General features: G+C 45.3%; 3 protein-coding genes across 3 annotated transcripts; all 3 read right to left on the bottom strand.

Moving 5' to 3' along the window:
* Window positions 1-5,712: 5,712 nt before the first annotated feature.
* On the bottom strand, window positions 5,713-29,626 carry YEATS4 (YEATS domain containing 4). Its single transcript, XM_029597215.1, has 7 exons — window positions 29,341-29,626; window positions 23,483-23,602; window positions 14,865-14,931; window positions 14,690-14,784; window positions 10,023-10,115; window positions 8,923-9,010; window positions 5,713-7,215 (listed from the first exon to the last, which is right to left on the bottom strand). The coding sequence occupies exons 1-7, from the start codon at window positions 29,389-29,391 to the stop codon at window positions 7,046-7,048; spliced, it is 684 nt and encodes a 227-aa protein (XP_029453075.1). The 5' UTR covers window positions 29,392-29,626; the 3' UTR covers window positions 5,713-7,045.
* A 6,851-nt stretch (window positions 29,627-36,477) lies between these two features.
* On the bottom strand, window positions 36,478-36,855 carry LOC115089444 (gastrula zinc finger protein xLCGF3.1-like). The gene has a single exon (XM_029597534.1). The coding sequence runs from the start codon at window positions 36,853-36,855 to the stop codon at window positions 36,478-36,480; it is 378 nt and encodes a 125-aa protein (XP_029453394.1).
* An 11,021-nt stretch (window positions 36,856-47,876) lies between these two features.
* Window positions 47,877-63,569, bottom strand: LOC115089178 (lysozyme C-like). The gene is given in 5 exon segments (XM_029597217.1): window positions 47,877-48,205; window positions 50,753-50,810; window positions 50,813-50,830; window positions 54,337-54,501; window positions 63,358-63,569. Coding segments are annotated over 5 exon segments (447 nt in total). The 5' UTR covers window positions 63,497-63,569; the 3' UTR covers window positions 47,877-48,138.
* Between the last annotated feature and the right edge of the window lie 80,610 nt (window positions 63,570-144,179).

Here is a 144,179-nt window from a genome sequence, read left to right on the forward strand (position 1 = left end):
ATTTGCTGTTGGCCAGTCTCACAGTCTGGCACACCGCTGGACTAAAATCGGTTGTTCTAGACTGGAACATGTGTTGAAGGGAGGGTTTATTTGAAAATTTTCAGATTTATTGGACCATTTTGATATATTACCCTCAGATCAGTATTTTTACTTGCAACTTAGACATTATATGTCCCAGTCTCAGATTAAAGCTGATCTAGCAAAGGGCAGGTCGCTCTTTGAGGGATACTACGATAAAGTAGAGAAAACAGTAAATGTTTAAAATGTAAACAGTACATTTTAGTAATGCTTGATCTTTCAGTGGCATTCGATACAGTTAACCATGACATATTGATAAATAGATTAGAAGAAATAGGACTAAGCAACTCGACAATCAGATGGTTTAAATCATACCTACATAACAGATACTTCCAGGTACAAATCAAAGAAGTAATGTCAGAAAAAATAAACCTTCAAACAGGAGTTCCACAAGGATCTGCACTATCCGCCACACTGTTCAACATATACATGCTGCCATTATGTCACCTACTAGCAGGTTTAAGAATTTCGCACTACATCTACGCCGATGATATTCAGTTAATACTCCCAATTGACGACACAATTGAAAAAACACTAAACATAGCAAACATGTACCTAGATATAATAAAACAACTTCTAAACCAAATGGAACTAGTAATCAATATAGATAAAACAGATTTCTTACACCTAGAACGAAAAAACATAACTATCATCCAGAACCCAATTACACTCAACAACAACCAAAAAATACATCTAGCTGAGAAAGTAAGAAACCTGGGAGTGATAATTGACCCAGAACTAAGTATGAAACAACATATATCTCAAAAAGTAAAAGAAAGATACGCCAAACTTATGACTCTCAGAAGATTAAAACCACTACTAACGCCCACCAACTTCCGATCAGTCTTACAAGCCCTAATCTTTTCCAGTACCGACTATTGCAATGCCCTCCTACTGGGACTACCATATACCACAATAAGACCATTACAGATTTTACAAAACTCAGCGGCTAGAATTCTAACTGGGAAAAGTAAAAGAGAACATATAACTGAAACCTTAATAGAATTACACTGGTTACCCATTGAACAAAGAATACAATACAAAACTTTATGCACCATTCATAAACTGATACACGACGAAAAAGCAGAGTGGCTGAACACAGCCCTCCGCTTACATACCCCACACAGAAACCTAAGATCAGCAAACAAAGCACTGCTAACTATACCATCAGTCAAAACAGCCAGATTAACACAAGTAAGGGACAGGGCCCTATCACTAGCAGGACCGATAATATGGAACACCATGCCGGTAGAAATCAGATTGGAAAGCGACATCAAAACTTTCAGAAAAAATTTAAAAACATGGCTATTTAAGCAAGCATACCCCAAAGAGAATCAAGAGTAGAACCCAGGGAACTGTTAGTTGCGGTCAAGCAAACACCCACACAAACACACTCCTTCCTTCTTAAAGTGTGTCTCCTCCATTCCAGATCTATTAGCTGCTGTGCTGCTTGTAGGAGGGAAAAATGGTGAGCCGTTTGGCGCAGGCCCTCTAACACTGGGTTAATGTGAGGGTCCCCTGGGGTGAACCGGCCCGGAAGGGCCAGTTCTGATAGGCATTGTGAGACCAGGCCTGGAAGATCCTCTTTCCGAAAGAAGCGTCTCATGGTCCGATATGGTTCTATCTCCGAGGGAAGTTCTCCCTCCTTGGGGGGCTCCTCATCTTCCTCGGAGCAATCCGAATCCCCATACATGGGGCTTCTGGGTGGCGAGTGGCTGCGCCTAGGTCTCGAGGGTCCAGGGGCTGGATCATCCGGACCAGAAAGGCCCATACGAGGAGCAGACTGCATCTGGACAAAGGCGTGGATCCCCTTGAATAACTCCACCCAGGAGAGCGAAGCCGGATCTGGCCTTAGGGGCACCAGGTCTCTCGGGTTCCCTGGCTGCTCACCGCGGCCTGCTAAGTCTGGAGTGGTCCCTGAGGAACTGCTGGGCTGGGACCGGTCCTGCCCTGGAAATCCCATGGCCTCCTCACATTGGGCACATAGTGAGTCTGCTTCCTCGCTCTGTGTGGCTCAGATTGCAAGCTGAGCAGAGGTTTAGAGTTCTTATGCCTGATTCTGGAGGTGCCGGCTCTGCGGAGGTATGGGCTCTCTGATGCTCCATACGCTTTGCAATATGTATCGCCTACTAATATGCGCTTATCAACCTGCACTTAGCTGCATGCGCCTATGAACGGGCGTCTCAGGAACGTGCGCCTATCAACGGCGTCGTATAAACATGCGCCTATAATGTGCGCCTACCAACGGCGTCTTATGGACGTGCGTCTATGCATGTGCGCCTAACCTAGCGGCGTGCGCTTAGCCAGCCTGCACCTGTCCACATGCGCTTAGCAACAGGCGCCTATCTCGGCGTGCGTACAGCAACGTGCGTCTAAGTGGCGAAGGCGAGTAGGCAAGTAAAATGGCAACCTCCTTGGCGGGCTGCCACGTAGGCAAGCCCCGCGAATCCTCACTTCCTCGGAGACCACAGTAAAGATGTACGCCTTACCTTGTCTTCGGTGCTTCCTGGCTGCGACCCGGGCGGTCTCCGGCTGCGGCGGGAAAGGGTGAGTACCTTCACCGCCGCACTCGAGGAAGTGCACCCGCTGCCTCTAGGCCGCTCCCGAACTCGTCTCGCTCGGGGGCCAAGTCCTCGCCAGGACCAAGGCTGCCTCTAGGCCACGCCCGAGCCCTTCTCACTCGGGGGCCAAGCCGCGCCCGAGCCCTTCTCACTCGGGGGCTAGGTGCCTGCCGCGAGTTCCTACCTCCGAGGGACCACGGAAGTCAGCTCGGGAAACTCAACTGGGTGAGTGACCGACTGGTATCACCACAGGAGTGCGGGGCTCGTCTTCAGTAGGTTTCTTCTAGGAATTTAGTTGTTAGAATTTGGAAACACGCTCAGCGAGCGTGAGGTAGCTCCAAACTGCTTTGGAGATGGAAATTACTGAATTGCTACACTTCCTGTGGGGGTATATGTACCCGTGCTGACGTCAGATCCGTCTCCAACTGCTAGCACGAGCACACTATAGCCACTTGTTTTGAGTCCATCTGCTACACGCTAGGAAATGTTATGTTTGCCGGTTCATGTAATGGTCCCACGAGCCGGCACACTCACCCAGCCCACCCTATGAGCCATGCAACAGGATGCCACCACTCATCTTCGTGGTAGGACACTGTTGCTTCCTCTTCCTGTGGGCCAGACCCATCCTAATTTAAATGTCTCACAGTGGGAAAATGCCCCAGCACCCATGGATGTCAGATGCTGGTATAGGTGAAGCTCCAGCCCAGTCCCACTAGATTTCAGGGAGGACTTACAGGGTATTCCCTTGAGGTTGAGCCAACCTCTTCACAGCAACAACGGTCCACAACCCTTACAGACATGGGGAATAGCCAATACTTATCTCTGCCTGTTAGTAGCATGGAATCTATCAGGTGCTTCTAACCTGGATTGGCCAATGTTGGAAAGTTCTTATGTCTTATCATGAATTGTATTCTACCTCATGATTCAACTCAAAACATCTACAACTGCATAGGCTTTTACCACAACATATTAAATTTATTTTAACACAGAAGGTAGTCTACATATTTTAAGCTACAGGTAACAAAAGATATTTAAAATGTAGTTTCCTACACTTTTTGAATACTTACACTGGGTAGCTTTGAGTGAAGGCTGGTGGTACCCTAAGCACGCACCTGGGGCACATTTTGACATGGAAGTCACTAGGGCCGCTTTCATCACTTATGGGCCCCTTCCTATTGGTCTTAGGTTGATCCCATCGCATACAGAAAGAACAGAGAAATATACTATTCCAAAATGTATTTTAAAGCAATGCTTTACATGCTTGAATGATTATGTACACAAATCCCTACACAGAAACTACACGCTTAGCAGAATACCTCACCTTCGTTACACATGCAACAGGAGCGCATCAACGATGCATGCACAGAAGACATGGGAGTCACATGTATGATTGCACTCATGCTGTATGTTCCTGACCTGTACATCGAGAAGCCCAGCGTTTGGAACCCACGCACCATGCAGCAGTGGTGTCAATGTGTCTAACGGCAACAACGCAGATGCACCACTCCCTTTCCTGGTTAATCTATCCTCCCACCCACGGTAGTGAAGGGAGTTGGCAGGAAGAGAGACACGCATTGCTTCAGGACAGCCTAAGAGGGAGCCAAAGAATTAGTGCACAGGCAGCGTGGAGAATGCACAGGGCCATCATCACCGATGGCCCAAAATAATGCAATGACATGCATCTTTTGAGTCAGCACTGACAACCTTAGGGCATAGCACCCACAGGCCAGATCCTATAAGGACTGCTGCGAAGTGGGTGGGCCAACCACAAAAATGGGGGGGGGGGGGGGGGGGGGGGGAGAGAAAGACTATCCAGTTATGGCCTGTGGAGCAGTGTTTCCCTACCCCTGGCCCTAACAAGTTGTATCCTGAGAAAAATACTGACTGAGAACAGATTTGCAACGTCATCTTTATGTCAAGGGCCCTAGCTAATAATTTTACAATGCCAGCATATTGCTTAGCAATGATGCCTTTTAAAACTGACAGCGAAATAATTTCCTTGTTTTATACAAACAACTTTGACGAATCACAAATTATATCATACTGGCATTTTATTGGTCCACCAATACATGGGGGTAAATGTAGACTCTTTTCTATCTCATTTTGTTAGCTTCTTCCACTCACGCAGCTGATCTAAAGGGGCTGTGAAATTGCAGGGAAATAAATTTAGAAAAAAAAAAAACTTGAGACATAAAAAGCAGCAGATAAGAACCACTTGAGCCCCTCTCCACCAATAAAGGTCCCCTTGGGTCTACCTTCTGCCTGCTTTGTCTCCCATTACCTCCACTGGAAGTCTGGTCCTAGTGTCCACCACCATCTCAGTGTAAAGTATTGCCTCACATTCCCTCTGTCCTCTTCTCCTTGACCAGTACATGCAAAATTCCACCTTGTTATATCTTAATGATACCTGCTAGATATTTGAATGTTTGTATATATCTCCTTTCCATCAGTTTGCACCTGCAACAGGAAACTCACCCGGCGACATAAAGCACGTTGCCCAGATGCACACAAAGTCAGCAGCATCTGTGATATTAAAACCCAACGCACAAATACAAGTTCTCACCCTAGAGCAGTGATAGGTCAAACCCTGCCCTCTCACTCAGAAAAGCCCTCTGAACAACTATTCCTGGTCCAGGAAGCACTGGGAATAATAATAAAAAAAAAAAAAAGACAACCCACTGACTATAATATGGAAAATCTGCAGGCCATACATTTTGGATTGCACTGCTTGGAATAGGGCTGGCTGAGTGGCAACTGCTGCACAGTGCAGCCTGGGAAGATCCAGGTTCAGGGCCCCAGCCCCTGCAGGATGCAGACGACCACAGGCTGGATGGAGGGAAGCACAGCCAACAGCTGCTAGCCAAAGTCTATTATTGCAAAGGTTGGGCTGATGGGGGTTCATAAAACCAGGGAGAAAGACCTAGGTTGGTTTTGAAACCAGCCAGGCCAAAAGAAAAATAAAAACCACAAAACCAAACCAATTAAACTATTTTTGGCAAGGAAAAAAAAACACCTTCTACTCCCTTCAATAAAGGATTTTCTGTCACACTCATCTTACTCAGCATTTGTAGAATTTTTTAATTTTTTTTTTTAAAGGATTTAAAAACAAAACAAAAAAAACCCACACACCACTGCCCCCGTTCTTTATCTTTGCTAGCAGTACAGACAAGGCGGCCGAGGGCCAGGGAGGTGGTGGAGAGGAACAGCTGAAGAGCAACAGATTTTGGGTTTTTAGTGTATAAATATGGTGCACATTGAATTCATTTCTATTCCAGTTTTTCTGGCACTTCAAAGCAGATTACATTCAGGTACTGTAGGTATCTCCCTTTGCCCAAAAATCCTACCCCAGAAAGAGAAGTGGAAGGTAATACCTTTGTATAAACATTAAATGACAATTTGCAACTATCAAATGCAATACAAGAGAAAGTAAAGGTAAAAAAAAATTTCACAGCCCCAGGCTGAACAACTTTGCAGCTAAAGAATGTGAGCCAGGCCGGCTCCTGTTTCCTACCAAATCAGTGCTTTCCCCTTAACATTTCCTACAGAAAGCTTCTCCATTTCCCACGAAATGTTACACTGACCTGCCATCCCAGAATTTAACCCTCAACCTAAATGGCTCTAGCATTTCATACTGTAAGCCACAGACCGAGCCCTAATAAAGGGGCTCATAATATAAACTTAGCGAGGGGCCAGTCGCACAGTGGGATTTCCACCAAAGTCTTCTAAAACATTCTAAAGCACTCGGGTCATGCAGGCCAATCCGTTCACTGTACAGTGCTGAACAGTTCCTTCTGTCACATCGGTGGCTCTGGGCAAATAAACTGCCCCCTTTCCAAGCAAAGGCACCGCCCAGGCATGCTTGACGTGCAAGTCCTGGCGTCTATTGTGAATTCCTGTCTCAACTACACTACACAGGAAAATACAGTCAAGACTGTGGCCAGCAGCACGCTCTCCTATGAAATTAGTTCCCCCCCAACAGCTAAAACTTAATTCAGAGCATCCAGAATCCACACATTGCTTTATGATACTCAGCAGGGCTGCAGCACAGAAGCGTCTTGTTTGTTATGGGAATTAAGCAGGCTAAGAATCAAGAAAGCGCCATCAATCTGTAACTGCAGGAGAGCAGTCATCCAAGCTGGTAAACAGATTTAATAAACAAGGCAAGGAACAGCCCACAAAATACAGATGCCCACAGCTGCTCCGAACTGCTGTAATCGTGTCTCTACAGGTCAGGAACATCCCATAAAATGTTTATATACAGGAGGATCATTCAGCATCTGAAACCGGGTCTGTCAAGCACCCCCCAGCTGCATTCATTTCTACTGCATTCTTGGCTTGCGCGGGCAGCCGGCTCACTTTAGGCTCTGTGGCTTGTGGACAAACAAAAGTTCTGTTTCTTGTTCTCTTTAGATGTCTTTGGACTGATCATCCTCTTCCAGTTTCTTGATTTCACTTTTTAAGCAGTTGATCATTTCACGACTCACTTTCAGTCTCTCTTTCAGATCGGCAATTTCAAAGCTGCTTTTCTTCTTGGCAGTTTCCAGTTTCTCCCTGGTTTTAACTTCAAGGTCAGAAACTAAAGTGGAAAAAAAAGAGGAAGACAGAGCTGTGACAGTGGTACAGCAGGAGAGATGAGAATACTTATCCCATCTCAGCATCAAATAGCCCAAAACCCTGTCTTTCCAGCACACCACCCTGAACACTTAAAAGACCAACAGCAAACTGCAGAAGCTGGATTGTCCCTACAAACACCCAATATTAAGCAATACAAGGAATAGTGTACGTAAAGGTTGCTACTTCAGGCTCTCATCAGGCATGAAGACTTTAGGACACACACCCTACAATGTCTCAGACATGTCAGAAGAAACAAGTTTTTGTACTAGAAATTAGCCGCTGGAAAACTCACAAAGCACCTGTGCCGAGGTAGACTGATGGAAGGAGAGAGAGATGTAATAAAACAAGGAAATTTGGTTAACAAAGGTTTATAAATGTTTAAATATTCCTCGTTATTTTATGTAATGCTCACAAGCACCCTTTAATTTGTTCTAAGTTCTCTGTTCCATGTAATGCTCTTGGGCAATTTGAATTGTTTCGCTGTAAACCAGTTTGATTTGCATCCAATGCAAGAAGACTGGTATAGAAAAAACAAAAAATAGATAATAAATAAATAAATTTGTTAGCACTTGGACGTGCGTCCATAATCCCCAGTGCAATAAGGGGGAACAGCACAACCAAACTCAGGCGTAGCTAATAGCGCTCACCACATGTAAATTCCATTCTATTACCTGGCGATGCAAAAAAAACCATTGCGTGCCCAAGGCACGCTTTTTAACCCGTCAAATTTTACACCTGCCCAGAGCAGGCGTAAGTCTTCCCGCCCGTCAGGGGCTCAACTTAAACAGAAAGCACAACCATGCAAAAAAAAAAAAAATAAAAAAATTGGGGGGCGCACAATATACACGCTCAGGGCCACGTATATTTGCGTGCATATTGTGCCAGTTAATTAGCTGCTGCGGGATAAAACGGACGTTCATAAATAGAGCATCTATTTTGATAACCTGCACACACAGGGCACTTGATATTCATTCATTTACTGCTTCACTTACTGTCGATTGGTCCATTCACTGTCACATGTCAGTAAAAGGACCAATCCGCTTTCAGAAGGCTATCCTGAAAGGGGATTGGACCTTTCACTGACACTTTTCAGTGAAAAGTACCAATCAGGAACAGCCCTGCTGGGGGGGGGTGGGGAGGGAGCTCTGGCCAGGCTGTTATGGACGCACAGCCACTTCTCCTGGGCGCCAGATGCAAAGCATTAGGGATGCACAAATTATCCATGCTGCATCCCCTTTTAGCACAGCAGCTCATTTACTTACTGCACTGAGCACCCAGGAGAGGTGGATGCGCATGCTTTCAAAAAACACGCATCCACTTTGGACGCAAATTTTTTTACTCGCATGAAATTGAATCGGCCTGAACTGAGAACTAAAGCAAGCTGGATGCACAGCAGATCCTGGAAAAAAAAACCCCAACCTCTAATATTCCAGCAGAGGAGCCACCAGCACCACCTAGCAAGTTTTGGAAGGCAAAGCATCAATTAAGGAATGAAACTAGGAAAGTACCGGGAGACTGAAAACATTAAGCAGACCTGAGGTGGGGATGGAAGCCTGAAAAGATTTCTACCGAGATTAACACAGCACTGCAGAAGTAAAGCACAAGATCTAGAAACCTGCTGTCAGGGTGGCAATGACCTTCTAGAAAGATATAACCTTTCAAAACTTACACTCTGTTTCATGCTTATAGGCGCCCAGGGTTAACTGCCGACACGTTGTCAACAGCTGCTGCATCATAGCTGTAGGATCCTGAAAAATCTATTAGTGACAGACAAAATAAGAGAAAGAGAATCAGTTATCACTTTTTTTTTTTCCTTGTAGTGGTAGTTTCATCCCTTGGGCTATCGGCTTAATCAGAACTTACTGGGCGACAGCACCGTAAGCCCTCAGACCAAACCGGGGTTCCCCCTACCTCCCGTGTTTATCCTACTTTTACACCAGACACTGCGGCAACTCTTCTCTGGCTGAGGCATGGGCCACAGCTTTTGGCGGATCCTGGTAAAAAAAAGTTATGCTGGTCAGCCACCACCTGGTCACTCACGTGAAGGCTCCCTCCCCAGAGGCTGTGGCCACCACCCGCAGCGCCTCCCCAGCCAGGCTCGCGCATCAGAGCTGGGGTTTCTGCCTGCCACCGCACAGGACTATCGGAGAGCCACTGGGCCGGGCCAGCCCAGCACCCCCCGACTTGATTCCCTTCAACTATACAGAGAAATGCAGACGCACACACACTCCCTCCTCGGCTTTCCCTTTCATTTTTCTTTTAAAATTGTCAATTTTTACAAATCTCAAGCAACAATACTGAGATGAATTTTCAAGAACCATCTACCTGCAGCTAGAAGCATAAAATCTAGATGTGTCTTAGGGTACTTTTTTTTTTTTTTTTTTTAACTAACCCATACCACCTCCCCCTCCCCCACCTTCCTTCCCCCCGCGCTTTAAATATAGCGTCCTTAGGATCAGCAAGTACAGAAACATTATTCACAAAGAAACGCAAGCTTGCCAAAGAAGCAGAGCATATAAAGACAGACAGACAAAACAGAAACGACCGCTGATGTGCAAAACATGATTTCCAATGCTATTGCTTCCCCCTTAAATCCCTGACCCAGTTTCCTTTTGATTCCAACCCCTCCGCATTAGGTTTCCAAATTATGTTAGTGTGCAGTGATCTCACCCATTCCATACAGAAAACCCACCCTAGAGATCAGGCCTTTAAAAAAGCAGCGCCAACCGCAGCTTTACCTTTCATTTTCATCAGCTGCCGTTAACTTACCATCTCATCATAAAATTCAGACACCACAGTCTTTTTCCCCAGCAGCGCGTTGGTATCAGACTGAAAAAGTTTCAGTAAGTGATATAAAGTAACCTGTGTAAGAAGAAAAAAAACGGAGAGAGAGCAAGAGCCCTTTTGTGAGAAGAACAAACAGAAACATACCCGCGAGACACACACACGATGCTTTTTCAGGGGAAAGCTTTCTGAGCACAGAGAGATGGAGACTCAGCAGGCTGGAGTGAGCTGGGATCAGAGGAGATTCTGTTCAGTTAGGGCACAGTCCCTCAGTTTAGACAGCAACGGACGGATTTGTCATCTTTCCTGTATACACAGCAGATAGACTGCTTTTTTTTTTTTTTTACCCATCACCCCCTGCTCACGCAACCCCTCAGCACTACCCTTAACACCCACGCAGGGTAATCCTGTCGGAGGGTCCTGCAAAGCACTGCCCAGGCCTGTCTGCACCTGAGCATGTGCTCCTACACTGGCAAGCTCACACCCGCTTTCCTGCTTGCCTCTGGGCAAGTCCCCCACCCACAAGCTTTCCCCTGGTGGTTTCTAGGCACAGTGGGCTCCCAGGACCCCACACAATTCAAAATCACTCAATTCTTAGAAATACCCCCACAGACTAAATACACACAATACTGGGATCATTAATCAATCCAAGACAGAGCTAACAAACTAATAAGTTTATTAACAAAAAGTGGGAGCAGTAAATAAAAATAAATAAATAAAATTGGAGAAATTACTTCTGATAATTTCGTTTTCTTTAGTGTAGACAGATGGACTCGGGACCAATGGGTTACACTCCCCTGCCAGCAGATGGAGACTGAGTAAGACTGCAAAGCTGATGTTACCCTAGATACACCTCTGACACGACCTCAGCCCTTCAGTATTCTCTTCAAAAGCTACTGTGGACATATTGGTGAAAGGACTTGATTAAAAATATCATTAAAAATGGATAACCGTAACTGTACTCAACCATAATTCCTGAACTCCAGTAATAATATAGGCACTGGATGAACACTTACCCGTAAATTCCTTGGATTGGAGCCCCACTCCAGGGACTACTGATTTCTTCTATGACTGAAGAAAATCGAAGAACCTTTGCATTGTGAGATGCGGCCAGCAGGTCGATTGATGGGGAGCCCCAACAGTTGAAACGCTTTGGTTGACGACCCCCACTCCCCTGGATCCAGACTCTCTTTCTGCTTAGAAAGTCTGCTCTGACATTGCCTTTTCCTGCTATGTGGGAGGCTGAGATAATCTGCAGATAGACTACCTTATGAATGGGTGGAAGTACATCTCCTGTGACACCTGCTGGCGCTTGGTTCCTCCCTGGCGGTTGATGTAGGCTACTGTTGTTGCATTGTCTGACTTCATGTGGACCGCTTGACCCTGGAGTCTGTGGCTGGCATTTTTACAGTTCAATCTGACTGCCCTGGCTTCCAGGCAATTGATGTTCCAGAGGACCTCTACCGTCCAAAGTCCCTGGGCCGTCAGCTCCTGACATTGAGCTTCCCAGCCCCGGAGATTCAATTCTGTCGTGAGAACCAGCCAGTTCAGGGAGGACAGGGACATACCCCTGCTCAGATGAGCTTCCTGAAACTACTGCTGGAGATGAGAACAGACTTCCATCGGTAAATGGAGACAAACCACATAGTCTTGAGACTGGTTTCCATCGTGATAGCAGAGTGCGTTGAAGTGGACGCATGTGTGCCCTTGCCCATAGCACTACTTCCAGGGCTGCCAAACACAGGACTTTGAGATAGATGAACATAGCTTCACACCATTGAGTGTACTGACGCACCTGGTACATTAACTTCTGTATCTGTGTGGTTGGAAGAAAGACCTTGCCCTGCCTAGTGTTGAACTGGACTCCCAGATACTCTAAGGACTGGGAAGGCTTAAGGAAAAGGATGCTCTTGGCCAGGTTAACTACCCAACTGAGTTCCTGTAACAAGAAGATTACCCTGTTGGTGATCACCAGGAGGCTATCCTCCACGGACGTGGCCCGGATCAGCCAACCCTTCCAAGTATGGGTGCACCCGGATCCCATCTTTCCTCAACGCTACCGCCAAAACCACAATAATCTTGGAAAATGTTCTGAGGGCGGTAGCTAGGCCAAAGGGCAGCGCCTGAAACGGTCTACCCAGTACCGCAAAATGTAGGAAATGGTGTTCCTGTCAGATTGGAATATGCAGGTAGGCCTCTGATAGGTCCAGGAGGTTAGGAGCTCTGACTGTACGGCCATTATCACGGATCATAAAGGTCTCCATGTGAAAATGAGTCACTCGCAAGTGACTGTTTATACTCTTGAGGTCCAGGATGGGGTGAAAGGAACCTTCCTTGATACAACCAAATAAATGGAATAAAGCTCCACATTTTCAGGGGAGTAGGTACTGGGATCACATCCCTCATCCTGAGGAGTCTTAGAAGTGTAATCTCCACTGCCTGCTGCTTGTGCTGGGAGTTGCAAGGACACATGAACACATCCCGAGGAGTGCTGTGGAATTCCAGCGCATATCCCTCTCGTATAACTTCCAGTACCCATTTGTCTGAAATGATCTCGACCCACCATTGGTAAGAGACAGACGACACCCCTATCTCCTCGTCCCGAAGGCAGATCAGTAAAATTGAATTGGGAGGTTTTTACTGCTTTTCTGTACACCCTCCGACTTAATATCATGGCGATATTAAGTTGGAGGTCCCAAAAGTTAAAAATTAATCAAAAATAAAAAAATTTTTAAATCTACCTGCGGCTCGAAAACCGGACGCTCAATTTTGCCGGCGTCCGGTTTCCGAACCCGTGGCCGTCAGCGGGTTTGAGAACTGACGCCGGCAAAATTGAGCGTCGGCTGTCAAACCCGCTGACAGCCGCCGCTCCTGTCCAAAAAGAGGCGCTAGGGACGCACTAGTGTCCCTAGCCCCCTTTTTTTTTTTTTTTTTAAACCGCGGGCCCTAATTTGAATAATTTTATTTACTGAATCACGCACAGGAGAGTGGCCCACTCTCCCGCGATTGTTACTGTATCGGCCTGAGACTGACATAAGTTGGAATCCAGGTCAGGCTGCAAAGCCCTAATATGACAAGCAGTGCAGAGAGCAAGGCACTTAGGTTTCTTGGTTGCTGGCACCACTAGCAGCGGTAGCTGTGCATTCAATTGGCTTGCGCTTTAAAATTTATGCGCACAAATGTAGAGTGTCTAGGTGGGGTGCGGCGAGGCGCGTGCACAGCTCTTCCTGTATCGCGCGTTTTCAAAGTTGTGCACATAGGGACACACTCGTTACGCGCACTGCGCACGACGACAGCCTATGGGGGGACAATATAGCATGCACAGAAAGTGTGCAAGATGGCGCCGCCATGGCCTATCACACGGTGTGCCAACCAAGCCTACAGTGGGGGCCTAGCCCACTGTGGGCTGCTCAACCCACTCAGAAGCCCAATTCCCCTTACCCCAACAGGAGTGGGAACAACGTACGGCACACCAAGCACGGAGACCGGGGGAGAGCCCTATCGCATAATCCCTCGTCTCTGAATCGGAAGGTACATTTTTTTCTTTTTTTGTATTTAAACATTTTTATTAAGTGATTTCAATAACAGAAACATGTACAACAGCCGCCCACAGTACATTAAACATAGTAAAATAATTTAAACTTACCTGGTGTCGCAGCGCTTACCAGCTGAGTACAGAGATGGTCTCCGGCTGCGGGGGGGGGGCTTTGGCCATCACCACTGCATTCTGCTTCCTGCACCTGCTGCCTTTCAGCTGCCTAAGCAGCAGAGTCCACGCCGAGAACCAGCTACCAGACCAAGGCACACCTCTGAGGGATCTCTGAAATTGCCTCAGCAATTCTCAACAGGGGAAGGGACCTTTAGGTATCACCGCAGGATAGTGGGGCTCAAGTTTCTCCAATTTAGAATTTCTCCTTCCAAAAAGTACAGCAATCACCATAGGGAGAGGTACGTCCACCATCTGCTGGAGACTGAGAATACTGGAGGGCTGAGTTCACGGCATGGGTATATGTACCGTGATGTCAGCTTTGCAGCCTTACTCAGTCTCCAGCTGCTGGCAGGGGAGCATAATCCACTGGCCCCGAGTCCATCTGGCTACATACTAGGGGGAAAAAAAAAGTTTAATCTGCAAACAGGAGCAGATAAAACGAGGATTAAACAGTAAAAGGTAACTAAACACTTTCCACTAGTTATCTAGTGCCTGGTGAGGTCAGTAAAGAGGCTGCGCACAAGGCCTCAAACACAAATAATTGATCCCTCTGTACATCCCTGCCAAGACTGGAGAGCTCCAGACCTTCAGGGCCAATCAGTGCACAAAGTACTAACAATCGCTCCCTGACCAATGGCAGCCTGATTAGTAATAGTTTCCTGGCCAATGGCACCGCAGCATGTTTCAGTCTCACAGCTTCCTCAGGGATGCTGGAATGTGTGTGCTGTTCAAGCCTCATTCTCTGTCAAGGAAGCATCTCAAGCCTGTGCTTGAACTACAGTGCACCTTTAAGCCAGCACAGGGAAAATACGCTCTCTGGGGAAGTGTGTCTCAGGGCACAACCAACCAACCACAGGGCATGCAAAACCCGTTTTGTCACACCCCTCCTACCTTGAAATTTCAATTTAAGAAACTTCAATATAATAAAAAAAAACCTACTTACAGGTCTTTCATTTGGATCAATGAAGAATATTTTGATAATGATTTCAAATTCACCCCAACCGGTTTCCGTAATTTCATAAGGCGGTTTAGTAACAACTGAAAAACAGAAGGCAGCTGTAATTAGGACAGATTTCGCCTCCTAAACAAAAAGAAAAAGTGAATACACACAAACTTACCTCTCAGAGGATTACCATAGCTCTCATGCAGCTTAAACTGGATCTTCTTTATGTAAGCCGACATATCCTGAAATGCAAATACTTAATTTCAGATCTGGTTAGTAGAAAGATAGGCAGAGGGGGCAGTGGTTTTTGTTATTACAAAAGGAATGAAACTGGGAAGACTAGATGGGTCTTATGCCCCTTATGTGCTATCATAGTAACAATTCTAATCATTTTAACTGCTAACTGCATCATTTTTGGAAAGAAAAATGTAAAAGGTTTACTCGTACTGTTGCATCAAACTACTCGGCGGCAGCACAGAACTTGATTTTATTTTGTGAAGTGCCTTAAGCAATAGTTGAAAAAGCAGGTAAAAGTCTGGAACAAATAAATACGTCTGGTAGGGTCCCAATCTGCTTTCTGTCCTTGCATGTCTTTTGTGAAAAGAGCAAAAGACCGGCTTTCAGCTTTCACTCAAGCACTGCCACATAAATTAATGCAAGACGCAATCAATAAACCCAGCCTTAGCCAGCACCATTCCCTGTCGCAAGGGAGGGTGTCCCTGACTTACACTAATGAAGTACCCTCCCCCGTAACCAAAATGCCACTGTTGCACTAGATGAAGTCTCCTGCATTTGAACATCCAGTGCCATGAGGCAGTCTTAGAGAGTGTATATATTTAAATACTTACTACCCGCCCTTCCACACTTCAAGGTCCGATATAGAACGCACACACATAATCAATATAAAAACAGAACATTAAGGGGGAAGTGACGTCATCCCTCCAGCATGGTCGCTTGAGGTGATCGCTCCCCCTCACACTTTCTATAATCCATTAAAAAAAATCGGAAACATTTTAACACTTTTTATATACCGGCATTCGTAGGACACATTTATTTATTTATTTAATTTTATATACCGGCAACCGTTTGCACATCGTGCCGGTTTACAGATAACTTGCAACAATGGATATATTGTTGTGAACCGACATCATGACGGTTCACAAGTAACTGAGAATGGAAAATACAATGAACGAGGATAAAGGGCTAACTGGATAATAACTGGATAATATACGATACTGGATAAAATACGAAAGTACAAGGAGAGAGAGTCAACGAGCAGAGATACAACTTTGTTGAACGAAATGGGATTTGATTATCCATGTTAATTTTAGATATGCATAAACAATGTTAAGGAGGCGTATGAGTGCACTTATGAACTTATTTACAGTATAAAGGAGGCATGTGCACTTATGTACAATTAAATGCAGGGGCAGGGGGAGTAGGGAGGGAGAGAAAAGGAGAGGAGGGGGTGGAGGGAACAAGGGTACATTAAAGCAACATCCATGAGAACTGAGAGTCTTGGGGAGTAACTGGGATATGTTGTACAACTTATGATGACTTCCAGGAAAAAAAAATCAATTTATTTAAAGACATTTTCATATGAAGCAGGGGTTCCCGATTTGCGGCCTTGCGAGAACATGCGGAATCGGGTGAGGATAATATGGTGGACGCGGGCGCGCAGAAAACTCAGGAGGACTGCGATCCGGCGGAGGCTGGACAGACAGGGAACCCACCAAAGAGGACTTTCGATTGTGGTTCCAGGAAATTCAAAAGAACATAAAATCGATTAAGACAGATATGCAAGCGGCACTGTCGGAGTTTCGATCCGAGCTGGGGGGAATATGGCCGCCGAGTCGAGGACGTGGAAAACATAGTGGAAAGGGCAGGTTACTGAAACCTCCGGCTTGAATACAGAAATCACTGCTCTGTAGTGGGACGCGCTCGGTTCGCAGTGAAGATAAAGGCCCGGCGCGCCATTCGCGGCACACGGGGGCCTCCATTTTCGCCTTGAGCGGAGCACAGTCCGTTCACGGCACACGGGGGTCTTCCCTTTTCGCTGCGAACGGAGCGCGTCCCCCAGGAGTATACAACCCTCACCCTAGGAGCTACATCTGAAAGGGCCACCAGAAGAGGAAGTGTTGCGGCAGCTCTAGCCAGACTGCTGTGGGGGAAGAAGCTGGCACTATCAGGACTGGGAAGGAGGCAATGGTGTATGGGGAGAGGGAGAGACAGATCCCATAAATATGAGCAGAGTAGGGGGTGGGGGAAGAAAGAACAAAAGTAAGAAACTGCCATGCTGGGTCTGACCAAGGGTCCATCAAGCCCAGCATCCTGTTTCCAACAGAGGCCAAAACCAGGCCACAAGAACCTGGCAAGTACCCAAAAACTAAGATCCCAATGCTACTGATGCAATTAATAACAGTGGCTATTCCCTAAGTAAACTTGATTAATAGCCGTTAATGGACTTCTCCTCCAAGAACTTATCCAATCCTTTTTTAAACACAGCTATACTAACTGCACTAACCACATCCTCTGGCAACAAATTCCAGAGCTTTATTGTGCGTTGAGTGAAAAAGAATTTTCTCCGATTAGTCTTAAATGTGCTACTTGCTAATTTCATGGAGTGCCCCCTAGTCCTTCTAATATTCGAAAGTGTAAATAACCGAGTCACATCTACTCGTTCAAGACCTCTCATGATCTTAAAGACCTCTATCATATCCCCCCTCAGCCTTCTCTTCTCCAAGCTGAACAGCCCTAACCCTCTTAAGCCTTTCCTCATAGGGGAGCTGTTCCATCCCCTTTATCATTTTGGTTGCCCTTCTCTGTACCTTCTCCATTGCAACTATATCTTTTTTTAGATGCGGCGACCAGAATTGTACACAGTATTCAAGGTGCGGTCTCACCATGGAGTGATAGAGGCATTATGACATTTTCTGTTTTATTAACCATTCCCTTCCTAATAATTCCTAACATTGTTTGCTTTTTTGACTGCTGCAGCACACTGAGCCGAAGATTTTAAAGTATTATCCACTGTGATGCCTAGATCTTTTTCCTGGGTAGTAGTTCCTAATATGGAACCTAAAAGAAAATTAGGTCTTACCTCCGATAATTTTCGTTCCTGTAGCACCAAGGATCAGTCCAGACTCCTGGGTTTTGCCTCCACACCAGCAGATGGAGACAGAGCCAAACTTGTCAGGCTCCGTATATATACCAGGGTGCCACCCACAGCCTGTCAATATAACAATGTCAAAGCAGAAAGCCCTGAAACTGGAAATTTTTTCTTTACCTCGATGCCTCACACGAAGAGAAAAGCTCGTGTGAGAGAATTCTCCACGAATTCGGGAATAGACCCACAACAGCCTGGGATAGAGGCCGCTTTCGCCAGGATGCCGAACACGCCCGGAGGACAGGCAGCTGGAGACGGCAGAGAGCAGCTGCCGAGCCCCTTTGCCCACGAAATATCTCTGAGCCCGGGCGCTCCAACAGTTCCGGACCCCCCACTAGCGGTGGAAGTAGGACGCCTCTCTTGCCGAGAGACGGAGACGGACGTCGCTATAAAACCCCCCGATTCACAGAGAGGAGCGGAAGGATCATCCGCGGCCTCGGAGAACCTGGTGGATGTAGGTTCTAGGAATTGGGGACAGGCAATACAACATCAATGCTTAGAACGGGGTGAAGGCCTTGAACAGGTAGGAATTGAGAATGACGATATCTCTGTTATTTGTTCCACCCCCAACGCTACTTTATCTCTTCAGGATATAAGAAATATGTTGATTTCTGTGCAAACTTCTATAAATTTGCTTACTAAGACTGTGCAGGAAGCCTTAGTCAAAACTAAGAAAACGGAAGACGAAGTGAAAAATGTGGAAAATCATTTAAATGTAATAGAAGAAAAGATGAAAAATGTGGAGAAAGTACAAATTAATCTGATTAAGTCACGTAGTATACATGAAAACAAGTTTGAAATAATTGAAAATCAGATGAAGAGGGCGAATCTCAGGATACTGAATTTTCCTAAAACAAAGATGATGTCAGCAATTGACTTGTTTAAAAATTACCTTCAGAATAATTTGAAATATCCTGAAAAAGCCATCCCTGCTATATCAAAAATCTATTATATATCACAACAAATTCCATCACAAGAAAATGCTCCAGGACAAGAAGAACAAATAGATACAAGTTTGAATTTGACAGACTTTTTAGAGAAGTCTCAAGAAATGGATATTAGTACAAGATCAACTTTATTCATTCAATTTGTCTTTGTATCAGAGAGAGATGCAGTAATGAGATCTTACTTCAAATATCAAAAAGTTAAGTACTACGGTTTTCCTGTACAAATATTTCCTGATATTGCCAGAATTACACAGGAAAAAAGAAAAAAATTCTTAGCAATGAGGGAGGAAGCAATTACCAGAGGGGCAAAATACATATTGAGGTATCCATGTAAATGTTTACTTTTTCATAATAATGCTAGATATGTGTTTGTGGCCCCAGAACAGTTACGTCAATATTTAGACACGCATTCTCAGTCCTAGTAATCCTATTCAATGGTGATGGATAAAATTAATAGGTAATCCCCTCATGGCATCAGCTTTTGTTTAGTTTGTTACTTTTGATCTGCTCTATATTTCATTGGCTCCCTGATTTCTTATATTGTATTAGATGTGGGAAAAAATGTTTACTTTAAAAAATATTCTTTTGGAAAATAGCAGGATATAATTGGATCTTTGTAATATTTCTGAAAATGGAGTTATTACTACTTGTTAAAAACCACATTGTATGAATGTTCTATTTTTTTTTGTTGAAAATGCAATAAAAATAAAATTATAAAAAAAAAGAAAGCCCTGAAACTGAAAACTAACTAAATACCGAAGAGTAACCAGAGAACCCTGGGCTTACTGTCCCCAATGAGGGACCTGCTTCAGAAAGAAATACAAATATATAGCAACTGAACTGCATGAAAAGTCCCCCAAAAATCTCACATAAGGAAAACACAGCGGTCTCTTCGAGACTGAAAAAGTATGGAGGGTGGGACTCTGGACTGATCCTTGGTAGTACAGGAACGAAAATTACTTTATTTTATTTATTTCATTAATCTGCATTCATGTTGATTGCAGGTTCTCCTCCTTTGTCCTAAATAGACAAAGGTCCTCAATTGCTCGCTTCCTTTTACAATTTGTTAATTCTCACATTTGCCATTGCAAATTCTCCGTTCAGTTCGCCCTGTTCTCCCAGTTCTATGTAACCTCTTGTTCTTGTTCTATGTAATGCCCTGTGCAACATTGATTTATGTAATGCCTTGTGTAGTCCTGTTGTTACATGTACACCGATTTGATATGTTTTCTTTCAACATGAAGGTCGGTATAAAAAAGTTCAAAGTAAGTAAGTAAATAAATAAAGTAAGGTCCTTGAGGGTCGTCCTTTTTAAGGGCTCAAAAGGAGGAGCACACAGGGCCTTGAGCACCACATTCAAGTTCCAGGAAGGTCACGGAACCTTCAAGGGCGGTCTCAACTGATTCGCCCCCTTCAAAAACCGGACCACATCAGGATGGGCCGCCAGGGTTCTCCCTTCAAGAAACCCCCGAAAACAGGCGAAGAACCTTGGGGCCTTGGCACTCTGGAAGGGCGCCATCAGATCCATGGCCGGCATGCCCCATCAGTCGCAGATGAGCTGAAAGTCCCTGTCCGCCAGTTCCCACTCTCCTGGGTCGAGTTGATGACTGCTCAGGAAGTCCGTGTGCACGTTGTCGACACCTGCGATGTGGGACGCCGCAATGCTGACCAGATGACGCTCCACCCACTGCATCAGAAGGCGAGCTTCGAAGGCCACTGGCTGACTCCTGGTTCCCCCTTGACGATTGATGTAGGCCACGGTTGTCGCAATGTCGGAGAGAATCCTGACCGACTTCCCCTGAATCAGTGGGAGAAATGCCTGCAATGCCAGTCGCACCGCCCTGGTCTCCAGCCGATTGATCGACCAGCGAGACTCGGTCTAAGACCAGCGTCCCTGAACAGACTTCCGTAAGCAAACCGCTCCCCAACTGAGGAGGCTCGCATCCGTGGTGACCACCGTCCATTCCGGCGTCATGAGGGGCACTCCCCGGCAAAGGTTGGTCGAGCACAGCTACCATCCTAGACTGAGACGAGCCGGCTGAGTCAATGGTAACATAAGGTAGAATTGTTCAGAAACTGGGCTGTAAGGGCCGCATGTGTACGAATGACCAGGGAACCAGATCCAGCGTAGACGCCATGGAACCTATCATCTGTAGATAATCCCAAACAGTTGGCGGTTGTTTCAGAAATAAGGATCGAACCTGCCCCTGTAATTTGCGACAATGCTCCGACGAGAGGAAGACCGCCCCTCGACGAGTGTCGAACAAACCTCCCAAAAACTCCAGAGACTGAGAAGGAATGAGATGACGCTTGGTGGTGTTCACTACCCAGCCTAGGGAACGCAACAGCTGAAGTACTCGAGAAATCGCTGACAGAGAGACTCCGACTTCGCCCGAATCAACCAATCGTCCAGGTACGGGTGTACCAGCAATCCTTCTCGCCAAAGCTGTGCCGCCACAACCACCATGATCTTGGTGAAGGTTCTGGGAGCTGTGCCCAGCCCAAATGGCAAGGCTTGAAACTGGTAGTGCTTCCCCAACACATAGAACAGAAGATATCTCTGGTGATCCTCTCTGATTCCAATGTGAAGATATGCTTCCGTGAGATCCAGGGATGCCAGGAATTCCCCCGGACGCACTGAAGCAATGACCAAACGCAACGTCTCCATGCGAAAATGCGGAATCCACAGGCACCTGTTGACGAACTTGAGATCTACAATGGGTCTGAAGGCCCCTTCCTTCTTTGGAACAACGAAATAAATGGAGTAATGTCATCTTCATTGTTCCCGATGTGGGACCAGCACAATTGCTCCCAGAGCCAGTAGCCGCTCCAAGGTCTGCTGGATCGCTTGGTGCTTGTCTGCGTTTCCGCAAGGTGACATGAAATATCGTGGGCGGGGCTGGCATGCAAAATCTAAGGTGTAGCCGTGTTTTATCACCGAAAGTACCCATTGATCCGACGTGATCCTGGTCCATTCCTCGTAGAAGAGAGACAACCTGCCCCCTACCCTGGGTACCGAGGAATGGTCCGGCCGGACATCATTGTGCAGACTTAACACCGGCAGGGGATTGGGAAGAACCAGGCCTTTCTAAACACCTTTAGGTTGCGCAGCTCCCAGGTGGCAGGCTGGGCAGAGGGCTTATCCCTTGGTCGGTGGTGCCATTGTTTGTGTGCATGAAGTGCTTCAAAACTCATCTGTGCGCATTGGGATGGGTAGTGCGCGCCGCTGTGCGCACAGCACAGTAATGCGGACAATATGGCGGTCAAGGGGGGAAATGGCGCCGATGACCACGTGGCAAGATGGCAACCCCCTCCCCCCCACCCGGAGGGTCTCCACGTGTGTGGACCCTCGCTCCGGATCGGGGTCTAGCCCAGACAGGGCTGCTCAACCCGATTTAACGGACGCCAGGAAGGATGATCTGTACGGCTATTCAAGTCTCGTAGACCGGAGACTTAAGAGAGGTTTCTACCTTACCTGGTCACGGCGTTTCCCGGTCTCGTGCCGGGCGGTCTCTGGCTGCAGAGGGAAAGGGAATTACCTTCACCGTCGCGCTCGATTCCGCACCCGCTGCCTCTCAGCCACCCTGGGGGCTAAGTCCACGCCAGGAGCTGGCTGCCAGACCGAGGCTTGCCTCTGAGGGATTTCGGAAATCACCTCAGGAAATCTTGATTAGGGGAGGGACCCCTAGGTATCACCGCAGCAGAGCAAGGCTCGTCTTCTTGAGCTAAACGTTCTCTTTGTTTTAAAATTGCTAACACTACTGTAGTGTGTGGAAGTGTCCCTATCTGCTTTAGGAGAAATACTGAAGAGCTGAGCTTCCTGCACAGGTATATCTAGGCTGACATTAGCTTTGAAATCTGACTCATCTCCCATCTGCTATCAGGAGTACATTATACCCATTGGTCCTGAGTCCATCTAGCTACACGCTAGGAAATTAAATATTTTTCAAACAAAACAAATTGTAGGAACTATTTTTTTCACTCAAGCTATGGAATCTGTTGCCATAAGATGTGGTCAAGGCAACTAACATGGTGGAATTCAAAACAGGTTTGGCTAAGTCCTGAAGGAAGAGTCCATAAACAGTTATTAGTGAGCGCTTAATCCCTGGGAGTGAAACAGATCAACTATTTGGGCTATGCTGGACAATTCCATAAACAATGTAGATATGCTGGGTAACTGTGATCCTAGAGTGGCCACTGTCAAGAGATGGACCCAGCTTGGCACTTCTAATGTTCTGTTAAAGAAAAACTTGGGGTATATTCTGAAAAGGTATTTTCTAGTCAGCTTACTTCTCTATACGTAACCTTTACATTGATCATACAGGACAGGAAAAATCCTGGAAGCATATTACCTGGGGACCTGAAATTTTCCACCTGCTACTTAAATTTAAAAAAAGCAAATACAAGCAGCAACAAAAAATATTTAAAAACAAATTAAAAAATAGATACAGGAAAATAAGGAAAAAAGAAACAATGAGTGAAAAACCAAGAAAAAGGTAAAAAAAAAAAAGTTTCTGTCTCCTAAAATCTTTTCACTGACCCCCATGTTTTCTAAATATATTCCCACCTCTGATCATGCAACAGTAAACTAAGGAAAACTATAAGCTCACACATGGCGCTCTCACCATGAGGAAGTGCGGGAGTTTACAACATATCACATCAGTAAGATCCTTAACCTACCTCATTTCTGTGAGGCTTGACATAAACCGTCCACTGGTGTGTGTGCCCATCTTCTTCTCGTTTCTTCCCAAAATAACGAGCAACGTTACCATAGACTATCGGCTTCACAATAGTAACCCCCTAAAGAGACCCAAGTACCGATAAATATCACTCTTGTTGAGCAGAAATTAAAAAGTTATTGTTACTGCCTAATCCCAAAGCAGCACTCACAAAGGGATGCTTCAGAGCTGCTGTCCACCTTCAATCGGCCTTGGAATTTCATCTCTCACCCAACTTTTTGGCCTAACCTACTGCGCTGTAATCCGCTTGGAAACAGCCGACAAGCCATGAAAGGCGGAATAGAAATGTTATACTATGATCTATCCAATTAAAATAAGTTTAGATGACACTAATACTTTTTTTTTTCTAAGGAGTTGCTAACATTCAGAAAGTTCCTCTACTTAGTTAAATCCATCACAACGATGGATAAAGAGGGAAAGAGCATTACCCATGCCGATTTTCATCATCAGCCCCATGCAGGCACCTCGAGAGCATGAAAAGCATGACTATATTATGAACCGCTACTGAGAAAAGCCCACACAATCCCAAAATGGACGCTAAAGATATCAGACGGACAAATTATAACTCTTAATAATAAAGCTTAGGATATATGACCATCATACTAGGCGTCATTGTGTAGTAAAATACTTTAAGACTCTGCCTTATGCATAATCATCGGTCAGAAGTTCAATTTTTTAAATAAATGTGCAAAAGTGAATGTCCATCAAAATCTTCAAGTTTTCAATTTTTCTGTAACAAAAAGTGTAACACTTATCTGTTCTTTGTAGTTTTGTATTATAACTTCACACTTCAAGCTCAAGAGTCCTTGATTAATCTTGATGGTAAAGCAGATTTTAGTATGGTCTACGTTTCTTCTATATTGTCAGCTCCCACACCCGACACGGGACCATGTTTCAGACGATTGTCCTTTATCAAGGGGTAAATAACTGAGTCGAAAAACAATGACAATTCAGTCATATCATATTTAGTCTTATCTTCCATATTATAAAGGAGTACGAATATTCACAGCAAAACAAGCACTACTTACTATCCGTGTTAATACAACATCATAGCGATTCGGCGTTCTATTTCCAGTATTTCCTGGATCTTGGTTAAATCAGAGCTGCAGCAGTAGATCATTGCTAACTCCTCCTACTGACTAAAGACAGGGAGTTCCACTCAAATGGCGCTATTTAAGCCGCGTGGGGATACTGTGTCCAACCTAAAAATTCATTGTTGCTCTTTAAAATTGAGAAGACCATTTGGATCACCCCCTCGTGAATGCTGCAGGCAGGCTGCAACCTTTGCTGCTCACCTCTTTTCTCTATGCAGCTCAGAGTCTGGGAAGGAAGGCGGCCTCCGCATCTGTACACCGACCCTCATGGCGTGGTCGGGACGGCATGGGCGCACCCAGCCATCTTACATCGAGATTACCTAAGGCACGCACGCGCCTGCACCCTTCTTAACCACGTAATGGCGGGAACCTCGAGGGCGTCCCCACCGCATGATGTCATCCGCCTACCGTATTTAAGCTCAGTTGACTTCCTTGCTAGTTGAGTTAGCAAGGATTCCTGTCCTGCTACTTCCGCCACTCTGGGACTTTGCTTCGCTGTTTGAGTGACCCAGGTACCCACTCCTCGGGGGCCTTACCACACTCAGGGCTATCTGCTCCTCAGAGGGCAATTTTCTCTTTCTACTCATCCTGCATTGCTCCGTGGGACCCTTCCTGTTCCAGTCTCAGGTCTCCTTGGCGCCTGACCTGCCTTCTACCTACAGTCTCAGTGAGTATAACACCTGCTCATCTACCTTCGTGGCACGCGTTCCCAGGTTACCCCGCTTGCGGGCCACTACCGGCGCCCAGCTGTCTTGTGTAAGCTTCATCATCTGCCTCCGGCCTACTCCACTCCACCAACCACTACCGGGGCAACCAGCACAAGCTACGCCTAGAGAAGGTATTCATCCACTGACTCCTAGACTCGTTCTTTGGATCATCATTGTCAGTATAATAAAACCTTAATCTGTTGCCTTTCACTGCTAAGACATTTGTCTGTTGGGGCGAGTGTCCACAGGGCTCCTCCCTGTGGGCGGCATCTACGCTCACCACAACCCAAGGGCCCACCTATAGTTCAAGACACACAGAACGTAACAATGGATTAGCATGGACTTGTTCAATAATTCTCCACTGAAGATCTTGAAACATGTTTATGCTCAATGCAGCGTATAACCATCAGCCATTGCACTTTACCTGTATTTAAACAGCTGCAATGTTTAACGAGTCTAGTGCAGATAGAGCGCTTTGTTCTGCCAACATAATAGAAATTGCATGGGTAGACAAATAAATGACATGTGTGGAGGAGCAGTCCATTTGTCGATAGGCTGTTTAATACCCCGAGTATCGGTCCAAAAGGATCCCGTGATAGTTTGTTTGCAAAAAGAGCAATGTTGGCACGACCAGTGACCGTGTTGACTGACATCAGTGGGCTCAGGAATAGATTTCAGAGAAGAAAGCACAAGCATATCGCCCACATTTTTACCCCGACTATAAGCAATAATTGGTTTGTCAGTAAAGATTTTATGTATTTTTAACTCTGGCCAATGGTGACAAATAAGAGATGCAATTGAAGATGCTCTATCAGAAAATGGCAAAGTACTGACTGTCGGGCCGATACAGTACAGTGCGCTAACTAATTATAACTAATAGGGCCTTCAACGTGCATTTGCATGTTGCGGCGCTATTAGTTTCGGGGGGGGGGTTGGCCGCGCGTTTTCGACGCGCTATTACCCCTTACTGTATAAGGGGTAACGCTAGCGAGTCGAAAACGCACAGCCAAACCCTGCCTAACAGCGCGCTTCACCCAGAGATAGGCATTAAATTTCTGCCGGCGCAGTGTACAGAAAAGCAGAAAAACTGCTTTTCTGTACACCCTGACTTAATATCATAGCGATATTAAGTCGGAGGCCCTAAAATTTATAAAAAAAATTTAAAATATAAAAATTTTTCGGCTGGTGGCCCGCAATACGGACACTCAATTATGCCGGCGTCCGTTTTCTGAACCCATGGTTGTTAGCGAGTTTGAGAACTGACTCCGGCAAAACTGAGCGTCAGCTGTCAAACCCGCTGACAGCCGCCGCTCCTGTCAAAAAGGAGGCGCTAGGGACGCACTAGTGAACCTAGCACCTCTTTACTGCAGGCCCTCATTTGCATGCAGGCCGATACTAAATCGCACGCACAGGAAAGTGGCCTGTGCGCGCGTCGGGAGAGCGGGCGCTTGCCGGCTCTCCCGCACTTTTTCTGTATCCACCCATGTGTTTGGTCCGATATTTTCTCTAACAACCACTGCCTTTCTGCATTATAGGCGTGTTTGTACACTTTCTTGATAAGTTTGCTCGGATATCCACAAACTAATAATCTACGATACAAATTTGCAGCTTGTATGGTATATTCTTGTCTTGTAGTACACAATCGCCTGAGATGCAGAAACTGACCCACTGGCAAATTTTTCTCTAATGATGGGGATGAAAGATAGTGAAATGCAGCAAAGTATTCTTTTCACATGGTTTTCTATACAGGCTGGTGACCCACAGAATTTCTAATGTCTTTGGCCAATTTAGCTTTGTGGGAAAACTTCTTCATCTTTCAAGACATGTGGTACAAACAAGTGCAGGGAACAGACATGGGAGCTACCATGGCTCCTAGCTTGGCAAATTTATATATGTTACAGCCTTTGAATTACACTTTCGATATAATGCCATGCAATTCCAATTTGTATCAAGCTAGACAAGATACATTGATTTTTTTTTGTGGCATGCAGATGAAACCAGCTTATTACAATTTCATCAGCGGATTAGCACCGTGGATGTACATTTACAGTTCACTATTCTGTTTCATCAACAGCATAAATGTTTTGGACATCCTTATGTTGAAAGAAGATGATTCCCTGGTCACCAGCCTGTATAGAAAACCATGTGAAAAGAATACTTTGCTGCATTTCACTATCTTTCATCCCCATCATTAGAGAAAAATTTGCCAGTGGGTCAGTTTCTGCATCTCAGGCGATTGTGTACTACAAGACAAGAATATACCATACAAGCTGCAAATTTGTATCGTAGATTATTAGTTTGTGGATATCCGAGCAAATTTATCAAGAAAGCGTACAAACACGCCTATAATGCAGAAAGCCAGTGGTTGATAGAGAAAATGTCAGACCAAAAACAATCACTGTTAGTTTGTACTTTGCCATTTTCTGATAGAGCATCATCAATGGCATCTCTTATTAGTCACAACAGAATTGTAAATTGTACATCAACTTCTCTTGAATTATTTCAAAGAATCAAATAGTCGGTACCGAATCCCACTATGCAATATTTATACAAGGGATTTATTGACCTTCATAACACCCCACAGTCTCTTTGGGCATCTCTGCTCTTTGTTAAGCCGCTGTTGGGATCATCTTTAAGCATAGGTCATGAATTGACTTGTATTCAAGTCACTTTGTTTTTTTGCTTTTATTTTTGCCAATTTTTTCTCATTTTTCATTTGAATAAAATATGCCTTCAGCTCTACATTCAAAGAGACTATAAGGATGTAAACCGTTGTGAAGGCCAGTTCCAAACAACGGTATATAAAAACACAAATAAAAAGTTATAATACAAACTACAAAGAACAGATAAGTATTACACTTTGATACAGAAAAATTGAAAACTTTATCAAGATTTTGATGGACATTCACTTTTGCACATTTAAAAAAATTTAACTTTTGATATGATTATGCATAAGGCAGAGTCTTAAAGTATTTTACTACACGACGACGACTCGTATAATGGTCATGCATCCTAAGCTTTATTAAGAGTTATAATTTGTGCATCCGATATCTTTAGCGTCCATTTTGGGATTGTGTGGGCTTTTCTCAGTAGTGTGTTTGTAATTCCAACAATTCCTATTGACAAAATAAGGTCGTCCCTGAGCACAGTGTGATAATATATTATGAACCGAATAGGATGGTCTGGGACAATATTTGAACAGAAGCTCTGATGCAAGAAAAAGATTTCAGAAAGTAAAGATATTAAAGACAAGCATTTAACAGACAATGAAACAGTCCTGGGAATAAAAGCATAAGCAGCAGGGACAGAAGCAGAAAACACAAAGGCTAATTGATACCGGCATGAACAAGCTAGTACTGCTGCTTTACATTTATGAAAAGGGTTCAAAAGGCTAAGAGAAATGCAAAATATCAACAATGAAGAAGGGGGAAGCACAGACTTCCGAATTCCCATTTTACCACTAACTCCGTATACTCCCTGTGCCCAGTTCCAGTGAGAAGTAACAAATAACCCAGGGTGCTCCCTGCACGAGGAACCGGCGGAAGACAGTGCAGGGGCCTCGGGGCTGAATAAGTCAGGCCCTGCCCTCAAAGCTGGTAAAGCCAGGGCCACCAAAATAAAGGTGTTTATTACTTTTGGTTAACCGCCCTTCGGTACGATAAATGAAAACTGTTACGGGGTCAAACCGAAGCCATAAGGGACATAAAGTAGCAGCGCGTTCCCCCCCGCGCGGAGCGGTGAGCGGTCGCTTGCTCGCTGATCTAAGCGTCCCCCCTTAGCGGATCCTCGGGGCCCTTTTAAGGAACACGTTTTCCCTCTCCAGGGGTTAATGCTGGGAGGAGGCCGCTCTCCGCCTGGCGGTCCCTCCTGTTCCTTCTGCCGGATGACGAGCGGCACCGCCGAACGCGTACCAGGCCTTCCTGAACGCGAAAAGCTGCGCCTGCAGCCGCCCACCCCCCCGGGCCCCGACCGCTCCTTCCCGGCTACCGGGCGCTCACCTTCACCCTCCCGCCAGAGTCAGGCCCGAACTCCGCCATCCTCTTGAACATATTGCACGGGAGGAGCTACCGGGGAGGGGCGGGGAGGAGGAAGGGCGGGAGCGGGCGGCAGCCCAACCCCCTTCCCCGCCGATGCCAGTGGGAATCCCACCCCCCCGGCACGTGCAACTTATGCTCCGCAATAGCAAGCGCGCGAAGCTACAGTCACGCGACCCATGATACCGGACAAGAAAGCCGGGAGCCCGCGGAGCAAGGCCCCACTTACGGGGGGAGAGAGGGGGGGGGGGGAACGGCAGGGAAAAGCGCATGCGTCGCTAACCCGCGCGCGCCTCCCACCCAGCCGCAGCTCTGCGCAGACGCACAAAAGACAAAGAAGGAGACTGCGCAATCGCGACCTGGACAGCGTTTGTCCGAGAGAGTGGGGGTCATGGTGGTAGAGTGCGAAAGCTCAGAGTGCATGCAGAGCACGGTTTTTATTCATTGTGTGCAAATGAGGATTATTTCCAATGCAGGAAGCAATTTTACTTGCACAAAAGCATTTTTTTCTGCTTTTCTGTACTCTTCCCCGGTGCCGGCAGACGTTCATTTTTAAAAGTAAAATGTGCGGCTTGGCTGCACATTTTGCTTTCTGGATCGCGCGGAGAATAACTAATAAGGCCATCAACATGCATTTGCATGTTGCAGTTGTTATTAGTTTCGGAGGGGTTGGCTGCGCGTTTTTGACGTGCTATTACCCCTTACTGAATAAGGGGTAAAACTAGCGCATGAAAAATGCACGGCCAAACCCAGGCTAACAGTGCGCTCCACTGGAGCATACAATACTGTATTGGCCCGATAGTTAGCTCAGTACCTTCCCATGGAAATTCCATGCAAATGAGTGCTTTAAGCATTCCCTTCCAATGCAGAGAGGTGCAGTGACTGAGCGCACATTTTCTTAACTCTAGCAACTTTACTTCTGGTCAGCGTTGGAGTAAAATTTCCAACGCTGGATATGCTGCCCAGGTCCCCCCACCTCCCCTCCCCCAACTACCTGCGAGGACAAACGGCAGCGGCTCAAATCTCCATTTATTTGTTATCTTTTAACTGTGGCCAGCTAGGGACACAGCAAAAAGTATACGCCTGTGCCCTCTCTTCGGTTCATCCCTTTCCCTTCCTCCTTAAGATGTGTGTTCAGCATGTGTGGACCGCACACTTTAACGCCTGATGCATTAGCATAGCATTAGCTTACTTCATTAAGAGTCAAAAAATTTTTTTAACGTGCATTAAAACTGTGCGCTGAAATTTATAGGCTCTTTAATGTACAGATTATTGCATCAGCCAGAGCATAAACTTTATCGTTAATGAAGTAAAATGGGAGTACCTCTTAGTGCAGGGTTTCCGAAATCTGTCCTGAAGACCCCAGCCAGTCAGGATTTCAGGATATCCACAATGATTATGCATGAGATAAATTGGTATATGATGGAGACTCAGTATATGCAAATTTATCTCAAGTATATTTATTGTAGATATCCCAAAAGCCCAACTGGTAGAAAGGTCCTCAGGACAGGTTTGGGAAGCCCTGACTTAGCACTCTCGCATGGAAATCCCATGCAAATAAGATCATTAAGCATTACTCACTGGTGCAGAGTGGTGCTTGGTCTGAGTAGGATTTTCATAGTGATGGAAACTTAACTCCAGGGTCAGAAATGGAGTTAAGTTTCCAGCGTTACTGTGTTGGAACTTACAACCCATAAAAAAAAACAAACGAAAGAAAAACAATGTTAGATACACATCCCAGATAAGTTCTGACTTATCTGGCGAGGTTCAATGCTGCCACTTAGCCAGATAATCATTACTTATCCTGGAAATGTATTTCACTTTTTTTTTTTTTTTTTTACGGATTTTAAGTACCAGCACAGTAGCGCTGAAAACGTAACTCCATCTCTGACCGTGGTGTTAAGTTTCCAGCACTAAGAAAATCCTGCCGGGGCCAAGGCATCGCTCTGCACGGGGGAGTAATGCTTAATGTCCTCATTTGCATGGAGTATTCTCATTTTACTGAATCCACAGTAAAGTTTATTCTCTCTCGGGCCGATGCAATAACGTGTGTTAGCAGCCTGTAAATTTCAGCACACAGTTTTAACGGAGAGGTTAACAGTTTTTTAAACTCCCAGTGCAGTAAGCTAATGCTATGCTACTGCATCGGAAGTTAAAATGTGCAACTAACGCAAGCTGAATGCACATTTTGACTGAAGAGGGGCGGGGCTGAACAGGAGAGAGCGTATAGGAGCCGATCTTTTCTTGTGCACCTAATTTAGAGGCATAGCTCTTGTTCTACACCTAACTTAGATGCATATCTTTTGTTGTGTTCCTAGCTGGCTATCTGGCCATGGTTACACTTCAAAAATAAACACTTTTGACCCTCTGCCACTTGTAGTCAAGGTCAGACAGGCTGGGATAAGGGATTACCCCAATTTATTTATTTATTTAAAAGTTTTTATATACTGCACTGCGGGGTAGAAGTCTATCCATCTAGGCAGGAGCAGGGCCAGACTCTGGGGGAAGGCTGGACTGGATCTGACTGTACCAACCACATCTGCTGCAGGTTGAGCCCTTGGATTCTGGTGGGAGGCAGAATTTAGCTGGAACTGGACAAGATGGGTCTAGAAGCAAGGCTGGAGCTGGTATAAGGCAAGGCCTGGACACGACAGGACATAAGAACATAAGAAATTGCCATGCTGGGTCAGACCAAGGGTCCATCAAGCCCAGCATCCTGTTTCCAATAGAGGCCAAACCAGGCCACAAGAATCTGGCAATTACCCAAACACTAAGAAGATCCCATGCTACTGATGCAATTAATAGCAGTGGCTATTCCTTAAGTAAAGTTGATTAATAGCAGTTATTGGACTTCTCCTCCAAGAACTTATCCAAACCTTTTTTGAACCCAGCTACACTAACTGCACCAACCACATCCTCTGGCAACAAATTCCAGAGCTTTATTGTGTGTTGAGTGAAAAAGAATTTTCTCTGATTAGTCTTAAATGTGCTACTTGCTAACTTCATGGAATGCCCCCTAGTCCTTCTATTATTTGAAAGTGTAAATAACCGATTCACATCTACTCCTTCAAGATCTCTCATGATCTTAAAGACCTCTATCATATCCCCCCTCAGCCGTCTCTTCTCCAAGCTGAACAGCCCTAACCTCTTCAGCCTTTCCTCATAGGAGAGCTGTTCCATCCCCTTTATCATTTTGGTTGCCCTTCTCTGTACCTTCTCCGTCGCAACTATATCTTTTTTGAGATGCGGTGACCAGAATTATACACAGTTTTCAAGGTGCAGTCTCAACATGGAGCGATACATTTTCCGTTTTATGAACCATTCCCTTCCTAATAATTCCTAACATTCTGTTTGCCTTTTTGACTGCTGCAGCACACTGAGCCAACGATTTTAAAGTATTATCCGCTATGATGCCTAGATCTTTTTCCTGGGTGGTACCTCCTAATATGGAACCTAACATCGTGTAACTACAGCAAGGGTTATTTTTCCCTATATGCAACACCTTGCATTTGTCCACATTAAATTTCATCTGCCATTTGGATGCCCAATCTTCCAAGGTCCTCATTTAATGTATCACCATCTGCTTGTGATTTAACTACTCTGAATAATTTTGTATCATCCGCAAATTTGATAACCTCACTCGTCGTATTCCTTTCCAGATCATTTATAAATATATTGAAAAGCACTGGTCCAAGTACAGATCCCTGAGGCACTCCACTGTCTACCCTTTTCCACTGAGAAATTTGACCATTTAATCCTACTCTCTGTTTCCTGGCTTATTAATCAGTTTGTAATCCACGAAAGGACATCGCCTCCTATCCCATTACTTTTTAGTTTTCTTAGAAGCCTCTCATGAGGGTCTTTGTCAAATGCCTTCTGAAAATCCAAATACATTACATCTACCAGTTCACCTTTATCCACATGTTTATTAACCCCTTCAAAAAAATGAAGATTTGTTAGGTAAGGCTTCCCTTGGGTAAATCCATGTTGACTGTGTTCCATTACATCATGTCTTTCCATATGCTTTATGATTTTGATCTTGAGAATAGTTTCCACTATTTTTCCCAGCACTGAAGTCAGGCTCACTGGTCTATAGTTACCTGAATCGCCTCTGGAGCCCTTTTTAAATATCGTGGACCACCCTGTCCCACTGAGCGCCCTACACAGCCCTTGCAGGCTGGTCACGGACTACGAGGAGAACGGGACAAGCGCAGGGAAAGTCCAGGCAAGGAGGAACTCCAATGACGAAGCCGGTGTCATCCGAAGCTTCCCCCAAGGCTGGCAGGAACGGAAGCTCAGGAGCACAGGGACACTTCCCATCTGCAAGCCACCCCATTCTCGGGCATACACCATCCGAGAGAATCCGCTCACAGGAACAGAAGGCTCAGGAGCACCAGACGAAGACACGGGGAAGAACATCCTGGAAGGCGGGCACATCAGGAGGTAGACGATCATGACAAGACATCAAACATGGACCGGGACCTCAGGCGGAACACCAAGACATGAAGACGTGGTAGAAGGCAGACGAGACGAGGAGCTCCACGAACAACAGAAGACCTTACAAGCTCTGGCAGGCAGGAGCCTCCAGAGGGAAGTCACGATGATGCAAGGCGAGGAACAGGCTGACGAAGCAGCCCTTTATAGGGCTAAACAGGAAGTCCCATTAAAGGTGGAGCCAGCACACTTCCTGTGCCTGGCCCTTTAAATTCGGTGGAGAGGCGCGGACGCACGCCTAGAGGAAGCAGGAGAGCTGTGCAGGCCCGCGGGCAGCGGCCTGCACCGACGTACAGCGTGCAGGAGAGGCAGGACTGGCCTGAGACGCAGGCCTGACGTAGGCAGCGGCTCCAGCCGCTGCGGGAGACCCCGGGGGCGGCTCCAGCCGCCACTCGAGCCCGGGGATGCGGCCTTAGCGCCGCAAAGATAGTGATAGTGTCAGGGGCGGGCCCAGCCCCGAAGGAAGGACATGGCTCCGACCGCGGAGCAGAAGAGGATCCAGAGCGACCTCCGGGCCGTGTGGCAGGACAGACCGCGGCTCCAGCCGCGCCGAAGGCCCGACGGTGGCGTCCTGCCGCGTCGGGTGAAGACAGCAGTGTGGGAAAGGTGAGTCTGCTCGCGGGGAAACCCGCGGGCAGCAGCGTTCATAACACTTAGCTGATGGGACCACAGCTTTCTTATATTCCTTTTTTTTTTTTTAGTTTTCAATCCCCGCTCAGCCAAAGATCTGGAATCAGTCACTTAACCGATGCCTTAGAAGTACACATCATTTGAGCAATCACAGTTGTATAATGTGGCCAAAAATACTTTTAAAAGAATTATCGGTGGGTGCTCACCCGTGTGGCTCTTCCCTGGCTCAGCACATAACCCGAGGTCCACTGTGGCATTCTTTAATCATCCTTACAGCTTATCCCCGGCTCCCAGGGACACCCCACCAGTTACCTCCCCTCCTCCTCTGGCTGCTCAGGAACCACTAGGCCTATGGTCCCTACTTGTTTGGGTGAATCATTCTTCTCCTTCTTCCGGGCTGGTTTTGCACTGGTCTGTGGTACCTTTACTGTGGCATTCTTTAATCATCCTGACACCTTATCCCCATTCCCCAAGGACACCCAAACAGTTACTTCCCCCTCTTCTTCTGGCCATTCAGGAACCCCTATTCTTATGGTCCTTATTTGTTTGGGTGCCTTGTTTTTTTTTCCTTTTCTATCTGGCCTGTTTTGCACTGGTCTTTGGTACCTTTACGGCTGTGCTCTTTTCTCCCTTGGAGTTCCTATCTTCATTTCCTTCTTTTTCAGTTTCACCCTTCAATTGTCTCAAGATGTCACTTAAGTATTTCTGTGTTATGAATCTCACCCAATAAAGATCTAAGATTTTTATCCATTGCCTTTTGTGACTCTACCTTTGATATAATAGCTCTTTCTTCCATTTTTTGGTGAGCTCTCTTCGTGTATCCCTTAGATGTAAAAAAATGGGGTTTCTTGCATAGGAATAGCAGTGCATTATCTCCTTTCTGTCTTCATTGGTAGTAGATAATCTGCTTATTTTTTTCATTGACATCCGTGGTTTATCAGCTGTTGCAGTGGGTCCATGAACAGCATCAACATGGCCTACAGCAACACCGCGGTTTTTATCTTCACCTTTAGATTCAGCACTATCACTACCGCCATCATGAGCCCTAGGGCTTGGACTAAGGGGGGGGTGATGTGCAGCTTAGTATGAATTTTTCTTTTTGCTTCTTGTCACACTTCAATAGTAGTAGTCACCTAGCTCAGACTGAGTTTAGGTATTTTGCAACAGGATCAACATGTGAAGGTACTCAGCAAGACTTGGTGAGAGATACTTACTCCATCTGATTCTCTTCAGTGAGAATCATTTAATACTTATTCAGATTTGAGTTCCCACTGAGGCATTTATTACATTCGATGCCTGTAAAAGCATTTCTCTCCTGTATGGATCCTTTCATGGCTTTTCAGATCCGATTTCCATCTAAAGCTTTTATCACACTCAGCGCATGTAAATGGTTTCTCTCCTGTTTGGATCCTTCCGTGGCTTTTCAGGCTTGATTTACAATTGAAGCTTTTATCACACCCCATGCATTTAAAGGGTTTCTCCCCTCTATGGATCCATTTGTGCCTTTTCAGTTCCAATTTCAAACAGAAACTTTGATCACAGTCAGTGCATTTAAATGGTCTCTCTCCTGTGTGGATTATTTCATGGTTTTTCAGATCTGATTTCCACCTGAAGTTTTTTATCACACTCAGTACATGCAAATGATTTCTCTCCTGTGTGGATCTGTTCATGCCTTTTCAATTGGGATTTCGAACAGAAGCTTTTAATACACCCAGTGCATGTAAATGGTTTCTTTCTGGTGTGGATCCTTTCATGCTTTTTCAATTGGGAATGTGAACTGAATCTTTTATCACACTCAGTGCATGCAAATGGTTTCTCTCATGTGTAAATGGTTTCTCTCCTGCGTGGATCCGTTCATGCCTTTTCAGTTCTGCTTTACAACTGAAGCTTTTATCACACTCAGTGTATGTAAATCGTTTCTCTCCTGTGTAATTCCTTTTATGCCTTTTCAATTGGTATTTCACACTAAAGCTTTTATCACACTGTGCATGTAAATGGTTTCTTTCCTGCGTGGATCCTTTCATGTTTTTTCAGTTCTGATTTACAACTAAAGCTTTTATCACATGCAATGCATGTAAATGATTTCTCTCCCATGTGGCTCCTTTCATGCCTTTTCAGGTCTGATTTATACCTGAACCTTCTAATACACTCTGTACACATAAATGGTTTCTCTCCTGTGTGGCTCATTTCATGCCTTCTCAGTTCAGGTTTCGAACTAAAGTTTTTATCACACTCAGTGCATGTAAATGGTTTCTCAAACATGTGGATCCTTTTGTGCTTTCTCAGGCCAGGTTTTGAACTAAAGCTCTTATCACATGAACTACATATAAATGGTTTCTCTCCTGTGTGAATCATTTTGTGCCATATCAGTCCATGCTTCAAACTAAAGCATTTATCGCATTCCGTGCATGTAAATTTTATTTTATTTTTATTTATTTATTTAAGGTTTTTATATACCGGCAATCATGAAAAACATATCTTGCTGGTTTACATAAAACGGGAGTGCAGTAGATACATCAAACTGGAACTGTGGTGACCGAAGGTGTAGTTACATTTAACAAGGGTAGCAGAACTGGGAGAAGGCGGAAAAGAGAGGATAGATTAGTAACAGTTAAACAATATACAAATTAAATACTATATACAAGACCAAAAAAAAAACATGGCTGAGGCTGGTAGCAAAGATTAACAGCTCACAAGGCACTATGGAGAGCACATCTGACGGCATTCGCAGATGTTTCTCTGATTTCTATGCGGCACTATATTCTCAAGACGCAGATATCTCAGTTTCTAGAATTAGTGCCTTCCTGGAATCAGTCACATTATCGGAACTTTCACCGGAACAAGTTATTTTTAGATTACTCCTGGGGGAATTCTGCGCAAAAAAACTGAAAATTCTGCAGACAAAAACTGAAAATTCTGCAAACTTTATATTGTTCAAAATAACACAATTTACATGACAGTCTAAGTAATTACATTTTAAATTATTACAGAAAAAAGTTGTTACTTAGAGATGCAGAATTTTAAATATTTTGAGCAGAATTTCCCTAGAAATTCACTGTAAGAGTGTCCCACTCGCTCTCCCTACTCCCCTGGCCACTTTGCCCACTCAGGCCCCAACTCCTCCACCTGCCAGTATCTCTCCCCTTCACTTCTAGCCTCAACCCCTTCCACTCTATTGCTAGTCCCAGAGTTTGACCCTGTTCTCAGTACTGCCCCTCACACAGGCTCCCTCTATCCCTCCCTCTCTCACACACATGCTCCCTCTCTCTAATACATATACACAATCTCTCACACACATACACACTCCTTCAAAATCTCCTCATATAGGCTCCCTCTCTCTGAAACCCACACTCAAGCATCCCCCCAGCCCCCCTCTTACCTCCCATGCTCTCTCTCACCCTCCTGCTCTCTGTCACCCTCCCCTCCCCTCCCCCACACCACTCCCCTCATATAGGCTCCCTCTCTGAAACCCACAAGCATCCCTTCACTCCCCTCTTACCAACCAGGCTGTCTCTCACCCTCCCCCACACCCCCCTCTCCTCTCTCACACACACATTCTCTCTCACTGGCATTTCCTTCCCCTCATATAGGCTCCCTCTCTCTGAATCCCACACTCAAGCATCCCCCCCCCACCCACCCTCTCTTACCTTCCATGCTCTCTCTCACACCTTCCTGCTCTCTGTCACCTTCCCCACCCCCCTCTTACCAACCATGCTCTCTGTCACCCTCCGCTCTCTCACACACACATTCTCTCTCACCGGTATGCCGCGGGACACGCTCCGTTCGCGGCGAAGATGAAGGCCTGGGCGCACCATTCACGGCACATAGGGGCCTTCCCTTTTTCACCGTGAATGCGCGCCGGGCCTTCATCTTTGCCACGAATGTTCGCGGCATGCCAGGGTCTCCTCTGCTATTTTCTGCCTGTCCCGCAATGGCCGCTGTCCTTCCGGTTTTGAATCCTCTTCCAGTGAGGGAGGAAATTGGCGAGGCGAGGGTGGAAATCTGCGGGAAGGGCGACGAGGGAGGAAATCTGCGTGAAGGGGGAGTTCTGCACAAATTCTGCATTCCGCAGTAGCGCAGAATTCTTCCAGGAGTATTAGTTGCACCAATCACAACAGCAGAAGTTCTTCTTGCTATAAAGGGTTTAAAACCGGGCAAGACTCCGGGTCTAGATGGCCTTACTGGAGAATACTACCAGAGATTTGCCACCACTATAGTGGAACCACTCACCGACATATTTAATTCACTGAGGGACAGTGGTACTATAGCCTCCGATACTAACACAGCAGGTATTTCAGTTATAGCGAAGCTGGGCAGAGATCCAATACAATGTGGTTCCTATAGACCAATATCTCTGATCAATTTGGACCTAAGAGATTTTGGCTCGAGTCCTAGCAGCAAGATTAAATGGAGTGCTACCTAAATTGGTTCATCCTGACCAAGTGGGTTTTGTACCGGGACGATTAGTCACGGACAGTGTACGAAGGATAGTTGGCATCATAGGATATGTACAGCACCATCAAATCCCCTCAGTCCTTCTTTATTTGGATGCTGAAAAGGCGTTTGATCTTGTCCATTGGCCCTTTTTGTTCCAGACTTCAGAACGTATGGGATCTGGATCATTTTTTTGTTACATGGATAAGGAAGCTCTACGACCATCCCTTGGCAAGAGTTAAAATAAATGTTTTGTTTTTTGTTTTGTTTTTAAACAATTTATTAATCGCTTAACACAATTGGTCTAAGCGATGTATATAATTACACACACAAAATTAAATCTAAAGGTTTCACAGAAACTAAACTCAACAATAAAATTTAAACTAACAAATATTATAAACAATAAAAATCATCAAAATAAGACTAACAAACAAACCATTGTCACATTTGTATATGAAGTCAGATGACATTAACTTCATTACATTACATCTCAAGTACACGGTTAAGAAGAAATTCTTAATCAGTTAGATGACATTCACTTCATTACATTACGTAAATGGCTATTATGGTGCAACATTTCCTATCCCTGAAGCGTACCTATTGGTCGTGGTACACTTCAGGGATGCCTATTATCACCCTTGTTATTCGTGATATTTCTTGAACCCTTCACATCGCGAATCCGAGCCGCTCCCTCTGTCATGGGCATATGTAGGGAACAACAGCATTTCAAAATGTCGTTATTTGCAGATGACATAATGCTTACCCTAACTGAGCTTCTCCTCTCGCTGCAGGAAGTCATGCAAGAACTTAACTGCTTTTAGCATTGTTTCAGGGCTAAAGGTTAATTTTGATAAATCCGAAATTTTAAATATTAATCTACCTCCGCAAGACATCGAGACTTTACAGCAATGTCTCCCCTTCAAATGGGCCAAAACAGCTGAAATATTTGGGAGTGCGCATTGGAGCACATCTGAATCAGTTATTCCCATTAAATTATGCTCCCCTCATCCAATCCATCGATGAAGACTTTAATAGGTGGTCAAGGGAAACTCATTCATGGCTAGGACGTATAGCTATTACTAAAATGAGTATTCTCCTGCGCTTTTTATAATACGTTTTTACAACCATCCCTATTTTAGTTTCCACCGCCTATAATGCGAAGATGGCAACAAAAGTCTTTTGGGTTCATATGGCGTAAAAGACCTCCACGGGTTTCTAGGTCCACATTGTATTTGCCTAAAGTTAGAGGTGGGCTGGGAGTACCTAACCTTATTGTGGTACTACTGTGCGGCTCAATTAATGAGCTCTTGTTGAGCTTCACTCCACACAAATGTCCCACAATGGGTGCTTTTAGAACAAACAATCATTGGGGACACATTGATTTCCGCCCTTCCATGGCAGCCGGTGAACACCTGGCCAGAAGTTACCTACATGCCTTTTGCTCTAGGTACTACTCTTAGACTATGGCAACAGTGGAAGTCAGTGTTGATTAGGAAAGAGCTTTACGCACTGCTAACACATCATTTTGAAAATGCCATCTTCCCCAAAGCATCGAGATCTAAGGCTTCCCAATTATGGGCAGGTGCTGGCATTACGAGAATTGCTCACCTGTATAAGCAAGGCTCATTAATGAAGATTGAGGAACTTGGCTCTTGTTACAACCTGGGGAAGGTGGACTTCTTATTATATGCCAAAATCTATAATTTCATAAAAACAGTCACTAGAAATGGTACACTACGCCTTACTGTTTCCTTTTTGAAAACTACTGTATGAATGTACATAAGCTGAGGGGGTCTTAGCTCAAAAATGTACCTACTACTACTTCTTGGGAGGGCTCCGGGACAGTTTAGACTGCTGACTTTGGATACACTTTAGAAGAGGGAGACTGGGATCAGATATTTACATCAGCCTATAAATGCTCAATCTCAGCGAACCTTCAAGAAAATTGTTACAAAATGTTGTATCGCTGGCATTATACACTCTCCCTAGTACACATATTTAAACCTGCTATCTCCGATGCTTGCTGGAGGCAGTGTGGGGGGATCTGTTCTTACTACCACATTTGGTGGCAATGTGCGCGGATAAGCAGTCTCTGGTCGGACATATTTAGGTGGCTTTCATCCACTTATACATATTCAATTGGTGGTGGAACCATGGAATGCATTATTAAACTTACCCAAAGCTTCTTTGAATAAAAGCACACAGCATTTCACAACAAAAGGTATTTATCGCAGTTAGGATTGAGATCGCATTACACTGGAAAAAAAAAAAGTTATGCACCCAGTATAGCCAAAGTTTTGCAGAGAATACATGGTTATTATCAATTGGAGCGACTCACTGCAGTCCACCACGATCGTAGGCAATCATTCCTTCTGATTTGGGGGTTCATACATCAAGTGGCTTGCGGACCAAGCCTAACGTGAACTCTTATATTCCAGTTTTAGTTCTGCACTGGGATGGTGATCAGAACAACTCATTCTACTGTTCCCGATATATTGTTAAGTAGCAGAAACACAGTACTCACATGTTGGTTTGTTTTTTAATGCTCAGATTTATGTAAAGCAACCGTAAGCAATCCCAATCGTTTATTGCTTATTCATGATTTGTTGCTAATGGGGGCGGGTGGAGGGAGGGATAGGAGACTTCCAATCTGCAAATAAAGTGATTGAAGTATGTATTCATCATTGTGTATGACATGTTGTTCAAGTTTCACTGGTTGCTTTATTTCACTTATAATGGCTGTACATGTCTATATTTTGTATTCACTTAATAAAAAATGTTTAAATACAAAAAAAATAAATATCTGGGGGTTCAGATTAGCTCCAATCTCTCTGAACTATTTCAGCTTAATTACATCCCACTATGGAAGACAATCGAGAAGGGTTTTAATAATTGGAGTAGGTAACACTTCTCCTGGGTGGGCCGTATAGCGGTTATAAAGATGAATCTTTTGCCCCGCTTACTGTATTTTTTTTCTCCACATTACCCCATTTGCATCTCCGCCGCCATGCTGAAGGCCTGGCAGAAAAAATGTTTTGATTACATTTGGAAAAAAAGGCCGCCCCGCATTGCTAGGGCGGTTTTGTATCTTATTTATTTATTTATTTATAATTTTTATATACCGACCTTCTTGCATAAAATGCAAATCGGGCCGGTTTACAGTGAAAGTTGAACAAGCAGGAAATAAAATTCCTTAGTCTTCCCAGAAAAAATGGGGGAGGGGGGGGTGTCCCTAACCTGCTGTGGTGTCTTGGAGCAGCGCAGCTTCGGGCCGTTGTGGATGCTGATCACCAGACGGATATTAAACAATGGGTCCGTCTGGAACAAGCAATGATTGGTGTGATGCCGTTGCAGGCACTCCTGAGGCAGCCCAAACAGTCATGAAGACCAGTGAATTATTTGGCCGCCGGCTTTAGGAACTGCGCTCAAAGTTTGGAAGCAATGGAAGGCAAAATCGGTGGGCCCTTTTAAATACTTCTAGCTCTGCTACCTATTTCATAATATTTGTTTCCCGGCGGGCATGGAAGAATCACAAGCTTTCTCCACATGGGCTGGCCAGGGTATTGCCTGTATCGGACACCTTTGGGAGGAGGGTGCACTGATGACTTTAGCTGAATTTCAGGGAAAATATAAAGAACTGGTGAGCAGCATTTCTAAGCTTTGTCCAGGATCGCCCATTTCTTAAAAGCAATGCAGGAGAACCAGACTTTATGTGTATCTAAGTCGTTGTTTGAAACATATTGTGAACATGCCGGCAAAATGAAAGGGGCGATATCCAAGATATACACCATTCTCAATGTGCACTCTCCCTATACTTTTTCACACATGGCATCATGGTCTAAGGATTTAGGAGACACTCTCAGTGAGGATGAATGGGATGTAGTGCTTTTTTAGGGTAGCAAAAATCTCTATCTCTGCAGCGATACAGGAGCATTGCTTTAAACTGCTTTATCACTGGCATTTGACCCCAGTTAAATTGCATGCCATGTTTCCTCATACAACGGATAAATGTTGGCGGAACTGCGGTCAGGTAGGCTCTTATGCTCATATTTGGTGGAATTGCCCAAAGGTGGTACCACTATGGGACCAGATCCTTGGGTGGTTGGCTACTCTAGTGGGGGGCGGAGTGATATTGGATCCCTAACATGCAGTGTTAAACTTACCAATAGAGGGAGTTGACAAGTCAACCCAAACGTTTTGCACACAAGTATGTATATAGCTGCTAGATGCGAACTGACAAGAGCTTGGAAGCTACCTAACCCTCCCTCGTTATCAGCGTTGATCAATAGGCTACATTCCCATTATCAAATGGCCCATCTTACTGCATTGCGACAGGATAGGCTATGTGCCTTTAATGCAGTATGGGAACCCTTGAGCAGATGGATACAAAAGCAGAGTTCATCGGATTGAGTAGAGTATCCCCTTACATCTATTTGAAAATAGACACCAGGCTATAGAATTGTGTAGTACTTGATTTTCTTTATTTATCATGTACAGAAATATTAGCTGGAGAGAGGGGGCGGGTGGGTGGGGAGGGTTACAAGTTGTTGTTAATTGAACATGGCAATTATATCATTACAAAATCTCTTGACCATTGTTGACGTTGTGCATTCTGAGACAATATGTGATATGTTTATATGGTCAATAAAAGTTTATATTAAAAAAAAAATACAATTACAGCAAATGCGAGTGGAACTAATGCGGGATATAGGTCAACTGGAGCAGAAGCATAAAATGTATGGGGGGGGGGGGGGCGCAAAACCCTTCGTGAGTTGGATAAAAAAAGGCAACAGCTCCAAGCTCCCCTTTCTGGAGATATTCAATATCAGTTAGACAAAACGAAACAGCTTTAGTTTGTGGAAGGGAACAAGCCAGGTAAAGTGCTGGCTCACCAACTGAAGTGTCAGATTTCGCAGAGCCTTGATCTAAAGATTAAAGACGCGAAAGGGACGTACGTACGTAATGGATAATGCTAGTATAAGGGACAGATTTGTACAGTTTTATAAGGAGTTGTACTCTAATGATCACCCCCATCTTAGATACTGGTATTGATAGGTATTTGATGGGGATTTCGCTGCCGGATTTATCAGAAGAGCAGTCGCTATCATTAGATGGTTTGGTGTCCCAAGGGGAGATATTTAATGCCATATCTTCTCTTAAACCTAACAAAGCCCCAGGGTTGGATGGATTCTCTGGATTTTTTAAATAAGAAGTACAGTGATTTACTCATACCTTACCTGCAAAGAGTATATAATGATTTGTTAATCAATCCTGCTCTACCACCTTCAATGGATTTGGCAGGAATCACTGTGCTGTCGAAGCCTGGCAAGGATAAATCTCTCTGTGGCTCTTACAGACCTACATCATTATTGAACCTTGACCTAAAAATATTACCAAAATTTTGGCTAGTAGATTGAATAAAGTACTGCCATCACTGGTCCATAAAGATCAATCTGGATTCGTTCCCAGTAGACAGGCGGGTGATAACATTCTCAAAATAGTGAATTTAATGTGGATTGCCCATAAGAGTAAGACGCATAGACGAGTAAACAGCTTTTGATCGGGTCCACTGGGGGTTTTTGTTTAAAGTTTTACAAAAAGCAGGCTCGGGGGAGAATTTCCGAACTTGGCCAAGAGCTGTGTATGCTTTCCCTAAGGCCTGTATCAAAGTCAATGGCTCGTATTCTAGTATTCTTCAGCTGGGTAGGGGCACACGATAGGGATGCCCACCCTCACCTCTACTTTTTGCTCTGTTTATGGAGCCCCTGGCATGCATGATACGAACTAACGAGGACATTAAGGACCAGATTTTATAACATGCGCACGCATGTGCGTAGATTTGTTCGCGCATGTTATAAAATCCAGGGTAGGCGCGCGCAGGGGGTGCACAATTGTGCAACCTGCGCGCGCCAAGCCGATCAGCCTGCCTCCGTTCCCTCCAAGGCCGCTCCGATTTCGGAGCGGCCTTGGAGGGAACTTTTTTTTTGTCCCCCCCACCTTTCCCTCCCTTCCCCTATCTAACCCATCCCCCAGCCCTAACTAAATCCCCCTCCCCTACCTTATTTTGTTGAGTAACACCTGCCTTTGGCAGGCGTGACGTGCGCGCGTCACCGGCACAGACCGCTGTGCCGGAGCACTCGGCCACGCCCCAGACCGCCACGCCCGGCCCGCCCCCGAGCCACCAGGCCCCCAGACACACCCCAGAACGCCCCCGAACGCCACGCTGCCCCCAATACGCCCCCCGTCACGCCCCCCCAAGCAAAGCCCCGGGACTTATGCGCATCCCGGGGCTTTGCGCGTGCTGGCGGCCTATGCAAAATAGGCGCGCCGGCGCAGGGCTTTTAAAATCTACCCCTAAGTCTATTTGTGTGGGCGACTCCCAATTTGAAATGTCTTTATTTGCGGATGACATCCGGTTTTCTGTGGCCCATCCGCAGTTGTCATCACCCATATTAGTGCAGGAGTTTGAGAGATTTAGTGCCATTTTGGGCTTCAGAGTAAGTATGTCCAGATCAGAGATGCTAAATGTTTCTCTATCTGAAGAACAGGCGCTCAGATTACAGGCAATTTTTCCCTTTAAATGGACGTCCCACAGTATTCGTTATTTGGGAATTCAGCTGGGACCTGTCTGGTCACAGCTATTTAGATTAAATTATGTCCCGGACTTCTAAAGTCCTGGATATTTGGACCTCATATTCCATGTCCTGGCTAGGACGAGTGGCAGTCATTAAGATGAAAGTGCTCCCCAGGTGGCTCTTACCTTTTTCAAACTCTCCCGATAGATTTTTGAGATCGCTACACACATAAGTTTTCATTATATCTGGCGGAGACGCCCCCCTAGGATGGCTGGAAGGGTGTTATTTCGGCCTAAGCATTTGGGGGGTCTGGCAGTCCCCAATTTTTCGCAATATTATATTGCAGCCCAAAAGAGAGCTGTCTATGACTGGACGCCCCGAGTTTATAAGAAACAATGGATAAGCATCGAGCAAGCAGAAATCAAGGATGAGTCCCTTTATGTTAGACTATGGGGTCTACCTCCGCAAGGAGGCTCTAATCAGGTTCTAAATCCCTTTACTGGTTTAACGTTACAATTATGGAAAAGATGGAGAACTGCACCGGGGCATGAATCTTTGTCCCCGCTGTTATTGCTGGGCTTATATAAAGGGGGGCACACGATGACCAAATTGGGAAATATATTTAGCAGATGGTCCCAAAGAGGTATCTGGTGTTGCGGGCAGCTAATTGATAATTTCAAGATACTTGCTTTCTCCGATGTACAATTACAATACAACCTACCTCATTCTGAATATTTTCATTATATTCAATTGCAACACTGCCTTATCGATGGGTCTTTACGTCATCAGGTGACTAGAGAGCTGACTGAATTTGAAGAGATGTATCTTACGCACACTGTGACTAAAGGTCTTATCTCTAAGGTCTATGGCTGGTTGGGGATCGGCCAGAGAGCCTCCTGCCCCACATCAGAGGAAGTGGAAGCTGAACTGGGGACGTATTCGGACCGAGCATCAATGGATCCATTGTTATATGAATATTGCCAAAAGTTCTATTTCAGCTAACATTATTGAAACCAATTATAAGCTTGTATATAGATGGCGTCTATCACCAGCTAAACTAGGTAAGATTTATTCAACTCGAGATAATAACTGTTGGAAACAATGTCATATGGAATGTATGGTGGTCATGCCCCAAGATTGTTCCTTTTTGGAGGTGGATAGAAAATATACTCTCTCAAGGAAGCAAGTTGAACATTCCTTTATTCTCTGACCTCTGCATAGGAGGCAGAATCGTGACGCTTGTCCTCATCAGTAGGAGTGGGGGAGACTCGGCAGCGGATCCAGCATTAGAAACTTTTCTCCCCCCTCTAGCCAGGCGTACAGTCTTTGTTTTTGAAAACGCTCTTGCACCCCAAGAGCTCTTGGCAAAGCTAAGCCAGGTCACGTGCTAACTGTGCGCAGTCAGCGACTGGTGTTATAAAGGCGCGCCGACCTTAGCGCCAGTTTGTGCTCAAAAGAAGGCAGTTTCACCTGCTGTTGTGGGCAAACTACATCTGATGCAGCAAGGAGCTTTGTATATACAAAATGTACGCGTAAAAAACTATGCGTATTGCTTAGCGCCCTCACCCGGAAATCCCATGCTAATGAAGGCATTAGTTATTCTCCAATACAGAGAGGTGTGCTGGCTTTCTTGGTGCTGGAAATTTTACTTCTGCTCAGGCTGATACAGAAAGCTAAGCGTTCAAAGTGTGCACGGAAATTCAGCAGTTTCCTAATGCACAAACAACTTCATTTTTAAATTCCTAGTGCGGAAGCTAATGTTAGTTAAATGGGCAGATACCCTGATAAAACGGGTGATGCACATTTATGAAGCAATGCAGAAAAAAATTATTATTTATATATCCAGAACTTTTAAACTTTGTGCTGCAGAATTCCCCCAGTCATCCTCACTACTCAGCTTACCCTCCCCATCCACCTCCCTACTGGTTTCTCTCATCCCCTTTCCCTCCTGTGTCTGCTATCATCTCTTCTCCTCCCCATTCCCAGCCTCTCTCAGATTTTCCCCACCCCCTGCCTGTCTTTCTCTCTTCCTCCCTCTCCCTTGATTTTGGATCACAGCGCCCCCTGCTGTCTCATTGCTGCGGGTATTGCCTCCAGCTTGCCCCCATAGGCTACAAATCTGTTCTCTCCTAGCAGCCTTCAGCTCAGCCAAGTTCTGCCCAAAACTTTCCAACCCTTCGGTGGAGGGTGGGGGAGGGGAATTCTGCCTTGCCCAGGAGTAAAGTGTATAGAGATTGTTTCTGCTGGTGCTAAATTCTTCAGGGAGCCAGGCAGATGAGTTCCTTTAGTTTTAAATTGATCAGTTTACATTGCTGAATGCACAAATTAGAAAATGCTTGTGGCATGAAGTAAATTAGCTTTTAGCACTTGTGATCAGACATGTTTATTAAAAGTTAAGTGTGCAGGAAACATCGAGAGAAGTTTTAGCTAAGTGCAAGAAACAAAGTGCAGCACAATACAGACTTCAGTCTCATGAGGGAAAAGTATTTCTACATAGGGAAAGGTTTCTAATTCTAAAAAGGCTTCTTTTTTTTGACCAGAGAAACCCTGAAAAGTTTGCAATATTTGAGAAGCAATTAACAAATGAAAAAAAGTGAGCATGCTTTATGGAAATCAGAGCCCGCACATATCAAAGTTTGCAGTCCTTAATCCATTGGGACAGGTCCTTTCCTTTGCAATTGTTTCGCCAGCCCACCCTGTTGAAAGATTAAATAATCTGTCAGTTAATCATTCAGTTTCTGTGGCAAATGCAAATGCAAAAAAAAGCTGTCTGCAAGCAGGAAGATTATATTTTCTGAATAGAGCTTGTGCTGTTCACCCTGGAACAGGAGACCAGGAGGTGTGATAGATACTTGGACATGTTCAGCACTTGCGGTTTTTGCTGATCTTCTCTCCTCCTGAAACAAAGCTGTAGAGGAACCGCCCACCCCCTCCCTGAAACCCCAGGGGAAAACCCAGCATTTTCTTCCTGCTCTGTCACCGCTGGGAACGTCCTCGCAGTTCGCTGCAGCGGGAGCGCAGGTCCTAGTGACACCGGGGGGCTTGACCTTCAGAGAAGCAGCAGCGCCCTAGCAGATTTGTCATATGCTTGGTGCTCATGAAACAGAGGCTTCCCAAACCTTCAGCCGGCCTGACCCCCTTTCAGCATTTCAGAATTTGACTCCAGAGGACCGAGCCCAACAAACGAGCAGGGGTCTGATCCCCCTTCTAAGAATCGCTCCATTCTCACCCTCCCTGCACTTCAGCTGATCCCCTCTTTCAACCCCCACCCCTCCTGCTGAAAGCCTCTTACATCTTCCATCCCCTCTTCTCACCTCCCCCTAACTGATCCTCCCTCTAACTGATCCTTTGTCCTTTCCTGCTTTTCACTCCATCCCCAATCCCTTCTAACTCACCTTCTCCCAATCCTTCCCTCACACACTCCCAGCTGATCCTCTCACTCCCAGTTCCTCTCTTACATCCCCCAGTTCACCTTCCATCATTCCCCCTCTCTTACCCTCCAGCCCCCTTCTCCACTTTATCCAACCATCCACTCCCTCAAACATCCTCCTGGTCAGGGTCAGCAGGCCAAAGGTGGATGACAATTGGTGGGAGGAGAGGGCAGGCTGCTGATAGGGGCAATATTTTCTTTTGCTTAGATTCATTGGAGGGTGAGGAGGTTGCTTAGGGACAATCTCCACTGGCTCGTGCACACTCAGCCCTCCTCCGCCCTCGTGGCTGATCCCAAGCCTGATGGTCATCTGCGAGTGGCAACAACATTAAGTAATGAAAGTCAGTCCTGCAAGCTCACAGGCCCTGCAGCAGGCCCCGACCGCTCCTCGCGCGAGGCTTCCTGTTACAAAAACTCATGCAAGGGCAGGACCTGTGAATGGGTGCTGGCTCCCAGCCCTCCTGCTGACCTCCATCACTTCAGGTGCTCATGCAGAGGCTCTTATGATCCCAGCTGAAGATTTTGTGACCCTATTTGGGGTCCTGGCTCTCAGTTTGGGAAGCCCTGTTTAGGAGTGGTTGACAATCAGCTGGTGGGGAAGAGGGAGAAACATTTCCTCCAGTGACTCGGGCCTCACTTACATCACCACTTCCCTCAATTATTCAAGGGTCTGCTTTCCTGTCCGGATGTGGGTCGTCCTCTGGAAAGGCCCGTCTGGAAGGTTACCCTCAAGTGGCTGTCTGGGGGTGATGGCTGAGTAACGGTGATAACAGAGGAACCAGGGCTGTAAACCTGCTGCCACTTGCTGTGACCTCGGGGAATTCACGTCACCCTCCATTGGCCCAGGTACAAACTTACAGGCCGATGCAGGAGGCACAGTGTTAAAACCTTGTGCGCTTGTCTGCAGCAGACACTTCTCGTGCTCAGCTTAAAATATTTTTTTAAGCTCTTGATGCAGTAAGGGAATGCTATGCGAATGCACCAGGAGTTAAAAAAAACGCACCTAAAGTTTAAAATGTGTGTTCGTTCTGTGCCAACTCACATTTTAACCCAGGAAAGGGGGTGCAGGCATCCCTGACAGGCTACTGAGTAAGTAACTTATCCAGCGAAGTAGCAGCAAAGCTTGCCAGATAGCCAGATAAGTACCAACTTCCCGCTGCCAGATAGATGGATAAATGGCGACGACGGCTGCTGACATTGACCCGGATAAGTCACTAATTATCCAGTTACGTGGAGGTGGCTGCTGGCACTTACCAGGATTGATCCTATTTTTTTTTTTACTCTTTTTTTAACCTTTTAAAAAATTTTTTTATAGCACTGGAAACTTAACTCCAGCCCTGACCCAGAAGTTAAGTTTCCAGTGATAAAAATGTGACTGGCCAGATGTAGTCTCCCTGCACTGGGGAGCACTGGTGAATGTCCTTCTTTGCATGGGATTTCCATGCAATGGCACTAAGCAGTCCTCTTCTTTAGGAACGTACATTTTGTGCATGCATCGGCAGTAAGTTTTGTGCACAGAAAGGTGCGTTCGACTGCATCGGCCTGTTAGACTGTAAGCCCTCTGGGGCAGGACAATAACTACAGTATCTGAATGTAACCCACCATGAGCTATCAATAAAGGTGCGAGCTAAAGCTAAGTAAACTGCTGCCGCCACATGGCCACTCTTAAAGAGATACTAACAAAATACCTTTATTCTAGGCAGAAATAAAACATGTAGCCGAAAGCATGATCTCGCTCATGTGCTGATTGAAAATGAGAATTGCAATTTTTTTCCTGCAGTTAGCAGAATGATTCTGGGTATTTGGCACATACCATGCACCCATGCCTGCAGGATCTTTCACCACCCGCTTTGCACAAGTTATGGCTGCATAATGTCATCTTTTTGCAGTTCTGTAAAGAAATATTGGCAGCGTTATCCTTATTATACTGTTCACCGTGTCAGTTTATCTTCTATATGCATGCATGAGAGAGACTGAGAGAAAAGTACTCAGTGGTCCAAGACTTTTAAACTCAGTAAGTAATATTCTTGAATGGATGGGCAGACTAGATAGGCCGTACGGTCTTTTTCTGCCATCAGGTTTCAAGGAACGGGGAAAATGTGAGCTTCCTCAGGCCAGCATGACGGGGTTTGGAAGAAGCACGCCCTCACTTTTATAACTGGAGTGAGTAATCCGTTCAGATCTCAGCAGCGCGACTTCTCTTCCTCTGATGCTGCTATGATCATGTAACCCCCCCTTCTGCATAAAACTCAGGCTGCAGGTAATCCGTTCAGATCTCAGCAGCGCGACTTCTCTTCCTCTGATGCTGCTAGGATCATGTAACCCCCCTTCTGCATAAAACTCAGGCTGCAGGTAATCCATTCAGATCTCAGCAGCGCGACTTCCCTTCCTCTGATGATGTTATGATCATGTAACCCCCCCTTCTGCATAAACTCAGGCTGCAGGTAATCCATTCAGATCTCAGCAGCGCGACTTCCCTTCCTCTGGTGCTGTTATGATCATGTAACCCCCCCTTCTGCATAAAACTCAGGCTGCAGGTAATCCGTTCAGATCTCAGCAGCGCGACTTCCCTTCCTCGGATGCTGCTATGATCATGTAACCCCCCCTTCTGCATAAAACTCAGGCTGCAGGTAATCCGTTCAGATCTCAGCAGCGCGACTTCTCTTCCTCTGGTGCTGTTATGATCATGTAACCCCCCCTTCTGCATAAAACTCAGGCTGCAGGTAATCCATTCAGATCTCAGCAGCGCGACTTCTCTTCCTCTGATGCTGCTATGATCATGTAACCCCCCCTTCTGCATAAAACTCAGGCTGCAGGTATCCGTTCAGATCTCAGCAGCGCGACTTCTCTTCCTCGGATGCTGTTATGATCATGTAACCCCCCCTTCTGCTTAAAACTCAGGCTGCAGGTAATCCGTTCAGATCTCAGCAGCGCAACTTCTCTTCCTCTGATGCTGCTATGATCATGTAACCCCCCCTTCTGCATAAAACTCAGGCTGCAGGTAATCCGTTCAGATCTCAGCAGCGCGACTTCCCTTCCTCGGATGCTGCTATGATCATGTAACCCCCCCCCTTCTGCAATAAAACTCAGGCTGCAGGTAATCCGTTCAGATCTCAGCAGCGCGACTTCTCTTCCTCTGATGCTGCTATGATCATGTAACCCCCCCTTCTGCATAAAACTCAGGCTGCAGGTAATCCGTTCAGATCTCAGCAGCGCAACTTCTCTTCCTCTGGTGCTGTTATGATCATGTAACCCCCCCTTCTGCATAAAACTCAGGCTGCAGGTAATCCGTTCAGATCTCAGCAGCGCGACTTCCCTTCCTCGGATGCTGTTATGATCATGTAACCCCCCCCCCTTCTGCATAAAACTCAGGCTGCAGGTAATCCGTTCAGATCTCAGCAGCGCGACTTCCCTTCCTCGGATGCTGTTATGATCATGTAAGCCCCCCTTCTGCATAAAACTCAGGCTGCAGGTAATCCATTCAGATCTCAGCAGCGCGACTTCCCTTCCTCGGATGCTGCTATGATCATGTAACCCCCCCTTCTGCATAAAACTCAGGCTGCAGGTAATCCGTTCAGATCTCAGCAGCGCGACTTCTCTTCCTCTGATGCTGCTATGATCATGTAACCCCCCCTTCTGCATAAAACTCAGGCTGCAGGTAATCCGTTCAGATCTCAGCAGCGCGACTTCCCTACCTCTGGTGCTGTTATGATCATGTAACCCCCCCTTCTGCATAAAACTCAGGCTGCAGGTAATCCGTTCAGATCTCAGCAGCGCAACTTCCCTTCCTCGGATGCTGTTATGATCATGTAACCCCCCCCCCCCCCCTTCTGCATAAAACTCAGGCTGCAGGTAATCCGTTCAGATCTCAGCAGCGCGACTTCCCTTCCTCGGATGCTGTTATGATCATGTAACCCCCCCTTCTGCATAAAACTCAGGCTGCTGGTTCAGCCTACAAATGCATTCCCTCTGCTCCAGGGCCTCCCTTCTCTCATTTGCCCTATGAACTTATCTCCTATAAATATTTAATGTAACAATTCAATCGTTGATTTTAATTTTATTATTTTATTTTGTGGAGTTCTTTTTATTATAGCATGTTCATTTTACTCCTCCGTGCCTTCCTGGGCTGTGCCCCTGCTCTTGCCAGATTCAAATTCAGCCTAAAACACACCTTCTTGAGGCTGCTTTAAAAAGATAAAAGGTAATTTATTCCTATAGGTGGCCCACAGGCCCCTTGCAGCTGGCCCTGCTGCTTTTGACCCAGGCACACCTCCCTCTCCCCCCCCCCCTCCTATGTTTGCCTGTGTTTCCTGCCTTTATTAGATTGTGCGTTTCAATCACAGGTCCATGAAGCGTCGGTACATAAAATAATGGCCCAATGTGCAGTTTGAGTCACTGCATGATATCGATGTGTGGCACCCTGGCAGTTTGCCTTATTGCTAAGTACTATCGGGCTGATGCAGTATGGTGCGCTCGACTGAGCGCACCGTTAGCCCCTGGTTGGCCGCGCGTTATCGACGCTTATACAGTAAGGGGTAATAGCACGTGGAAAACGTATGGCCAACCTCCCAGAAACTAATAGCGCCCGCAACATACAAATGATGAGCCTATTAGTCCCCGCGCGATCCAGAAAGTAAATGTGCAGCCAAGGCAGGAGTTTAATTTCGGCCGGCACCAGGAAGTGTACAGAAAAGTCAGAAGCCCAAAAAATTAAAAAAAAATTTAAAAAATCATAAAAAAAAAAAAAAATTCGGCCCGCGGCTTGGAAGACGGACACTCAGTTTTGCCGGCGTCCGTTTTCCGAACCCGTGGCTGTCAGCGGGTTCGACAACTGACGCCGGTAAAATTAAGCGTCGACTGTCAAACCCGCTGACAGCCACCGCGTCTGACAATAACAAGGCGCTAGGGATGCCTTATTACCGCGGGCCCTCATTTGAATACTAAATCGCGCGCCCAGGAGAGTGGCCTGGGCGCGCGTTGGGAGAGTGGGCGCTTGCCTCGGAGCGTTGGCTCTCCGGCGCATTTTACTGTATCGGCCTGTATGAGGGGTAACTTTGCAAGAGCCTGTACAACATTTCCAAGCTAATATATGCGCTTTCATAGCAAACTAAATATCCTGCTGGGTCCATTTCGGCCTTTATCTACCTTCATTCACTGCTACTTAGACAATTACCCCAGCAAAACTAATCACACTCAATTATACCTGCTATTTACTAATTTTCCAGTGAAAATGTGCTTGCATACTTTTTAAAATCAAAATATGCATGGTAGGAATGGGGATTTTCATTTACATGCACACAGGTCTTAGATGGACATATCCATGGGTAAAGCACACCGTTACCCGCAAAAATGCCTTTTTAAATGATCCTCCCTGTCACCAGAGGGAACTGGACTTACCGCTGCAGTTAATTCCACACGCGTTCTTGGCTCTTGGAGTTTTCCCATCGTTACACCACCAGCGGCTGTTGATCTGGTAGATGCCGTAGTCTGTGCTACCGTCAACGCGGTTAAAGTTTACTGCCCTTGTGTTGAATCTGCTCTCAAAGTACGCTGTACACACCCCTGGGAAGAGTTAGTTCATCACTTTATACGAACAGCAGCAGATCTTTAAGAATGTAAACACGCTAAAATATGTATTTCTTTGAACAAAACCAAAGATGCGCGGGTTATGCCTACCACTGCTTAGTGATCAGAGCTGAGTTTCTACCTCTGAATCTGCTTGGGAACAAAGGCCCTACCAGGCAATTCTCTGAGATCTATTGCATAGTTCGAGGAGGATGACACAGAAGTGCTGTGTTTAACAGCTCTGAGAGCCATAAGTGAAATCTTGTACTAATTAGAGAAAAGGGTTATCCCAGAGCTTCGCTAACCTGTCCTGGCGGCCCCACAGCCAGTCGGGATATCCACCATGAATATGTATTAGGTATACTTTCCATCGATTAGATGCCCCATTGTATCCAGATGTATCGCCTGCACATTCACTGGGGATATCCCGAAGCCTCAGCAGGCTGGGGAGGGAAGCCATGTCATTTATAAAACATTCCTGGCCTCCTCTTGAATGGAAAAGGGGTCTTTATTGAACCCACCGTCTGCAATGATCATTCCTGATCATTCAGGAGACATTTCTCCGGCGTTTGTCAAGCAATGGTCTTCAGATATGGTGATGACGTAGATTGGTGCATTTGTTGCTGCGTTTCATAGTGAATGATGTGGGCAAAGGGGGCTACGACTTCAGCGGTTGCCGTGATGACCAGTCTGATGATCTTCACCAATGAAACACTACTGAAATATCGTTTCCAACGTGCTGTTTGTAGGATTATGCAGCACAGCTACTTCTCAATCAAAAACATTGCAGTTTGCTTTTATCGACAGCAACTTGAATTGAAATTTCTTTGTAAAAGAAATAAAAAATAGCATTGTTTATAGCTACAATTCATTCAAATATATGATTTACCTGAGGGCTCTTTAATAGAATGTGCTCTGCTCCCCTTATACCTACAAAAGATCAGGGGTGGATCATACGTGATCCAGCCATTTCTTCTGACAACTTGCTAAAAATGCTTTGCAACAGTGCAAGTTTGAAAGCAGGAAATTACAGATTCTTATTCCATGCTTTCATTTGACAGGCGTGAAGAAGGAGCTGAGCAGGAGGTGACGGGCAGCAGATGCAACAGTACCTGCCTGGAGAGGGCTCCGTCAAACAAATTAATATTTTAGGTCAGGAGACAAGAGTCCAAGACAGAAGTCGGACGAAACTCTGGCCCCGATGCAATAATTTGCGCGCTGAAAACGGGCAGGCACATCCCTGTGCGCCCCGATGCAATATGTAAATCACAGGCAGCGTAAAAAAGGACGCTCAGAAGAGGTTATTGCATCAGGCACTCACAATTGCAGTGGGTGCTCAAGACGAGGGTCCGATTTGATCGCACTTGCTTTGGTTATCTTGCTGAAGTGCCAGTTTCACATGCTGCAGTTTATTATATCAGGCGCCCATTGCTAAGGGCTTCTAAATTGTGCGGTTATCAGAAACGTGCGTTCCTTTTGAGCCAATCAATATACATTTATTTTTTGCCACCGCAAGCAATAAATTCAAGAGCTGGGATGATACTAAGGAGGACACATTTATCACAACCAGAGGACCATATTTTGGAATATTTCTCATGAGCCCTTGTTGACTGCGAGTTGACTTTACCCCACCTCTAGAGATGGAGTTAAATTCCCCATGTTAAAAAGTGTGTGTTGGATGCCCAGCACTTTCCTGCATCAGGCGGTAATAGCTAATCTACATAGAATTTGCATGCGTTGAGCACTATTAGGTTTGCGTATGTTAGGGCGCCCATTTTGGACGCATTAATCTCCTTACTGCATTGGGTGCTAGTCTTGCGTGCCCAACGCGTGTAAACCCGTGTGCTGGGCTGGGAGCACTTTATTGCATCGGACCCTCTGTGTTCTAAGCATAGCAGGTGGTGCCATCCCAGTCCATTTTGATTCGCCTCCTGCGCATTACTAAGAGCCTCTGTGAATGTCCACAGGTTCTGATAACCGATGCATCCCTGGGACGATGCAGAGCTTGGCAGGGAGTTACATTGGAGAGAAGTTCAAGGCACAACAGAGGAAGACTCCAGGAGGTACATATTCAAAGCATCTTCATCGCTAGCTGGATAAGCAGAAGTTATGCAGCAACGTAGCAGCCACCAAATATGCATGTACTAGACGGATTGGGGGCAGTGCAAGTTAGCGTTATAACTTACACAGCAAACTACCAATATTCAGAGTTAGCCGGATAAGTTTACGTCTAAGTTTAGATGCGCCATAGAGCTAAGTACGCACATATACGCGTATATCCAGCGGCTTTGCCATGCAGCTAAATATACAGCGTAACTTAGCCGGATTAGTTCTAACTGGCTAAGTTACTTACACAGACAGTTTTGAATATCTACCCCCAGAAGTCTAAAACCTGAGCCTCATATGGGATAAGTTCAAAATACACTTAGCGGCAGAGCTACATTTTTATACTAAAGAAAAGTTAGTGACTTCAAGGTTTGTTCATCCACATCAGATTTTTACTGTGCTGATTATGATTACAAGTAATACAATCTGCCTGGCTGGGGCTTTTTTATTTTTTTTTTGCAAAAGCAAAAGAAATGTAAATAAATAATATTGAGACACTGCACTTATTGCTAAGGAGAAAATTAAACCAACCCAGTAAAGATGAGTAAATCCTCCGTGAGGAGGAGAGAGCCAGAACATGGCCCCAGGTCAGCACTGCCAGGCAGAGGACTGATGCGAATGTGAGGATTTGTGTAAATTAAAAAGTCTACATCCACCTGCTCTTTACCAGTAAGGGGACAATTCTGTAATAGCGTGCACATCTTGCACCAATCTTCCAAGCGGACTTAAACGCTTTGAAAATGATGCCAGCAAAACTCCGCGTCCGCAACTCCTCCGGCTCCTGTGCTGAGAGAATTTAGCTGTGGCCTTTTAAAAAATCTTAACTTGGCCCAGCCTCCATCCTCTGCAGCGCCTCTCCCCTGTGGTATAACAAGTGCGCACATAATACTATGGAGCCACATAATCTTATGCGCAAACCAGCTGTGCAGCTTTGTACGGGGTCTCTTCTGCGGGCAAAGCCTTATTTAACCTCACAGGAGTGCCTTTGAAAATTCTCCTCTAACATGTCACAGATTTCTGGGATACCTGGGATATGTGTTTGTTTGCTGATTCTTTTGAGTGTCCCTATTATTGGTTGTAAAATTCAATAAAATCTAAATTAAAAAAATATATATATATATACTTCTCTGTGGCTGGAGTTTTCAGCACAAGTGTGCTGTGCTTCTAGCATGGTCCATATCCTTTTGGGGACCAATATGAAATAATCGTAGTCAACAGGAGGAAAATTATTATTAATATAGAGCCAAGCATAAACACATTGCACACCATGTAAGTCTGGAAAGCCCCTTCCACAGATCTTAATGGGGGAGGGGGAGGGTTAGGGGACAGTAGCTCTGAGTCTCTAAGTCATTTATTTATTTAATTGTTTTTGTATACGGACATTCGATCGAGATATCACCCCGGTTCACATACAACTGAACAGTAAATAAGACATGGGCTGCTTATTTTTACAGTATAACTTAGAACAGTTAGCAAGAAACTAATTATAAAACACGTGCCCCTTAATCTAATACACGGGCTGCTTATTTTTACAGTATAACTTAGAGAAGTGATTAACAAGAACTAATTATAGTACATAATATTATACATGTGCAAAAGGATTGGGGGCTTGCATCATGGGAACACAGATTAGAAACGGGTTGCATTTCCAGGCTAGGGGGGGGGGTTACAAGGGGCTGTTTTGTCAGGGGGGTGAGGGTAGCTATGGGGAAGGGGGGAGGGAGGGGGGTGATGGGAGACCAGGTGATGCAGATAGGGGGGAGGGAGGGAGAGGGATACATCTGTGATGCAGGAGAACTTGTTAGACAGCACTATCCAGTTCTGTGAGGATCGGGTACCTCGCCTCGCTGTTCTTCAGTTTCATTTCATTAAATTCTTGCACATTCTTTACTTATCCTCTGCCGTCAGTCTTCAGTTCATGCTATAGAAGCTACAATATTATATGTACAGCTACTGAAGGCAAGCAATACAATTTATACGTCTATATCCTATTTTTAGAATATTTCCAGACAAATTTGAGAAATAATGTTTTATAAAAGCAGAATTGTAGTAATTCAGCCGCTCAATTTAAATGCAGAGTAGTTCCTTATTCAGATTCTCCCACAGGGGAGGTTTCTTTCGCACAGAATTCAAGCAAGCAGGACCGGCTCGAGGCAAATGGTGCCCTGGGTGATTTGCTGCTGGCTCTTCATTTTCATCGGTGCTCCGATGCCCCACCAGTACCCAGGATGCCCCTCAGCTCACGGCACCCCAGGCAACCACCCAGCAGGGCCATTTTAAGCCTCTGTGAGGTCCCGGGCCAACCTCACTAGCAGCTCGATACAGTAAAGTGGGGCTGCGGTTACCCTGCTCCTAACCCGCTTTCTACTCACTTTCCGGCCGCGTTAGCCCTTCCTGCGATACACTAGCCCCTTTAACCTATTCTTACCGCCTCTTTAAATCCCCGGCTAACCCCTTCCGCCCGCGGCATGTATATCAAATGTAAACGATCAAATTAGCTATTCCCTCCCATACAGTAACGCGTGCCCCGACTATCGCTTTTTTACCCTGCCATTTTGCCCCGCGTTTAACCTGCTAACTTACCGCCCACCCCTACCCCTGCGTTAGAGGCAGGGGTAAGGGTAGGCGGCAAAGTTTCCCCCAAGAGAAACCGAAAATCCCCTCCTCCCCTCGCGACTCGACATTACTTTCTGTTGTTTTCTTACCTTTTGTTGCTTTTCAGCCCCTTCCCTTCTCTGCCGCCCTCCGGAGGGGGCAGCCGGCGGCGAAAGTGGCTCGCAGCGGTCTCCCCCGCGCAGGTCCCGGTTCTCCTGGCTCGGCAACAGCTAGGGCTTCATCGGCCCGTCCATTTGGGCGCTCCAGCCTAACCTCTGCACAGCTCCCAGACTTTGCCAAAAGATGGCACCCAACTTGCCTCCCCTCCCCTTACAGCGTCCATAAAATTTATCTAGCACGAGTCTGGAAACCCACCTTACTAGCCCTCCCCCCCCTACACAGCACCTAGAAATCTGCCCAGTGTACCCCAATCTAACAATTCTCACTGTCCCCATTATCCAAAGTACGCCGAACACTACCATCACCTGCGATTCAACCTCCATCATCCAAACGTACTTCAGACCCGCAGTTCATTTCCTCCCCTACACATACCCTCCAAACGCACATAAGACGGGTGCGCTTTCATTGGCCGGAGCGCCCGTCTATGCGCTTTCATTGGCCGGAGTGACCGTCTATGCGCTTTCATTGGCCGGAGTGACCGTCTATTTGGGCGCTCAGGCCAATGAAAGCGCATAGACGGGCGCTCCGGCCAATGAAAGCGCATAGACGGTCACTCCGGCCAATGAAAGCACATAGACGGGCGCTCCGGCCAATGAAAGCGCACCCGTCTTATGTGCGTTTGGAGGGTATGTGTAGGGGAGGAAATGAACTGCGGGTCTGAAGTACGTTTGGATGATGGAGGTTGAATCGCAGGTGATGGTAGTGTTCGGCGTACTTTGGATAATGGGGACAGTGAGAATTGTTAGATTGGGGTACACTGGGCAGATTTCTAGGTGCTGTGTAGGGGGGGGAGGGCTAGTAAGGTGGGTTTCCGGACTCGTGCTAGATAAATTTTATGGACGCTGTAAGGGGAGGGGAGGCAAGTTGGGTGCCATCTTTTGGCAAAGTCTGGGAGCTGTGCAGAGGTTAGGCTGGAGCGCCCAAATGGACGGGCCGATGGAGCCCTAGCTGTTGCCGAGCCAGGAGAACATAAGAACATAAGAACATAAGAAAATGCCATACTGGGTCAGACCAAGGGTCCATCAAGCCCAGCATCCTGTTTCCAACAGTGGCCAATCCAGGCCATAAGAACCTGGCAAGTACCCAAAAACTAAGTCTATTCCATGTAACCATTGCTAATGGCAGTGGCTATTCTCTAAGTGAACTTAATAGCAGGTAATGGACTTCTCCTCCAAGAACTTATCCAATCCTTTTTTAAACACAGCTATACTACCTGCACGAACCACATTCTCTGGCAACAAATTCCAGAGTTTAATTGTGCATTGAGTAAAAAAGAACTTTCTCCGATTAGTTTTAAATGTGCCCCATGCTAACTTCATGGAGTGTCCCCTAGTCCTTCTACTATCCGAAAGAGTAAATAACCGATTCACATCTACCCGTTCTAGACCTCTCATGATTTTAAACACCTCTATCATATCCCCCCTCAGTCGTCTCTTCTCCAAGCTGAAAAGTCCTAATCTCTTTAGTCTTTCCTCATAGGGGAGTTGTTCCATTCCCCTTATCATTTTGGTAGCCCTTCTCTGTACCTTCTCCATCGCAATTATATCTTTTTTGAGATGCGGCGACCAGAATTGTACGCAGTATTCAAGGTGCGGTCTCACCATGGAGCGATACAGAGGCATTATGACATTTTCCGTTTTATTCATCATTCCTTTTCTAATAATTCCCAACATTCTGTTTGCTTTTTTGACTGCCGCAGCACACTGAACCGACGATTTCAATGTGTTATCCACTATGACACCTAGATCTCTTTCTTGGGTTGTAGCACCTAATATGGAACCCAATATCGTGTAATTATAGCATGGGTTATTTTTCCCTATATGCATCACCTTGCACTTATCCACATTAAATTTCATCTGCCATTTGGATGCCCAATTTTCCAGTCTCACAAGGTCTTCCTGCAATTTATCACAATCTGCTTGTGATTTAACTACTCTGCACAATTTTGTGTCATCTGCAAATTTGATTATCTCACTCGTCGTATTTCTTTCCAGATCATTTATAAATATATTGAACAGTAAGGGTCCCAATACAGATCCCTGAGGCACTCCACTGTCCACTCCCTTCCACTGAGAAAATTGCCCATTTAATCCTACTCTCTGTTTCCTGTCTTTTAGCCAGTTTGCAATCCACGAAAGGACATCACCACCTATCCCATGACTTTTTACTTTTCCTAGAAGCCTCTCATGAGGAACTTTGTCAAACGCCTTCTGAAAATCCAAGTATACTATATCTACCGGTTCACCTTTATCCACATGTTTATTAACTCCTTCAAAAAAGTGAAGCAGATTTGTGAGGCAAGACTTGCCCTGGGTAAAGCCATGCTGACTTTGTTCCATTAAACCATGTCTTTCTATATGTTCTGTGATTTTGATGTTTAGAACACTTTCCACTATTTTTCCTGGCACTGAAGTCAGGTTAACCGGTCTGTAGTTTCCCGGATCGCCCCTGGAGCGCTTTTTAAATATTGGGGTTACATTTGCTATCCTCCAGTCTTCAGGTACAATGGATGATTTTAATGATAGGTTACAAATTTTTACTAATAGGTCTGAAATTTCATTTTTTAGTTCCTTCAGAACTCTGGGGTGTATACCATCCGGTCCAGGTGATTTACTACTCTTCAGTTTGTCAATCAGGCCTACCACATCTTCTAGGTTCACCGTGATTTGATTCAGTCCATCTGAATCATTACCCATGAAAACCTTCTCCATTTCGGGTACCTCCCCAACATCCTCTTCAGTAAACACCGAAGCAAAGAAATCATTTAATCTTTCCGCGATGGCCTTATCTTCTCTAAGTGCCCCTTTAACCCCCTCGATCATCTAACGGTCCAACTGACTCCCTCACAGGCTTTCTGCTTCGGATATATTTAAAAAAGTTTTTACTGTGAGTTTTTGCCTCTACAGCCAACTTCTTTTCAAATTCTCTCTTAGCCTGTCTTATCAATGTCTTACATTTAACTTGCCAATGTTTATGCTTTATCCTATTTTCTTCTGTTGGATCCTTCTTCCAATTTTTGAATGAAGATCTTTTGGCTAAAATAGCTTCTTTCACCTCCCCTTTTAACCATGCCGGTAATCGTTTTGCCTTCTTTCCACCTTTCTTAATGTGTGGAATACATCTGGACTGTGCTTCTAGAGAACCGGGACCTGCGCTGGGGGAGACCGCTGCGAGCCGCTTTCGCCGCCAGCTGCCCCCTCCGGAGGGCGGCAGAGAAGGGAAGGGGCTGAAAAGCAACAAAAGGTAAGTTGCCACATGTCGAGCAGCTTCGGGAGGAGGGGATTTTTGGTTTTTAGGTTTTCATGGGTTAAAGTTGGGATCCACTTCCTGGTACCTGTCATTTCAAATGACAGGTACCAGCACACCCAGGTTACTGTATAGGCGCTGTATTAAGCGCCTATACAGTAAAATGGGTTGCGCGGGCCTAACGCTTCGCCTAACGCATCGCAGACGCGGCTTGCATTTGCAAGCAATTTAAATAGAGTATCGAGCGGTATGTGAGCAGGACTGTGCGTGCGGGGAACGAGGGTGCGCCCGGCACTGCCGCACTCTTTCCAACGCGGCCTTACTGTATCGATCTGTCAGATGGGCCCTTCCCCCACTTCTCACCAGATAAACATTTTGCACTATTTACTCACCATGGACTCAGCCGATCCTTTTAAGACCTAAAGAAGATAATCTGGCACATTAGTTACCTCTTTCTTTTTTCTCCTTTTTTTTTTTTTTTTTTTACCATTTTCTTCTTTCTTTAATTTTTTTGAATGAAGCTGGGTCCCTCTAAGGCTTTGTGCCCTGGGTAAGTGCCTCATTTTCCCTCTGGCTAAAATGGCCCTGCCTCTCAGGACAGCCTACCCAAAGGCTGGCACTGCAAGCAAGGACGCAGATCTCGTACCAATTTCTGCTAAAGTTACAACCTTAAACCCGCTGCTTCCCAGCCCTTCTCTAGGGTTTGCAGTCCCTAAAGACACTTACAGTTTGCCAGGCTGTATCCGTGGAAGCCATCCAGTCCATTCTTCTTGCAAACTGCTGCAAATTCACACCTTTCATAGATCTTCCCATCTGTGGCTGGGAGGCTGAGGAAACCAGCGAGCACCAGTAGCAGGGTCTTCATTCTTGCCGCAGGCACAGTGTGCGGAGACTGTGATTCCTACTGCAGAGCTCCTTCCTCTTTATACCTTCTGCCTTTATTCCCAGCAGTTCACGCCCCCTAGGATTAGGCAAAACCTTTAGACCTATGCAGGAAGCTGGGCTTTAAGAAACCGGGGGCTGGTTTTCAGCAGACTTTTTAACTCCCAGATTTTATTTTTTAAACTCCAGATGGAGTAAACTAATAAAATGCCAATGCATTGGCAGTTTTGAAAAAGCACATTTAGAGTAAAATGTGAGTTTGGCACTGGTCCAATGCATTCCCGACAGGCCATAAATGATGGGTGACTGCTACTTAGCCGGATAAGTATTTATTCAGATAACTATTTATCCTGCTAAGCAGCAGTCACCCGTGCCAGATAACCGGATAAGTATGACTTATCTGGCTATATGGCAGCTGTTATCCTCTGCCAGGTAGCTGGATAAGTCAGTACAAATCCATGGCCATTTTTAACCTTTCTAGCGGTTTTAAGTGCCAGCACAACACTGTTGGAAACTTAATTCCATGGCTTACCTGGAGTTACATTTCCAGTGCAAGAAAAAGGTACACTGGCCAGCTGCAGTCTCTCTGCATGGGGGCAGGGGGATGCTGAATGCCCTCATCTGCATGGGATTTCCATGTGGGGGCACTAAGCAGTACTGCCTTTTAGAAACACACTGAATGCACCTTTCTGCATCGGCCTGTTTGCTAGGCTGTACATTTGTCTACATAAGAGTTTTGCTTACCTGTTTTAATATTTTTATCTTTCTTAAAGCTGCATATTCTTTCTTAAAGCTGCATATTCAAATATTATACATATGATCAAATAACCTCAAAACTTGTTGCGCCTTGAAGGATTGGGGCATAGTGGCCAGCACTGCAGGTGCTTCTCACTTTTGAACAAACTCCTTCACTGTAGCTGGGGAGGAGTAATTGATGTCCAGTTCAACATCTTCAATCATTTTGAAAAATTTGACTCCTATGATTTGGGGTGATGGCTTCCTACATTTTTATATATAAAACCTTTACTGGATTATTTCAATCAATTCACTTTTTCTTTGTATAAAGGATGGTGGATCATTGTTGCCTTGTTATTTTTTTTTTTTTTTTAGAAAATGTAACTCCTTAGAGATGTATAGCACCAACCCCACTTTATACATTGGAGCCAATGAGGTCCACCACAGAAATTACAAACATACACCTTACTACAAGAGAAGATGATGGAAAGGAAACTCAGAGATGTGATTTGCCTATGCTTTCTACTTACAGTAGAAAATAGCCACTACTATTACTAGCAACAGTAATGGAACAGACTTAGTTTTTGGGTACTTGCCAGGTTCTTATGGCCTGGATTGGCCATTGTTGGAGTCAGGATGCTGGGCTTGATGGACCCTTGGTCTGACCCAGTATGGCATGTTCTTATGTTCTTAACTAGTTGACATGCATAGATTAAGGCAGTGTTTCCCAACTCTCTCCTGGAGGCACACCTAACCAGGATTGCACCAATCAATATGCACAAGATAGATTTCCATTTCCTGGATCTCCATTGTCTGCAAATCTATTTCATGCATATTCATTATGGATTAAGTACCTGGATTAGCAGGTGCTGCATTTGACTAACCCAGGGGTGGCCAATGCATACAATGGAGGCAGTGCATGCAAATCTATCTCATGCATATTCATTGTGGATATCCTGCAAACCTGGCCTGTTTGTAGCTCTTGAGGACTGGAGTTGGCCACCTCAGGTATAAGCAGATCTGAAGAAGGTCAGAAAAACAGGGATTCTCCACTCTGGTCCTGGAGGTCCACAAACGAGTCTGGTCTTCAGGTGAACTAAACTCTACAAAGTAACCTTGTTTTCTTAGACCCTATGTATGCAAATGTATTTAACGATTCCTCATTGGGGGAAGGGATCCTGATAATCAGACCCGTTTGTGGCCCCTACGGAGAAGCCATACAGCAGTAAAAGAAATGGTGTCTTCCAAGGACTCCAAGGAAGTACAAGAACATAAGAACATGCCATACTGGGTCAGACCAAGGGTCCATCAAGCCCAGCATCCTGTTTCCAACAGTGACCAATCCAGGCCAAAAGAACATGGCAAGTACCCAAAATCTAAGTCTATTCCATGTAACCATTGCTAATGGCAGTGGCTATTCTCTAAGTGAACTTAATAGCAGGTAATGGACTTCTCCTCCAAGAACTTATCCAATCCTTTTTTAAACACAGCTATACTAACTGCACTAACCACATCCTCTGGCAACAAATTCCAGAGTTTAATTGTGCGTTGAGTAAAAAAGAACTTTCTCCGATTAGTTTTAAATGTGCCCCATGCTAACTTCATGGAGTGCCCCCTAGTCTTTCTACTATCCGAAAGAGTAAATAACCGATTCACATCTACCCGTTCTAGACCTCTCATGATTTTAAACACCTTTATCATATCCCCCCTCAGCCGTCTCTTCTCCAAGCTGAAAAGTCCTAACCTCTTTAGTCTTTCCTCATAGGGGAGTTGTTCCATCTCCTTTATCATTTTGGTAGCCCTTCTCTGTACCTTCTCCATCGCAATTATATCTTTTTTGAGGTGCGGCGACCAGAATTGTACACAGTATTCAAGGTGCGGTCTCACCATGGAGCGATACAGAGGCATTATAACTTTTTCTGTTTTATTCATCATTCCCTTTCTAATAATTCCCAATATTCTGTTTGCTTTTTTGACTGCCGCAGCACACTGAACCAACAATTTCAATGTGTTATCCACTATGACGCCTAGATCTCTTTCTTGGGTTGTAGCACCTAATATGGAACCCAACATTGTGTAATTATAGCATGGGTTATTTTTCCCTATATGGATCAACTTGCATTTATCCACATTAAATTTCATCTGCCATTTGGATGCCCAATTTTCCAGTCTCACAAGGTCTTCCTGCAATTTATCACAATCTGCTTGTGATTTAACTACTCTGAACAATTTTGTGTCATCTGCAAATTTGATTATCTCACTCGTTGTATTTCATTCCAGATCATTTATAAATATATTGAAAAGTAAGGGTCCCAATACAGATCCCTGAGGCACTCCACTGTCCACTCCCTTCCACTGAGAAAATTGTCCATTTAATCCTACTCTCTGTTTCCTATCTTTTAGCCAGTTTGCAATCTATGAAAGGACATCGCTACCTATCCCATGACTTTACTTTTCCTAGAAGACTCTCATGAGGAACTTTGTCAAACGCCTTCTGAAAATCCAAGTATACTACATCTACCGGTTCATCTTTATCCACATGTTCATTAACTCCTTCAAAAAAGTGAAGCAGATTTGTGAGGCAAGACTTGCCCTGGGTAAAGCCATGCTGACTTTGTTCCATTAAACCATGTCTTTCTATATGTTCTGTGATTTTGATGTTTAGAACACTTTCCACTATTTTTCCTGGCACTGAAGTCAGGCTAACCGGTCTGTAGTTTCCCGGATCGCCCCTGGAGCCCTTTTTAAATATTGGGGTTACATTTGCTATCCTCCAGTCTTCAGGTACAATGGATGATTTTAAGGATAAGTTACAAATTTTTACTAAGAGGTCTGAAATTTCATTTTTTAGTTCCTTTTAGTTCCTTAGTAGATTTACTACTCTTCAGTTTGTCAATCAGGTCTACCACATCTTCTAGGTTCACCGTGATTTGATTCAGTCCATCTGAATCATTACCCATGAAAACCTTCTCCATTACAGGTATCTCCCCAACATCCTCTTCAGTAAACACCGAAGCAAAGAAATCATTTAATCTTTCCGCGATGGCCTTATCTTCTCTAAGTGCCCCTTTAACCCCTCGATCATCTAACGGTCCAACTGACTCCCTCACATGCTTTCTGCTTCGGATATATTTAAAAAGGTTTTTACTGTGAGTTTTTGCCTCTACAGCCAACTTCTTTTCAAATTCTCTCTTAACCTATCTTATCAATGTCTTACATTTAACTTGCCAACGTTTATGCTTTATCCTATTTTACAAACAGATCAGTTTCTAATTTAGGGCTGAGGAACCCCTGTCCTCGAAGTTTTAAGCCTCGCCCTAACAACTGTGCAGCTTCGGATTTCTCTCCTCCTGCTCCTGCTCCAGATTTGCTCTCTTGATGAATGTGGTGTGCTCTTCACAGCTTGCTCACATTTTTACTCCACTGATAAATGGTTCCTTCATATTTCATTTCTCTTTCCTTCCAACACGACCAATGGTTGCACCCTCTGTTCCTTTAGCTGGCAGGGAGCATGTACCATGCATGTATATTATGCACACGTTCAAGAATACTCTACACAAAACCATCTCGCTTCCAAAAGATTTTCATAAGAAAACATTAATATTTAAAGGTGAGTGGTGTTGGTTTCATACTTTATCATTACTTGGGATCATTCAGGTTTCCACTGTCATAATTTCAGTAACTCCACCACCTTTCTCGTTTCCTTGCTGTTAATAGACTATGAAAAAAAACATTTTATTAATTTTTCAATGCATATAAAAATATTTGTTAAATTACTTTCTTCAAAGTAATTTTTTACACACACCAAAGCTCCGTAAATTATTTTTTGCTATATGACAAAAAAATATGACTTCTCATGTTACTATTCTTAACTCGATATATCTCATTGTCAAATACTTCATTAATCCTACAGAAATTATTTTTTAAATCCATCCTGATGTGGCCATGTTTCGAAGAAAAATCCTTTATCAGGGGATACTACAGCTTTCTTAATGATGACGAACAGCCTCCATGTTCCTCTCTCAACAAACAGCATGTGGCACTGTCAGAGTGATCAAGCCAGCCTCAGACATACCGTAGAACCCAGGATTCCCTCACCCCCAAAGCAGCATGTGACAGGGATGTGAATCGTTTTAGGACGATTAAAATTATCGTCCGATAATTTTAATATCGTCTTAAACCGTTATGGAACACAATACAATAGAGATTCTAACGATTTATCGTTATAAATCGTTAGAATCGTGAGCCGGCACACTAAAACCCCCTAAAACCCACCCCCGACCCTTTAAATTAAATCCCCCACCCTCCCGAACCCCCCCCCCAAATGACTTAAATAACCTGCGGGTCCAGCGGCGGTCCGGAACGGCAGCGGTCCGGAACGGGCTCCTGCTACTGAATCTTGTTGTCTTCAGCCGGCGCCATTTTCCAAAATGGCGCCGAAAAATGGCGGCGGCCATAGACGAACACGATTGGACAGCAGGAGGTCCTTCCGGACCCCCGCTGGACTTTTGGCAAGTCTTGTGGGGGTCAGGAGGCCCCCCCCAAGCTGGCCAAAAGTTCCTGGAGGTCCAGCGGGGGTCAGGGAGCGATTTCCCGCCGCGAATCGTTTTCGTACGGAAAATGGCGCCGGCAGGAGATCGACTGCAGGAGGTCGTTCAGCGAGGGTTCCGGCGCCTCGCTGAACGACCTCCTGCAGTCGATCTCCTGCCGGCGCCATTTCCGTACGGAAAATGGCGCCGGCTATACGCGTATGGCCGGCGCCATTTTACGTACGAAAACGATTCGCGGCGGGAAATCGCTCCCTGACCCCCGCTGGACCTCCAGGAACTTTTGGCCAGCTTGGGGGGGGCCTCCTGACCCCCACAAGACTTGCCAAAAGTCCAGCGGGGGTCCGGAAGGACCTCCTGCCGTCCAATCGTGTTCGTCTATGGCCGCCGCCATTTTTTCGGCGCCATTTTGGAAAATGGCGCCGGCTGAAGACAACAAGATTCAGTAGCAGGAGCCCGTTCCGGACCGCTGCCGTTCTGGACTGCGCTGGACCCGCAGATTATTTAAGTGATTTGGGGGGGGTTCGGGAGGGTGGGGGATTTAATATTAAAGGGTTTCGGGGGGTGGGTTTTAGGGGGGTTTTTTAATGTGCCGGTTTTGCGATTTTACGATTTGTTCACGATTTTTTCACGATATTTTACCCCCCCCCAAACGGCAACAATACGATTCCCTCCCCCTCCCAGCCGAAATCTATGTGACACTGTCACAGAAGTGATCAAGTCAGCTCAGACATAGAACCCAGGCTTCCCTCACCCCCAAAGCAGCATGTGACACTGTCACAGAGTGATCAAGCAGCCTCAGACATAGAACCCAGGATTCCCTCACCCCCCAAAGCAGCAGGTGACACGTCACAGAGTGATCAAACCAGTCTCAGAATAGAACCCAGGATTCCCTCACCTCCAAAGCAGCATGTGACACTGTCACAGAGTGATCAAGCCAGCCTCAGACATAGAACCCAGGATTCCCTCACCCCCAAAGAAGAATGTGACACTGTCACAGAGTGATCAAGCCAGCCTCAGACATAGAACCCAGGATTCCCTCACCTCCAGAGCAGCATGTGACACTGTCACAGAGTGATCAAGCCAGCCTCAGACATAGAGCCCAGGATTCCCTCACCCCCAAAGCAGCATGTGACACTGTCACAGAGTGATCAAGCCAGCCTCAGACATAGAACCCAGGATTCCCTCACCCCCAGAGCAGCATGTGACACTGTCACAGAGTGATCAAGCCAGACTCAGACATAGAACCCAGGATTCCCTCACCCCCAGAGCAGCATGTGACACTGTCACAGAGTGATCAAGCCAGACTCAGACATAGAACCCAGGATTCCCTCACCCCCAGAGCAGCATGTGACACTGTCACAGAGTGATCAAGCCAGCCTCAGACATAGAACCCAGGATTCCCTCACCCCCAAAGCAGCATGTGACACTGTCACAGAGTGATCAAGCCAGACTCAGACATAGAACCCAGGATTCCCTCACTCCCAGAGCAGCATGTGACACTGTCACAGAGTGATCAAGCCAGCCTCAGACATAGAATCCTGGATTCCCTCTCCCCCAAAGCAGCATGTGACACTGTCACAGAGTGATCAAGCCAGCCTCAGACATAGAACCCAGGATTCCCTCAACCCCCAAAGCAGCATGTGACACTGTCACAGAGTGATCAAGCCAAGCTCAGACATAGAACCCAGTATTCCCTCACCCCCCAGAGCAGCATGTGACCACTGTCACAGAATGATCAAGCCAGCCTCAGACATAGAACCCAGGATTCCCTCACCCCCAGAGCAGCATGTGACACTGTCACAGAGTGATCAAGCCAGACTCAGACATAGAACCCAGGATTCCCTCACCCCCAGAGCAGCATGTGGACACTGTCACAGAGTGATCAAGCCAGCCTCAGACATAGAACCCAGGATTCCCTCACCCCCAAAGCAGCATGTGACACTGTCACAGAGTGATCAAGCCAGCCTCAGACATAGAACCCAGGATTCCCTCACTCTCAGAGCAGCATGTGACACTGTCACAGAGTGATCAAGCCAGCCTCAGACATAGAATCCTGGATTCCCTCTCCCCCAAAGCAGCATGTGACACTGTCACAGAGTGATCAAGCCAGCCTCAGACATAGAACCCAGGATTCCCTCACCCCCAAAGCAGCATGTGACACTGTCACAGAGTGATCAAGCCAAGCTCAGACATAGAACCCAGTATTCCCTCACCCCCAGAGCAGCATGTGACACTGTCACAGAATGATCAAGCCAGCCTCAGACATAGAACCCAGGATTCCCTCACCACCACAGGCAGGCGTAATTAACAAAATAAAGTTAGGGGGGTGGATTTAGGTAAGGCTGGGAGGCGGATTATATAGGGGAAGGGAGGGGAAAGTGGGTGGGGGCAGAAGGAAAGTTCCCTCCGAGGCTGCTTCGATTTCCGAGCGGCCTCGGAGGGAACGGGGAAAGCCATCGGGGCTCCCCTAGGGCTCAGTGTGTGCACCCCCTTGCTGCAAGTGCAGGTTATAAAATTGGGCGTACATTTGTGCGCGCCGGGTAGCACGCACAAATATAGTCCGGGTGCGTAAGTTTAAAAATCCGGCCCATATAGTATAGAAATTTTCATAATACCAGAGGTTTTTTTCGTTTTTTGCTAAGAAGCAGATTTAAATCTAATGTAAAAGCTGAACCAATTAAAGTGTGATTTCACACATCTACTGTCCTGCAATTTCAGAAAGGAAACAATGTACTGAATAGTTCAAGGAAAAACATCTGCAATGTACCAGGGACTTTCCCAGTAAGCAAAACTTGGAGCAAAATGCACTAATTTTGTGCAGATTTTTCACCTTCCTGAATTTGTTTTTTGGGCAAACAGACCTGAAGCTTCCTGCATTACTATTGCTCAAAACTTAAATCTGGCCCGAAGAACATTTCCAGTTGCTGGCTGCCTCCCACTGAAATGTATTGGACTAAAGGAACTTTTTGAAAGCAGAAAATAAAAAATGAATCTTTTGCAAAATAAAGAGGGAGCTGGCTTTTTTTTTTTCCCCCAGCAGTTTCCTTTTGATCCTTTGGGCATCCAGCTCGATCAGAAGCAGTCTCTTTTTGTGCTAAGGTAACACAATAACAATAACACAGTGACATAGTAATATAGTAACAGTAATGGAAGCAGAAAAAGACCAAATGGTCCATCCAGTCTGCCCAGAAAGCTTCTTATGGTAGTAACTGCCACTCTGTGCAGGCTACCCCCAAACCTTATGTTAAGAGTAGCATTATTTACAATCTAAAACCAAGCAACTGTCAAACCCAATACAAAATTATTGCTAGCAATGTTTTTAAAGGATGAACAGCCTCCTTAATCTAGTGGGAGTATTGAGAGGAGACGATCATCTTGCTGGTGGATGAAGAGGATTGGTAAGTTTTGCTTTGGGAAATCTTAGGACTTAAAAGGTTTGGGGAAAGGTGAAATAGTGGGGTATATATATATATATATATATATGGGGTTTTTTTTAGAGTTTATGTGTCTCTGAGATAAAAAGCAAACAGAGGGAGGTAATAGTTAGAGTTTGTGTGTATCTGACATATAAAGCAAGCCATCAGAAAGTAATAGTTTACAGTTCGCGTGTACTTAAAAAGGCTGAAAAAGGTCAGTTAAGAACATAAGAACATAAGATATGCCATACTGCATCAGATCAAGGGTCCATCAAGCCCAACATCCTGTTTCCAACAGTGGAACCTTTTGGGGAAGACAGAGTCTCTTTCAAAGGAATGGGCTCCACCTTAACCAGGGTGAAACCAGACTGCTGGCGCTAACCTTTAAAAAGAAGATAGAGCAGCTTTTAAACTAGAACAAAGGGGAAAGCCGACAGTCGCTCAGCAGTGCATGGTTCGGAGAGAGGTACTAATGATGCATTAGAATTAGGGCATCCCGACAGTGAGCTTCCAATAATAAGAAAAGTAGTCCAAGTGCCTGTAACTAAAAACTCACCTGAGCTAAAAAATTCTAACTAATCCCTATCAATAAAAAAGCAGAATGAAAATACAAACAAAAAACAAACTTTGAAATGTTTGTATGCTAATGCCAGAAGTCTAAGAAATAAGATGGGAGAATTAGAATGTATAGCAGTGAATGATACCAACCTATTATCAATGAGCATCAAAACTACTTAAGAAGGATTCTTACAATGCTATTAGAAACCCCAAAATCAATCCTTCATGCTACGTATAAAACTTCTCTCTATTCTTCAATCCTCCCGACAGAGTGCAGTGATTCAACCTCCAACCAATATGTGCAGTTAATGTTAATTAACTGCACATATTGGTCGGAGGAGGTCCGTTTATGATTATATTTACAATCATATCACCCTGGTGGGGATTTGTGATCATTGCATATGAAACGTTCCTCTCCTTCCATCAAAGATTTTCTCTCCTATAAACAGTTGAATCACTGCACTCTTTCGGGAGGATTGAAGAATAGAGAGAAGTTTTATACGTAGCATGAAGGATTGATTTTGGGGTTTCTAATAGCAGTGAATGATGACATAGACTTAATTTGCACCTCAGAGACATGGTGGAAGGAAGACAAACCAATGGGACAGTGATATACTGGGGTACAAATTATATCACAATCATAGAGAGGAGCACCCGGGAGGCAGTGTGGCGCTTCATGTCTGGGATGGCATAGAGTCCAACAGAATAAATATCCTACATGAGACTAAATGCACAACTGAATCTTTCTGGGTAGAAATCCCTTGTGTGTGTTGAGAAGGGCGGCCTTGAAAGGCCTTACATTCTGTCAAGAAGGGGTGTTTAGTGTGCCCTTGAGCCTCAGCCCGACCCCAGACGGCTCCAGGACCCAACCGAGGATTGACGGCGTGTTCCAGCATGGCTGACAATCTTACCCTCTACCAGGCATGCAAGCTCCCAAGGCCAATTACAGAATGATGTTGGAATGTGAATGGTCCTCCGACCATTCCGAGCCCTTTCGGACCTGCCACTTGGATCAGCATGGAGCAGCAGTCCTGGCCTGAGGTCAAGGGCAGACAGGCCTTGATACGAAGACATAACACCAAGGTTGATGCATCGGCATCGCAGACGAAGACATGACACCAAGGCTGATGTGGATGGCATCAGAGACGAGGGCTGGCACAAGACATGACACCAAGGTAGCTGAAGACATGGCACCAAGGCTGGTGCAAAGAGATCTTGGACCAATGGTCGATGCGACGGCATCCCGGACCAGGGTCGATGCGACGACATCAGGAGCAAGATGTTGACATGATACCAAGACTGATGCAATGGCATCCAGGACGAGACGAAGAACTTGATGAAGTTCAGACGAGACAAGAAACTGGGCGGAAGGACATTGGCACTGTTTCTCAGGGCGCCCTACCCAGTCCACCCGCGGGACTGGTCGTAGACCATCCTGTCCCACTGCGCAACCTACACAGCCCGAGGAGGCTGGTCACTGACCACGATGAGAACTGGTCACTGACCACGATGAGAACGGGACAAGCATAGGAAAGAATCCAGTCGAGGTGGGACTCCGACGACAGAGCCAGATGTCGCCCAAAGACCAAAAAGGCTGGCAAGACATGACGGCTCAGGAGCACAGGACACCTGCAGGCCCCTCCACGCTCGGGAAAGACGTCATCCGAGGAAGTCGGGTCTGACAGGTATCAGAAGGCTCAGGAGCGCTGAAGCAAACACCAAGAAGGACAGGACACCAAGGAACTTGGAACATCAGGAAGCAGAAGATCAAAACGAGACACCAGGACACCTGGATGGGGACCTCAGGCACGAACATGACTTGACATGAAGAGACGAAATGAAGAGGAACTCCACGAAGAAGACCTGACAGAGCTCTGGCAGGCAGGAGCCTCCAGAGTGAAGTAACTCCGATGCAAGGCGAAGACTGAAGTGACGAAGGCAGCCCTTTATAGGGCTGGAATTGGAAGTCCAATCTTAGGTGGGGCCAGCACACTTCCTGTGTCTGGCCCTTTAAATCCTGTAGAGAGGCGCGTGCTAGTGCCTAAGGTGGAGCAGGAAGCTGGCTGTGCAGGACCATGGACAGCAGCCTGCACAGCGTCGACGTCGCAGACGCAGGGCTGGCCTAGAATGCAGGCCTCAAAGACAGCAGCAGCTCCAGCCGCCACTTCAGCCCGGGGATGCGGCCTGCAGCCTCAGTGGAGGATGGTGATGGCGGCGGCTCCGTGCCACGAAGAGGACACTGAATGTCTGCAGCTCTGGTCGCGGTGAAGAGCGGACAATACGGGCGGCCTCCGGGCCGCAAAGAAGCAGGAAACTCCACGGCTCCAGCCACGCGCCAAGGACCAACGTCGGAGGCGTCCGTGCCGCTTCGGGTGAAGACAAACAGCAACGATGAGTGCCTGCTCGCGGGGGGACCCGCGGGCAGAGTTCCATAACAGTGTGTCAGGGAAGACTATAGTGATAGGAGTATACTACCATCCACCTGGTCAAGATGGTGAGACTAACAGTGAAATGCTATGAAAAATTAGGGAAGCTAACCAAATTGGTAGTGTGGTAATAATGGGTGACTTCAATTACCCCAATATTGTCCTGGTAAATGTATGATCAGTACATGCTAGAGATATAAAGTTCCTGGATGGAATAAATGACATTTTTATGGAGCAATTGCTTCAGGAACCGACGAGAGAGGGCACAATTTTAGATCTAATTCTCAGTGGAGCACAGGATTTGGTGAGAGAGGTAACAGTGGTGGGGCCGCTTGGCAATAGTGATCATAATATGATCAGATTTGAATTAGTGACTGGAAGGGGGACAGTAAGCAAATCCACAGCTATTGTGCTAAACGTTCAAAAGGGAAACTTTGATAAAATGAGAAAAATTGTTAGAAAAAACTGAAAGGAGCAGCTACATGCAAGAGGCATGGTCATTGTTAAAAAAAATACCATCCTAGAAGCAAAGTCCAGATGTATTACACACATTAAGAAAGGTGGAAAGAAGACAAAACGATTACCGGCATGGTTAAAAGGGGAGGTGAAAAAAGCTATTTTAGCCAAAAGATCTTCATTCAAAAATTGGAAGAAGGATTCAACAGAAGAAAAGAGGATAATGCATAAGCATTGGCAAGTTAAATGTAAGACATTGATAAGAGAGGCTAAGAGAGAATTTGAAAAGAAGTTGGCCTTAGAGGCAAAAACTCACAGTAAAAACTTTTTTAAATATATCCGAAGCAGAAAGCCTGTGAGGGAGTCAGTTGGACTGTTAGATGATCGAGGGGTTAAAAGGGCACTTAGAGAAGATAAGGCCATCACGGAAAGATTAAATTACTTCTTTTCTTCAGTGTTTACTGAAGAGGATGTTGGGGAGGTACCCGTACTGGAGAATGTTTTCATGGGTAATGATTCAGATGGCCTGAACCAAATCACAGTGAACGTAGAAGATGTGGTAGTCCTGACTGACAAACTGAAGAGTATTAAATCACCTGGACCGGATGGTATACACCCCAGAGTTCTGAAGGAACTAAAAAATGAAATTTCAGACCTATTAGTAAAAATTTGTAACCTATCATTAAAGTCATCTATTGTACCTGAAGACTGGAGGGTAGCTAATGTAACCCCAATATTTTAAAAGGGCTCCAGGGGCGATCCGGGAAACTACAGACCGGTTAGCCTGACTTCAGTGCCAGGAAAAATAGTGAAAAGTGTTCTAAACATCAAAATCAAAGAACATATAGAAAGACATGGTTTAATGGAACAAAGTCAGCATGGCTTTACCCAAGGCAAGTCTTGCATCACAAATCTGCTTCACTTTTTTGAAGGAGTTAATAAACAATGTGGATAAAGGTGAACCGGTAGATGTAGTATACTTGGATTTTCAGAAGGCTTTTGACAAAGTTCCTCATAAGAGGCTTCTAGGAAAAGTAAAGTCATGGGATAGGTGGCGATGTCCTTTCGTGGATTGCAAACTGGCTAAAAGACAGGAAACAGAGAGTAGGATTAAATGGACAATTTTCTCAGTGGAAGGGAGTGGGCAGTTGAGTGCCTCAGGGATCTGTATTGGGACCCTTACTTTTCAATATATTTATAAATGATCTGGAAAGAAATACGACGAGTGAGGTAATCAAATTTGCAGATGATACAAAATTGTTCAGAGTAGTTAAATCACAAGCAGATTGTGATAAATTGCAGGAAGACCTTGTGAGACTGGAAAATTGGGCATCCAAATGGCAGATGGAATTTAATGTGGATAAGTGCAAGGTGATGCATATAGGGAAAAATAACCCGTGCTATAATTACACAATGTTGGGTTCCATATTAGGTGCTACAACCCAAGAAAGAGATCTAGGTGTCATAGTGGATAACACATTGAAATCGTCGGTTCAGTGTGTTGCGGCAGTCAAAAAAGCAAACAGAATGTTGGGAATTATTAGAAAGGGAATGGTGAATAAAACAGAAAATGTCATAATGCCTCTGTATCGCTCCATGGTGAGACCGCACCTTGAATACTGTGTACAATTCTGGTCGCCGCATCTCAAAAAAGATATAATTGCGATGGAGAAGGTACAGAGAAGGGCTACCAAAATGATAAAGGGGATGGAACAGCTCCCCTATGAGGAAAGACTAAAGAGGTTAGGGCTTTTCAGCCTCACCCCCAAAGCAGCATGTGACACTGTCACAGAGTGATCAAGCCAGCCTCAGACATAGAACCCAGGATTCCCTCACCCCCAAAGCAACATGTGGCACTGTCACAGAGTGATCAAGCCAGCCTCAGACATAGAACCCAGGATTCCCTCACCCCCAGAGCAGCATGTGACACTGTCACAGAGTGATCAACCCAGCCTCAGACATAGAGCCCAGGATTCCCTCACCCCCAAAGCAGCATGTGACACTGTCACAGAGTGATCAAGCCAGCCTCAGACATAGAACCCAGGATTCCCCCACCCCCAAAGCAGCATGTGACACTGTCACAGAGTGATCAAGCCAGCCTCAGACATAGAACCCAGGATTCCCTCACCCCCAAAGCAGCATGTGACACTGTCGCAGAGTGATCAAGCCAGCCTCAGACATAGAGCCCAGGATTCCCTCACCCCCAGAGCAGCATGTGACACTGTCACAGAATGATCAAGCCAGCCTCAGACATAGAACCCAGGATTCCCTCACCCCAAAGCAGCATGTGACACTGTCACAGAGTGATCAAGCCAGCCTCAGACACAGAACCCAGGATTCCCTCACTCCCAGAGCAGCATGTGACACTGTCACAGAGTGATCAAGCCAGCCTCAGACATAGAACCCAGGATTCCCTCACCCCCAGAGCAGCATGTGACACTGTCACAGAGTGATCAAGCCAGCCTCAGACATAGAGCCCAGGATTCCCTCACCCCCCAAAGCAGCATGTGACACTGTCACAGAGTGATCAAGCCAGCCTCAGACATAGAACCCAGGATTCCCCCACCCCCAAAGCAGCATGTGACACTGTCACAGAGTGATCAAGCCAGCCTCAGACATAGAACCCAGGATTCCCTCACCACCAGAGGCAGTCGTAATTAACAAAATAAAGGTAGGGGGGTGGATTTAGGTAAGGCTGGGAGGCAGATTACATAGGGGAAGGGAGGGGAAAGTGGGTGGGGGCAGAAGGAAATTTCCCTCCGAGGCTGCTTCGATTTCGGAGCGGCCTCGGAGGGAACGGGGAAAACCATCGGGGCTCCCCTAGGGCTCGGTGTGTGCACCCCCTTGCTGCGCGTGCAGGTTATAAAATCGGGCGTACATTTGTGTGCATTGGGTAGGGCGCACAAATATAGTCCGTGCGCGTAAGTTTAAAAATCCGGCCCATATAGTATAGAAATTTTCACAATACCAGAGGTTTTTTTCGTTTTTTGCTAAGAAGCAGATTTAAATCTAATGTAAAAGCAGAACCAATTAAAGTGTGATTTCACACATCTACTGTCCTGCAATTTCAGAAAGGAAACAATGTACTGAATAGTAAAGAAAAACATCTGCAATGTACCAGGGACTTTCCCAGTAAGCAAAACTTGGAGCAAAATGCACTAATTTTGTGCAGACTTTTCACCTTCCTGAATTTGTTTCTTGGGCAAACAGACCTGAAGCTTCAGGCATTACTATTGCTCAAAACTTAAATCTGTCCCGAAGAACATTTCCAGTTGCTGGCTGCCTCCCACTGAAATGCATTAGACTAAAGGAACATTTTGAAAGCAGAAAATAAAAAAATGAATCTTTTGCTAAATAAAAAGGGAGCTGGCTTTTTTTTTTTCCCCCCAGCAGTTTCCTTTTGGTCCTATGGGCATTCAGCTCGATCAGAAGCAGTCTCTTTTTGTGCTAAGGTAACACAATAACAATAACACAGTGACATAGTAATATAGTAACAGTAATGGTAGCAGAAAAAGACCAAATGGTCCATCCAGTCTGCCCAAAAAGTTTCTTATGGTAGTAACTGCCACTCTGTGCAGGTTACCCTCAAACATTATGTTAAGAGTAGCATTATTTACAATCTAAAACCAAGCAACTGTCAAACCCATTACAAAATTATTGCTAGCAATGTTTTTAAAGGGTGAACAGCCTCCTTAATCTAGTGGGAGCATTGAGAGGAGAAGATCGTCTTGCTGGTGGATGAAGAGGATTGGTAAGTTTAGCTTTGGGAAATCTTAGGACTTAAAAGGTTTGGGGAAAGGTGAAATAGTGGGGGGTATATATATGGGTTTTTTTTTAGAGTTTATGTGCCTCTGAGATAAAAAGCAAACAGAGGGAGGTAATAGTTAGAATTTGTGTGTATCTGACATATAAAGTAAGCCATCAGAAAGTAATAGTTTAGAGTTCGTGTGTACTTAAATAAAAAGGCTGAAAAAGGTCAGTTAAGAACATAAGAAAATGCCATACTGCGTCAGACCAAGGGTCCATCAAGCCGAACATCCTGTTTCCAACAGTGGAACCTTTTGGGGAAGACAGAGTCTCTTTCAAAGGGATGGGCTCCACCTTAACCAGGGTGAAACCAGACTGCTGGCGCTAACCTTTAAAAAGGAGCTAGAGCAGCTTTTAAACCAGAACAAAGGGGAAAGCCGACAGTCGCTCAGCAGTGCATGGTTCGGAGAGAGGTACTAATGATGCATTAGAATTAGGGCATCCCGACAGTGAGCTTCCAATAATAAGAAAAGTAGTCCAAGTGCCTGTAACTAAAAACTCACCTGAGCTAAAAAATTCTAACTAATCCCTACCAATAAAAAAGCAGAATGAAAATACAAACAAAAAACAAACTTTGAAATGTTTGTATGCTAATGCCAGAAGTCTAAGAAATAAGATGGGAGAATTAGAATGTATAGCAGTGAATGATGACAGACTTAATTTGCACCTCAGAGACATGGTGGAAGGAAGACAAACCAATGGGACAGTGATATACTGGGGTACAAATTATATCACAATCATAGAGAGGAGCACCCGGGAGGCGGTGTGGCGCTTCATGTCTGGGATGGCATAGAGTCCAACAGAATAAATATCCTACATGAGACTAAATGCACAACTGAATCTTTCTGGGTAGAAATCCCTTGTGTGTGTTGAGAAGGGCGGCCTTGAAAGGCCTTACATTCTGTCAAGAAGGGGTGTTTAGTGTGCCCTTGGGCCTCAGCCCGACCCCAGACAGCTCCAGGACCCAACCGAGGATTGACGGCGTGTTCCAGCATGGCTGACAATCTTACCCTCTACCAGGCATGCAAGCTCCCAAGGCCAACAACAGAATGATGTTGGAATGTGAATGGTCCTCCGACCATTCCGAGCCCTTTCGGACCTGCAACTTGGATCAGCATGGAGCAGCAGGCCTGGCCTGAGGTCAAGGGCAGACAGGCCTTGATACGAAGACATAACACCAAGGTTGATGCATCGGCATCGCAGACGAAGACATGACACCAAGGCTGATGTGGATGGCATCAGAGACGAGGGCTGGCACAAGACATGACACCAAGGTAGCTGAAGACATGGCACCAAGGCTGGTGCAAAGAGATCTCGGACCAATGGTCGATGCGACGGCATCCCGGACCAGGGTCGATGCGACGACATCAGGAGCAAGATGTTGACATGATACCAAGACTGATGCAATGGCATCCAGGACGAGACGAAGAACTTGATGAAGTTCAGACGAGACAAGAAACTGGGCGGAAGGACATTGGCACTGTTTCTCAGGGCGCCCTACCCAGTCCACCCGCGGGACTGGTCGTAGACCATCCTGTCCCACTGCGCAACCTACACAGCCCGAGGAGGCTGGTCACTGACCACGATGAGAACTGGTCACTGACCACGATGAGAACGGGACAAGCATAGGAAAGAATCCAGTCGAGGTGGGACTCAGACGACAGAGCCAGATGTCGCCCGAAGACCACAAAGGCTGGCAAGACATGACGGCTCAGGAGCACAGGACACCTGCAGGCCCCTCCACGCTCGGGAAAGACGTCATCCGAGGAAGTCGGGTCTGACAGGTATCAGAAGGCTCAGGAGCGCTGAAGCAAACACCAAGAAGGACAGGACACCAAGGAACTTGGAACATCAGGAAGCAGAAGATCAAAATGAGACACCAGGACACCTGGATGGGGACCTCAGGCACGAACATGACTTGACATGAAGAGACGAAATGAAGAGGAACTCCACGAAGAAGACCTGACAGAGCTCTGGCAGGCAGGAGCCTCCAGAGTGAAGTAACTCCGATGCAAGGCGAAGACTGAAGTGACGAAGGCAGCCCTTTATAGGGCTGGAATTGGAAGTCCAATCTTAGGTGGGGCCAGCACACTTCCTGTGTCTGGCCCTTTAAATCCTGTAGAGAGGCGCGTGCTGGCGCCTAAGGAGGAGCAGGAAGCTGGCTGTGCAGGACCATGGACAGCAGCCTGCACAGCGTCGACGTCGCAGTCGCAGGGCTGGCCTAGAATGCAGGCCTCAAAGACAGCAGCGGCTCCAGCCGCCACTTCAGCCCGGGGATGCGGCCTGCAGCCTCAGTGGAGGATGGTGATGGAGGCGGCTCCGTGCCACGAAGAGGACACTGAATGTCTGCAGCTCTGGTCGCGGTGAAGAGCGGACAATACGGGCGGCCTCCGGGCCGCAAAGAAGCAGGAAACTCCACGGCTCCAGCCGCGTGGCAAGGACCAACGTCGGAGGCGTCCGTGCCGCGTCGGGTGAAGACAAACAGCAACGATGAGTGCCTGCTCGCGGGGGAACCCGCGGGCAGAGTTCCATAACAGTGTGTCAGGGAAGACTCTAGTGATAGGAGTATACTACCATCCACCTGGTCAAGATGGTGAGACTAACAGTGAAATGCTAAGAAAATTAGGGAAGCTAACCAAATTGGTAGTGTGGTAATAATGGGTGACTTCAATTACCAACCAAGCAGAAACATGAAGCAGAGACGACTTGCACGTCAATCAAATCAAAAAATCCCAGCGTGCAAGAAATAGGTAACCAAGTCCATCAGCAAATTTATAATCAATTTTTTATTGAGATGATGTTTTTAAACAATCATTCCTGGCAACTCCATAGATCTTCAGACATGCAAGTGAACAGTCCCCCGACCCGGACCGTGTTTCGCGGTAGCTGCATCGGGAGGGACCCACGGTTAATATTATCTTATATATTCGCTCCATGATGAATATATAAGATAATATTAACCGTGGGTCCCTCCCGATGCAGCTACCGCGAAACACGGTCCGTGTCGGGGGACTGTTCACTTGCATGTCTGAAGATCTATGGAGTTGCCAGGAATGATTGTTTAAAAACATCATCTCAATAAAAAATTGATTATAAATTTGCTGATGGACTTGGTTACCTATTTCTTGCACGCTGGGATTTTTTGACTTCAATTACCCCAATATTGTCCTGGTAAATGTATGATCAGTACATGCTAGAGATATAAAGTTCCTGGATGGAATAAATGACATTTTTATGGAGCAATTGCTTCAGGAACCGACGAGAGAGGGCACAATTTTAGATCTAATTCTCAGTGGAGCACAGGATTTGGTGAGAGAGGTAACAGTGGTGGGGCCGCTTGGCAATAGTGATCATAATATGATCAGATTTGAATTAGTGACTGGAAGGGGGACAGTAAGCAAATCCACAGCTATTGTGCTAAACGTTCAAAAGGGAAACTTTGATAAAATGAGAAAAATTGTTAGAAAAAACTGAAAGGAGCAGCTACATGCAAGAGGCATGGTCATTGTTAAAAAAAATACCATCCTAGAAGCAAAGTACAGATGTATTACACACATTAAGAAAGGTGGAAAGAAGACAAAACGATTACCGGCATGGTTAAAAGGGGAGGTGAAAGAAGCTATTTTAGCCAAAAGATCTTCATTCAAAAATTGGAAGAAGGATTCAACAGAAGAAAAGAGGATAATGCATAAGCGTTGGCAAGTTAAATGTAAGACATTGATAAGAGAGAATTTGAAAAGAAGTTGGCCTTAGAGGCAAAAACTCACAGTAAAAACTTTTTAAAATATATCCGAAGCAGAAAGCCTGTGAGGGAGTCAGTTGGACTGTTAGATGATCGAGGGGTTAAAAGGGCACTTAGAGAAGATAAGGCCATCACGGAAAGATTAAATTACTTCTTTTCTTCAGTGTTTACTGAAGAGGATGTTGGGGAGGTACCCGTACTGGAGAATGTTTTCATGGGTAATGATTCAGATGGCCTGAACCAAATCACAGTGAACGTAGAAGATGTGGTAGTCCTGACTGACAAACTGAAGAGTATTAAATCACCTGGACCGGATGGTATACACCCCAGAGTTCTGAAGGAACTAAAAAATGAAATTTCAGACCTATTAGTAAAAATTTGTAACCTATCATTAAAGTCATCTATTGTACCTGAAGACTGGAGGGTAGCTAATGTAACCCCAATATTTTAAAAGGGCTCCAGGGGCGATCCGGGAAACTACAGACCGGTTAGCCTGACTTCAGTGTCAGGAAAAATAGTGGAAAGTGTTCTAAACATCAAAATCACAGAACATATAGAAAGACATGGTTTAATGGAACAAAGTCAGCATGGCTTTACCCAAGGCAAGTCTTGCATCACAAATCTGCTTCACTTTTTTGAAGGCGTTAATAAACATGTGGATAAGGGTGAACCGGTAGATGTAGTATACTTGGATTTTCAGAAGGCTTTTGACAAAGTTCCTCATAAGAGGCTTCTAGGAAAAGTAAAGTCATGGGATAGGTGGCGATGTCCTTTCATAAATTGCAAACTGGCTAAAAGACAGGAAACAGAGAGTAGGATTAAATGGACAATTTTCTCAGAGGAAGGGAGTGGGCAGTTGAGTGCCTCAGGGATCTGTATTGGACCCTTACTTTTCAATCTACCAGATAAATAAAGCTTGACCGACGTACCGCAAATGTGCAGTAGATAGCAGCTCTACCGCGCATGCACGGGCGAGCTCGTCGGTCAGAGCTTGCCTGTAACAACAATGGTGCGGGGACGAGTAGTAGAGGCGGCGATGCGCGTGAGGGAGGGAGGGACCTCCCCCGGAGATCTTCCGTCTGCGCCATCCGAAGGGGTTGTGATTGAGCTGAGAGGGGAGGGGATTGAGAGAGGAGAAGAGAGTGAGGTGAGAGGGAGGGAGGGAGACTAGAGGAGGGGAGGGGAGAATGAGGAGAATGAGGGGGGAGGGGGGAGAATGAAGGGGAGGGGGAGAATGAGGCGGAGAAGAGAATGAGGGGAGAATGAAGGGGAGAGGAGAATGAGGGGGAAGGGAAGGGAGAGAATGAGGGGGAGAAGAGAATGAGGGGAGAATGAAGGGGAGAGGAGAATGAGGGAGGGAAGGGAGAAAGGGGAGAATGAAGGGGAGGGGAGAATGAGGGGGGGGGGGGAGAGAATGAGGGGGAAGGAAATGGGCCGAAAAACGTTTTTTTAATGTAGCCCGTTGTTACGGGTTTAATGGCTAGTATATATATAAATGATCTGGAAAGAAATACAACAAGTGAGTTAATTAAATTTGCAGATGATACAAAATTGTTCAGAGTAGTTAAATCACAAGCAGATTGTGATAAATTGCAGGAAGACTTTGTGAAACTGGAAAATTGGGCATCCAAATGGCAGATGAAATTTAATGAGGATAAGTGCAAGGCGATGCATATAGGGAAAAATAACCCATGCTATAGTTACACAATGTTGGGTTCCATATTAGGAGCTACAACCCAAGAAAGAGATCTAGGCGTCATAGTGGGTAACACATTGAAATCGTCGGCTCAGTGTGCTGCGGCAGTCAAAAAAGCAAACAGAATGTTGGGAATTATTAGAAAGGGAATGGTGAATAAAACGGAAAATGTCATAATGCCTCTGTATCGCTCCATGGTGAGACCGCACCTTGAATACTGTGTACAATTCTGGTCGCCGCATCTCAAAAAAGATATAATTGCGATGGAGAAGGTACAGAGAAGGGCTACCAAAATGATAAGGGGAATGGAACAACTCCCCTATGAGGAAAGACTAAAGAGGTTAGGACTTTTCAGCTTGGAGAAGAGACGACTGAGGGGGGATATGATAGAGGTGTTTAAAATCATGAGAGGTCTAGAACAGGTAGATGTGACTCGGTTATTTACTCTTTTAGATAATAGAAAGATTAGAAGGCACTCCATGAAGTTAGCAAGTGGCACATTTAAAACTAACCTCCTTGCTGTTATCATGTAAACCGATATGATGTTGCCACGAATATCGGTATAGAAAAATTGATAAATAAATATATAAAATAAATAATCGGAGAAAGTTCTTTTTCACTCAACGCACAATTAAACTCTGGAATTTGTTGCTAGAGGATGTGGTTAGTGCAGTTAGTATAGCTGTGTTTAAAAAAGGATTGGATAAGTTCTTGGAGGAGAAGTCCATTAACTGCTATTAATCAAGCTGACAATAGGGCAGATTTAAGAAGGAGGATGGAAAATATTTATTTTATTTATTTGTAACTTTTATATACCGATCTTCTTGTATAAGAATACAAATCAGACCGGTTTACATTGGAACAAGATAACTTCGCATTAGAGCTTACATAGAACCCAAAACTTAGTATATGCTTTGCATAGATAACAATATATAAATACTATGCATAGATAGCCATAGATAACAAAATAGAAAAACAATAAATACCAATATAGTTTACAATAAATAAACATTAAAGATAACAATAAATACCAATATAGTTTACAATAAATAAACATTAAAGATAACAATAAATACAATATCTGTTTTGCATGGCTAGCAATAAATGGTAGGGGCAGAGGATGCACCAGCGGAGAACTAAACTGAAAGATAGATGGGGCAAAAGGACCTGATAAATAACTGCAAGAGGTATGGAAATAGGCTGGAGTGCAGGAGAGAGTTCAGAATTGGCTGAGAGAAGCAGAATTAACTTAAAACAGTAAACAAAGCTTGATAGTTGCCATGGGATAAGCTACGATAGTTGGTATGGTTACCCTGTCGGTTCTGGAAACGCTGCTTTGAACAAGCACGTTTTTAGTTGTTTTTTTTTAAGGAAATAGGGCAAGGATCTAGTCTGAGGGCCGGTGGGAGAGAGTTCCAATGTGTGGGGCCTGCCGTGGAAAGGGCTCTTTTTCTTAGGGTCGATTTTACTTGGGGGGCAAATAGAGTGCCTTGATAGGCTTTTCTAATTGGTCTGACCGAAGTGTGAGGGCATAGCTGGATGGTGAGATCAATAGAGGAAAGATTGTGTATGGATTTTTGTGCAGAATGGTCAGAACTTTATAAAGTATTCTGTATTTTATCGGGAGCCAGTGGAGGTTGTGGAGGATGGGTGTGATGTGGTCACTCTTTTTTGAGTTAGTTAGGATCCTGGCTGCTGAATTATGTAACATCTGCAGGGGCTTGATGGAAAATATGGAGAATAAATTGCGATATTTGAACTTGAGAGTTTTAAATTTTCCCATAGAACCCAGGATTCCCTCACCCCCAAAGCAGCATGTGACACTGTCACACAGTGATCAAGCCAAGCTCAGACATAGAACCCAGGATTCCCTCACCCCCAAAGCAGCATGTGACACTGTCACAGAGTGATCAAGCGAGCCTCAGACATAGAGCCCAGGATTCCATCACCCCCAGAGCAGCATGTGACACTGTCACAGAGTGATCAAGCCAGCCTCAGACATAGAACCCAGGATTCCCTCACCCCCAGAGCAGCATGTGACACTGTCACAGAGTGATCAAGCCAGCCTCAGACATAGAACCCAGGATTCCCTCACCCCCAGAGCAGCATGTGACACTGTCACAGAGTGATCAAGCCAGCCTCAGACATAGAACCCAGGATTCCCTCACCCCCAGAGCAGCATGTGACACTGTCACACAGTGATCAAGCCAGCCTCAGACATAGAACCCAGGATTCCCTCACCCCCAGAGCAGCATGTGACACTGTCACAGAGTGATCAAGCCAGCCTCAGACATAGAACCCAGGATTCCCTCACCCCCAGAGCAGCATGTGACACTGTCACACAGTGATCAAGCCAGCCTCAGACATAGAACCCAGGATTTCCTCACCACCACAGGCAGGCATAATTAACAAAATAAAGGTAGGGGGGTGGATTTAGGTAAGGCTGGGGGGCGGGTTAGATAGGGGAAGGGAGGGGAAAGTGGGTGGGGGCCGAAGGAAAGTTCCCTCCGAGGCCGCTTCGATTTTGGAGTGGCCTCAGAGGGAACGGGTAAAGCCATCGGGGCTCCCCTAGGGCTCGGTGTGTGCACCCCCTTGCTGCACGTGCATGTTATAAAATCGGGCGTACATTTGTGTGCATTGGGTAGCGCGCACAAATATAGGCCACGTGCGTAGCTTAAAAGTCCTGCCCATATAGTATAGAAATTTTCACAATACCAAAGGTTTGTTATTTTTTTGCTAAGAGGCAGATTTAAATCTAATGTAAAAGCTGAACCAATTAAAGTGTGATTTCACACATCCACTGTCCTGCAATTTCAAAAAGGAAACAATGTACTGAATAGTTCAAGGAAAAACATCTGCAAACAATGTACCAGGGACTTTCCCAATAAGCAAAACGTGGAGCAAAATGCGATAATTTTGAGTAGACTTTTCACCTTCCTGAATTTGTATCTTGGGCAAACAGACCTGAAGCTTCAGGCATTACTATTGCTCAAAACTTAAATCTGGCCCGAAGAACATTTCCAGTTGCTGGCGGCCTCCCACTGAAATGCATTAGACTAAAGGAACATTTTGAAAGCAGAAAATAAAAAAATGAATCTTTTGCTAAATAAAGAGGGAGCTGGCTTTTTTTTTTTTGCCCAGCAGTTTCCTTTTGATCCTTTGGGAATCCAGCTCGATTAGACACAGTCTCTTTTTAGGCTAAGGTAACACAATAACAATAACACAGTGATAGTAATACAGTAATAGTAATGGCAGCAGAAAAAGGCAAAATGGTCCATCCAGTCTGCCTAGAAAGTTTCTTATGGTAGTAACTGCCACTCTGTGCAGGTTACCCTCAAACTTTATGTTAAGAATAGCATTATTTACAATCTAAAACCAAGCAACTGTCAAACCCATTATAAAATTATTACTAGCAATGTTTTTAAAGGGTGAGCAGCCTCCTTAATCTAGTGAGAGCATTGATAGGAGAAGATCAACTTGCTGGTGGATGAAGAGGATTGGTAAGTTTTGCTTTGGGAAATCTTAGGACTTAAAAGGTTTGGGGAAAGGTGAAATAGTGGGGTATATATCTATATATCTATATCTATCTATCTATCTTAGAGTTTATGTGTCTCTGAGGTAAAAAGCAAACCAGAGGGAGGTAATAGTTAGAGTTTGTGTGTATCTGACATATAAATTAAGCCATCAGAAGGTAATAGTTTAGAGTTCATATGTACTTAAGTAAAAAGGCTGAAAAAGGTCAGTTATTCACCTTGAAAAAGTGTTAGAGTAGTGTGATTAATCTGAGCAGGTGCCAACATTCGATTAAGCAGAAAGATTATCAGTGAGTCACCCAGGCTCACTAACTAAAGTTTAAATCAGCAAAAAGATTGTGTAGTACTAACTTGCCTTGAATCACAAGATATATTACAGGGGAAGAACTCAGTAATCCTCAATCCAGTGGAAGCATTGAGAAGAGAAGATCATCTTGCTGGTGGCTGAAGAGGATTGATAAGTATTGCATTGGGAAATCTAAAGATTTAAAAACGTTTGTAGAGAGGTGAAATAGTGGGGTATGTTGTTTACGGTGTGTGTTTGTGGTCTGAGCTAATAAGCAAGACAGAGGGAGTTAATTCTAGGGTGTCTTTCCCTCATGCTCACCCACCACAAGCTCATCATTTGATTTATAAGCATGAGATATTTTCTCATTAAAAATCAATCAGGCTCTTCTGTAAATCACCCTATTGCACCAACCCTTAATGAGAGTTCAATCATTCCCTTGTAGGTCACTATAAGATTAATAGTGAAAACACCAATAAAGTTATAGGACTATAATTGTATGCATTCCTATTCCCTTAGCAACCTAAACTTAATAGGACCTCAACAAAATTAAGATGAATGCAGCAGTCCAGCAGCAAGAAGATGGCCTTTCAGTCTTTTGCATCAAGTGTCAAATGCATGAGTTTTTACCCGCTGGTAAGAGATTGTATGTATGCACCCAGTGCAAAGAACTCCTGCCTCTCAGAGAATGAGTCCAATCTCTGGAAACTAGAGTGGCAGACTTGGAAGAGTTGAGCCAGACAGAGAGTTATATAGATGAGATCTTCAGGGACAGAGTAGCCAAGGCCCAATTCCAGTTTGGCAACCCTGGTGATGACTTGGATCAGAAAAGTCTCCTGGTCAGACAGCATCACCTTAATGTAGCAGGAAGTAATCCTGTAGCAAGGACCTAGCTCTGTAGGTGATGCATTGTCCTCTTGAACTGAGGACGAGTCTCCCAAGGCTTCTGCCCAGGAGGGAAGGGTTAGGTTGGCTGTCAAAGTTGGTGATATGATTATTAGAAATGTAGGTAGCTGGGTGAGTGGTGGATGTGAGGAATGTCTGGTAACTTGCCTGCCTAGTGAGAAGGTGGCACACCTCATGGATCACCTAGATAGGATTTTAGACAGTGTTGGGGAGGAGCTGGCTGTCATGGTACAAGTGGGCACCAATGACAACAGAAAATCTGTGGAGGGAAATTCAGGAAGCCAAATTTAGGCTTTTAGAGGTAGATTGTCAAAGGCTTGTGCATAGGCAAACCAGGAGATATGTGCGTGACTCGAACATGTGGATTTTAAAAGGCCCAGAGCCATGCACGTATCTCTCAGTATACAGATAACATTTTTTGGCGGAAAAGGGGCAGGGCGTGGGCGTGGGCGTGGTCTGGGCAGGTCATGGTGTTCCTGATTTTCCCAATGACACTAGCGCATAACTCTTATGTGCTCAAGCACGTGCCAGGGTCCCCTGCCGCGTAATTTGCATCTGCTATAGATGTAACATGTAACAAAAAAATAAAACCGCTAGTTAGCAGGATTTTAAGGGTCGGGGTAATAGAGTGAAAAGGAGGCAAGTTAGTTAGAGAGTTTAGGAAGTCCTCGCCTTTAGTGGGTTGAATTGGGGGCAAACTGGGAAAAGGCCAATTGCATTGCCTCGAGATGGCATTCGCATGCATCAATATAAAATTGTGTGTGCATGTACATGTGGGTAGCTGATTTTATAACGTGTGCACTCGTTATAAAATCAGGGCATCCATGTGCGTGCGCTGGCAAACACGGGCACACGTGCACATGTGCATCCCTTTGAAAGTTACCGCTTTAGGTAGAAAGCTGAAATCCAGAACCTCCAGGGTAGCGTTCTCTGAAATGCTCCCTGTTCGACATGTAGGTCTCCAGGGCAGGCAGAGCTCTGGAATCTCAATGTGTGGATGAGACGATGGTGCAAGGAAGAGGGATTCAGTTTTGTAATTAACTGGGGCACTTTTTGGGGAACCAGGATGATGGCACTTTTAAAAAGGAGAAAGAACAGCTTTTGCACTAGAACAAGGGGGAAAGCCGACAGTCACTCAGCAGCGCATTGTTCAGAGGGAGGTATTGTCAAAGGATACTAATGAAGCAGGAGAGTTAGAGCTTTCCAACAGAGAAGTTCCAATAAAAGCAAAAGTAATCCATATGCCTATAAGTAAAGAATCACATGAGCTAAAGGATTCCAAATTATCCCTTTCAACTGAAAAGCAGATTAATACAAACAAAAAACGCACTTTGAAATGTCTGTATGCCAATGCCAGAAGTCTAAGAAGTAAGATGGGAGAGTTAGAGTGTATAGCAGTGAATGATGAGAGAGACATAATTGGCATCACAGAGACTTGGTGGAAGGAAGATAACCAGTGGGACAGTGCTTTTCCATGCATAACATGATCCAGTTTGGACTAATGATTGGGATGGGGACAATATGTAAATCTACAACTCTAACACTAAACTTTCAAAAGGAAAACTTTGATAAAATGAGAAAAATAGAAAAAAACTGAAAGGTGCAGCTGCAAAGGTTACAAATGTACAACAGGCATGGACGGTGTTTTAAAAGCTCCAGGCATTAAGAAAGGTGGAAGGAAGGCCAAATGATTACTGGCATAGTTATAAGACAAAGTTAGAGAGGATATTTTAGTCAAAAGAACTTGCTTCAAAATTGAAGAAGGATTCATCTGAATAAAATAGAAAAAAGTATAAGCATTGTAAAGATAAATCTAAAACATAGAAACATAGAAACGACGGCAGAAGAAGACCAAACGGCCCATCCAGTCTGCCCAGCAAGCTTCACACATTTTTTCTCTCATACTTATCTGTTTCTTAGCTCTTGGTTTATTTATTTATTTATTTATTTAAAGTCTCTTATATACCGATGTTCGTATGCATATCGCATCGGTTCACAAAGAACAAAAGCTTTTGGGCGGAGCCCTTACATATAACAGCAGAATATAAATAACTTTCGGGCGGGGGCCCTTACATGTAACCATAAGAATACATTAAACAGGGGGAGGGTAAAAATACTGGTTAGGCGATGCAGTATTCCAAAATTAAATGGATACAATCAACTATATACAAAAATAGGTGAGTACAAAGTACAAAATCAGCAGGCATTCTTAGTCATACATCGATAAGGCATTCCTGGTCAGTTACTTGACTTGTTACACGCTTGTTGTTGGTGATGTTTCTGCGTGGGATGGGGGGAAAGTGGGTAAGCTTGAAGAAACAGCCAGGTTTTGAGGTTCTTTTTGAATTTAGGAGTAGAGGTCTCAATGCGGAGTTCAGGCGGTAAGGAGTTCCATATAGTGGGGGCCAGCTAGGGAAAATGCTCTGCTCATGGTAGAGGAGAGTTTGATAGATTTGATAGATTGTTTACAGAGGGTTCCTTGTAGGGCTGGGCGAGTAGGTCTATTCGATGTGCGGGGGAGGAGGGGGGGGTTGATCCAATTAAGGTTATCATTCAACAGACTTTTATGGATGAGGGAGAGTGCTTTGTAGAGTATTCAGGAGGGTATTGGGAGCCAGTGTAGCTCGATAAGTGTGGGGGTAATGTGGTCTCTTTTTCTAGAGTTAGTCAAAATACGAGCTGCGGCGTTTTGCAAAAGTTGTAAAGGTTTAGTATGCGTTGAGGGGATGCCAAGGAGGAGTGCGTTGCAGTAGTCTATTTTAGACAGGATAATAGACTGAAGAACTGTGCGAAAGTCGGAAAAGTGAAGTAATGGTCTAAGTTTTTTTATCGTTTGTAGCTTAAAGTAGCAGTCCTTTATGATAGAGTTAATGAATGGTTTGAAAGTGAGATGGTTATCAATGAGTACACCTAGGTTGCGAGTGTGTGCAGAGAAAGATGTAGATGCGTGAGAGGGTGGGATAGCTGGGAGCGGGTGCTTATTAGAGATGATTAGAAGTTCAGTTTTGTTGGGATTTAGTGCCAAGTGCATGTCTGTGAAGAGTTGGTTAATGGCTGAGAGGCATGATTCCCAGTTTTGTAGGGCAGTTTGAAGGGAGTCAGAAAAGGGGAAGAGAATTTGCACATCGTCTGCATAGATGAAGTGCTTGATGTGAAGTTTTGAGAGGAGGGTGGTAAGGGGAAGCATGTAGATATTAAAGAGGGTGGAGGAGAGGGAAGAGCCCTGGGGAACACCTTGGGGGAGACTAATGGGTTCAGATTCATTGTTATCCACTAGGACAGTGAAGAAGCGATTTTGGAGATAGGATTGTATCCAGGATAGTGCGATTCCAGAAATCCCAATGCTACTGAGGATGTTGAGGAGGATAGAGTGGTTGACAGTGTCAAACGCAGCAGAAATGTCTAGCATGGCAATCAGATAGGAGGATCCTGAGTCGGTTCCTCTGATAAGAGTGTCAGAGAGAGAGTGTAGCAGGGTTTCGGTACTTAAATGCTTCCTGAAACCATGTTGGGTAGATGGTAGAATGTTATGTTGTTCAAGGTGGAGAGAGAGGCGAGAGTTAACTAGTTTTTCAAGAATTTTGGCGAGTAGGGGCAGGTTGGAGACTGGTCTGTAGTTGGACAGTGTGGCAGGATCAAGATTAGGTTTTTTGAGGAGCGGTTTTACTACTGCTTGTTTGAGGAAATTAGGAACTGTGCCTTGCTCTAGGGAGCAGTTGAAAATGTTGGATAGGGGTTTGGCAATAACTTTGGGTATAGATAGGAGAAGCTTAGAGGGGATAGTTTCAGAGGGATGAGATGAGGGTTTCATCTTTCTTAGGATGTTCTCAACTTCTAATGAGGAAGTTGAGTCGAAAACGGAGAGATTTGCTGCAGAGCTGATACTGGGTAGAGGAACATTGTTGTCATTGTGTGAGAAGTGTGCCGTGATGGATGCAACTTTATCTCTGAAGAAGTGCGCTAAGTCGTTGCATCGGTTCTTGTGGGTGGTTGCTGGTTGCTGGTTGTGGGCGGGAGTGGTAAGGTCCGCAACCATAGTAAAGAGGGCCTTGGGGTTGTGTTGGAGACCGTGTATTTTTCTAGCATAATAATCGCGTTTAGTATGGAGGATGGCATTTCTGTATTCATGCATGCGTTGGTAATAGGTGGTCTTGGCTGCAGGGGAGAGGTGTTTGCGCCAGCACCTCTCGGCAGCTCTAAGCTGAGTTTTAAGCATTTTGAGATCATATGTGTACCATGGTTTTCTGTTTCTACGGTTAGGGTTGAGTGTTTTAGTTGTGATAGGGCAATGCTTGTTTGCAATGTTCTGTGTGATGTTAAGCCAAGAGGAGAAGGCGTTATCTGGGGAGGAGAGGTCAATTTGACTGTCTAAGTCAAAGCATGCTTGTGTAATAGTTTCCACATTACAGGTTTTACGGTATCTAAAGGATATGGGCTGGGAAGGTAATGTGGGTGAGGGTTGCGGGAGAGTGAGTTTAGTAAGAATCAAGGAATGGTCAGACCAGGGTACTGCCAGGCATGAGGGGGGATTGCTTATGTTGATAGGTGAGTTGATGAAAATCAGATCTAGGGTGTGGCCAGCTTTGTGTGTAGGGGATTGAACAATTTGGTAGAAACCCATAGCTTCGAGGGAGGAAATGAAGGCTTCACAGGCCGGGGATTGAGGGCGGGCATCCACGTGTAAGTTAAAGTCTCCAAGGAGAATCGTGGGTATGTCATTAGAAAGGGAATTTGCAAAGAATTCAATAAGGGGGGATGAATCTTTCTCTAGTAGTCCAGGGGGGGTGTAAATAAGACAGATTTGAAGTGATTTAGATTTGAAAAGACCTACTTCGTACTGTTTTGGGAGATCGCACTTCTGGGATAGAAGTTTGAGCTCCTTTTTTACAGCTAAGAGTAGGCCACCTCCTCTCTTCTTTTTACGTGGGATTGAGAAAATGTCGTAGTTGTCAGTGGGCAGCTGGTTGATGAGGGGTGTATCATGTTGTTTAAACCAGGTTTCAGTAACAGCACATATTTCTGGCTTTGAGTCGTGAGAATGTCATGTAGGAGATGGGTTTTCTTCTGAAGGGATTGGGCATTGAGCAAAATGATGGAAATGAGTGAGAGACTGATGGCTTGTTTGCGGGTGAAAGTGGGGATCATGATAAGCCTTCTTTTGTTGTGTGTGATCTTGTGTTGTGTGGTCTGAGAGAAACTTAAGGGCGGATTTTTTGAGTGGTGTCCGATTTGGTAGGATAAAGAGCAGTCACAGATTAAAGGAGGCATTGTTGACTGAAAGGTTGGGCCAAAACTAAACACTTAGAAATTATAGGTTATTCAAAACGTATGTTATGTAGGGTAGATTCAATAGTTAAGCAGCAAGTTGAAAAGTACTGACTAATGACAAAGCAGGTTGTACAGTACCAACTAGGATATAACTTTTCATAGAGACCAGATATGTGATACAGAAAATGCAGATTATAGTATAGCGGGTTATAACACAGCATAGCACAGCACAGTACACAAAAGGTTATAGAATATCATAGCGCAGGTGATATAGTTGTATACTAAGTCACAAAATGAGGGTGTCTAGGGATGTTGCTGGTACTGCGTCACTTCAAAGTTGAGGAATGGAGCAAGGGGAAGAAAATCACTGGATGTTAGGCTTGCGCTCATGCACGAGCAAGACGAGAGCAATTACGTGGGATAGGTACCTAGGTCTCAGTTAGGCAGTAAAGCGACACTGCCAGAGGGGCTTGGGATCCAAGCTTTGTTTGGGCGGGTATAGTGGCGTGTACTATAGTTCAGAGAATATTACCTCTTAGGTCAGCTGGAGGCCAGGCGGATCGAAAACTTATGGTAGCATTGTAAAGCGACGCAAGCCAAATTTTTCTGGATTTTCAGGTCTGCTCGAGAGGGCTGCTCGAAGGGGCGCTCAAAGGGGCAGGCCCCTTTGTCGCGCTCCTTCGACGCTCGGCGCACGGCGCCGGGTCAGCTGTTTATTTATTTATTTATTTATTTCTTTTGTATACCGACATTCGATCGAGATATCACATCGGTTTCCAGGTAACAGGTTGAATAGGGCGAGATCTGCCCTATTTTACATTTAACAAGATAACAATTGATTAAACTATTGAAGTAAAAAACATTGTAACATATGAATACAAAAGAATGGGAGTATAATTTGTAGCATCTAACCTATATACACTATATACAGTTTGAATTGGTTACAATTACGATTAGTTCTGGTGGGAATAGGGGGGGAAAAGGAGGGGGTGGTTGTGAGGGGGGTGATATGCGGTAGTGCATGTAAGGGTCAAGTGGGCAGGTTTTCAAGAACATGCAGTTGAAGGGGTTGGGAATCCGGAGGGAAGGCTTTCAAGAACAGCCATGTTTTTAGCTGTTTTTTGAAGACTTGTGGTGAGGGTTCGAGTCTGAGATGAGTGGGGAGGGAGTTCCATAGGGTAGGGCCAGCTATTGTAATGGCTCGTTTGCGTGTTGCATTGAGGTGAGCATTTTTGAGATTTGGGATGGAGAGGAGACCTGTGTTGGAGGATCTGAGGTTCCTTTGTGTGGTGTATGGTTGGATAGTGTTGTTTAGCCAGACCATTTTGCTATTGTTTATTTTTTTGTGTATAAGGGTGAGGGTTTTATACTGTATTCTTTGTGTGATGGGCAGCCAGTGGAGGTCTTTGAGAGTGGGTGTGATGTGGGAGGATTTTCTGTGGTTGGTGATAATTCTGGCGGCAGCATTTTGTAGGACTTGGAGGGGTTTGATGTGGATTTCTGGTAGTCCAATGAGGAGGGAGTTGCAGTAGTCGAGTTTTGAGAAAATAATTGATTGAAGTACTGTTCGGAAATCGTGCGGTTGGAGGAGGGGTTTGAGTTTTTTAAGTGTTTGAAGCTTGAAAAATCCATCTTTGATTGTATTGGAGATGTGCCGTTTAAAGTTGAGTTGGCTGTCGATTGTTACTCCTAGGTTTTTTGTGGATGGTGTGAGTGAGGTTCTTGATAAGTTTGGTGTCCCAGGGTTGTTTGAGGGGGTGCTCGTGAGAGGAGAAGGGGGACGGTCGTCATGGATGTGAATGATTTCTGTTTTGGCTTGGTTAAGGCAGAGAGATAGTTGGGATAGCAGTTGTGATAGTTTTGAACTGAGTTTGTTCCATCTTTCCATGGTGAGTTCAATGGACTTGGTTATGGGGAGTAGAATTTGTATGTCGTCTGCATAGACAAAGTAGGTGAGGTTGGCATCTGAGAGGTATTTGCATAGTGGGAGGAGGTAGATGTTGAAGAGGGTTGAAGATAGTGAAGAACCTTGAGGGACTCCATGTGTGAGGGGCACTTGGGAGGATTCAGATGAGTTTGTCTTGACAATGAAGGATCTGTTAGTGAGGTAGGATTTGAACCAATTGAGTGTAGTGTCTTGAAGACTGATTTCTTTAAGCCTGGTGAGGAGTGTTCTGTGGTTGATGGTGTCAAAGGCGGCTGATATATCAAGGAGTATCAGGAGGAATGTTTTGCCACTGTCACGACCTCGTAGGATGGTGTCGGTGAGAGCGAGGAGGAGGGTCTCTGTGCTGTAGAATTTTCTGAAGCCATGCTGTGTTGGGTGGAGAAAGTTGTGGGCGTCTAGGTGGTCTGTAAGTTGATTGTTGACAGTTTTCTCGATGATTTTTGCTAGGAATGGGAGGTTGGAGACTGGTCTGTAGTTTGCAGGATCTGATTTGTCGAGTTGCGGTTTTTTAATGATTGGTTTGATGATGGCGTTTTTGAGTTTGTCCGGGAAGATTCCTTGCTCAAGTGATAGGTTGATGATTTGTGTTATAGGTTTGACAATAATCTCTTTGATGAGTTTAAGGGTTTTGATGGGGATGGAGTCTACGGGGTGGGAAGCTGGGTTGGTTTTTTTGATGATAGGTTCAATTTCAGTAGATGCAACAGGTGTGAATTGAGTCCATGTGTAGATGGGTGGGGGGATGTTAGTTGAGTCGTTTTGGGATGGGGGAATCTTGGCAATGATGTTGTTGACTTTTTCCTTGAAAAATTGTGCTAGTTTGTCACTGGAGATGTTGTTGGAGTTTGGTGTTGTCTCATTCTGGATAGGGTTGGTAAGTTCTTTGACGTAGGAGAAGAGGGTCCTTGGGTTGAATTGGTATTCATGAATTCTTGTTGTGTAGAAACTGCGCTTTGCTGTGTTGAGGTCAGCTGTATAGTTGTGTAGTAGTGATCTGTATTTGTCTTTTAGGTTTGGTGTAGGTGTTCGTCTCCATTGTTTTTCGGTTTGTCTCAGTGTTCGTTTTGATGTTTTCAGTTCCGGGGTGTACCAAGGAGCATTTTGTTTAGTAGATGGTCTGATTTCCTTTTTTATTGTGGGGCATAATGTATTGGCTATGTCAGCGTTTATGGAAATCCAGGAGTTTGTGGCTGAATTGGCATCATGTAGGTTAATTGTTGTTAGTGCTTCAGGAAGCAGCTTTGCAAGATCTTCACTGGAGCATGGTTTGGTGTATTCGATGAAGCAGGAGTGTTTTCACTGGGGTCGATTGATGTTGTAGCTTGGCTTGTATGAGGTAGTGGTCGGACCATGGGGTCGGGGTTGTAGTGGTTGGTTCAGTTGCAGATATTTTATTGTTAATGAAGATTAAATCAAGGGTGTGCCCTGAATTTTGAGTGGGGGTGTTAATGATTTGGGAGAATCCAAGAGCAGTCATAGTGGATAGGAGCAGTTCGCAGGTGGGAGATGGCGGGTGGGTGTCGATATGGAGATTGAAGTCTCCTAGTATGATGGCTGGTTCTTGTAGGTTGATGTGTGTTGTGATGGCTTCGACCAGGGGGGAGAGGTTGTGCTGTAGGCAACCTGGTGGGGCGTAGAGGAGAAGAATTTGTAGATGTTTTGATTTGAATAGGTTGGTCTCGAATGGGGGAGGTAAGTTTAGGGGGTAGGAGGAGAATTTAAGTTTTTTGTGGGCAATGAATAGTAGTCCACCTCCCTTTCTTTTGCTTCTGGGTATGGAGAATATGTTGTATGTGTTTCTGGGCAGTTGATTGAGTAGGACTGTGTCAGTGTGTTTGAGCCAGGATTCAGTTATACAAAATATGTCTGGTTGGTAGTCTGTGAGTAGGTCGTGAATGATTGGGATTTTTTTGGTAATAGACTGTGCATTGATGAGGAGGAGAGTGATGAGTGTGAGAGTGTTAAATGATATTTTAGGATGGGTGTGGATTTTGGTGAGGCGTCTGGTGGAGGGAGTGGATTTGGGAGGGTGGTGCTGGATGTAGCGGTGGGGTAGTTTGGGAATGCATTGGATTGGATCCATTGTGTGTGTTAATGTTGTGTGAGGGAGCCTGTTTGATTGCTGTGTGATTGTTTAATGATGTGGGGAAGGTTTGTTAGTAGAAGGTTGCATGAAAGATTTATATTTATTTATATTTATATAAGATATATATTTTAAAGTTTTTATTATGAGTTTTTGCTTCCATGGCTACCTTCATTTCAGATTCTCTCTTAGCCTTTCTTATCTGCTTCAGTGGCAGGGGAGAAGAAAAACTGATACTTCACGCATATCCAGCATATCCAGCTGTAAATTTAAAGGGCCTCTGTGCCCTTTCCGATTGGCTGCAGGTAGGTGCTTGGTAGGCGGGCCTTCTTTCGTCGTTCGTTCCGGTTGGGGCGGCGTTAGGACGGCGCGGTAGGCCGCGTGGTCGGCCTAGGACCCAGCGGGGGCAAGGGAGAAAAAGTAATGGCCTTACCCCGATGGGTCTGTGGCGCCGACTGCGCAGGCCCTCCCTCGCTCCGGATGCCGCGTGGACGAATCGCCTGTGCTGGGGTTGCCTGCCGCGAGGAGAAGAGGGAGCTCGCCGGGCTGCTGTAAATTTAAAGGGCCTCTGTGCCCTTTCCGATTGGCTGCAGGTAGGTGCTTGGTAGGCGGGCCTTCTTTCGTCGTTCGTTCCGGTTGGGGCGGCGTTAGGACGGCGCGGTAGGCCGCGTGGTCGGCCTCGGACCCAGTGGGGGCAAGGGAGAAAAAGTAATGGCCTTACCCCGATGGGTCTGTGGCGCCGACTGCGCAGGCCCTCCCTCGCTCCGGATGCCGCGTGGACGAATTGCCTGTGCTGGGGTTGCCTGCCGCGAGGCAGGCAACCCCAGCACAGGTTCTATTTCCCTTCCACCCCCACCATTAATGTAGAGAGCAGTGATGGAGCTGCATCCAAGTGAAATATCTAGCTTGATAAGTTAGGGGTAGTAGGGGTAGTAACCGCCTCAATAAGCAAGCTACACCCATGCTTATTTGTTTTACCCAGACCATGTTATTCAGCCCTTATTGGTTGTTTTTCTTCTCCCCTGCCGTTGAAGCAGGGAGCTATGCTGGATATGCGTGAAGTATCAGTTTTTCTTCTCCCCTGCCATTGAAGCAGATAAGAAAGGCTAAGAGAGAATCTGAAATGAAGGTAGCCATGGAAGCAAAAACTCATAATAAAAACTTTAAAATATATATCTGGAGCAGGAAACCTGTGAGGCAGTCGGTAGGACCGTTAGATGATTGAAGGGTTAAATGGGCTCTTAAGAAAGATAAGGCTATCCAGAAAGACTAAATGATTCTTTGCTTCTGTTGTTACGATTCCTCCTGTTGCTGTGCCACAGGAGGCATCTCACCTTCTTCTGGAGGCTGCTCTGAAGCCAGGGCCTCGCCTGAGCAACTGTCCGGATCCTGCTCCATGGCCTGGGAGGCTTTCGGTGTGGTTTGGGGCCTACTCGAGGCCTGTTCCTCTGCAGCCTGGATGCCCTGGTGTGGACCACGCCCTTCTCTTAAGGGGCAGGCCCGCGGCTCCTCTCCACTCTTATAGAGCCAGCGAGGGGCGGACCATCTGGTCTCCTCCCAGCCCTGCTTCTCGGCTATAAAAACCTTGCTCCAGCACTCATGCTTTGCCTTGCATTTGAGTTACACGACTTTGGATGTCTCCTCTTCCAGCGCTCTGGCAGGCCTCCGTATTTGCTTCAGCTTGGTGTCCGTGTCTTGCATGCCCTGATGTCTCCTGATGTTCCTTGGTGTTTGTTTCAGACCCTGATGGTTTTAACTTGCTTCTGACTGCCTGTGTGCAGTAACTTGCTTTAGACTGCCAGGAGTGCAGTATCACTTTAGATTGCCAGTGTGCAGTACATTTCCCTGGACTACTTCGTGCAGCATATTGCCTTTCCTGTGCTAGTTCTGCTCCCGCGGATGTGGGACAGGGTGGTCCGTGACTAGATCAGTAGTGCTGGCTGTGTAGGGCACCCTGAGGGACAGTGCCAATGTCTGAACCTCCCTGCTTGTTTCAGAGTCTACGTCTACAGTATCTTGCTTTAGAGTCTACGTCTATAGTCTATGGTTCCTGAGTCTTCGTCATCTGTTCTGGATCTTTCATCTGCCCATGCCCTGAGTCCAGCCTGCTGCCTCTTGCCATCTCAGCAGCAGGTCCGAAAGGGCCGGGAACCGTCGGAGGACTGTTCATGACCAACACTCCACATGTTGGTTCCAGAGGCATGCAGGTCTGGCTGGGGTCGGGTCCATGCTACACCTACCCTTGGTGCGGGATCATGCCAGGGGCCCAAGGGCACACTCCCTCTATGGGGGACCATTCTCCTGGTAACATCTGTATTTACTTATGAGGATGTTGGGGAAATACTGGTTCCAGAGATGGTTTTCAAGGGTGAGGATTTGGTGAACCTGAAAGATATAGTAGGCCAGCTTGACATACTAAAGAATAGAAAATCACTTGAACTGGATGGTATAAATCCCAGGTTTCTGAAAAAAATACATTTAATTTCAGATCTATTAGTAAAAATTTGAAACTTATCATTAAAATCGTCCATTGAACCTGAAGATTGGAGGGTGGCCAATATAACTCCGATATTTAAAAAGGGCTCCAGGGGTGATCCAGAAAACTATAGACCAGTGAGCCTGACTTCAGTGCAGGGAAAAATAGTGGAAACTATTCTAAAGAACAAAATCACAGAACATAGATATAGACATGATTTAATGGGACACAGCCAGCATGGATTTACCCAGGGCAAGTCTTGCCTCTCAAATCTGCTACATTTTTTTGAAGGGGTTAATAAACATTTGGATAAAGGTGAATCATAAATGTGGTGTTTTTGAATTTTCAGAAGATGTTTAACAAACTCCCTCATGAGAGGCTTCTAAGAAATCTAAAAAGTCATGGGATAGGAGGCGATGTACTTTTGTGGATTGCAAACTGATTAAAAGATAGGAAACAGAGAGTAGGACTGAATGGTCAGTTTTCTCAATGGAGAGAGGTAAACAGGGGAGTGCCTCAGGGATCTGTACTTGGACAGGTGCTTTTCAATATATTTATAAATGATTTAGAAAAAGATATGACGAGTGAGGTGATCAAATTTGCAAATGACACAAAATCATTCAGCATAATTAAATCACATGGGGATTGTGATAAACTGAAAGAGGACTTTGCGAGACTGGAATATTGAGCATCCAAATGGCAGGTGAAATTTAATGTAGACAATTGTAAGGTGATGCATATAGGGAAAAATAACCCATGATGTAGTTACATGATATTAGGTTCCATATTAGGAGTTACCACCCAGGAAAAAGATCTAGGCATCATAGTGGATAAAACATTAAAATCGTTGGCTTAGTATGCTGCAGTGGTCAAAAAAGTAAACAGAATGTTAGTAATTATTAGGAAGTAGAGATGTGAATCGGAACCGGTATCTGTTCTGATTCCGGTTCCGATTCACATTGTGAAATTATTTTCTTGCAGTCCGATCGGGGTTTTTTTTTTTTTATCGGCTGCGCCCGAGCCGATAACCAAAAAATACAACCGACTCTTTAAAATGAGTTTGTTAGTATCCCCCCACCCTCCAGACCCCCCCAAAATTTTTTTTAAATACCTGGTGGTCCAGCAGGGGTCCCGGTAGCATTCTCCCGCGCTCGGGCCGTCGGCTGCCAGTAAACAAAATGGCGCCGATGGCCCTTTGCCCTTAGCATGTGACAGGGTATCCGTGCCATTGGCCAGTCCCTGTCACATGGTAGGAGCAATGGACGGCCGGCACCATCTTTAAAAATTGCGCGGGCCATCCAGTGCACCTACCATGTGACAGGGGCCGACCAATGGCACCGATAGCCCCTGTCACATGGTAAGAGCAAAGGGCCATCGGTGCCATTTTGATTAGTGGCAGCTGACAGCCCGAGCACGGGAGAATGCTCCCGGGACCCCCGCTGGACTACCAGGTATTTGAAAATGTTTTGAGGGGGTCCGGGATACTAACAAACTCATTTTAAAGGGTCAGGTTGTGTTTTTAGGTTGTGTCCTTTCTTCCCGCTCCCCCATAACGATAAGAAAACCCACTAAATTAATCGTGGGGTTTCCTATTGCTATTGGGGACCCCCCGATATCTGACGATATTGAAAATATTGGACAATATTTTCAATCGTCAGATAAACGATTCACATCCCTATTAGGAAGGGAATGGAGAATAAAATGGAGAATGCATAATGCCTCTGTATTACTTTACGATGAGATCACACCTCGAGTGCAATGCTGGTCACTGCATTTCAAAAAGATATAGTTGCCCTGGAGAAGGTTCAGAGAAGGGCGACCAAAATGTTAAAGGGGATGGAACAGCTCCCCTGCGAGGAAAGGCTGAAGAGGTTAGGGCTGTTCAGCTTGGAGAAGTGGTGGCTGAGGGGGGATATGATAGAGGTCTATAAAATCATGAGAGGACTAGAACAGGTAAATGTGAATTGGTTATTTATTGGTTATTTTGTCTTTCAGGACGAGGGGGCACTCCATGAAGAAATCGGAGAAAATCATTTTTCACTCAATGCGCAATTAAGCTCTGGAATTTGTTGCCGGAGGATGTGATTAGGGCAGTTACTGTAGCTGGGTTTAAAAAAGGTTGGGATAAGTTCCTGGAGGAGAAGTCCATAAACTGCTATTAATCAATAGGGAATAGCCACTGCTTTTTGCCAGCATTAGCAGGCAGAGGAAAAGATATTGTGGGACCCCCTAATGCCATCGAGGACTGGATTGACGCCCTCGTTGTCAGACTCTTCTTGAGAAACTAAGTCCCAGAACATCAAGGACCTGAAGAATAAGGGGTCTTAACTCATCCCATGTAAGCAAATGCACCACACTGGGGTCATCCCCCTCCGCAGGAGGGTCATCGGGCTCATCCGGATCATCAGTAGCCACATCAGCCAAATCCGGCCGCGGATCCAGGTCTGCCGCCCCTACTACCCCAGAGGCCAGCGTCGCCCCAGAGATCGGATCTCGCGTACCCTGGGGAGAATCCCCTGTGGGGTGAGCCTGATCAGGGAGGCGCTGACGAGGGTCCGTACCCAGACCTCTTTTCTCAGGCGGGTCCGAATCTGCCCCCAGGAGACCGGGCCGCTTTACCGACGAGCGTTTCCTTGCCAGGAAAGCCTGGTGCATAAGGAGGACAAATTCTGGGGAAAACCCTTCCGGGTCCACCTCCGGCACTGGAGAGTCGGCTGGGGCGATATCATCAGTTCCCCCTTTGAGGTCTTCCCTCACCGGGGCTAGAACAGGTGGAGAATCCTCTTCCCGCGAAGCCGAAGGCGAGACAGACATTCCCCCCCCCCACCCCCGAGGGAGGATGCCAGAAGTCCTGAAGAGCCCTCTAACCCCGGGGAACACGCTGCGCATAAGGAGGCCACATCTAATGCCTGCCGCGTGACCCACACGCGCGGCCAGGCCTGCGATTCTGTTTTCGGTGCCATCCGCAGCAGCGCGTCGATAGGCTGAACTGAAATAGAAAAAGGCGGGAATAAAAAAAGAAACGCTCGGAGCCGCGACGCGTACAAAATTTCAGTCAGAAAAAAACAAAAAACTTTTCGTGCTGCGGGCTAAGAGACTACTGGCTGAGGAGAAAAAAACGCGCGCAGCCGTGCCGCGGGAAAGGAGCCTGTCTATAGAGAAATCGCAAGGCCCCCAGCAGGGAAGCAGCAAGTAAACGAGGTACACGGAGAAAAACTCACCCTTGCCCTCAGAAAACGACCCGGAGCCCCGGGAGCTGAGGGGAACACGGCTGACAGTTTCCCCGGCCGACTTTAAAAGACCCGGTCCCTCCTGCACCTCTCCTTACCTCAGCACTGAAGACTGTCAGTCAGCCGCAGTGAAAACAGCTCTTTTTTTTTTTTTTTTTTTTTTAAATAAACTTTACCAAGACACAGGGAAAAGCTGTTGCAGGAGACAAGGGAGCAGCTGTAGCAGAGACGGTGGTGAATAGCCAGGAGCCCCTGATCGTCAGACACTGAACTGTGGCGGGCGAAACCCTGACAGGAATATCCAATTCCCCGGATGCCCGGCTTCTACTGAGGGATGGCCCACAAAGGAGCCTAACACCTCAGGAAGTGACCGTAAACCAAACAATTACATTCAAACTAACTAAATAAAAAATATAGCTAAAGACTACAGGTGTGCATCTGTACCACCCGCTGGAGTCAGAGAAATACTGAGGGACTGCAGGTGGCGCTCTCGCTATGTAGCAGTGCCCAAAGTTCTAATTGTTCTCTGACTCCACCTGCTGGTAGGGATACACAACCCACTTCTCGGACTGATCTGGGTATGTTCAGGAAATGCAAAATATTAACAATGAAGAAGGGAGTAGCACAGATTTCCGAATTCCCATTTTACCACTAACTCCGTGTGCCCAGTTCTAGTGAGTCCTAACAAATAACCCAGGGTGCTTCCTGCACGAGGAACGCAAATGTGAACACCGCCGGAAGACAGTGAAGGGGCTGAATAAGTCAGGCCCTACCCACAAAGCTGGTAAAACCACGGCCACCAAAATAAAGATATCTATTACTTTTGGTTAACCGCCCTTCGGTACAATAAATGAAAACTGTTACGAGGTCAAACCGAATCTATAAGGGACATAAAGTAGCAGCGTGTTCCCCCCCGCGCGGAGCGGTGAGCGGTCGCTTGCTCGCTGATCTAAGCGTCCCCCGTTAGCGGATCCTCGGGGCCCTTTTAAGGAACACGTTTTCCCTCTTCAGGTGTTAATGCTGGGAGGAGGCCGCTCTCCGCCTGGCGGTCCCTCCTGTTCTTTCTGCCGGATGATGAGCAGCACTGCCGAACGCGTACCAGGCCTTCCTGAACGCGAAAAGCTGCGCCTGTAGCCGCCCCCCTCCCGGGCCCCGACCGCTCCTTCCCGGCTACCAGGCGCTCACCTTCACCCTTCCGACAGAGTCAGGCCCGAACTCCGCCATCCTCTTGAACATATCGCACGGGAGGAGCTACCGGGGAGGAAGGGCGGAAGCCCAACGCCTTCCCCGACGATGCTAGCGGGAAACCCCCCCCCCCCGGCCTTGTGCAACTTATGCTCCGCAGCAGCAAGTGCGCGAGAGCTACAGGCACGTGACCCATGATACCGGACAAGAAAAGCCAGGAGCCCGCAGAGCAAGCCCCAGGGCCCAGGAAGCTGGAGAGACTTCACCTTCGGAAGCCTGCGGCTCCCCCGGGAGGAGCCCGTGAGAGCCCGAGCCGCTGGGACTTAGGAGAATCCCTCCTCCTACCTTGGGGCCGGCCCGGCCCGCACAGAGCTCTCTTCGGTCGCGTAGGCCCGATCCCCAGTCTGCCGCGGCTCTCCCTGCTCGAGGGAGATGCCGCCAACTCGACGCTCTTGGCCCCGCCCCCTAGGCGCGCGCACGCCAAGGGGGCTGAGGCTTTAAAGGGACAGTTGTGCAACCTCTGGAGAGCCACCCAGGAGAAACTTCGTCTGACTGCAGCCAAGGCTAAGAAATATGCAGACAGGTCTCGGCGGCCCGCCCCGGCCTTCCTTCCGGGGCAGAAGGTATGGTTGAGTACCAGGAACATCCGCTTACGGACTCCATCTATGCGCCTGGCCCCCAGGTACATTGGTCCATTCACGGTAGGGACGCAAGTAGGGGCAGTCTCCTACCGGTTACGTCTGCCGTCCACCCTGAGGATCCACAACGTGTTTCACGTATCCTTAATTAAGCCCGTGGTGCTCTCCACCTTTCATGACAAACTTCCGGAACCTACCGCCACTGAGGCAGAGACCAACGTCATCTATACGGTGAAGGATGTTCTGGACATTAGGTTCCATCGTCGCCGGTGGGAATACCTCCTCTCATGGGAGGGGTACGGTCCGGAAGAGAACTCCTGGTAACCAGTCTCCCATATTATGGACAAGTCTCTCCTCCGTCAGTTCCACTTAGCTCATCCTGCTAAGCCCAGGCCCCCAGGAAGGGGGCGTAGGAGGGGAGGTACTGTTACGGGACTGTGCCGTGCCCCGGTCCCTCCTCCTACCTCGGGGCCGGCCCGTACGGAGCTCTCTTCGGCAGCGTAGGCCCGATCCCCAGCCTGCCGCGGCTCTCCCTGCTTGAGGGAGATGCTGCCGACTCGACGCTCTTGGCCCCGCCCCCTAGGCGCGCGCGCGCCCGGGGGCTGAGGCTTTAAAGGGACCAGCGCGGGAGATTCAAACGGGGCAGCCCAGATGACGTCAGACGCTGCGGGGTATTTAAACCCTGCAGCTCGACCAGGATGGGGCCTTGCAACGAGGTTCGCTCAGTTCCCCTGAGTCTCTAGTTGCTGCGTTGATCTCTGGATCGTCTCTGCTGTCTTCTGGCTTCCGACCCGGCTTCGTCTTCTAACTATGTCCTCAGCTTCCGCTCCTGGTTTTGGATTTGACTTCTGATCTCTGGCTTCCGACCCGGCTCCGTCCCACGACTCTGTCTTCAGTTTTCGCCCCTGCCAGGGGGCCGGTCTCGTAACACACAATGATTATGCATGAGATAAATTGGTATATGATGGAGACTCAGTATATGCAAATTTATCTCAAGTATATTTATTGTAGATATCCCGAAAGCCCAACTGGTAGAAAGGTCCTCAGGTCAGGTTTGGGAAGCCCTGACTTAGCACTCTCGCATGGAAATCCCATGCAAATAAGATCATTAAGCATTACTCCCTGATGCAGAGTGGTGCTTGGTCTGATCAGGATTTTCTTAGTGATGGAAACTTAACTCCAGGGTCAGAGATGGAGTTAAGTTTCCAGCGTTACTGTGTTGGAACTTAAAACCCGTAAAAAACCAATGTTAGATACACATCCCAGATAAGTTCTGACTTATCTGGCGAGGTTCAATGCTGCCACTTAGCCAGATGATCATTACTTATCCTGGAAATGTATTTCACTTTTTTTTTTAACGGATTTTAAGTACCAGCACAGTAGCACTGAAAACTTATCTCCATCTCTGACCGTGGTGTTAAGTTTCCAGGATTAAGAAAATCCTGCCGGGGCCAAGGCATCGCTCTGCACGGGGGAGTAATGCTTAATGTCCTCATTTGCATGGAGTATTCTCATTTTACTGAATCCGCAGTAAAGTTTATTCTCTCTCGGGCCGATGCAATAACGTGTGTTAGGAGCCTGTAAATTTCAGCACACAGTTTTATCGGAGAGGTTAACATTTTTTTAAACTCCCAGTGCAGTAAGCTAATGCTATGCTAATGCATCGGAAGCGTACAGGAGCCGATCTTTTCTTGTGCACATAATTTAGAGACATAGCTCTTGTTCTACACTTAACTTAAAAGCCGATTCAGTAAAAGTCGCAGGAGAGCGAGCAAGCGCACAGGCCACACTCCTGTGCGCGCGATTTAGTATTCAAATGAGGGCCTACGGCAAAAAGAGGCGCTAGGGACACTAGCGCGTCCCTAGCGCCTGTTTATTGACAGGAGCGGCGGCTGTCAGCGGATTTGACAGCCGATGCTTAATTTTGTCAGCGTCAGTTCTCAAACCCGCTGACAGCCACGGTTTCGGAAACCGGACGCCGGCAAAATTGAGCGTCCGGTTTTCAACCTGCGAGCCGCGGGCCGATTTTACATTTTTTTTTTTATTATTTTTAACTTTTGGGACCTCCGACTTAATATCGCCATGATATTAAGTCGGAGGGTGTACAGAAAAGCAGATTTTACTGCTTTTCTGTACACTTTCCCAGCGCTGGAAGAAATTAGCACCGACCTTTGGGTAGGTGCTAATTTCTGAAAGTAAAATATGCGGCTTGGCTGCATATTTTACTTAGTGAATTGCGCGGGACTAACTAATAGGGCCTAGGTCTCCTGACCCTGCATATTTTTCTACTCTCCCCCAGTTCCCCTACACCCCTGTTATATGTAACTGTATTTTTCTCTCTTAGTTCAATGTATTACCCCCTGTTACCTGTAAACCGATGTGATACGTCCATGAATGTCGGTATATACAAGTTTTAAATAAATAAATACATAAATTTGCATGTTGCGGGCACTATTAGTTTCAGGGGGGGGGATGGACGCGCGTTTTCGATGCGCTATTACCCCTTACTAAATAAGGGTTAAAGGTAGCAGGTTAACAGTGCGCTCCACCGGAGCGCACTGTACTGTATTGGCCTGTTAGATGCATATCTTTTGTTGTGTTCCTAGCTGGCTATCTGGCCTTGGTTAGAATTAAAAAATAAACACTTTTGAGCCTCTGCTACTTGTAGTCAAGGTCAGACAGGCTGGGATCAGGGATTACCCCTACAGGAGCAGGGCCAGACTCTGGGGCAAGGCTGGACTGGATCTTCTGCCTGTACCCACCACCTCTGCCGCAGGTTGAGCCCGTGGGTTCTGGTGGGAAGCAGAACTTAGCTGGAACTAGACAAGCTGGGTCTAGAAGCAAGGCTGGAGCTGGTACAAGGCAAGGCCTGGGCACGACAGGACATAAGAAATTGCCATGCTGGGTCAGACCAAGGGTCCATCAAGCCCAGCATCCTGTTTCCAACAGAGGCCAAACCAGGCCACAAGAACCTGGCAATTACCCAAACACTAAGAAGATCCCATGCTACTGATGCAATTAATAGCAGTGGCTATTCCCTAAGTAAAGTTGATAAATAGTAGTTAATGGACTTCTCCAAGAACTTATCCAAACCTTTTTTGAATCCAGCTACACTAACTGCACTAACCACATCCTCTGGCAACAAATTCCAGAGCTTAATTGTGCGTTGAGTAAAAAAGAATTTTCTCCGATTAGTCTTAAATGTGCTACTTGCTAACTTCATGGAATGCCCCCTAGTCCTTCTATTATTCGAAAGTGTAAATAACCAATTCACATCTACTCGTTCAAGACCTCTCATGATCTTAAAGACCTCTATCATATCCCCTCTCAGCCGTCTCTTCTCCAAGCTGAACAGCCCTAACCTCTTCAGCCTTTCCTCACAGGAGAGCTGTTCCATCCCCTTTATCATTTTGGTTGCCCTTCTCTGTACCTTCTCCATTGCAACTATATCTTTTTTGAGATGTGGTGACCAAAATTGTACACAATATTCAAGGTGCGGTCTCACCATGGAGCGATACAGAGGCATTATGACATTTTCCGTTCTTTTAACCATTCCTTTCCTAATAATTCCTAATATTCTGTTTGCCTTTTTGACTGCTGCAGCACACTGAGCCAACGATTTTAAAGTATTTTCCACTATGATGCCTAGATCTTTTTCCTGGGTGATAGCTCCTAATATGGAACCTAACATTGTGTAACTACAGCAAAGGTTATTTTTCCCTATATGCAACACCTTGCACTTGTCAACATTAAATTTCACCTGCCATTTGGATGCCCAATCTTCCAGTCTTGCAAGGTCCTCCTGTAATGTATCACAGTCTGCTTGTGATTTAACTACTCTGAATAATTTTGTATCATCCGCAAATTTGATAACCTCACTCATCGTATTCCTTTCCAGATCATTTATATATATATTGAAAAGCACCGGTCCAAGTACAGATCCCTGAGGCACTCCTTTGTTTACCCTTTTCCACTGAGAAAATTGACCATTTAATCCTACTCTCTGTTTCCTGTCTTATTTATTTATTTATTTAAAGGCTTTTATATACCGGAGTTCATGTACTAGTACATACCACTTCGGTTTACACAGAACCAAAATTGGAAAATTACATCAAACAAGTGGGTATAAAATAACAAGGCTAACTTTGTAGGAACTTAGAACTTGAGGTAAAGGAGAGAACAGGACCAAGTGGTAACAGATCAATGTAAATAGCTAAATAATAAATACAAATTCTTACAATAAATACAAATGCATACTAACTAGTTTGTAATCCACGAAATGACTTCGCCTCCTATCCCATGACTTTTTAGTTTTCCTAGAAGCCTCTCATGAGGGTCTTTGTCAAACACCTTCTGAAAATCCAAATACACTGCATCTACCGGTTCACCTTTATCCACATGTTTATTAACCCCTTCAAAAAAATGAAGCAGATTTGTTAGGCAAGACTTGCCTTGGGTAAATCCATGCTGTGTTCCATAAAACCATGTCTTTCTAGATGCTGTACGATTTTGATCTTGAGAATAGTTTCCGCTATTGTTCCTGGCACTGAAGTCAGGCTCACTGGTCTATAGTTACCTGAATCACCCCTGGATCCCTTTTTAAATATTGGGGTTATATTGGCCACTCTCCAGTCTTCAGGTACAATGGATGATTTAAATGATAGGTTACAAATTTTAACTAACAGATCAGAAATTTCATTTTTTAGTTCCTTCAGTACCCTAGGATGCATACATCCGGTCCAGGTGATTTGCTACTCTTTAGTTTGTCAATCTGGCCTACTACATCTTCCAGGTTCACAATGATTTGGTTCAGTTCATCTGAATCATCACTCCTGAAAACCATCTCCAGAACTGGTATCTCCCCAACAGCCTCATTAGTAAACACGGAAGCAAAGAATTAATTTAGTCTTTCTGCATTTGCCTTCTCTTAGCTAAGAGCCCCTTTAACCCCTTGGTCATCTAATGGTCCAACCGACTCCCTCACAAGTTTCTTGCTTCGGATATATTTAAAAAAGTTTTTATTTTGAGTTTTTGCCTCTATGGCCAACTTCATTTCAAATTCTCTCTTCGTCTGTCTTATCAATGTTTTACACTTAACTTGACAATGCTTATGCTTTAACCTATTTTCTTCAGATAGCTCCTTCTTCCAATTTTTGAAGGATTTTTTTTTTGGCTAAAAAAGCCTCTTTCACCTCACCTTTTAACCATGATGGTAATCGTTTTGCCTTTCTTAATGCATGGAATACATATGGACTGCACCTCTAGGATTGTATTTTAAATTTTTTATTTAGCCAGTTTTACAATATTTGCAAGAAAAGAGAATTACAATGTACAGATTCTCATATCGATTAAGTAATTTAACAATAACTGTACTTAAACAGTATTTAAACTATCATCTGTAACTTTTTAAAGAAATCAAGTAAATATGCTCCAGGATAAGGAAAGGAAAAGTTAGCGGTGTAAAGGAAAACAAGGGAATCCCACCTATACAATTGAAATAGAAGACTCCACCTAGATTATTCCATATTTGCCTCGCTCCTATTGCTAATTTTCATGGGGGTGAGCGTCAAGAAATTTTCGTAATTGTGTGACTTCGAAATAAACATATTTCTGACTATTTCTCCATATTTCGCATTTACATGGATATTTTACAGTCATTTTTCCACCTTTATTTTCCACTTCTGATCTTAACTCCAAAAAAGTTTTCCTCCTCAACTGTGTCATTCTGGAAAGATCGGGATAAATCCAAACCTTCCCTCCGTGGAAATTTTCTGTTCTTTTCCTCATAAATAGTCTAAACACAGCATCTCTATTTGTTGCAAATACAAAAGAAACATGCAATGTTGTTCTAATATCAATCTTTGTTTCTACAGTAGCTTCTATTACTTCGGCTAGATCTAATGATGATTCTTCTACTTTATTCTCTTCTGCTGTATTACCCCTAGTAACAACATAATATATTTTAGATATGGTAGGCATAGACTGTTGAGGCCAATTCAATATGTGGATTAAATATTCCTTAAACATATCTAAAGGCGACACCAATTTAAGTTTAGGAAAGTTCAATACTCTTAGATTTAGATATTTTTGTGAGTTTTCAATCATTTCCAATCTTTTGTTATGAAGTATTTCAGTTTTTGTAAATCTTTGGTGGCAGGTTTCTAATGCACTTATTCTTTTCTCCATCATTTCTTTTTCTTTGACTATCCTTTCAATAGAAGATTCTATATTTTTTGATTGAAGATTTGAATCAGTTGTTTGCTTCATCAATTTTATTATTGCAGTTTCAAGAGATGTGATAGCTGACCATAAAGTCTCCAATGTTATCTCGTTTGGTTTAACAGGTAGTAATTTCATCTCAGTTCCTGATTCCCATTTCCCCATTTTAGCCAGGTCCTCTCCGTTGCCCACTTTTATAGGAGTAGATAGTTGTATAGTGTCAGCTGAAGATATTTGTGGCGGGGTAGGGGTACATGGGGCTCCGGGGCTAAGTGATGTTTCGGCCGGAAGATCAGGCATCCGCTCTATGCCTTTTCCTTCAATGGCCCCTTCCACCGGTTGCTTACTAAGAGCCGGTGAGAAAAATGTTGGTATCTGCATTTGGACCAGTTCGGATAGAGGAGAGGACGTTGTTACCGCTCTTATCTTCGCCTTCCTTTTTGTATGAGGCATAACTAATATTGAATTAAATATTTAATACCAAGTTTCTCTCTCTCTGTTGTCTTCTAATAATCAAATCCTATCCTGGGTGGGTTAGGAGCATTAGAAATCAAGTTAATTAAGTAATTACTCACTTTTGTAGCATAGTAGCTTGGGCATCATGCTCTTTCCCACACTGAGATTTCAAAACAAAGCCGCGTGCCCTTTTCGGCGAGTCTCAGCCGGAATTCTCTCGAGGTGGTGTCTTTAACTACCCGCTCCTCCACCAAAAGGCACCGAGGATTGAATTTTTAAACAATGTCCAAGCCTGTTGAACACTTTTAACCTTTGCAGCTGCACTTTTCATTTTTTTCTACCTATTTTCCTAATTTTATCAAAGTTTCCCATTTGAAAGTTTAGTGTTAGAGCTGTAGATTTACTTATTGTCCCCCTTCTAATTATTAGTTTAAATTTGATCATGTTATGATCACTGTTGCCAAGTGGCCCCACCACCGTTACCTCTCTCACCAAATCCTGCGATCCACTAAGAATTAAATCTAAAATAGCTCCCTCTCTTGTTGGTTCCTGAGCCAATTGCTCCATGAAGCAATCATTTATTACATCCAGGAACTTTATGTCTCTAGCACAGAGCTTTCCAAAGTGTGTGTCGGGACACATTAGTGTGTCGCCTGTAGTGTGGAGGTGTGTCGCCCGGTCCACAGGGCCGGCGGAAGCAGGGAACTATAGCAGGAAGATCGGCGGGCAGTGGTGGAGCTTACATCACCACGGCCCGAAGAAAAGGGTCACGTTCACTCCTCCTCCTTCCTGCCTGTGCAGCCCTGGAAGAAAAACGTTGCCGGAGCCACGTGGGCAGGAAGGAGGAGGAGCATCTGCTGCGTACAGAAGAAGAGCAGCATTAATGGGCCGTTGCGGATCCCACGTCGCGACGGCCCGAGAAGAGGAGGAAACCCGATAGCAGGGCCGCTGCGGATCCCACGTCGCGGCAGCCCGAGAAGAGGAGGAAACCCGATAGCAGGGCCGCTGCAGATCCCATGTCACGGCCAGGGAAGATCAGGGCCTCTGAAGAGCCCATCCTTCGGCAACCCGTGCAGAGGGACAGCATGTGCCAGTGAGAGCCTGTGCTTGAGCAAGAGAGCATGGAGGAGTGAGAGAGCCTGTGTGTGAGAGTGAGACAGCATGTGCACGAGAGAGACAGTATGTATGTATGTATGAGAGAGAGGCATGTGAGAGTGAGAGCTGTGGATGTGTGAGATTGCATGTGAGTGAGAGCCTGTGTAGGTGAGAATGTGTGAGATAGCGTGTGAGAATGAGAACCTGATTGTGTGTTTGAGGGAAGACAGATGGAGAGAAAAGAAATAGAAAAAAAGACCCTGTAAAAGGAATTGGCAAAAAAACAAGAAAGGAAAGGTGGAAAAAAAGCCTGTGACCAACCGATTAGAAAACTAAGATCAGACAGCAAAGGTAAAAAAAAAATTACTTTTTAGTGATTGGCACATGTAATCTTTGGGAATGTGCAAGAGTAGCACTTTCTCTATGCCGATCTCACAATGTACGAGATCAGCATGGAGGAAGTGGAAGCCTGCAAATATTTATTATGAGATAGGTTGTGTTGTGAAACATTTTATTTATGTATATATTTAAGGAAACATACATAAATTGTTGAAATACATTTTGTTCGTTTAACCTTTAACTTCTGGTTTGCTGGTAGACTGAATTACTGTGTCACGAAATTATGTTTGTCTAAAAAGTGTGTCACCAACATGAAAAGTTTGGAAAGCTCTGCTCTAGCAAGTCCTATTGCTACATTTACCCAGTCAATATTGGGGTAATTAAAATCTCCCATTATTATTGCACTGCTAAATTGGTTAGCTTCCCTGATTTCTCTTAGCATTTCATCATCCGTCTGATTATTTTGGCCAGGTGTTCTGTACTCCTATCACTATACTCTTCCCCAACACACATGGGATTTCTACCTATATAGATTCTACTGAGCATTTAGTCTCTTGTATGATCTTTATCCTGTTAGACTCTATACCCTCCCGGACATAAAGTGCCACACCCCCACCAAGACCAGACAAGGACAGGCAAGAACAAGCAACCATAAACAAGGTAGTCCAACAAGGCACAAGGCTGGGCTAGGCGAACCTAGAAGGCTCGAAGGCCGCAAGGTAGAGCAGGAAAGCCAGGAAGGCCACAGAGTAGAGATGTGAATTGGAACCGGAATCGGTTCCGATTCCGGTTCCAATTCACATCGTTAATTTTTTTTTGTGTGGCCTGATCGCGGTTTTGTTTATCGGCTGTGCCCGAGCCGATAAACAAAAAAACCCACCTGACCCTTTAAAACTGCTCCCTTAGCTTTCCCCATCCTCCCGAACCCCCCCAAAATGTTTTACAAGTACCTGGTGGTCCAGTGGAAATCCTGGGAGCGATCTCCCGCTCTCGGGGCCATTGGCTGCCACTAATAAAAATGGCGCCGATGGCCCTTTGCCCTTATCATGTGACATAGTATCCGTGCCATTGGCCAGGCCTTGTCACATGGTAGGAGTAATGGACAGCCGGCGCCATCTTTAAAAATGGTGTGGGCCATCCAGTGCTCCTACCATAAGACAGGGGCCGGCCAATGGCACGGATACCCTGTCACATGGTAATGGCAAAGGGCCATCGGCGCCATTTTGATTAGTGGCAGCCGACGGCCCGAGAGCGAGAGATGGCTCCCGGGACCCCCACTGGACCACCAGGTACTTGTAAAAAGTTTTTGGGGGGTGAGGGAAGCTAAGGGAACAGTTTTAAAGGGTCGGGGTGGGTTTAGGGATTGTTTTGGTGTGCCATTTTTCCCACCCTCCCCCAAAACGATAAGAGAACCCCAGGAAGAAAATCGTGGGGTTCTCTTATCGGGAGCCCCCGATTTCTGACGATTTTGAAAATATCGTCCGATATTTTCAATCGTCTGAAGCCCAATTCACATCCCTACCACAGAGTAAGGCTGGAAGGCCACAAGGCAAGGAAGGAGGCCAAGAAAGGTAATACAAAGCAAGGGTGGCCAGGTCAAGGAGTCAAGGAGACTTAATGAACAGACTGGGTTAAGTAGGGCTGGAGTGAGGAAGTGATGTCAGCCCTTGCATATGGCCACCTGAATTGTAGCTCCGCATGGCAGCAATATAAAACTGGTTTAATAGCAGATGAATCCCCTCCAGCGCTTACTTTGGACCTCAAAGAGCTGGGTAAACGAAGGTTACACGGCGGCAAACAATTGATCTGGCAGATTTCTGCTACCCTGGCAATGCCACACATACTAAACTAGCCACCCTGGATGGAGAGGATGCGAGCGCACCGGAAAATCTAGGGTCTCCCGAGGCTGCTTTGGATTCTGGCGGGGAGATTGGCCCAACATTAAAATGGACATAGCAGCCGTTAAAAAAGAAATAAACGATGCAGTCGGCAACTTGTGCAAGGAGGTAGAAGATATAGGGGATTGGGTACATGAGCTGGAGCACGCCACTGAAGATCAAGCCAATGCAATGACACAGCAATCTAAGGAGGTATAACTTCTAAAACAAACATCTGAAGACTTGTTCTCTAAATTAGAAGATTTAGAAAATAGAAACAGAAGAAATAACCTTCGTTTTAGAGCAGGGGTGGGCAATTCCAGTCCTCGAGGGCCACAAACCTGTGGAGGTTTTAGGATATCCTAATGAATATGCATGACATCGATTTGCATACAACTGAGGCAGAGTGCATGCAAATCTCTCTCATGCATATTCATTAGGGATATCCTGAAAACCAGACTGGTTTGTGGCCCTCGAGGACCGGAAGTGCCCACCCCTGTTTTAGAGGATACCAATTATCCAACAACCAACCTAGGGATATACTAGCCTGCCTACATAATTATCCGGTAAAGGAGTTAATAATGCAAAAAGCAAGAACCATGGGAAATATATCTTGGAAAGGTGCAACAATACAAGCCCCTGCCAGAGGGCAGCTATTATTTAATGAGGCTAAAGTGCTTCGGGCTTCCATTTTCTTTTGACAAAAGAGACACACCTACTTAGGAAAGATGAACAGTGACTTCGGGACAAGAATTATCCACAGATATTTTTAGCCTCGAATTTGGAGGTAAAGAAAAAGAGAGGAGTGGGTATTCTGTTCTCTAAGGATCTGAGAGTTGAAGTTATGGCATGTAAAAGGGTCAAAAGAGGGCAATGTTTAGCTTTGGTGGTTCAATTGGACATGGTACTAGTGACGTTAATTAACATCTGTGCCTCCAGTGTTACCGGTAATTAGGGAGAATTTTTTGTACAGCTCGAGCACTCATTAAGTGATTTTATACAAGGGCAGCTTTTGTTGGGTGGGGATTTTAATTAATTAATTTATTTATTTTATTTGCTTTTATATACTGATATTCAGCTAATGCCATCATGTCGGTTTACATATAACAATTTTAAAATAAAAATGGATACAATGTAATAAAATATAACAAATGAGGGGAAAAAATGGGATATGTATTACAAGATATAAATATCATATATGTTAAACATAGGAGTGTGATCAGTGAATGAAAGAGGGTTAAGAAGTGTAGTGTTTGTTAAATAAAGGGAAGGGGGGATGGGATAAAGGGAAGTAAAGGGGAAGATATAATTGAACGTGAAAGGGGGTTATTGATCTTAAGACATTGTAAATGCTTTATTAAATAGCCAAGTTTTTAATTTTTTCTTGAAAGTTTTAGTTAGCTTCTTCAAGTCTTATTTCTATGGGTAAAGTGTTCCATAAAGCTGGTACTGCGATGGAAAAAGTACGTTCTCTTGTAAATTGATGGTGTATCATTCTTGGTGAAGACGTTAAGAGAAGACCAGTATTTGTTGAACATAGGTTTCTAACAGACCAATACAGTAAAGTCCGCGGGAGAGCGGACCGGCCACTCGCCGGTGCGCACGATTCAGTATTTAAATTAGGCCCGGCTTTTAGCCCGGAGCAGCGGCTGTCAGCGGGTTTGACAGCCGACGCTCAATTTTGCCGGCGTCGGTTCTCGAGCCCGCTGACAGCCATGGGCTCGGAAACCGGACGCCGGCAAAATTGAGCGTCCGGTTTTCGGCCTGACAGCCGCGGGCCGAATTCAAATTTTTTTTTTTTAACTTTTTTTTACTCTTTGGGACCTCCGACTTAATATCACCATGATATTAAGTCGGAGGGTGCACAGAAAAGCAGTTTTTACTGCTTTTCTGTGCACTTTCCCGGTGCCGGAAGAAATTAGCGCCGACCTTCGGATCGGCGTTAATTTCTGAAAGTAAAATGTGCGGTTTGGCTGCACATTTTACTTTCTGTATCCCGCGCGCATACTTAATAGGGCCATCAACATGCATTTGCTTGTTGGAGCGCACTGTACTGTATCGGCCTGTTAGTGAGTCTTTGAAAAGAAGTGTGTCTTTCATCCATTCTGTTTTATTATTATAGAGGGCTTTGTGGATTAGAGTTAGGGTTTTATATGTTATCCTGTGAGAGATTGGTAACCAATGAAGTTGTTTAAGGATCAGAGTGATGTATTCTCATCTTTTGCAATTGGACAGTGATCTGGCTGCTGCATTTAGTAGAAGTTGTAAAGGTTTTATAGTTGAAATTGGAAGACCTAGGAGAATTGCTTTGCAGTAATCTAGTTTTGAAAATAATAAGGTTTGTAAAGCTGTTCTATAGTCCTCAAAGTGTAGAAGAGGTTGAATTCGTTTTAAGATTTGAAGTTTAAAGAAACCTTCTTTTATTATATTACTAGCTGTACCCGGCCACGCGTTGCCATGGCTCAGTCAGGTTTAATTTCACAATGCGCATTAGCTCTGCTCCGGCCGTCCCAACTCCCTCCTCCGGCGGTGGACGGACTGGCTCGGCGACTCTTTTACCCTTTCCTCCTCCTGTGTGTAACTGTCTGGCAGTCCCTACTCCCTCCCCCCTTCCCCGGCGGTGGACGGACTGGCTCGGCGACTCTTTTACCCTTTCCTCCTGTGTGTAACTGTCCGGCAGTCCCTACTCCCTCCCCCTTTCCCCAGCGGCATAGGATCAGGCTGAGCCGTTTCTCTGAGCAGCGACTCGTCTGCCCTTTTCTCCTCCCCTCTGTGACACCCAGCACGTAGCTCAGAGCTCTATGGTCCATACATGCGCGGTAGAGCTGCTCTCTACTGCGCATTTGCGGTCCATTGGTCAGAGATAGCGTGTGTTGCTTTTACGTCCAACAGATGGCGCTGTTTTTCCCAAAAAGCATGTTTTTACCTGTCACAGGTGTGACATCTATATAATATAGGTATATAAAAACACTCGCGAAATCGAATGCAACGTTGTGTCAAAATTTCAAAGCAATCGGTGAAGAAATTTCGGAGATTTAAGATTTTGAACAAATGAACATTTACATTTTTATTTATATAGAAGATTAATATGTTTCTTAAGGTTTATTTCATTATCAATTGTGATGCTTAGATCTTTTGTAGTAAGGATGAATTCATTGTTTTTAGTGTGGCTATTGAATTGGGGATTAAGTAAAGGTGAGTTTTTATTGCATACATATAACATTTCAGTTTTGTTGTTGTTGAGGGTGAGAGCCATTTTTGTTAAGAGTTGTTGAATTGATTTTAGGTGGGTGTTCCAGATGCTTATTGTATTATCCAAATTGTCACTGATTGGGAGTAGAATTTGGACATCATCAGCATAGATGAAGTAAAGCAACAGAAGATGAAGGATCCAACAGAAGATGAAGGATCCAACAGAAGAAAATAGGATAAAGCATAAACATTGGCAAGTTAAATGTAAGACATTGATAAGACAGGCTAAGAGAGAATTTGAAAAGAAGTTGGCTGTAGAGGCAAAAACTCACAGTAAAAACTTTTTAAAATATATCCGAAGCAGAAAGCCTGTGAGGGAGTCAGTTGGACAGTTAGATGATCGAGGGGTTAAAGGGGCACTTAGAGAAGATAAGGCCATCGCGGAAAGATTAAATGATTTCTTTGCTTCGGTGTTTACTAAAGAGGATGTTGGGGAGGTACCCGTAATGGAGAAGGTTTTCATGGGTAATGATTCAGATGGACTGAATCAAATCACGGTGAACCTAGAAGATGTGGTAGGCCTGATTGACAAACTGAAGAGTAGTAAATCACCTGGACCGGATGGTATACACCCCAGAGTTCTGAAGGAACTAAAAAATGAAATTTCAGACCTATTAGTAAAAATTTGTAACTTATCATTAAAATCATCCATTGTACCTGAAGACTGGAGGATAGCAAATGTAACCCCAATATTTAAAAAGGGCTCCAGGGGCGATCCGGGAAACTACAGACCGGTTAGCCTGACTTCAGTGCCAGGAAAAATAGTGGAAAGTGTTCTAAACATCAAAATCACAGAACATATAGAAAGACATGGTTTAATGGAACAAAGTCAGCATGGCTTTACCCAGGGCAAGTCTTGCCTCACAAATCTGCTTCACTTTTTTGAAGGAGTTAATAAACATGTGGATAAAGGTGAACCGGTAGATATAGTATACTTGGATTTTCAGAAGGCGTTTGACAAAGTTCCTCATGAGAGGCTTCTAGGAAAAGTAAAAAGTCATGGGATAGGTGGCGATGTCCTTTCGTGGATTGCAAACTGGCTAAAAGACAGGAAACAGAGATTAGGATTAAATGGACAATTTTCTCAGTGGAAGGGAGTGGACAGTGGAGTGCCTCAGGGATCTGTATTGGGACCCTTACTGTTCAATATATTTATAAATGATCTGGAAAGAAATACGACGAGTGAGATAATCAAATTTGCAGATGACACAAAATTGTGCAGAGTAGTTAAATCACAAGCAGATTGTGATAAATTGCAGGAAGACCTTGTGAGACTGGAAAATTGGGCATCCAAATGGCAGATGAAATTTAATGTGGATAAGTGCAAGGTGATGCATATAGGGAAAAATAACCCATGCTATAATTACACGATGTTGGGTTCCATATTAGGTGCTACAACCCAAGAAAGAGATCTAGGTGTCATAGTGGATAACACATTGAAATCGTCGGTTCAGTGTGCTGCGGCAGTCAAAAAAGCAAACAGAATGTTGGGAATTATTAGAAAAGGAATGATGAATAAAACGGAAAATGTCATAATGCCTCTGTATCGCTCCATGGTGAGACCGCACCTTGAATACTGTGTACAATTCTGGTCGCCGCATCTCAAAAAAGATATAATTGCGATGGAGAAGGTACAGAGAAGGGCTACCAAAATGATAAGGGGAATGGAACAACTCCCCTATGAGGAAAGACTAAAGAGATTAGGACTTTTCAGCTTGGAGAAGAGACGACTGAGGGGGGATATGATAGAGGTGTTTAAAATCATGAGAGGTCTAGAACGGGTAGATGTGAATCGGTTATTTACTCTTTCGGATAGTAGAAGGACTAGGGGACACTCCATGAAGTTAGCATGGGGCACATTTAAAACTAATCGGAGAAAGTTCTTTTTTACTCAACGCACAATTAAACTCTGGAATTTGTTGCCAGAGAATGTGGTTCGTGCAGGTAGTATAGCTGTGTTTAAAAAAGGATTGGATAAGTTCTTGGAGGAGAAGTCCATTACCTGCTATTAAGTTCACTTAGAGAATAGCCACTGCCATTAGCAATGGTTACATGGAATAGACTTAGTTTTTGGGTACTTGCCAGGTTCTTATGGCCTGGATTGGCCACTGTTGGAAACAGGATGCTGGACTTGATGGACCCTTGGTCTGACCCAGTATGGCATTTTCTTATGTTCTTATGTTCTTATGAGGACTGAGAGGAGTTTGCACAAAGCTAAAAGGTAGATGTTAAAAAGCGTTGATGATAATGAAGATCCCTGTGATACACCATGTGGGAGAGATATCTGTCTAGATTCATTATTATTTGCTCTGACGATATATGATCTATTAGATAAGTGTGGTGTCGCATAGACCAATTTCTCTTAATCTGTTAAGAAGGATAAGGAGATTGACGGTGTCAAAGGCTGCAGATATATCTAGTAATATGAGGATAAATTTTTGACCATTATCGAAATCTTTGAGGATAGTATCAGTAAGTGATAAGAGAAGTGTTTCAGTACTTAGGGTGTTTCTAAATACGTGTTGAGCTGGGAAAAGTATTTTATTTTTTTCAAGGTGGTCTGAAAGTTGTTGGTTCACAATTTTCTCTAGTGTTTTAGATATAAATGGGAGGTTGGAAAAAGGTCTATAGTTTGTGATGTCAGATTGATTAAGATGTGGATTTTTGAGAGTTGGTTTAATAACTGCACATTTTAATTTATCAGGAAAAATACCTTCTTCAAGAGAAATATTTACTATGTCAGCAATTGGTCTAGCAATAATATTTGAAATTAGTTTGAGTGTTTTTATTGGGATAGCATCAATAGGATGAGCTGCTGGATTCATTTTTTGTATAATGTTTTGAACTTCAGTGGATGAGGTATTTTCAAATTGTGACCATTTTAAATTAGAAGTATTAGAGATGTCTGCAGTTGGATCATCTATAGGTGGGATTTTAGTAATAATATTTAGAATTTTATCTTTAAAGAAGTTGGCAAATTCATCACATTTGATCAATTTGTGTTGCGACCATCGCTGCCCGACGTCTCCACTCCGCTCACCTTACCTCTTTGGTGACTCCCTGTTTGGTTGATGGAAGTTTGGCTGCCGCGGCGTCATTTTGCCGACCTCCTCCGGCGTCCCCAGACCGGCTAGACGCTGCCTTCCACCATGTCCTCCTGAGGCCTAAGGGCGCGCGCGCGGCCCCAACTCAAGTACCAGCAGTGGCGCGAACCTCAGGGGCGTCCCCCTGAGATGACGTCATCGTCTCCGGATATTTAAGGTCTCTTGTTTTGCTAGCTATTCGAGTTAGCAAAGGTTAAGGTTAGCGTTCATACGTTTACTGAGCTTCCTCCAGGTATCGCTGCGGATGGGATTCGCTCTCCGCATACCTTGCTACTCTGCCTCCTCAGACTTTACCAGGGGTACCCGCTCCTTGGGGGCCTCGCTCTCTCTTTTACTTTTCAGGTCGCAGTCTGGAACCGGTACTCGCTCCTCGAGGGCCCACGTTCCCGGACCTGCTACCAAATACAACTTCTGCCAGGAAGTCACCGCTGCCTACACCAGTGAGTTACCATCTCTCTCTCAGAGCTTTCCCTGGAATCAGGTACTTGCTCCTCGAGTGCCTACTCCATTCCAGCCTCTGGGCTGCTTCAAGAGACTATTGTGTGAGTGTTACCATCAAGGTTCTGTTCCTGAACTCTGCATACCCTGCCTACTCACTATATCCAGTTTCTCTACAGCTCAGCCATCCTGGGATCGCTGTTCCAGTGCCTGAGGGACTACAGCCCAGCCGGGCTCTTCCAGCTCACTACTGCCACCTCTGGTGGTTCACTATACAGTCTAATAAAAGATTCAGTGTGTTTCTGTCTCCCAACTCTGAGCCTGACTGGTGGCCCCTCTCGGGATCTTCCCCCAGGGGAGTGGTCATCTGCCACCAGCCCAAGGATCCACCCACAATATTCACAAATAATAATAATGTAAGTGCTGCGATCATTAGACCCGCCCCCCCATGACATCACTAACATCAGACAGTTAAGACAGCCTCAACACCAGGCGTCGCGTGCCAAAGGGGCTCTCCCCTTTATGCACCCCTTCTTGCAAACCTTTGTGTATATGTAAAAATTTATTTTTATGTTTCCTTTGTTAACTAAGCTGTTTCATTGTATTCGACTAAGGAATTTTTTCCTGCTTTTTCTGTTTCACTGTAAACCGGCATGATTTGCATTTAATGCAAGAATGTCGGTATATAAAAGTTAAAAATAAATAAATAAATAAATAATAATTTGTTATTTGTTTTTGAAGGAGTATTATCTGGCTGGGTCAGGTCTTTAATATATGCAAACAGTTCTCTAGGGTTAAACTGATAGTTATGTATTTTTTCGGCATAGAAATCTTTTTTAGCTTTGTTAATATCTGTTTTATAAATATAGAGAATGGTTTTATATTTATCTTTTAATTGATTTGTAGGGTTTTTTTTCTGTTGACCTTAGTATATTTTTGATGTTTCGGAGTTTTTGGGTATACCAAGGGGCTTTGTATTTGAGATTTATTTTAATTGTTTTTTGAATGATTGGACATTTATTATTTGCTATTTCAGAGGTAATGGAAAGCCAGGAATTTACGGCAGAATTAGTGTCAGATTTGTTTAATTGTTTTAAGTTTTTGGGTAGTACTTCAATTAAATCATCACTAGGGCAAAGTTTTTGGAATTTAATATGTTTGATTTGATTGTGTCTTTCAATATGAATAGGGTTTATATGAATTTTAGTTTCAATGAGTTTATGGTCTGACCAAGGGACATCCGTTATTATAGGTGGGTCATAGATCTCAACTTTGTTATTTAAGAAAATTAAATCAAGAGTGTGTCCAGCATTTTGAGTTGGGGATTTTATTATTTGTTTGAAGCCAATGGCTGTTAGGGTATCTAGTAAAAGTTGACATGAAGCTGAAAGAGGAAATTTATCAACATGTAAATTTAAATCTCCTAAGATGATGGCTGGGGTGTTCATGTTGATGTTATTAGTTATAGCTTCAATGTGTGGAGAAGGGTTGTGCTCTAGGAGACGTGGCAGGGCATATAATAATATAACTTGTAGCTGATTAGATTTGTAGAGGGCAATTTCGAGTGGATGGTATATATTAATATTATGGAATTTGAATTTAAATTTTTTTAGAGCTAAAAATAAAAGACCACCTCCTTTCTTTTTTTTTTCTGGGTTGTGAGTGTATACCATAAAGTGTTTTTGGTAATTGTTTAATTAGAGCAATGTCAGAATCTTTTAGCCAGGATTCTGTAATGCAGCATATTTCTGGGTGGTTGTCAATAAGAAGGTGTTATGCTCAGGCTTGTGAACCTTTGGACCGACGGGAGGATGGTATACCTTGCAGAAGATCCGTAGGTTCTCTCTTCGGGTGACGAGGCAGAACAGAGGACGGGGCCAGCTGACCCTCGGCACTAAAGACTGAGGCGACTGCGGAGGCAGGTGAAGAGACGAGAAGAAGACCTGTGTCTTCGCCACTGGAAGTCTGCGATCCCCCAGGAGGAGCCCGTAGGGATCCAGACCGCTGGGACTTAGGTGGACCTTTGAGAGGTCAAGGTATCAGTGCAAGGGCTGACTGGAGCTTCGCCCTGGAAGCCCACAGTCCCTCCGGGAGGAGCTCGTAGGGACCCGGACTGCTGGGACTTAGGCGGGCCCTTGGAGACGGTAGTCCAGAAGAAGTCCAAGGTCAAGTGCCAGAGGGTCGTCGCTTACCAGTCCGAGGTCACGCACCGAGGGATCACCACTTGCCAGTCCGAAGTCACACACCAGAGAATCACCACTTGCCAATCCGAAGTCACACACCAGAGAATCACCGTAAGCCAATCCGAAGTCAGGAACCGGGAACACCAAGATGTAACAGGAACAAGTATCCAAAGCACAAGGAACTCACCGAAGCAAGCAGACTAGACAGCGCTGGAGAACGTTGCCAAGTCAGTGAATGAGCAGAGGAAGCCTCCCTTTATACTTCCTCTGCTCAGGCTGATCAGGAACAGGTGAAGCTGGTTAAAGGGATCAGGTCCCTTTAAATCTGTGAAGGAGGCACAGCCTCGCACCTAAAGATGGCGGCGGCCATCTTTGATTTCTCCCGCGGAGGAGAGACGCTGCTGGACGCCGCAAGGGGGGAGCAGGGTCGGCTCCCCCTGCAGAGAGCAGCACCGAGGACCGTGCCGGAGTGATGGCCTGAAGTCAGTGCCTTCCCCCGGGGCTCCCGCAGAAGGGAACCGCCGTAGGCAAGGTAGGGGACCGTGGTCATGGCCTGCCACGGCCGCGGAACACAACAGTACCCCCCTCTTTAGGGCACCTCCCCGGAGGCCTGGGTTTAGCCGGGTGGTCTTTGTGGAACTGCTCCAACAGATTCCGGTCCAGGATTTTAGCCAATGGCTCCCAGGAATTTTCTTCGGGACCAAAGCCTTCCCATGCCAACAGATACTCCCACTTCTTCCGATGTTTCCTCACCTGGATTCTCATGGTTTTCAAAGAAATATACTATTGTGGAAAAGGTTTATAGATGATGTTTTTTTAATATGGAAAGGTGATATGAAGACATTAGAAGAATTTTATAATTGGTTGAATACAATTGATATTAATCTTAGATTCACTATGAGTCATAGTGAGTCCTCAATCCCTTTTCTAGATATACAGATTACATTGGAAGATGGTAAATTCATTACAGATATATACAGGAAACCTACCGACACTAACACATTGCTACACTACACAAGTAGTCACAGCAAATCCCTACTGAAGAATCTTCCTTACTCACAATTCTTGAGATTGAGGTGACTCTGCACAACTGATTCTATGTTTGGTAAAAGATCGATTGACATGAAACAAAGGTTTTTGGAAAAAGGGTACCCATTGCGACATATTCAGAATGGACTAAATAAAGCACAGAAACAGAAACGTATTGATTTATTGAATAAAAAAAGAAGAGAGATGAAAGCTACAGATTGTCTAGTTTGCCCTATCACTTATAGTAATATTTCACATAACATCAACACGGTTCTCAAGAAATTTTGGCCAATTATGCAGGTGTTGCCTGCTTTCAAAGATAGGAGATTAATGATTGCCAACAAAAGAGATAAAAATCTAAAAGATTTATTGGCTCCTTCAGCACTACCGATCAAAACAAGCATAGATAAGAGGCCCCCGGGCCACCGCCCATGTGGACACTGCTCAGTGTGCAGAGTTAATTTGAAAACAGATGTTTTGCACTTACCAGGAAGAGATACTGGATACAAACTGAAAACGTTTACCAACTGCAAAAGCAAGGGGGTAGTTTATGCTGCAATAGGCCCATGTGATAAATATTACATTGGTAAGACTATTAGGGAATTTAATAAGCGCATATTGGAGCACAAAAGCAGTATTAAAAGGAGTGTCAGGTCCAAACCCCTAGTGGATCATTCTTTAGAATTAGGTCATACATTCGAGCAGTATAGATTCTGTGTAGTGCAGCAACCAAGTCTAAATTGGAGAGGAGGAAATTTAGACAGATTGCTATTACAGGTAGAGCAGAAATATATATATGAGTTCAACACAATGACACCAAATGGTTTGAACTTGGAAACAGATCTTTCTGTATTTCTTTAACTAGCATTGTTTGCACAATATTTATTAAAGATGTTTTTTGCATAAAAAATGTATTTTCCTCACCTATATACAACAAGTATCTTCATATTGGTTTATTTTGTAACATCCAATAATAGCATAGAATATTGACAAATGGCATTGAAATTTATTTAATATGCGTTTTAGTATTTCATTCATTATGTTAAGATTTCATTTATTATTTTAAAGTTTTTATATACTGCATTCTTTTATATATATTCTTTGGTTTATATACTTTTTTACAAGAATTTTTATATTAAAGAGATAGCTAAAATTATAAATGACATTTTTATACATACACATGTAGTTTCCAATTTTATTTAAATTGGTTGTTCATAACATGCCATTGATCAAATGATAAGTTCATTTTTTGAAACAGGGTTTGTGTCTGTCAGACAGCCGATAATAATTTATAAAGAACACACCCACAGAGTTGATTGACAACTGAGGACACACCTACACAATTGATTATAAATCGTTTTTTTAAAAGAATAAACATTATTTTTAGAATCTAAGTGAGTTTTTTAAGTATCCTTAGATCAATATGAGCTTAATTAGAAACTTGGTAAAAAATTTAGTGAGTCTCCGGTCCTGATTTTTGGCGCCAAAAATGTCGATTTAAAATGGAGGAATTCAAGCGTTGAGCTCAGTATGAGCAGAGACCTGAAGTTGTGTGCTGCTGTATAAGGTAAAACGTTCTTTTTAACTCCTTTTTTACAACATTTTTATTGACTTATTTCTCACTATTAGATCTTAGTTCCCCAAGTGTCCTTTAATTTAATTAATAAGGCTGTTTCTCTATTTTGGGGATTTTATAGAGTTTTTTATACCTGCAAGGTGTTTTCCTCCTTCAATGTAACACAAAATAGTAGGCAAATGATCATTTTATTTTTATGGTTAAGGGTGAAACAATGTGATTAAGAACATAAGAACATAAGAAAATGCCATACTGGGTCAGACCAAGGGTCCATCAAGCCCAGCATCCTGTTTCCAACAGTGGCCAATCCAGGCCATAAGAACCTGGCAAGTACCCAAAAACTAAGTCCATTCCATGTAACCATTGCTAATGGCAGTGGCTATTCTCTAAGTGAACTTAATAGCAGGTAATGGACTTCTCCTCCAAGAACTTATCCAATCCTTTTTTAAACACAGCTATACTAACTGCACTAACCACATTCGCTGGCAACAAATTCCAGAGTTTAATTGTGCGTTGAGTAAAAAAGAACTTTCTCCGATTAGTTTTAAATGTGCCCCATGCTAACATTTTCAATGGCTTGTTTATTTATTTTTATAATCTTTTAAGTGCAGTATATATTAACAAATTGAACTTTGGGTTTTGAAATCTTAAAATGTGGGTTAGCATGATTAGAGAATTCTATGTGTTTTTATTTTTAATTTTATTCAGTGTTGTTTCCTTGCCATTTGACAATTTACAAAAGAATCAGGAATGCAATAAGAATGACTGGCATGCATTAAGATGATATTTAATTTTTTAAGTTGTCATATACACTTTTTCCAGTTGACTCTGGCATTTGCTGACAATCATTGATTTTATATTGGATGAGAATCTAACCACTGAGTTCTGATTACGACTGTGGATTTTTGAAGGTAAATTTATTTTTGTACCTGCCAAGAAATATATATAGTGTTAAATATTAGGTTCTTAAGCAGGAATGGATAATTTATTTGACAAAATTTTTTAGATAGGTATATGTCTGGGTATGTTTGTTATTAATAACAAAAAATTTGTCACCATTTTAATATTTCAATATCTGAGATCTTAGTGAAGGATTAAAAAAAGTTTTTATTATTTTTTAATAATGACTTTTTAATATTTATAAGATCTTAATGATGTTGGTAATTGGTTTGGTGGTTTTAGATATTGATGTTAATTTATATTTGATTTGTTTGTAGCCCCTGAGGCAGCGGCTTTTGAGCCGCGAAACTCAGCCTGAGTTGGGCGAATTGTTAACACGTCTCTGTTTGAATAAACAATTGAAAAAGATCCAGGCATCTATTTTTTTTGTGTTTATCTTGTTTCTCATTGACATACAGACGGAGGAATTGTTTCAAAGTCTGGTTTGTTCTCTCTGCGAGACCATTGGTCTGTGGATGGTAAGCGGACGTATAGTCTAGGGTGACGTCGAACTTCTGGCAGAGGGCCCTCCAGAACTTGGCAGTGAACTGAGGCCCTAGATCTGACAGGATGCCTTTAGGTAGGCCATGTAGCCTGAAGATGTGCTGGACGAACAGCTGAGCCAGCTGTGGTGTGGACGGCAATCCTGGCAAAGACATGAAGTGTGCCATCTTGCTATAGCGGTGGGCGACCACCCATATTACCGTGTTGCCACTGGATAGTGGCAGGTCAACCACGAAGTCAGTTGCCATATGGGTCCACGGTTCAGAACGCGCAGGTAATGGCTGAAGTAACCCTGGGGTCGAACCGGAGATCCTCTTGTGGCGAGCACAGGTCTGGCAGGACTCCACATATGCCCGGACATCCTTATTTACCTTTGGCCACCAGTAGTACCGGCGCAGGGTCTGTAGCGTGCGGGATTGCCCTGGGTGGCCGGAACAGCGGGAATCGTGAGCCCATGCCAGCACTTGTTTCCGCAAGCGCGGCGGGACCAGAGTTTTCCCAGGAGGGATGGTCGTGGTAGCAGACAGGAGGATACGGGATGGCTCAATGATGTACTGTGGTTCCTCAGAACCCTCCGTTGAATCAAATACCCGTGATAGGGCGTCAGCCTTAACATTCTTCCCGGCCGGTCTGTATCGGAGGATAAAATTGAAACGGGTGAAGAACAGGGCTCATCGGGCTTGTCGTGGGTTGAGTTGTTGTGCCCGGTGCAGGTATTCTAAATTCTTATGGTCTGTGAAGACTGTAAACTGGTGTTGTACCCCCTCCAGCCATGGGTGCCACTCTTCTAAGGCCACCTTGATGGCCAAGATCTCCTTGTCACCAATGGCATAGTTCCACTCTGCCGGCGAGAACTGGCGGGAGAGGAAGGCACACGGGCGTAGCTTATGGCCTTCGGAGGCCTGGCTCAGAACGGCCCCTAATCCTTCCGAGGATGTGTCCACCTCGATAAAAAATGGCCGCTGCGGATCTGGATGCCGAAGGCACGGTTGTTGCATGAATGCCTCCTTGAGGCGACGAAGGGCGACCTCTGCTCCCAGAGGCCAATTTTTGGGATCCGCGCCTTTCCGGGTCAGGGCTGTCATCGGGGCAACAATGGACGCATAGTGAGGAATAAAAGACCGGTAATAGTTTGCGAAGCCCAGGAACCTTTGGAGTGCCTTTAGTCCAGACGGCTGTGGCCATTCCTGAATGGCTTTTAGCTTTTGCGGATCCATGCGGAATCCCTGACTGGAGACTATATATCCTAGGAAGGGAAGAGGCTCCTGCTCAAACAAGCACTTTTCGAGCTTCGCATACAACTTATGTTCCCTGAGGCGTTGTAAAACTTGGACGACGTGCCGACGGTGGGCGGCCAGAGTGTCAGAGAAAATCAAGATGTTGTCTAAGTATACGACCACGCACTGGTACAAGAGGTCACGGAGTATCTCATTCATGGTATTCTGGAATATTGTGGGGGCATTACAGAGCCCGAACGGCATGACCAAATACTCATAGTGGCCGTCTCGGGTGCTGAAGGCCGTCTTCCATTCATCATCCTCCTTAATTCTAATGAGATTGTAAGCCCCTCGGAGGTCCAACTTGGAAAAGATCCTCGCACTTTGTAGCCGGTCAAAGAGCTCAGAGATGAGAGGCAAGGGATAGCATTCAAGCCCTGGTAGTCAATGCAGGGGCGAAGAGTCCCATCCTTCTTCCCAACGAAGAAGAACCCAGCCCCTGCAGGGTATTTTGACTTCTGAATGAAGCCCCTCTCCAGGTTCTCTCTGATGTACTCATTCATGGCCTGCGTCTCTGCAGACGAGAGGGTGTAGGTGTGGCCCCGAGGAGGCTCAGTGCCAGGGAGGAGGTTGATGGCGCAATCGAGGGATCGATGAGGTGGAAGAATCTCGGCCCTTTGCTTCGAGAACACATCCGCGTAATAGGCATAGGGGGCCTGCAGGCCTGGAAGGCTGGTGGAGGCAACGGAGCAGGAGACTGGAATTACTGATTGAAGGCATTTGCTGTGACAGCTCAGGCCCTAACGGGTCAGCTGTAAGGTCTTCCAGTCAAACTGGGGGCCGTGTTCCTGGAGCCACGGAAGGCCCAAGGCAACCAGGTGTATTGAATGCTCCAGGACATGGAACGCCATCTGTTCACGATGAAGGAGCCCAACCCTCAGCTGGGTGGATTCTGTGATGTGTGTCACACGACCCGGGAGGGGTCTCCCTTGAATTGAAGAGATGACCAGAGGAGCTGGAACACGGACCAGTGGAATCTTCAGGTGCTCCACCAATTTCTGCATTATGAAGTTGCCGCCGGCGCCAGAGTCGACCAAGACTAACGTATGAAACTCACCCGCTGGTGACGTTAGCGCCACTGGTAGTATTAGTGGAGGTGCTGGTGACGTTAGGCCTAGGAAGAGACCTCCCTCAGGTCCTAGACCCGGGAGTTTTCCGATTGCGCAGGGCATACAGCTATCCAGTGCCCTGCTGCGCCGCAATAAAAACAGAGATCCTTCTTTATTCGCCGATGGCGTTCGCGGGTGGACAGTTTTCCACGTCCCAATTCCATGGGCTCATCAGGCAGAGATCGGGGGGTTCCCGACCTACCCTTGGGCGAGGGCGAATATCGAGGGCGTCTGGACGGAGTTGCGGTTTTGGGTGTCGTCTGGGCCTCTTGGTGGCACTCTTGATGGCGCCAATCTATGCGCCCTGCCAAGTCGATCAAGGCATTCAAGGACCTCGGTATCTCTCATCCCGCGAGCTCGTCCTTAATTCGGGGCTCAGCCCCTGAAAGAAGATGGTGTGGAGACACTCAGGATCCCAGCCGAGCTCCAAAGTGAGGGTCCGAAAGTCTATGGCGTATTCTGCCAATGTCCTCAAGCCTTGACGTAACTGCAGCAGCTTCGGGCCTGCAGAAATTTCTTGAGTCGGATCCCCGAAGTTTATCCGGAACAACTCCCAAAACTCCCTTAGGTTCCTTAGGATGGGATCGTCCTGTTCCCACAGAGGGTAAGCCCACTTTAGGGCCTTCCCTTCAAGAAGAGCCAGGATAAAGGTGGTCTAGGTGGCGTCATCGGGAAAGAGAGCGGCCTGCAGGCGAAAGTGCATATTACACTGGTTAATGAAACCCCTGCAGGCCTGAGGTTCCCCAGAAAACCGTGGCAGTGTGGGCAGGTGGATTACCGGACGACCCCCAGAAGCCATAGGCGGAGACGGCAGTGTAGGATTCATGGGCCCCAACGCATCGAAGCGCTGGTTCAAGCTCTGCACTGAGGAAACCAGGGCATCCAGGGTTTTTTGCTGGTCCACCAGGTGCTGGGCCATTCCCAGAATGGCCTGGCGGGCGGATGCCTCTGCCGGGTCCATGGACTTGGCAATCTGTTATGCTCAGGCTTGTGAACCCTTGGACCGACGGGAGGATGGTATACCTTGCAGAAGATCCGTAGGTTCTCTCGTCGGGTGGCGAGGCAGAGCAGAAGACGAGACCAGCTGACCCTCGGCACTGAAGACTGAGGCGACTGCGGCGGCAGGAGAAGAGACGAGAAGAGGACCTGTGTCTTCACCACTGGAAGTCTGCGATCCCCCCAGGAGGAGCCCGTAGGAACCAAGACCGCTGGGACTTAGGTGGACTTTTGAGAGGTCAAGGTATCGGTGCAGGGGCTGACTGGAGCTTCGCCCTGGAAGCCCGCGGTCCCCCTGGGAGGAGCCCGCAGGGACCCGGGCCATTGGGACTTAGGCGGGCCCTTGGAGACAGTAGTCCAGAAGAAGTCCAATGTCAAGTGCCAGAGGGTCGTCACTTACCAGTCCGAGGTCACACGCCGAGGGATCACCGCTTGCCAGTCCAAAATCACACACTGAGGAATCACCACTTGCCAGTCCGAAGTCACACACCAGAGAATCACCGTTAGCCAGTCCGAAGTCACACACTGAGGAATCACCAAGACGACGCAGGAACCAGGAATCAGGAACTCGAGGAACCGAAGGACTCACCGAAGCAAGAAGGCTCGAAAAACGATGTTGCCAAGGAGTGAGCGGAGGAAATCAGCTTTTATACTTCCCTGTGCCTGGTGAAGTCAATTTGGAGGACGAGGCCCCTTTAAATCCTGTAAGGAGGTGTGGCCTCGCGCCTAGGGGAATGGCAGCCATCTTGGGTCCCGGATGCAGAGCAGAGCGGCCAGACACCGCGAGGGAAGGCCTGGAGCACCTCCCCTGCCGGCAGCCACCACGGGGGTCAGTGCCGAGGAGCGGGGGTGACCAGAGCTGGGTTCCGGTGCCCTCCCCGACAATGCCACGGCAGCCCTGATGCCGCGAGTCAGGTAGGGGATTGCGGCCGTCTGCGGCCGCGAGATATTTAAATGTTTCTTTGGCGTCCTCTATGACGCTAGTGGGGCCGTGTCTTCGTGTCGTCCGGTGGAGCACAATTCCAAAGCTCAGGTTTAGTTCCAAACCAGGAAGCAAAACCAAAAACAAAATGAGAAAAAATAAATAAAAAGCTTTCTTTTAAACTAGACGGGTGTTCCAGCGATGTTACTTTGATTATTTGACTATGAGCCCCCATATGGACAATAGTAATGCTGTAAGAGATGGCTTAAAAATGCATAGGATAAGCTTAAAGGCCTTTATGGATACCTGGCAAGATATATGGTGTTTTAAGCATCCCACTAAGAAAGATTTTACTTTCTACTCCAGGGTACATGGGACTTAGTCCTGGTTTGATATATGGTTAGGGAGTACATTATGGGTGCAAAGCTGCGGGAGTGTGAATATTGTCACGGGTTCCTCCAGCTATCTCCCCGGATGAGCGTAATTTCTTCTCTCAGATCTCTGCAAACCCTCCAGGCACCGTAGCACTGCTGAAACCGCTGGTCTCTGCTGCAATCTCAGACACTCTGGCAACTCTTCAAAACAGTTATTGGCAAACCTTTTGAGCCGGGTTCCAATATTGGCGCTGGCTAGTCCCCCTAGCCAGGCCCTTTTCCAAAGCTCCCACAGGTAGGGAAACTAGCAGTTCTTCCCCTCCCCCTCCGACCAAGGATTAAAAAAAAACAAAACATAGAACAGTATTATAAGCTCAGTCTATTCCCCCTTTCTTAGGGTTGTGCAGAAATTCGTACTTCTAATACCTTTTAGTATTGGTGTGATATGGTCGCAAGGACCATATCACACCAATACTAAAAATTCTACACTGGCTGCCCATCCAATATAGAATACTTTTCAAGGCTCTCACCATCATCCACAAATCAGTCTACCAGCAATCCACTCTCCAACTCACCTTCCCACTTGAATTACATACTTCCGCAAGACCGATCAGAACTGCCTACAAAGGTTCGCTCAAGGCCCCCCCCAACAAATCATCGGTCCACAACACTATTCACAAGCGAGCTCTTTCAACAGCAGGTCCACTACATTGGAATTCACTTCCACAAGACTTACGCCAAGAACAATGCCATTCAACTTTCAGAAAGAAATTGAAAACCTGGCTTTTCGCAGAAGCCTACCGCTGAAGGATCTCCTCAACCATCACTGACTCTCACTCCCCCACCCCTCCCCATTCCCTTCCCCCCACCCAACCTCACCCTTTCCTTCTCCCTCTGGACATACCAGGCTAATAACTGCCTAGGATAAACCTATGTTTTTGTATCTTACAGTTTTTGTTGATTTATATATTTATCTCTCTCTAATTGTTTCTTAGTTTAAACTCTGTACTGTCTTCCATTGCCCAGGTTTTATGCTCCCTGTTTAATGTAACTTTACTTTCTACCTTGATGTTAATTGGTTTCCCCTCAGTTACATTGTAAACCGGTACGATAAGACCTAGTCTTGAGCATCGGTATAGGAAAAGAAATTAAATAAATAAATAAAATAATACCTCTTCCCTGAAAACACCAAATGTCTGCGGTCAGGCTTCCATCCTAGCCATGACAGCCCTGTTTGGGGATCCAGCACAACTCGCCCCTTCTCCCCTATAGTTGTGCTTTCAGCAATGCCTCACCTCTACCACCCAAAACAATCAGCCTTGTCCTTAGTTAAGGCCTGTTGGGGAAACCAGATGAGACAGACACTGCTTCCCTTCAGGTTTTTAGTCTTTTCTCAGTTCAGCTTTACAATTCTTCCCCACTTACTCTATCTCCATGCCGGACACAGATGAATCCTCTGAGGGTATCTCCCAGTCCATCTCCTCCTCAGAGCAACTGCTCTCTTCCATTTCCTCCTCACTCAGGGACACACCCTCTCCTTCCCACAGCATGGACTCAGCTGAATCTAATTCCCCCAGATCACCTTCAGCAGCCACCTCAGCCTCCTTCTGGTCACGAGCCTTCCACTGCCGCTCTGGAACTCTGGGTATTGTAGTCCGTACAGGTTGTCTCAACGCCCCCTGCTGTTTCCCCTTGGGATAGTTAGACAACTGTTTAGTTTGGACCCGCTTACTGTCCTGCCGGGATAGGAGCTTGTTGCTCTTCTCCTTACAATATAGGCTCCTTTACATGGACAGACCATGCTCCTGTATTGGGGTCTTATTGCCTACAAATGGAGAAACAAGGGATAAAATATTGGAGATTGAATAACAAGCTCTTACAGATAAGATAATAAGTGAGGCTATTCGGGAAGACATTAAGGAATATTTTTGTTTGTATGATAATGGTGCAGTCTCATCCAGTACTTTATGGGACTGCTTTAAAGCAGTTACACAGGGGAAGTTGATATCTAGAGCAACGACTCCTTCTGCCGGTGACAGGAATGGCCGCATGAGAACGGAGCTCTCCCTACTGGAACTTTATTAAGCTGAAAACTCTAATCTTGAACCCCGGAATCCGGCTTGCCGAGACATCTAAGCTGATGAAGATGTGGACAGGCCTGAGCAGGCCGCAATGGGCTGCGCCACGGTAAATTTATAAGATGGCGCTGGCGATCCCTTACCAAATGTATTTATTTATTTATTTATTTTATTTGTAAGCTTTTATATACTGAAGTTTGGTACTGGCCTTCACTCCGGTTTAGAGTTAAAACAACATTTTACAGTGTTAAATAACAATTGAGGTATATAACATTGAAAGATCGTAACAAAAACATTATAGGTTTATACATTTACAGAGGTAACTTTTGTATAAACAGTGATTATGTTAAGTGTTGATGACATCTTTACATTTTCATGGGTATAAATATAATGTAGTTGTTATGTCACTTGGGTGGGAAAAGTATGGATTTTCTCAGTATTTGGATAGAATGTTATCTTACTAGATAAACGAAGCTTGACCGACGTGCCGCAAATGCGCAGTAGAGACCAGCTCTACCGCGCATGTGCGGGCGAGCACGTCGGTCTGAGCCAGAGTCAGAAAGAAAAAAAAAATGGCGGCGTCCAGTGGCAGCAGCGGGCGGTGGTGGCGGCGGCGGTACCGGCAGTGGGCGGCGACGGCGGTAGCGAGCGGCGGCGGTACCGGCAGCGGCGGCGGTAGCAGCGGGCAGCGGCGGCGGTAGCGAGCGGCGGTGACGGCGGTAGCGGCGGCGGCGACGGCGGTAGCGGGCGGCGGTAGCGGCCAGTAGCGAGCGAGGGAGGGAGAAGAGAGAGAGAGGGAGGGACGGACTGAGTGGGAGGGAGGGACGGAGAGAGAGAGTGGGAGGGAGGGACTGAGTGGGAGGGAGGGATTGAGTGAGGGGGAGGGAGGGAGTGGGACTGAGTGAGAGAGAGGGAGAGGGACTGAGGGAGAGGGGGGACTGAGTGAGAGGGAGTGGGACTGGGAGAGAGAGGGAGGGAGTGGGACTGAGGGAGAGTGAGTGGGACTGAGTGAGTGAGAGGGGGGGAGGGACTGGGGGGGAGGGACTGAGTGAGAGGGAGGGGGGACTGAGTGAGAGGGAGTGAGTGGGACTGAGTGAGAGGGAGGGGGGACTGAGTGAGAGGGAGTGAGTGGGACTGAGGGAGAGAGAGGGAGGGAGGGAGTGGGACTGAGGGGGACTGAGTGAGTGAGAGGGAGGGAGAGAGGGGGGAGGGAGTGAGTGAGACTGAGTGGGAGGGAGGGACTGAGTGAGAGGAGAGGGAAGGTGGGGAGGAGTGAGGGAGGGAGGGAGGGAGGTAGGGGGTGGTGAAGAGTGAGGGGAGAGAGAATGAGGGGGAGGTGAGAGACAGAGGGATGTAGCCCGTTTTAACGGGCTTAACGGCTTGTTGTAATATGTTTCACAGAATAGGGTGTAAGGGGGAAAATTGGGGAGAACAGACGGGGGGGAGGGGGGGCACTGATTGGTAAGCTTTATGGTCACTTGATTATGTAGTGTGACTGTGGTTTGTAATTTATAAGTGCCCTCCCCAGTGCTAAGTATTATACGGTTATGGGTGATGTTGTGTTTTGTGTTTTGTAGTTTAGTGTTGTTTATCCGATGCTGTCTTTATGAGCTTGTTGGAAAAGCCATGTTTTGAGTAGTTTTTTAAATAGCTTTGTATTGTTTTGCAGCCTTATGTTTTCTGGTAGGATGTTCCATATCTGAGGTCCAGCTATCGAGATCGCTCTCTGTCTTGTGGTGGTGAGTTTGGCAGCTGTGACTGGGGGTATAGCAAGTAAGTCTTTATTTGTTGATCTGGTGTTTCATCGCGGCTTCTGCTTTTGTATGATGTTATCTAGGCAATTGAGTTCGTTGTTATGTATTGATTTGTGTAGGATGGACAGTGTTTTGTATTCTATTCGTTTTTCAACAGGTAGCCAGTGAAGTTCTTTTAGGGTTGGGGTGATGTGTGTTGTTTTTTTGTGTCCGGTGAGTATTCTAGCAGTGGCATTTTATAATATTTGTAGTGGGCGAGTGGTTGTTTTGGGTAGGCCTAATAGCAAAGAATTGCAATAGTCAGAGCTTGTGAAGATCAGGGATTGAAGGATGGTTCTGAATTCTGGGGGATTTAATAGGGGTTTTAGGCAATTCAGGATTAGTAATTTGTTGAAACCCTCTTTAATTTTTGTGGCTCTGTGTTTTTTGAGGTTCAGTTCGGGGTCTAGCCATATACCCAGATCTTTCACATTTTCTCTTAGTTTGATGATAGTGTTGTCGATTATCATAGTGCTGTTGGAGGGATCTCCTGAATTTTTTCTTTCAAGCAGAATGCATTCTATCTTGTCCATGTTAAGGCAGAGTCTCATTTGGTTTAGGAGGTTTTTTATGTTATTGAGGTATATAGCTGCTGATTTAAGGGCATTGTCTAGCATGTCTGTTACTGGAATAATTAGTTGTATATCATCGGCATACATATACTCTCAAGTCTCAGGTGATGCTGAGACTTGAGAGTAATTGGCATAGTGGGAGAAGATAAATGTTAAACAGGGTGGCAGATAAGGCTGATCCTTCCGGCACTCCGGTTTCTAGTGGAATTGAGTCTGAGATGGTGTTGTTGATGTTTACCTGGAATGATCTGTTATGTAGGAAGGATTTGAACCAATTTAGAGTTTTATCGGTTAGGCCAGTTTCGTGTAGTCGGTCTATTAGGATTTTATGTTCGACGGTGTCGAAGGCCAAGTTCATGTTTTATGTAAACCGATGTGATACTCGAAAGTGTATGTCGGTATATAAAAATCTTTAAATAAATAAATAAATAAATAAATGAAATTAGTATGTATCATTGGCCATTATTGAAACCCCTTAAGATTGTGTCTGATGGCAGATGGTACCGAAGCTTCGTTGGCCACTCCACAACTACGAGAAGAGATACGGGGTTGGTTTCTGGAAATCAGATCAGACCTTAAATTGCATAAAAAAGAACTATTAGCTTCTATAACTGAATTGAGGAAAGATCTTATAATGCTGGGACACCGAGTAGACAATATTGATGTGCGCTCAGACAACCACGCAGCAGTGTTGAATAATCTAGATGCACAGCACAGCTCGCTGGAAAAGGAGTTATTCAACTTTCAAGATAAACTTGAAGACCTAGAAAATAGGTCTCAAAGGTGTAATATCCAAATTCGGGGAGCTGACTCTGCTGATTATGCAAATGCGCAGGAGGTGGCTGAGAAGGTGTGTAAAGTTATACTTCAGGAAGGAAACCCTTCTAATGGAGATGTGGCTGCCTCACCAAGGGACATTAAAATAGAAAGGGCACATCGAGCTCTGGGTCCGAGGATGGACGCTAGACCATGGGACATTATCTGTTTCCATAGCTATGTGCAAAAGGAGCAAATACTGGAAGCCGCTAAAAAGAAAAACACCTGGCCATGGGAGGGCCACTCTCTGAGCATTTACCAAGATTTGGCATCTTCCACGCTGAAGTGGCGATTCGAACTACGCGAGGCAACATCCTTCATGAGAGCTGAGAACATTCGCTATAGATAGACCTTCCCATTTGGCCTCCAATTCATGGTAAATGGGGTGACTCATCGAGTAAAAACACAGAGGCAGCAGAGGCCTTGGACAAGGCTGAATTTAGGATGAACATCGCTACAGCTAAGCAATCGACTAAACCACAGAGACTTGATGACCATCCTCGCTGGCACAGAGTTGGTAAAGTAGGCAGGCGTTTGCGGAAACACTCTGAGGGCTCCAGATGAAGGCTAAAGAATGGAGGACTATTTCTGCACTTTTATGTGAGCTACGTCTCAAAGACTTATTTGAAGATATATTGGGAAACAGAGTCAGACCTCATAATGGTCTTTCCTTATTTTGCTGCAGTTCCAGGATTTGTTCTTTCCGGGTTCTTAGTGCTACTTTCTTTCAACAGCTAAGTTGTTTATGTAAAACGTTGTGTGTTCCGGGGGGAGAGGCCCAGATGGGCTGTTCCCAACAGCACTGGGTGCCCACCACAGAAAGGAGATGACCACCAAGGTGGTTGGGTGGTGGGATCGGGGGGGGGGGGGGGGGGGGAGTCTCTCCAGGAAGCTGGTTTAATACTGTCTGCATACTGGGGTGGTTTTATGGATAGCGTGGGGATTACTATATTGCTGTATGGGAACTCCTTTTGCACTTCAATCATGGCAATGGTAGAACACATTGTATTGGTTAATGTGAAAGGGTTAAACCACCATCATAAACGTTTTCTACTGCAACAGAAGTTATGGCTAATAGAGCGACAATAGCAATGATACAAGAAACCCACTTACGCAAAAGGCATGAACATCTCGTATCATTTAGGCAATTTCCCCATAGATACCTCTCGGCAAGCACTAAAGAAGCAAAATACAAGGGGTGGGTATTCTGATAGCAAGAGATCTCATAAATGAGGTACGAGCCATAATTAATGACCCCCAAGGGAGATATGTTATTTTAAAACTGTGTTTGGGTAAGGAAATCATTATGCTAGTTTGCTTATATGTTGCTAATACGGGACAAGGTCCCTTTTTTCAAGCTATGGATGCTTTATTGGTAAAACATGCTGAAGGGCTTCAAATATTGGGGGGACTTTAATTTAACATATAATCCTTTTTTGGATAATTCTTCTCAGGGACCTGTCACTTCGAGGCAAGCCCGCTGTTTCCTTGAAGCACTGATAACGAGGTGGGATTTGAAAGATGTATGGCGGCAAAGATATCCTAAATCCCGTAGCTACTCCTACTACTCTCATGCACATCAATCCTACTCTTGAATCGATTATTTCTTGGTTGACCCTCAATTACAGAATAGAGTGACTAAGGTGGGCACAGAGTCCATCACCTGGACAGATCTTAGATACTGATATTGACAGGTATTTGATTTCGCTGCCGGCTTTATCAGAAGAGCAGTCGCTGTCATTAGATAGGTTGATGTCCCAAGGGGAGATATTTAATGCCATATCTTCTCTTAAACCTAACAAAGCCCCAGGGTTGGATGGATTCTCTGGATTTTTTAAATAAGAAATACAGTGATTTACTCATACCTTACCTGCAAAGAGTATATAATGATTTGTTAATCAATCCTGCTCTACCGCCTTCAATGGATTTGGCAGGAATCACTGTGCTGTCGAAGCCCGGCAAGGATAAATCTCTCTGTGGCTCTTACAGATCTATATCATTTTTTAACCTTGACCTAAAAATACTAGCAAAAATGTTGGCTAGTAGATTGAATAAAGTACTGCCATCCCTGGTCCATAAAGATCAATCTGGATTCGTTCCCAGTAGACAGGCAGGTGATAACATTCACAAAAATGTGAATTTAATGTGGATTGTCCATAAGAGTAAAACTCCTTTGGTCTTACTGGCCGTAGATGCAGAAAAAGCTTTTGATTGGGTCCACTGGGGGTTTTTGTTTAAAGTTTTACAAAAAGCAGACTTGGGGGAGAATTTCTGAACTTGGCTGGGAGCTGTGTATGCTTCCCCTAAGGCCTGTATCAAGGTCGGTGGCTCGTATTCTAGTATTCTTGAGCTGGGTAGGGGCACACGATAGGGATGCCCACCCTCACCTCTACTTTTTGCTCTGTTTATGGAGCCCTTGGCATGCATGATACGAACTAATGTATTTGTGTGGGCGACTCCCAATTTAAAATTTCTTTATTTGCGGATGACATCCTGTTTTCTGTGGCCCATCCGCAGTTGTCATCACCCATATTAGTGCAGGAGTTTGAGAGATTTAGTGCCATTTTGGGCTTCAGAGTAAGTATGTCCAGATCAGAGATGCTAAATGTTTCTCTATCTGAAGAACAGGCGCTCAGATTACAGGCAATTTTTCCCTTTAAATGGACGTCCCACAGTATTCGTTATTTGGGAATTCAGCTGGGACCTGTCTGGTCACAGCTATTTAGATTAAATTATGTCCCGTTAATGGCACAGACTTCTAAAGTCCTGGATATTTGTCCTCAAAACCCATGTCCTGGCTAGGACGAGTGGCAGTCATTAAGATGAAAGTGCTCCCCAGGTGGCTCTTACCTTTTTCAAACTCTCCCGATAGAGGTTCCAGTCAAATTTTTGAGATCGCTACACACAAAATTATATCTGGTGGAGACGCCCTCCTAGGATGGCTAGAAGGGTGTTATTTCGGCCTAAGCATCTGGGGGGTCTGGCAGTCCCCAATTTTTCGCAATATTATATTGCGGCCCAAAAGAGAGCTGTCTATGACTGGACGTCCCGAGTTTATAAGAAACAATGGATAAGCATCGAGCAAGCAGAAATCAAGGATGAGTCCCTTTATGTTAGACTATGGGGTCTACCTCCGCAAGGAGGCTCTAATCAGGTTCTAAATCCTTTTACTGGTTTAACGTTACAATTATGGAAAAGATGGAGAACTGCACCGGGGCATGAATCTTTGTCCCCGCTGTTATTGCTGGGCCTATATAAAGGGGGGCACACGATGACAAAATTGGGAAATATATTTAGCAGGTGGTCCCAAAGAGGTATCTGGTGTTGCAGGCAGCTAATTGATAATTTCAAGATACTTGCTTTCTCCGATGTACAATTACAATACAACCTACCTCATTCTGAATATTTTCAATTGCAACACTGCCTTATCGATGGGTCTTTACGTCATCAGGTGACTAGAGAGCTGACTGAGTTTGAAGAGATGTGTCTTACGCACACTGTGACTAAAGGTCTTATCTCTAAGGTCTATGGCAGGTTGGGGTTCGGCCAGAGAGCCTCCTGCCCCACATCAGAGGAAGTGGGAGCTGAACAGGGGACGTATTCGGACCGAGCATCAATGGATCCATTGTTATATGAATATTGCCAAAAGTTCTATTTCAGCTAACATTATTGAAACCAATTATAAGCTTGTATATAGATGGCATCTATCACCAGCTAAACTAGGTAAGATTTATTCAACTCGAGATAATAACCATTGGAAACAATGTCCATGTATGCTGGTCATGCCCCAAGATTGTTCCTTTTTGGAGGTGGATAGAAAATATACTTATTTATTTATTTATTTAAAATTTTTATATACCGACATTCATCAAGGATATCATATCGGTTCACATTGTAACGCAAAAACAAACGCACGGCATGGCGCTTTACATTGAACAGTAAAAACATGATAACAAGGCATTAACGAGAGGGGGAACAATAACATGGGAAGTTTTGCAATAAAATTATAAACAAAGTTTGCAATTATATACATATGTACAAAAGAAAGAAAACTATGAGGTTAATTTTAATCAGGCTAGGAGATAAGATGGGGAAGAGAAGGGAGGAGAGCGAGGAAAAGAGGGGGGGCAGAGAGAAAGAAAAGAAGGTGGCGGAGAAAAGGGGGGGGGAGAGAGGGGCGGTAGAATGGGAAACAGGGGAGGAATGGGGAGAGAGGGGACAGTGGTGAGGTATAGTGAAAAATTAAGTGTATGCTTTTGCAAAGAGCCAGGTCTTGAGCTTCCGCTTGAAGGATTTGAGGCATTCTTCTTGCCGTAGTTCAACAGGCATTTTGTTCCAGAGGCATTTTGTTCCAGAGGGTCCCTCTGGAACAAAAACAGGAATTTTGTTCCAGAGGGTCGGAATGTTCAGCTTGCTTACTAAGTAAGCAAGCTGAACATTCCTTTTCTCTCTGACCTCTGCCAGCAGGGGGGCTGCACAGGAGGCAGAATCGTGATGCTTGTCCTCATGGGTAGGAAGAGGGGAGATTCGGCAGCGGATCCAGCATTAGAAACTACTCCCCCTCTGGCCAGGAGTACAGTTTCTAGCATTAAGAAAATGTATGCTCAGCCAGTCCACCTCTCTGCATTGAAAGGGAATGCTTGCTTAATGCAAACCTTGCCAGCTAGCCAAGTAAGCATTCTCCCTCATAGACACACACATACACACACACCACCCCCATAGACCCTCTCATACACACACACACACACACACACACACACACCACCCCCCATACACCCT

The sequence above is a fragment of the Rhinatrema bivittatum genome, chromosome 4, assembly GCF_901001135.1.
Source record: "Rhinatrema bivittatum chromosome 4, aRhiBiv1.1, whole genome shotgun sequence".
Taxonomy (NCBI): Eukaryota; Metazoa; Chordata; class Amphibia; order Gymnophiona; family Rhinatrematidae; genus Rhinatrema; species Rhinatrema bivittatum.

Coding starts and splice junctions, on each gene's coding strand:
- YEATS4 (XM_029597215.1), bottom strand. CDS start 29,391: ATGTTCAAGAGGATGGCGGAGTTCGGGCCTGACTCTGGCGGGAGGGTG. Junction 23,603..29,340: donor ACTCTGGCGGGAGGGTGAAG/GTGAGCGCCCGG, acceptor GGGTCTCTTTAG/GGGGTTACTATTGTGAAGCC. Junction 14,932..23,482: donor TCAAGCCTCACAGAAATGAG/GTAGGTTAAGGA, acceptor TTTGCATTTCAG/GATATGTCGGCTTACATAAA.
- LOC115089444 (XM_029597534.1), bottom strand. CDS start 36,855: ATGATTCACACAGGAGAGAAACCATTTATATGTAGTTCATGTGATAAG.